The 140,178-nt window shown below is 42.8% G+C and overlaps 1 protein-coding gene and 2 long non-coding RNA genes across 3 annotated transcripts; 1 reads left to right on the top strand and 2 right to left on the bottom strand.

The window, feature by feature from the left end:
* The first annotated feature begins 24,486 nt into the window (after positions 1 to 24,486).
* Positions 24,487 to 41,417, top strand: LOC122939578. Its single transcript, XR_006390117.1, has 2 exons — positions 24,487 to 24,623; positions 38,307 to 41,417. It is a non-coding gene; the product is annotated as an uncharacterized LOC122939578 (long non-coding RNA).
* On the bottom strand, positions 40,061 to 132,218 carry LOC122939576 (serpin B6-like). Its single transcript, XM_044295667.1, has 8 exons — positions 132,060 to 132,218; positions 131,682 to 131,865; positions 123,513 to 123,560; positions 119,982 to 120,119; positions 107,127 to 107,244; positions 79,187 to 79,329; positions 77,301 to 77,468; positions 40,061 to 42,248 (listed from the first exon to the last, which is right to left on the bottom strand). Exons 2-8 carry the CDS (start codon positions 131,844 to 131,846, stop codon positions 41,844 to 41,846), a joined length of 1,185 nt encoding a protein of 394 aa, XP_044151602.1. The 5' UTR covers positions 131,847 to 131,865; positions 132,060 to 132,218; the 3' UTR covers positions 40,061 to 41,843.
* LOC122939577 lies at positions 81,339 to 82,733 on the bottom strand. Its single transcript, XR_006390116.1, has 2 exons — positions 81,848 to 82,733; positions 81,339 to 81,465 (listed from the first exon to the last, which is right to left on the bottom strand). It is a non-coding gene; the product is annotated as an uncharacterized LOC122939577 (long non-coding RNA).
* Positions 132,219 to 140,178: the final 7,960 nt, after the last annotated feature.

Here is a 140,178-nt window from a genome sequence, read left to right as displayed (position 1 = left end):
CGGGCTGCTCACATTGAATATTCACCCACCACTCTGGTTCCCCGCACCGCCACTGCTGCGTCTCCTGATGTGTGCATGAAAACATCCAGTGTTGGGGGGGGGGGGGGCAGGCGGGCTGAGGACGAGCCTCCCTAGCATCGCGGTCCCCGTCCTGCCTGCCATTGGCTGCTTCCCCACGACACTGGATGTTTTCATCCACGCACAGGGAAAAGCGGTGGCGCAGTAACCCAAGTAAGTATATTCAGTGTGGTGGGCCCAGTATATTGGGGGGCTTTTTATAGAATTGGAAAACCCCTTTAATGCACCCATTAGTGTCCCCCTGTAATAGTAATGCACCCCAGAACTAATGCCCTCCAATGAGAGTAATGGCCCCATTTGTGCCCCCCAGTAAGAATAATGCCCCCAGGAAAAACAATGCCCCCATTAGTGCCACCCAGTAAGAATAGTGCCCCCCAGGAAGAATAATGCCCCCATTAGTGCCCCCCAGGAAGAATAATGCTACCCATTAGTGTCCGCCAGGAAGAATAACGCCCCCATTAGTTCCCCCTTCTCTGCTTCTGCCCAAAAAAAAAAATGCACTCACCTCATCCATTTGCTCGCGCCACTGTGAACACACGCTGCTGACTGGAAGCTCAGGACAGGCTGAAGCTCCAGCGTGATGAAGTCTCACAGGCCCTGTCCTGAGCTTCCAGTCAGCAGCGCAAGCAAAAGCACTAAAATACTGGCCTTACCGGTGAGATACCGGCTGTGGCAACCCTATTTGTGGTAATAGAGAAGTTAAGTAGTATTTGGTGGCTCTCCTCCCCTATCGCTATAGGTTTGTGTTCTGACTGGTTTGACTCACCCGGTCATATAAGTGGAAAATGGATAGTTAAAATAGTATTAGTCAGGCACACACCAACTGGCACGACACAGGTGTGTGTGTATATATATATATATATATATATATATATATATATATATATATATATATATATATATATGTGTGTGTTTATTAGTATCAGTATAAAAAAGGGGGGTTTAAAGGTGGAGATATATTGGTAAAAAAAAGGTGTAATGAATTGATAAAAATTAATGTTTCATGATGGTGTTAAGACATAGTGGTATACGACATAACTAGTATGCTAGTAATGAGCAAGAATAGATGTATAATAATGTCAGTGAGTAAGTGACGGAAACAGCAACCCCTAGTTGGGTGACTGTCCCTTCATGCAAAAAGAAGTGCATAAAAATGGGATATGGTATGTGCCATAAATGTTCTAGTTCACAGAAGATGGGTTCATTTGTAGCAAAAAGATTTCCTGAACAGTTGGTATTAAAACAGCGGCAAAATAAAAGCGGTGGTTAATGCCGTGAAAATTGGCTTGCAATGTGTGTATTTACTTGTACCAACAGTTGCTTGTAGTTTTCCACTAGACGATGGCAGGTTGTGCCGTGAATATATTAACTCACATAAAATGAGTGCGCATGTCTCTAGGGTTACTCACAGTTTGTAGGTGATGTGCGGTTTGTAGGTAATATTCACGGCATTAACCACTGCTTTTATTTTGCCGCTGTTTTAATACCAACTGTTCAGGAAATCTTTTTGCTACTATTATTATTTTTTTGCTACTAATGAACCTATCTACTGTGAACTAGAACATTTATGGCACATACCATTTGCTGTTTCCGTCGCTTACTCACTGACATTATTATACATCTATTCTTGCTCATTACTAGCATACTCATTATGTTGTATACCACTATGTCTTAACACCATCATGAAACATTAATTTTTAATCAATTCATTACACCTTTTTTTTAACCAATATATCTCCCCCTTTTATACCCCTCCTTTCCATTTCACCACCATGACGGCACACATGAGAGATTGACCCCTAAACTCTGTAGGGGCAGGAACAGAGAAAGGTTAAATTGACCCCTCCCACTACTATACACCAGTGTGTTCCTGCCCTTAAAGTGGCCAGGACGGAGAAAGTCCTCTCTGCCAGTCAGGGAGGTGAAACGTATTATATACCTTTTTTTTTTTTCATAGTACCTGGGAGCTATATCGGGAGCTCGGTGCTTCCCTTGCAGAGATCTCGTTCCGGGTACGTCCCCTCCGGGGGCGCATGCCGAAGCTGACAGGGAGACTGCAGGGTCACGCTCCCTGTTAATCAGGAGGCTGCCACGGGCCTAGACGTTGCACGTGTGCGGTAAGTGGCTTTATCTCAGGCGGGGAATTTAAAAAAGCTCTGTTCCTTGCCGACACAGTCACAACATGTCGGACCAGGAGCTACAGCAGCCAAAAGAGCAGGACGCTCCAACGCTACTTTTGCGTAGTGGCAGCAGACCCACCAATGAAAGGGTCCACAGTGGCGATTATAGGAGGTAGTTTGGAATAACTACTATGGAATGCCTCCCCTTGGGCTAGTACCCCACATTTCAATGTATACTGCACTTTCTGTTGCTGTACTATACATTGAATCCTGTATTAATACAGCTGCTCTCTCATAGGTCTCTAAACAAACCTTGAAGAAACCCAGAAAGACTATGAGATGCATCCAATGATGTGCTAAACTTCCTGATGATAAATATATCAAAAAGCTCTGTAAGGAGTATATTACAAAAATTGTGAGAGATGAACAGCCATCTATCATGAAGGAATTAAATTCCATGATCCAAGATGAAGTTAGATCTTCATTGGCATCCTTTCGCGAAGAAGCCCTTGCAGTACCTCCCCTAAAACGCCAAAAATTGATAGACATATCCTCCTCAGACTCTGAAGACGAGCATCCCTTATCTGAAGGGGAAATAACAGATGAATCCAAAAAATTATTTTTCTCCACGACGGAGATTTTAAAGGTGGTTAGAGATACTATGGCAGTAGAGGATGTCCTAAAGCCTCACTCAGTTCAGGAGGAGATGTTTGGGGGATTAAAAACTAAACGTTCTAGAGTGTTTCCCATAAACAAAAACATTAAATGATTATGGATGAGTAGGCATTTCTAAGGAATTCAAGAGCAGGTTATTACGGTATTTGACCTCACTTAAGCTAAGGTATTTGATGAAAAACCTAGAATTGACATCCAGGTAGTAAAGGTAAAATAAAAAACAAACAAAAAGAAAACCTTGCTACCTTTTGAAGACTTCCCAATTAAAAGATACCATGGAAAGGAAAGCGGATAGCCTCCTGAGGAAATCTTGGGAAGCGGCAATGTATTGCCTTAAGACGAATATCACCGCAACTTCAGTGGCTAGGTCGATGTATCTCTGGTTGAATGAACTAAACTAAATTCCATTATTGAAATCAGCTACAGGCTTCCTAGCTAATGCCTCAGCAGAAACTATCCGGTTTTCAGCTAAAGATGCGGCTTTATCTAATGCAGCCTGAAAAGCTCTTTGGATGAAATCCTGGGGGGAGCTATAGCATCCAAAATGAAGTTATGCTCGATAGCTTTTTCTGGGGAGTATGTATTTGGCCCCGTCCTGGACACTATCCTAGAAAAAGCTACCAACAAGAAAAAAAGTTTTAATGAAGAAAAGCCGACAAAAAGGAAATTGCCCTTTCGTCCCCAGTTTAATCAAGGGAAATCCTTTCTAGGAAAAGGGAAAACGGGCCACTGGAGCTATGCAAAAGGGGGACGGGGTAGAGAATATCTTCTTATACCCAAAACAAATCCAGCGACAAACAATGACGCCAGGATAATAGGGGGAAGACTAAAGGCTACCCGCAGTGGAAATCCGTCACTTCAAATCCCTGGGCTTTAAACATAATAAGGGATGGTTACAGGATAGAGTTTTCTCCCCCCCCCCCCCCGCCCAAAAAAAAGATTCAAAATCTCTCATCATCCGGCACAGTTACCATTCATTTGGGGAAAAAATTCAGGATCTCTAAAAATTGGGAGTAGTAATTCCAGTCCCTCTATCTCTACAGGATCAGAGCTATTACTCAAACCTGTTCCCAGTAAAAAAAAAAAAAAAATGGTGCCTATCGAATGGTAATAAACTTAAGGGACCTAAACAAGCATGTTACCTATAGGAAATTCAAGATAGAATCCCTGCGCTCCACCATCCTTCTAATAAAAAGGAACGCCCTGATGTGTACAGTCGACCTAAAAGACGCGTACTACCACGTCCCGATCCGCACCTAGTCTCAAAAATACCTGAGGTTCTCCATAAAAGATCACAGGGGGACCCTAGCCCATTTTAAATTCGTCGCTCTCCCCTTCGGGATTTAATCTGACCCCAGAATATTCACCAAGCTAATCGTAGAAATTATCTCCCTTTTGAGAACTCGGGGTATTGCAATCATCCCCTACTTAGACGACTTCCTAATCATATCAGACACGGCACAACAATAAAAAATAGATCGAGACAGGTTTTGAGATCTTTTTAAAAATCTAGGATTGATAATAAACTTAAACAAGTCCTGCCTATCACCAAAAACAAGGGTAACATTTCTGGCAGTTCTTTTAGACTCCACAAAACAAACTTCCTTCCTTCCAAAAGGATCAGAGGCCACCCAGCTTTTGACCGGCTCCACAAAATTTGGCCCCTCATAGACCACTTCAACACCAAATTTGCAGATTTTTATACCCCTGAGCAAAACGGCTGCGTAGACGAGTCCCTTATACATTTTACCGGGCGCCTTGGCTTCAAACAATACATCCCAAGCAAGCGCGCCTGGTATGGGGTCAAATTGTATAAACTCTGTGAAAGGGCCACAGGCTATACCCACAAATTTCGGATCTATGAGGGTAAAGATCAGACCCTGGAGCCGGTCGGTTGCCGTGATTACCTGGGGAGCAGTGGGAAGACAGTCTGGGACTTGGTGTCACCCTTATTTGGCGAGGGGTACCATCTTTATGTGGACAATTTCTACACAAGTGTGCCCCTCTTCAGGCATTTGTTCCTAGAACAGATTGGCTGCTGTGGCACTGCGCAACCCAGTCGCCGGGGCTTCCCCCAACGGCTCGTTACCACCCGTCTTGCAAGGGGGGAGAGGGCTGCCTTGTGTAACCATGAACTGCTTGCGGTAAAATGGAGAGACAAGCGTGACGTTTACATTCTCTCCTCTATTCACGCAGACACGACAATCCAAATTGAACGAGCAACCAGTGTCATTGAAAATACCCTCTGTGTCCACGACTATAATTCGCTCATGGGAGGGGTGGACTTCAATGACCAGATGTTGGCTCCTTATCTACTTTCCCGCAGGACCAGACGCTGGTATAAGGTGTCTGTATATTTAATTGGCTGTATATAATAGTTTTGTTCTCTACAGTAAGGCTGGGGGAACAGGATCCTTCCTCAAATTTCAGGAAGAGATCATCGAGAACCTCCTGTATCCAGGAGGTTCCGTGGCCCCATCCACCAGTGTAGTGAGCCGTCTACACGAGCGACATTTCCTCAGTGTCGTTGCTGGTTCCTCAAACCGACCGCCAACCCGAAAAAAATGTGTCTGTAGCAGGAGTGGAATAAGGCGTGACACCCGCTATTTCTGTCCTGACTGCCCTGACCACCCTGCCCTATGCTTAGGGGAGTGTTTCTGGAAGTACCACACACAGTTACACTTAGCATAGGGATTGCGTTTCACAGGACAGGCACACAGGGCTATTAGGGCCCATTCACACACAGCTGCTGCAAACCTCTCCTTTCACCTGGGACAAAATGTGCATAATGTACTTCGCCACATCTTTGGGCGATTTGCACTTTGCACATTGTCCCATGGGGAAGGAGAGGTTTGTCCTATAAAGGTGTAAAAAAAAAAAAACGTTCTGTTCAAAAAGTTAAATAAAGTTTATATGTTCCGTTCAAATGTTATTATAAAGTTAATAAATGTATTGCTTTGCGGCATGTTTTTTTTTTTTTTTTTACCTTCTAGGTGGACCAACCGATCAACCAACTGCAGTACTGGTGTGCATTCTGACAGAAGCATTGCGCTGCTGTCAGATTACACAAAAGTCGTGTATGCGGCGCTGCAAGACGAGATTTCTCCTCTGCAGTAAGGCTACTTTCACACTAGCGTTCATAGGTCCGTTCGTGAGCTCCGTTTGAAGGAGCTCACGAGCGGACCCGAACGCCTCCGTCCAGCCCTGATGCAGTCTGAATGGAGCGGATCCGCTCAGACTGCATCAGTCTGGCGGCGTTCAGCCTCCGCTCCGCTCGCCTCCGCACGGACAGGCAGACAGCTAAACGCTGCTTGCAGCGTTCAGCTGTCCGCCTGGCCGTGCGGAGGCGAGTGGATCCGTTCAGACTTACAATGTAAGTCAATGGGAACGGATCCGCTTGAAGATGTCACCATATGGCTCAATCTTCAAGCGGATCCGTCCCCCATTGACTTTACATTGAAAGTCTGAACGGATCCGCTCAGGCTACTTTCACACTTAGAATTTTTTCTAAGTTATTAATGCAGACGGATCCGTACTGAACGGAGCCTCCGTCTGCATTAATATGATCGGATCCGATCGAACGCTAGTGTGAAAGTAGCCTAAAAGATACCTTTGCCGAGGCTTATGAGCTGAGGGGGAAGTGGTGTTATGCTTTGGCAAACACTTTGTATATAAAAAAAAAAAAAAATCCCGGCAATGATTTATTCATCCACATCGATTGATGTGAATGGAGAAATCGGGTTTGCCAGGGCATACGTGCCCAGTGGGATTGGATGTTGGGCGGAGCTCCTATGTCCTGGCAGACGCCTTTCCCCTAATGCTTGGGTAAAAGTTATAGCGTTTACTAGGGTTGGACGATATCAAAAATATTCAGACGATAACGATATAAAAAATTTATCGCGATAACGATATATATCGCGATAAATACCCGTTTAAAAGAAAAAAAAAACACAAGGAGACGTTATACTGTATGGGGGGCCACAAGGAGACGTTATACTGTATGGGGGGCCACAAGGAGACGTTATACTGTATGGGGGGCCACAAGGAGACGTTATACTGTATGGGGGGCCACAAGGAGACGTTATACTGTATGGGGGGCCACAAGGAGACGTTATACTGTATGGGGGGCCACAAGGAGACGTTATACTGTATGGGGGGCCACAAGGAGACGTTGCACTGTATGGGGGCAGCCACAAGGAGACGTTGCACTGTATGGGGGCAGCCACAAGGAGACGTTATACTGTATGGGGGCAGCCACAAGGAGACGTTATACTGTATGGGGGGCCACAAGGAGGCGTTAGACTGTATGGGGGGCCACAAGGAGACGTTATACTGTATGGGGGGCCACAAGGAGACGTTGCACTGTATGGGGGCCACAAGGAGGCGTTGCACTGTATAGGGGGCCACAAGGAGGCGTTACACTGTATAGGGGGCCACAAGGAGGCGTTACACTGTATAGGGGGCCACAAGGAGGCGTTACACTGTATGGGGGGCCACAAGGAGGCGTTACACTGTATGGGGGGCCACAAGGAGGCGTTACACTGTATGGGGGGCCACAAGGAGGCGTTACACTGTATGGGGGGCCACAAGGAGGCGTTGCACTGTATGGGGGGCCACAAGGAGGCATTGCACTGTATGGGGGGCCACAAGGAGGCGTTGCACTGTATGGGGGGCCACAAGGTGGCGTTGCACTGTATGGGGGGCCACAAGGTGGCGTTGCACTGTATGGGGGGCCACAAGAAGGCGTTGCACTGTATGGGGTGCCACAAGGAGGCGTTGCACTGTATGGGGGGCCACAAGGAGGCGTTGCACTGTATGGGGGGCCACAAGGAGGCGTTGCACTGTATGGGGTGCCACAAGGAGGCGTTGCACTGTATGGGGGGCCACAAGGAGGCGTTGCACTGTATGGGGGGACCACAAGGAGCGTTATAATAAGGTCTTATGGGAGCGAGGAGGAGGGAGAGCCGGGGCGGCCGCTGCGGGAAGTAGTACGTTTATAACTTTGTCATCAGACAGAACGCACTAGTGAAGCAGCCGCAGGAAAAGTCTCTCCAGAGACAGTACTCACACAGTACTCACACGGCGCCCGGCACTGGTGGGTGACGACGGTGATTATGTCAGATGGTGGGTGGAGACTTGACTAAGGGAGGCGGAGCAAGAAGGAGGCAGGCCAGGAGCGAGAGGAAGAGCAAGGTGCAGGGGCGGGCGGTAAGTGATCAGTCAGTTCCTGAAGGCGAGTTGGTAGAAGCGGGCGGACGCACGTTTAGAAGAGGTCAGCGCTCAATGTGCGCTGACCTCTTTGATGACGTCACAAAATACCGCGGTATTTAGGAAACGGCGATATCGCCATATCGCCGTTTTTTTAATACCGCGGTATATCGTGATACCGGTATATCGCCCAACCCTAGCGTTTACACACTATGGTACAAAAATGTGAATTTCCGCTTTTTGAAACAGCTCTGACTTTCTGAGCACCTGTCATGATTCCTGAGGTTCTACAATGCCCAGACAGTAGAAAACCCCCACAAATGACCCCATTTAGGAAAGTAGACACCCTAAGGTATTCGCTGATGGGCATAGTGAGTTCATAGAACTTTTTATTTTTTGTCACAAGTTAGCGGAAAATGATGATGATTTTTTTTTTTTTTTTTCTTCTTACAAAGTCTCATATTCCACTAACTTGCGATAAAAAATTCTAGGAACTCACCATGCCCCTCACAGAATACCTTGGGGTTTCTTCTTTCCAAAATGGGGTCACTTGTGGCGTAGTTATACTACGCCACAGATGTGTCACACTTTTTTGCTGCCAAGGTGGGCAAAGGGGCACATATTCCGAAGTGCACCTTTCGGATTTTGCAGGCCATTTTTTACACATTTTGATGGCAAAGTACTTCTCACACATATGGGCCCCTAAATTGCCAGTGCCAGGGCAGTATAACTATGCCACAAGTGACCCCATTTTGGAAAGAAGACACCCCAAGGTATTCCGTGAGGGGCAAGGCGAGTTCCTAGAATTTCTTTTGTCACAAGTTAGCGGGAAAATTATGATTATATTTTTTTATTCTCATTTTTCCTTACAAAGTCTCATATTCCACTAACTTGCGACAAAAAATAAAAATTTCTAGGAACTCGCCATACCCCTCACGGAATACCTTGGGGTGTCTTCTTTCCAAAATGGGGTCACTTGTGGCGTAGTTATACTGCCCTGGCAATTTAGGGGCCCATATGTGTGAGAAGTACTTTGCCATCAAAATGTGTAAAAAAATGGCCTGCAAAATCCGAAAGGTGCACTTTGGAATATGTGCCCCTTTGCCCACCTTGGCAGCAAAAAAGTGTGACACATCTGGTATCGCCGTACTCAGGAGAAGTTGGGGAATGTGTTTTGGGGTGTCATTTTACATATACCCATGCTGGGTGAGAGAAATATCCTGGCAAAAGAAAACTTTTCCAATTTTTTTTTTATACAAAGTTGGCATTTGACTAAGATGTTTATCTCACCCAGCATGGGTATATGTAAAATGACACCCCAAAACACATTCCCCAACTTCTCCTGAGTACGGCGATACCAGATGTGTGACACTTTTTTGCAGCCTAGATGCGCAAAGGTGCCCAAATTCCTTTTAGGAGGGCATTTTTAGACATTTGGATCCCAGACTTCTTCTCACGCTTTAGGGCCCCTAAAAAGCCAGGGCAGTATAAATACTCCACATGTGACCCCACTTTGGAAAGAAGACACCCCAAGGTATCCAATGAGGGGCCTGGCAAGTTCATAGAATTTTTTTTTTTCGCATAAGTTAGCGGAAATTTATTTATTTATTATTTTTTTTTTATCACAAATTCTCACTTTCCGCTAACTTAGGACAAAAATTAAAATCTTTCATGGACTCAATATGCCCCTCAGCAAATACCTTGGGGTGTCTTCTTTCCAAAATGGGGTCAGTTGTGGGGTGTTTGTACTGCGCTGGCATTTGAGGGTCTCCGCAATCATTACATGTATGGCCAGCATTAGGCGTTTCTGCTATTCTCTTATATTGAGCATACAGGTAATGAGATTTTTTTTTCCGTTCAGCCTCTGGGCTGAAAGAAAAAAATGAACGGCACAGATTTCTTCATTCGCATCGATCAATGTGGATGAAAAAATCTCTGCCAAAAAAAAAAAAAGGAGGGGAAAGGCGTCTGCCAGGACATAGGAGCTCCGCCCAACATCCATACCCACTTAGCTCGTATGCCCTGGCAAACCAGATTTCTCCATTCACATCAATCGATGTGGATGAATAAATCATTGCCGGGATTTTTATTTATTTTTTATATATACAAAGTGTTTGCCAAAGCATAGGAACGCCGCCTCCTCCTCAGCTCGTATGCCTTGGCAAACGTATCTGTTACTGCAGAGTAGAAATCTCGTCTTGCAGCGCCGCATACACCGACTTGCGTGTAATCTGACAGCAGCGCAATGCTTCTGTCAGAATGCAGATCAGTGCTGCAGCTAATCGATCGGTTGGTCCACCTGGAAGGTAAAAAAAAATGAAAAAACCAGGCCGCAATGCAATAATTTTATTAACTTTGGAACAGAATATATAAACTTTAACTTTTTTAACTGAACATTAACCTTTTTGCTTACTGGTGTTTTTTTTTTTTTTTTTTTTCCTTTATAGAACAAACCTCTCCTTCCCCATGGGTCAATGTGCAAAGCGCAAATCGCCCAAAGATGTGGCGAAGTGCGTTATGCACTTTGTCCCAGGTGAAAGGAGACGTTTGCAGCAGCTGTGTGAGTGAATGGGCCCTAATAGCCCTGTGTGCCTGTCCTGGTGAGATGATCCCTATGCTAATAGTGTGCCTGTGAGTGGTACTTCTGGAAACACTCTCCAAAGCATAGGGCAGGGTAGTCAGGACAGAAATAGCGGGTGTCACGCCTTATTCCACTCCTGCTACAGGCACTACATCTTTTTCGGGGTGACTGTTGGGTTGAGGTACCAGGAACGACATTGGGGAAATGTCGCTCGTGTAGACGGCTAACTACACTGGTGGATGGGGCCACGGAACCTCCTGGGTACAGGAGGTTCTCGATGATCTCTTCCTGAAATTTGAGGAAGGATCCAGTTCTCCCAGCCTTACTGTAGAGAACAAAACTATTATACAGAGCCAATTGAATTAAATATACAGACACCTTCTTATACCAGCGTCTGGTTCTGCGGGAAACTAAATATGGAGACAACATCTGGTCATTGAAGTCCACCCCTCCCATGAGCAAATTATAGTCATGGACTGAGAGGGGCTTTTCAATGACACGGGTTGCTCGCTCAATTTGTATTGTCGTGTCTGCGTGAATGGAGGAGAGCATGTAAACGTCACGCTTGTCTCTCCATTTCACCGCGAGCAGTTCTTCGTTACACAGTGCGGCCCTCTGCCCCCTTGCAAGACGGGTGGTAACGAGCCGTTGGGGGAAGCCCGCGCGACTAGTTCGCGCGGTACCACAGGCGCCAATCCGTTCTAGAAACAAATGCCTAAAGAGGGCCACACTTGTGTAAAAATTGTCCACATAAAGATGGTACCCCTTGCCGAATAAGGGTGACACCAAGTCCCAAACTGTCTTCCCACTGCTCCCCAGGTAGTCAGGGCAACCGACCGGCTCCAGGGTCTGATCTTTTCCCTCATAGATCCGAAATTTGTGGGTATAGCCTGTGGCCCTTTCACAGAGCTTATACAATTTGACCCCATACCGGGCGCCCTTGCTTGGGATGTATTGTTTGAAGCCAAGGCGCCCGGTAAAATGTATCAGGGACTCGTCTACGCAGATGTTTTGCTCTGGGGTATACAAATCTGCAAATTTCAGGTTGAAATGGTCTATGAGGGGCCGAATTTTGTGGAGCCGGTCAAAAGCAGGGTGGCCTCTGGGACGGGAGGCGGTGTTGTCGCTAAAGTGCAGGAAACGCAGGATGGCCTCAAAACGTGCCCTGGACATAGCAGCAGAGAACATGGGCATGTGATGAATTGGGTTCGTGGACCAATATGACCGCAATTCATGCTTTTTAGTTAGACCCATGTTGAGGAGGAGGCCCAGAAAAGTTTTAATTTCGGAAACTTGGACTGGTTTCCACCGGAAAGGCTGGGCATAAAAGCTTCCCGGGTTAGCGGTTATAAATTGTGTGGCATACCTGTTTGTTTCGGCCACAACTATGTCTAAGAGCTCCGCAGTCAAGAACAGCTCAAAAAATCCCAGGGCCGAACCGATCTGAGCTGTCTCAACCCGAACTCCAGACTGGGCAGTGAAAGGGAAAACTACAGGTGCGGCTGAAGTTGGGGACTGCCAATCAGGGTTTGCCAGCACCTCAGGGATTCTAGGGGCTCTACTGGCACGTCTTTGCGGTGGCTGCGACGGGGTCACTACTGCACGTGCCACCGTACCAGCTTCAACTGCCCTTCTGGTGCTCGCTACTTCACCAGGTTGTACGGCATTGCTGGTACCAGGTCCAGGGAGGGCTGGGCTGCTGGTGTATGCCTCACCACGTAATCCGACAGCACCAGCCCCACTCTGCTGCTCTTGAAGCGGATCCTGCGCAACCTGTGGTCTAGCGACACGGGGCCGGGTACGCCTGGTGCTATCAGGGACCTCAGCCTCCTCGTCCGAACTTTGGGTCAGAGAGCCACTGCTTTCTACAGGTTCGTATTCTGACCCGCTGGATTCATCAGATGAGGGTTCCCATTCCTCATCCGACTGGGTCAGAAGCCTGTAGGCCTCTTCAGAAGAATACCCCCTGTTTGACATTTTGGGCAACTAAATTTAGGGGTATTCCCTGAGACTACCCAAGAAAAAAAAGCAAGCCTGTCTTACAAAGGGGAGGCTAGCGAAGTACCGGAGGCCGCTGCGGTTGATAAAAAATATCAAAACTGATTTTTTTATCGCCGCAGTGCGTGTAAAGTGATTGTGCAGTGATCAAAAAAAAATATTTTTTTTTGTCACTGCGGTGGGCGGGCGTGGGTGAACGCACGTGTGGGCGACCGATCAGGCCTGATCGGGCAAACACTGCGTTTTGGGTGGAGGGCGAACTAAAGTGACACTAATACAATTATAGATCTGACCGTGATCAGTTTTGATCACTTCCAGATACTATAAAAGTACAAATGCTGATTAGCGATACGCTAATCAGCGAATAACGGTGGGCTGGGCGCTAACTGATCGCTAACTACCTAACCAAGGGGCCTAAACTATACCTAAAACCTAACGGTCAATACCAGTGAAAAAAAAAGTGACAGTTTACACTGATCACTTTTTTCCTTTCACTAGTGATTGACAAAGGGGTGATCAAAGGGTTAATTGGGGTTCAGGGGGGTGATCTGGGGCTAAGTGTGTAGTGTTGGTGTACTCACTGTGTAGCCTGCTCCTCTGCTGGATCCAACCGACGAAAAGAACCAGCAGAGGAGCAGGCAGCCATATAACAGATCATATTTACAAATATGATCTGCTATCTGGCACTCTGATTGGATTTTTAAAAAATCATCAGCTTGCCAGCCGCGATCATTGGCTGGCAAGCTGATGACGAAATAGTCCTCGACGAAATGCCGGCCCGAACTGCGCATGCGCGGGCCGGCATAGCGCGTCATCTCGCGTCTCGCGAGATGACGCGTATATGCGTGACTGTGCGCAGCGCTGCCGCCTCCGGACCGCACATCTGCGTTAGGTGGTCCGGAGGCGGTTAATAACAAAAAAAGTAAAAATGTCAGCATCAATGAAATACCACCAAATGAAAGCTCTATTAGTGAGAAGAAAGAGGTAAAATTCATTTGGGTGGTAAGTTGCATGACCGAGCAATAAACCGTGAAAGTAGTGTAGTGCAGAATTGTAAAAAGTGGTCTGGTCATTAAGGGTGTTTAAGCTAGGGGAGCTGAGGTGGGTAAAAAGGAGGTTTTATTCCATCAGGGAGACAATGAGTCTCTTACGGCAGATGATAGCCTATATTGTTGCAGTCCCATGGTGTCAGGCCCACTACAGAACCCAACAGGCTTGGCTTTTGAAGAAGTGGGACAAGCACCAGTCATCACTAGACCAAAGGATTCGGATCCCTGGACACATAAAAAGCTCCACACTCTGGTGGTTGGATAAAAAAAATAAAAAATCTAAGGAAGGGCGTAGAATGGCAGAAAACGCCAGCAATAATTATCCACACAATGCAAGCGGCACGGGATGAGCAGCAAAGGTCAACAGAAACCTCTATCGGGGAATCTGGTCTACGGAGATAGCAATGCGATCCTCGAACTATTGGGAACTCAGAGCAGTATGGGAGACCTTGAAGGCAGCCTCAACAGAAATAGTAAACAGCCACATAAAGATCTTCTCAGACAACGTGACAACAGTAACATAGTACATAAGGCCGAAAAAAGACATTTGTTCATCCAGTTCGGCTTGTCATCCTGCAAGTTGATCCAGAGGAAGGCAAAAAAAAACTGTGACGTAGAAGCCAATTTTCCTCACTTTAGGGGAATAAAAATTCCTTCCCGACTCCAATCAGGCAATCAGAATAACTCCCTGGATCAACGATCTCTCTCTAGTAGCTATAGCCTGTAATATTATTACGCTCCAGAAATACATCCAGGCCCCTCTTGAATTCCTTTATTGTACTCACCATCACCACCTCCTCAGGCAGAGAGTTCCATAGTCTCACTGCTCTTACCGTAAAGAATCCTCTTCTATGTTTGTGTACAAACCTTCTTTCCTCCAGACGCAGAGGATGTCCCCTCGTCACAGTCACCGTCCTGGGAATGAATAGATGATGGGATAGATCTCTGTACTGACCCCTGATATATTTATACATATTAACCTCTTAAGGACACATGACGTACCGGTACGTCATGATGTCCTGGTACTTAAGGACACATGACGTACCGGTACGTCATGAATGGTTCCGATCACCGCCGCTCGGCGGGCGGTGATCGGAACCCGGTGCCTGCTCAAATCATTGAGCAGGCACCTGGGGCAAATGCGCCGGGGGGTCCTGTGACCCCCCCATGTCGGCGATCGCAGAAAACCGCAGGTCAATTCAGACCTGCGGTTTTCTGCGTTTCCGGGTTATTCGGGTCTCTGAAGACCCGATAACCCGGAACAGGATGGTGATCGTGGTGTGATTTCACTCCACCAATCACCATCCAGCGATCCTGAGTGGTGATGGTGACATCACCACTCAGGATCGCTTTCTGATTGGTCAGTGGGCGGTCCGGCGGCAGATTCAAAAGAGGCAGGCGCTCCTCTCCTCCTCCTTTTGTGTTCCGGAGCCGGAGGAGAGAGGAGCTGCCTGCACGTGTCTGCTGCCGCTGCCTGCACCCGATCTGTGCCCCCAGGACCCGATCTCTGCCACCAGCACCCCCCATCAGGTACATAGGGACAGCTAGGGAAAGTTTGGGTTAGGCAGGGAAAAAAAGGGAAAGTTAGTTTTTTTACTTTTCATTGCATCACCCTAGTTAGGGTGTCTGGGGTCCACAGCACAGCTGTGTGACCCTAGACCCCCCAGGGGTGCTGCCACTTGCCCCCCCCTGCCCCCCCTCCCCCCCCCACTTTTTTGAGGTGCAGGATTTTTTATTTTTTTTTGTGTACGCTGACTGTGGCCGGCACTCTTAGTGTCCGGCCACTGTTAGCGCATCGCACACCCCACCGCTGATCAACTTCGGACGGTTGATCAGCGGTTTTGAATTTTTTTTTCCACATTTTTTGGCCTTTTTTTAGTCAGTTAATTTTTTTATTTTTTTAGTTTTAGGGTGAGTTCGTGAACACCCGTGCCCCCACACACACGCACACAAAATAAAGAGTTACACACACGCACATATACACGCAGACACACACTCCCCTATGGCCCGCCGGACGTTCTCGGCCGAGGAGGCATACGTCCAGCTTGCCTCCGAATCCGAGAGTCCCAGTGAGGATGAGGATGACCCCACATTCCTGTTGTCATCCGCATCCTCCTCATCATCTAGCGATGATGATGAGCCCCCAAGGCGGCGGAGACGCCGCCAGGCGGAGCAAGGGGACCGCCATGTTAGGGACCCTGTGGCCCAGCCTAGTACGAGCAGCTCTGGGGCTCGTACTGGTTTCCCGGCCCACCAGTTAAATCCACCGGAGCACCCTGCCGGTGAATTTGTCTGGTGTAGCCCAGAGCGATACGAGCCCGTGATTCCTGATTTTGTAGGCCAATCAGGAATCCAGATTTCCACAGTGGGCTACACTGAATATGACTTTTTTCGTCATTTTTTCAGTGACCCACTGGTAAATCTGATGGTGGAGCAGACGAATCTGTACGCCCAACAGTTCGTCGCTCAACACCCGGGCTCCTTTTTGGCCAGGCCCGGTGGCTGGACGCCGGTCAGTGCAGCCGAAATGAGGACATTTTGGGGCCTCGTGCTGCATATGGGCCTGGTCAAGAAACCCAGTGTCAGGCTGTACTGGAGTGGGGACGTCCTATACCAGACCCCACTTTACAGTACAGCCATGACACGCTCCCGGTTTGAGGCCATCCGGAAATGTCTGCATTATTCCGATAATGCAGCATGTCCCCCCCGAGGTGATCCTGCCCATGACCGTCTGTACAAGATACGGCCGGTCATCGATCACTTTGGGGCCAAATTCATGGAGGCCTATGTACCTGGAAGAGAGGTCGCGGTTGATGAGTCTCTCATTGCGTTCAAGGGGAGACTCATTTTCCGCCAGTATGTGCCCACCAAGCGAGCGAGGTATGGCGTGAAGCTATACAAAATTTGTGAGAGTACCTCAGGGTACACTTACAAATTTCGTATATACGAGGGGCGAGATTCCCGGATTCAACCCCCAGAATGTCCCCCTACTCTGGGTGTTACCGGGAAACTTGTGTGGGACCTTATGTTCCCACTGCTGGATAAGGGTTACCACCTTTACGTGGATAACTTTTATACCAGTATCCCCTTGTTCCAGTCCCTTGCCGCCAGATCCACGTTCGCTTGTGGGACCGTGCGGAAAAATCAACGCGGCCTCCCTGCCCTCCCCCTCCAGGTACCTATCCCCAGGGGTGAGACCCGTGCCCTTACCACTGGAAACCTGTTGCTGGTCAGGTATAAGGACAAGAGGGATGTCCTTATGCTGTCCACAATTCATCACCCCTGTCCCTGTGCGAGGTACCGCAGCAACGGTCCTCAAGCCCGATTGTATCGTCGCCTACAATCGGTATATGGGAGGAGTTGATCTCTCTGATCAAGTCCTCAAGCCATATAACGCCATGCGCAAAACCCGGGCATGGTACAAAAAAGTTGCGGTCTACTTGGTGCAGGTTGCCATGTACAACTCTTTTGTACTATCCCGAAGCGCTGGCAGCACAGGGACATTCCTCCAGTTCTATGAGGCAGTCCTCAAGGCCCTGATCTTTTCGGACCGGTAAAGAGCAGGCCGGAGTACCTCGGGAACTGTAGGCGCCCAGATCGTCCCTGGCCAACACTTTCCAGGTGTGGTCCCCCATACTGGAAAGAAGGGACGAACCCAAAAAAGGTGCAGAGTGTGTCACAGGAGGGGGATACGGAAGGACACCACAACTCAATGTGACACGTGCCCCGATCATCCGGGCCTCTGCATTATTGGTTGCTTCAGGGAGTATCACACTTCCATGGAGTACTAAATTTATATCCCAATTTAGGACTGACATGGGATAAAAAAAGAAATGGTTCTCAGACTTGAGACACCCAAAAAAACTATAATTTATTAAAAGTAGACATATTAGGTATCGCCGTGTCGGTAATAATCTCCTCTATAAAAATACCCCATGATCCAACCCCCCCAGATTAACACGGTCCAAAAAAAAAAAAAAAAAGTGCAAAAAAAGATTTTTTTTTGTCACCAAACATAACAAAAAATTTAATAGCAAGCGATCAAAAAGTCATATAGCCCCCAAAATAGTGCCAGAAAAACCGTCCGCTCGTCCCGCAAAAAATGAGCCCCCACATAAGATAATCAGATAAAAAATAAATAAATAAAATGACACCTAGACTTTAGAGATACCAAAAAAATGTTTGGGTATCAAAAAGGATAATATAGTCAAAAACCTAAATAATTATAAAAAAAAGTAGACTTATTAGGTATCGCCGCGTCCGTAAGAATCTCCTCTATAAAAATATCCCATGACCCAACCCCCCAGATTAACACGAAAAAAAAAAATGAAAACGGTGCCAAAAACTCCATTTTTGGCACTTTTTCATTTCAATCCGTTTTTTTCGGTAACAAAACAAGGGTTAACAACCAAACAAAAGTTAATATTTATTACCCTGATACTGCAGTTTACAGAAATGCCATATTTGTGGTCGTAAACTGCTGTATCAGTAAAAGGGAGGCCGCAAAAGGAAAGGACCGACATGGTTTCTGGAAGGCTGATTTTGATGGCCTTTTTTATTGACACCATGTCCCTTTTGAAGCCCCCCTGATGCCCCCCTAGAGTAAAAACTCCCTAAAAGTGACCCCATCTAAGAAACTACACCCCTCAAGGTATTCAAAACTGATTATACAAACTTTATTAACCCTTTAGGTGTTCCTCAACAGTTAATGGCAAATGGAGATGAAATTTCAGAATCTCAATTTTTGGTAACCTTGCCTCACAAAAATGTAATATAGAGCAACCAAAAATCATATGTACCCTAAAAATAGTCCCCCAAATAATGCCACCTTATCCCATAGTTTCCAAAATGGGGTCACTTTTAGGGAGTTTCTACTCCAGGGGTGCATCAGGGGGGTTGAAACAGGACACGGTGTAAATAAACCGGTCCATAAAAATCAGCCCTCCAAAAACCAAACGGCGCACCTTTCCCTCTACGCCCCGCTGTGTGGCCGTACAGTAGTTTACGGCCACATATTGGGTGTTTCTGTAAACGGCAGAGTCAGGGCAATAAAGATACAGTCTTGTTTGGCTGTTAACCCTTGCTTTGTTAGTGGAAAAAATGGGTTAAAATGGAAAATTAGACAAAAAAATCTAATTCTCAAATTTCATCCCCATTTGTCAATAACTCTTGCGCAACACCTAAAGGGTTAACGACGTATATAAAATCAGTTTTGAATACCTTGAGGGGTGTACTTTCTTAGATGGGGTCACTTTTAGGGAGTTTCTACTCCAGGGGTGCATCAGGGGGGTTGAAACAGGACACGGTGTAAATAAACCGGTCCATAAAAATCAGCCCTCCAAAAACCAAACGGCGCACCTTTCACTCTACGCCCCGCTGTGTGGCCGTACAGTAGTTTACGGCCACATATTGGGTGTTTCTGTAAACGGCAGAGTCAGGGCAATAAAGATACAGTCTTGTTTGGCTGTTAACCCTTGCTTTGTTAGTGGAAAAAATGGGTTAAAATGGAAAATTAGACAAAAAAATCTAATTCTCAAATTTCATCCCCATTTGTCAATAACTCTTGCGCAACGCCTAAAGGGTTAACGACGTATGTAAAATCAGTTTTGAATACCTTGAGGGGTGTACTTTCTTAGATGGGGTCACTTTTAGGGAGTTTCTGCTCTAGGGGTGCATCAGGGGGCTTCAAATGGGACATGGTGTAAATAAACCAGTCCATAAAAATCAGCCTTCCAAAAACCATACGGCGCACCTTTCACTCTACGCCCCGCTGTGTGGCCGTACAGTAGTTTACGGCCACATATTGGGTGTTTCTGTAAACGGCAGAGTCAGGGCAATAAAGATACAGTCTTGTTTGGCTGTTAACCCTTGCTTTGTTAGTGGAAAAAATGGGTTAAAATGGAAAATTAGACAAAAAAATGAAATTCTCAAATTTCTTCCCCATTTGCCAATAACTCTTGTGCAACACCTAAAGGGTTAACGACGTATGTAAAATCAGTTTTGAATACCTTGAGGGGTGTAGTTTCTTAGATGGGGTCATTTTTGGGAGGTTTCTATTATCTAAGCCTCACAATATGACTTCAAACCTGAACTGGTCCATAAAAAGTGGGATTTTGAAGATTTCTGAAAAATTTCAAAATTTGCTTCTAAACTTCTAAGCCTTGTAACATCCCCAAAAAATAAAATATCATTCCCAAAATGCTACAAACATGAAGTAGACATATGGGGAATGTAAAGTCATCACAATTTTTGGGGGTATTACTATGTATTACAGAAGTAGAGAAACTGAAACTTTGAAATTTGCTAATTTTTGCAATTTTGGGGTAAATTAGGTATTATTTTGTGCAAAAAAAATAATTTTTTTGACTTCATTTTACCACTGTCATGAATTACAATATGTGACGAAAAAACAATCTCAGAACGGCCTGGATAAGTCAAAGCGTTTTAAAGTTATGTGCACTTAAAGTGACACTGGTCAGATTTGCAAAAAATGGCCTGGTCCTTAAGGTGAAATAAGGCTGTGTCCCTATGGGGTTAATTAGATCTCCTCTCAGTCATCTTTTTTTCTAAAGTGAATAACCCTAATTTTGATAATCTTTCAGGGTACTGTAGTTGCCCCATTCCATTTATTACTTTAGTTGCCCTCCTCTGGACCTTCTCCAGCTCTGCTATGTCTGCTTTGTTCACTGGAGCCCAGAACTGTACACAGTACTCCATGTGTGGTCTGACTAATGATTTGTAAAGTGGTAGGACTATGTTCTCATCACGGGCATCTATGCCCCTTTTGATGCAACCCATTATCTTATTGGCCTTGGCAGCAGCTGCCTGAATTCCTAGATCCTTTTCCATGTCAGTGTTACCGAGTGTTTTACCATTTAATAAGTACGGATGAATTGCATTATTCCTTCGCATGTGCATAACTTTACATTTGTCAGTGTTAAACCTCATCTGCCACTTATCTGCCCAAGCCTCCAATCTATCCAGATCGCTCTGTAGTAGTATACTGTCCTCATCAGTGTTAATTACTTTACACAGTTTAGTGTCATCTGCGAAAATTGATACTTTACTATGCAAGCCTTCTACAAGATCATTAATAAATATATTGAAGAGAATAGGTCCCAATACTGACCCCTGAGGTACTCCACTAGTGACAGTGACCCAATCTGAGTATTTACCATTAATAACCACCCTCTGTTTTCTATCATTGAGCCAGTTACTTACCCACTTAAAGACGTTTTCTCCCAGTCCGAGCATTCTCATTTTATATACTAACCTTTTATGTGGTACTGTGTCAAATGCTTTGGAGAAGTCTAGATACACGACATCCATTGATTCGCCGCTGTCAAGTCTAGAACTTACCTCCTCATAGAAACTGATAAAATTTGTTTGACATGATCGATCCCTCACGAAGCCATGCTGATATGGGGTTATTTGCTTATTTCCGTTAAGATGCTCTAACATAGCATCTCTCAGAAAACCTTCAAACAGTTTACCCACCCCCAGTATCCTACCTAAAACATTAGGGGGGTACAAGATCAGTAAGACTACAGAATCTATCCACAAAAATATTCTCCTGGGCAGAGGGAAAAGTAAAATCTGTCTCGGCCATTCACCTAAAAGGAGAACAGAACTTAATAGCAGATTTTCTGAGCAGGACCACAATAGATCAGGGAAAATGGTCCTTAAACAGCGAGATATTCAACCTGTTGGTAGAAAAGTGGGGTCTCCCATCGATAGACCTATTTGCATCCAAACTAAACACAAAAGTCCCATTTATTTTGCTCCCTGAACCCAAGGGACAATCCTTGGGAAATAGATGCGTTTTCCCAAAACTGGAATTGGAACCTCGCTTATGCCTTTCCCCCATTCCAGCTAATACCCCGGGTTCTACAGATAGCCATGCAAGAGTCGGCAAAACTAATCTTAATAACCCCGTTCTGGCCCAAGAGAAATTGGTTCCCCATACTAATGAAACTATTTCCACTGGAACCTTTAACTCTTCCACTCAGGAAGGATACCTTGGTCCAGGGCCCGATTTCACATCCACATCCGGAACTCTTCAAACTAACAGCATGGATCCTGAATCCGACATCCTTAGACGCAAAGTCCTTCTGAGAAGGTAATATCTACTCAAGGCAAGTAGAAAAAAAAGTTACCTCAAAATATGGAAAAAAAAAATCGGTATCTGGAGTGGAGAGGACACACCTAACCACTCAGAGCCCAATATTCAGAAGATACTAGACTTTTGTTGAGGAAGGGTTGAGACGCATGCGTATATATATATATATATATATATATATACATGCATGCAAACACGTGTGTGCATGTATGATATATATGCATGCATTAATCACGTTATAGGAGGATGTGCGCAGATGTTCCCAGCATCTGCGCACGTCTGCCCTTAGTGGCCCACAGGGGCTCATGTAGGCCCTTGTGGGATATATGTGATCCCTTTTAATATATGTAGGGGCTTGTGCCCCCTTATAGTGTAGGGGCTTGTGCCCCCTTATATGTGCCCCTATACAGTTATATAGGAGGGCTTATTCCTGCCCCTATGTGAATAATGTCCGTTCATATATGCTTATAGATGTGCCCCAAGCATCTATGGGCATATATGGCCGGAATCCCGCTCATATGCGCCTGCTGGGTGGATGGAGGAGACCGACAGTTGGACAATTATGTCCAGCGTCGGCCTCTACAAAGGACAGAGGATCAAAAAGATCCTCTGCCCTTTGTCACCATCTCCGGCAGCGCCATCTCCGGCAGTTCCCATGCCCCTGTGTGCCGCTCACCTCCGGCGGCCGACCGGACCTCCCCCTGAAGGAGAACACATCCCAGCAGAGCGCTGTGCTCTGTGCTCAGGAGTCTCCCCAAAGAGCGCAGGCAGCTATCCGGGCTGCGCTGCGCTGGGACACAGGAACCCCGACCTCCCCCTGAGAGAGAGAGCTTCCGGACATAGAGAGGAATGCAGGCAGTCCACACTAGCTGCTCTGCATTCTCCACCAGACCAGAGGAGGGGAAGACCGAGCAGTCGACCTGCTCCAGAGGAAAGAGCTGGATGGCTAAGTAGCACTGCCCCATTAACCCCTTCCGTGCCCTGTTCCCCTGTCCTGCCCAAAACTCCTGATCCCCTGCTAGCATTAACCCCTTCCTGTTCCTTCCCTGATCCCCTGCTAGCATTAACCCCTTCCTGTTCCCTGATTTACCCTGGTGGCCCTGATTAACCCATGGTGGTTACCCTGGTTCCCTGCCTTGGTTGTCTGTTCTCTGTAGAGCATGCCTCTGCTCTGCAAACAATCCTTTAACCCTGTGTTCCTTGGCCTGCAGGCATTAACCCCTGCAGTGCCACAATTGTGTAATTAACCCTCTTGTAACCCCGTAGGGACAGTGAGTAGACAGACGGGTGGGTTATTGTTAATATACTTGTATGTGTGAATTGTCTAGTTAGTTTGTGGGTGGAATTTGGGAACGTGTAATGTAGTTTAGGATTGTATATTTATAGTGCTGTGTAATTACTGTATTGCGTGCTTGGTGTATTAAATACCGTTATATTTGTACCCTTTGTGTAGTGTGTACTTGTTAGCGGTAGTGAGTAAGGCGCATGCAGCTAGTATAGTGATTAGTGTAAAGCATAGCGAAAGTATTGTGTTGTTATTATTATATAAAGGCATAAATAGGCGGAGCAATCAATAGACGGTTCCTCCTATTTATGAATATTAATTATCAATATTTGCATAATATTGGTGATTAATATTCCCCCTTTAAAACTTTCTTCAAAAGGGTCTAGAACTGGGCCTTTTGACATTGACATTGAACTGGCCAGTCATAGATGGATCAGGAGATTTTATTAGATCCGCATCTAGACTAAGACCTTCAATCAGACCCCGGACGCCTTCCTGGGACTTAAATACGGTTCTTAAAGGACTGACAGGGGCTCCATTTGAACCTTTAAAGAACCTTTTACAGAAAACCGCTTTCCTGATAGCCATATCATCAGCTAAGAGGTTAAGCGAAATCCAGGCCCTTTCAATTCGTGAACCATACTTAACTATACAAGAAGACAGGATAACCCTCAAATTAGATCCAGGGTTTTTACCTAAAGTAGTAACCGATTTCCATAGAAACCAAGAAATAATATTACCTTCCTTCTGCACAAACCCCAAAAATCCTGGGGAGAAGCAATTCCACTGCCTGGATGTCAGAAGAACGGTCCTCAAATACCTGGAAAACACCAAGGATTTACGCCAAGTGGATAATTTATCCAATTCCGGGGAAAAAATAAGGGCAAAGCAGTATCAAAGGCAACCATCGCTAGAATAATCACACTGACTATTTCCGATTGGTACAATATTCAGGGTATTAGTTGCTCCGTAGGAGTTAAAGCCCATTATACCAGGGCAAATTCTTCATCATATGCAGAAAGTGCAGGGGCTTCTTTGGAACAAATATGCAGAGCAGCTACATGGTCTAGTATGAATACTTTTGTAAGGCACTATAGATTGGACTTATCCAGATCCTCAGATCTTTCGGGAGGAAAGTTTTACAAGCCATAGCCCCCCCCCCCCTTAATGTTTGTAATCTGGTAGGTCTCTCATGTGTGCCGTCATGGTGGTGAAATGGAAAACCGGAATTAGACTTACCGGTAATTCAGTTTCCATGAATCCACCATGACAGCACAATATCCCACCAAAAAGAAAAAATATATATAAAAATATATCGGTATGAGCAAATCCCCCCAAAAAAATGCATGTTACACTTACACTGGGTCGGAACACTGTAATCTGGAACTCACTGGTGTATGGTGGTGGGAGGGGTCAATTTAACCTTGTTCTCTGTTCCTGCCCCTACAGAGGTCATGGGTCAATCTCTCATGTGTGCCATCATGGTGGATTCGTGGAAACTGAATTACCAGTAAGTCTCTAATTCTGTTTTTTTTTATACTATTCATATTGATACTAATAAACACAATTTTTTATATATACCTGTGTCGTGCCAGTTGGTGAGTACCTGACTAATACTATTTTAACCCTATTTGTGCTCCTCTTTCTGATGGTCAGGAACCTGCACTTGACACGTTTCGCTCTGTCCCATTTCGTCCACACAGGATGAACACATTTTTTTGTATGCATCTGTAAAGGGGGAATATTAATCACCAATATTATGCGAATATCGATAATTAATATTCCTAAATAGGAGGAAACGTCTAGTGATGACTCCGCCTATTTATACCTTTATATAATAACAACACAATACTTTCGCTATGCTTTACACTAATCACTAATGCTAGCTGCATGCGCCTTACTAACTCGCTACCGCTAACAAGTACACGCTACACAAAGGGTACAAATATAACGGTATTTATTTAACACACTAAGCACGCAATACACTAACAATACACAGCACTACACATATACAATACTCAAACTTCGCTACACGTTCCCAATTCCACCCATAAACTAACTAGACAATTCACACATACAAGTAATATTACCCCACCCGTCTATCTACTCACTGTCCCTACGGGGTTACAAGAGGGTATAGATTCAGCACTGCAAGGGTTATTTGCCAGTGAGTGCTGAGGTTAATACCAGCAGGAGAGCTGGGGTTCTGGCAGGGAAGGGGTTAATGGATTAGGGACATCAGGGGCACAGAATCAGGGCCTCCAGGGTCCTGGCAGGGAAGGGGTTAAACACTCAGGGGTATGAGACCAGCAGGAGAGCTGGGGTGGCAGGGAAGAGGTTAAACAGTAGGGTTAATCAGGGGTAACAAGGGGCAGCATGGGGTCTGGGATACAAAGGGTTAAATCGTTGGTGGGATAGTGGTAGGGAAATAAGGGGGTGTATATGGTTGGCACTGCAAGGGAGGTACAATGCCATGCCAGCGTATACTCAGCCATCTCCAGGGCCAAATGGGCCTCTCTTCCTTCAGGCAGCAGTCCTCATGTGTCTAGTCTGGTTGCAAGAGAGAGCCCTGTTCCTTTGTTTTGGACTGATATATAAGTCACTCTCACCCCCCCCCCCCCCTTTCCAGGGGTGTGACATCATCGTGTGCGTGTGACGGAATGCATGCACTCGGATTGCAGCAGACAACTGGCTGGCCCCCTGAGGCTCACAGCACCACACGCCCAGCCATGTCACAAACACAAGGTGGGGCCGCATAGTAAATAGGCTGATAAACCTCAAATCAATTGCCTTTGAAGTCACCAGCATGCAGTCACAAGTGTATATACATAAAGACATGTGTGCAAATACATACACACATATCTATATATACACACACACACTCTCATATACCTGGGGCATCACATACAGGGGACATACATATGTCCCCACTGGCCATACAGGAAATATATATCCCTATTGTGGGTAAGTAACTGGCTCAGTGATAGAAAACAGAGGGTGGTTATTAACGGTACACACTCAGATTGGGTCACTGTCACTAGTGGGGTACCTCAGGGGTCAGTATTGGGCCCTATTCTCTTCAATATATTTATTAATGATCTTGTAGAAGGCTTGCATAGTAAAGTATCAATTTTCGCAGATGACACTAAACTGTGTAAAATAATTTACACTGATGAGGACAGTATACTACTACAGAGGGATCTGGATAGACTGGAGGCTTGGGCAGATAAGTGGCAGATGGGGTTTAACACTGATAAATGTAAGTTATGCACATGGGAAGGAAAAATGCAAGTCAACCGTACATACTAAATGGTAAAACACTCGGTAACACTGACATGGAAAAGGATCTAGGAATTTTAATAAACAGCAAACTAAGCTGCAAAAACCAGTGTCAGGCAGCTGCTGCCAAGGCCAACAAGATAATGGGTTGCATCAGAAGGGGCATAGATTCCCGTGATAAGAACATAGTCCTACCACTTTACAAATCGCTAGTCAGACCACACATGGAGTACTGTGTACAGTTCTGGGCTCCTGTAAACAAGGCAGACATAGCAGAGCTGGAGAAGGTCCAGAGGAGGGCAACTAAAGTAATAACTGGAATGGGGAAACTACAGTACCCTGAAAGATTATCAAAATTAGAGTTATTCACTTTAGAAAAAAGACGACTGAGGGGAGTTCTAATTAATATGTATAAATATATCAAGGGTCAGTACAGAGATCTATCCCATCAGCTATTTATCCCCAGGACTGTGACTGTGACGAGGGGACATCCTCTGCGCCTGGAGGAAAGAAGGTTTGTACACAAACATAGAAAAGGATTCTTTACGGTAAGAGCAGTGAGACTCTGGAACTCTCTGCCTGAGGAGGTGGTGATGGTGAGTACAATAAAGGAATTCAAGAGGGGCCTGGACGTATTTCTGGAGCTTAATAATATTACAGGCTATAGCTACTAGAGAGGGGTCTTCCTCTGGATCAACTTGCGGGATAACAGGCCGAACTGGATGGACAAATGTCTTTTTTCGGCCTTATGTACTATGTTACTATGTTACTATTGGCCATATAAAGGGGCCCATATATATCAAAGAAGGGGCAGATACATATACAGTCATGTGAAAAAATTAGGACACCCTTTGAAAGCATGTGGTTTTTTGTAACATTTTTAATAAAAGGTTATTTCATCTCCGTTTCAACAATACAGAGAGATTAAAGTAATCCAACTAAACAAAGAAAACTGAAGAAAAGTCTTTTCAAGATCTTCTGTAAATGTCATTCTACAAAAATGCCTATTCTAACTGAGGAAAAAGATAGGACACCCTCACATGTATTCCCTCTTAAATTGGCTCAGATCTCACACATGTATATCACACCAGGTGCACATAATTAGTAGATCGTTACTCTGCATGTTGAATGAGGCTTGCCCTATTTAAACCTCAGACATTTAGTTTGGTGTGCTCCTGACTGTTGAAGTGAGAGTGAGCACCATGGTGAGAGCAAAAGAGCTGTCAGAGGACTTCAGAAAAAAGATTGTAGCAGCCTATGAGTCTGGGAAGGGATTTAAAAAGATCTCAAAAGATTTTGAAATCAGCCATTCCACTGTCCGGAAGATAGTCTACAAGTGGAGGGCTTTCAAAACAACTGCCAACATGCCCAGGACTGGTCGCCCCAGCAAGTTCACCCCAAGAGCAGACCGCAAGATGCTAAAAGAGGTCTCCAAAAACCCTAAAGTGTCATCTCGAGAACTACAGCAGGCTCTGGCTACTGTTGATGTAGAAGTACATGCCTCTACAATCAGAAAGAGACTGTACAAGTTTAACTTGCATGGGAGGTGTGCAAGGAGGAAACCTTTGCTTTCCAAGAGAAACATCGAGGCCAGACTGACATTTGCCAGAGATAAAGTTGACAAAGACCAGGACTTCTGGAATAATGTTCTTTGGACAGATGAGTCCAAAATTGAATTATTTGGACACAACAGCAGAGGACATGTTTGGCGTAAACCAAACACAGCATTCCAAGAAAAGAACCTCATACCAACTGTGAAGCATGGAGGTGGAAGTGTCATGGTTTGGGGCTGCTTTGCTGCAGCAGGACCTGGTCAGCTCACCATCATAGAATCCACGATGAATTCTACTGTGTATCAGAAGGTGCTTGAAGAACATGTGAGACCATCAGTTAGAAAATTAAAGCTGAAGCGGAACTGGACCATGCAACATGAAAATGACCCAAAACATACTAGTAAATCAACCAAAGATTGGCTGAAAAAGAAGAAATGGAGAGTCCTGGAATGGCCAAGTCAAAGTCCAGATTTGAATCCCATTGAGATGCTGTGGGGTGACTTGAAAAGGGCTGTACGTGCAAGAAACCCCTCAAACATCTCACAGCTGAAAAAGTTCTGCATTGAGGAGTGGGGTAAAATTTCCTCAGACCGATGTCGAAGACTGGTAGATGGCTACAAGAACCGTCTCACTGCAGTTATTTCAGCCAAAGGAGGTAACACTCGCTATTAGGGGCAAGGGTGTCCTATCTTTTTCCTCAGTTAGAATAGGCATTTTTGTAGAATGACATTTACAGAAGATCTTGAAAAGACTTTTCTTCAGTTTTCTTTGTTTAGTTGGATTACTTTAATCTCTCTGTATTGTTGAAACGGAGATGAAATAACCTTTTATTAAAAATGTTACAAAAAACCACATGCTTTCAAAGGGTGTCCTAATTTTTTCACATGACTGTATATGTCCTCCTGATAATATATATACACATATTTAAGGGGCATAATGTATTCTATATGTCATAAGGGGCCACAGCCATATATATATTATAAGGGGCACATATTTCTAAAGGAGGCACATATTTCCCACAGGGGCCACCATGAGCCCCTGGGGATCACCATGGGCAGACGTGCGCAGATGCTGGGCACATCTGCGCACATCGTCCCATGATGCTGTGGTTAATGTATGCACATATATACCATACATGCCCGCACGTGTTTGCAGGCATGCATGGATATATATGCATACGTCTCAACCCTTCCTCAACAGCATCCAATCTGCAATTTTTGCAGGTCAGATGCAGACCCATTCACTTAATTGGGGCCACAAAAGATGCAGACAGCACACAGTGTGCTATCCACATCCATTTCTCCATTCCATGCCTTCTCCAACAGCTGAAAGGCACGAGTCCCAGATGTCAGATTCCCCACCGATCAGATACTGATGCCCTAGGGGGGGACCAAGAGTTTGCCGACTTCATGCATCTTTGCTGGTACTGCAGATATGTTCAGGTATTTTGGCAAGGTATATGGAATTGATAAAAGTAGGATTGGGGTACAGCTTCCTTTTAATGCTCAAGTGGCCATGTTGGGGGATATTGTGGAAGATCAGGGTTCAGCTGATACGTTTAAACTCATTTCCACAATGTTTATGTTGGCCAGAGTGATTATAGCACGTGGGTGGATGGTAAGAGCTCCCCTGACATTAATAACTGGGTCAATCTGGTTAATAAAGTGAAGGCCTATGAAAAGATTAGATATACCTCTCAAAATAAGTCTGAAGAATGGTCCAAAATATGGTCTTTATGGTAGATTGTATGGTTGAAGTATGTGTGTGTGTGTGTGTATATACACATACAGTGGGATGCGAAAGTTTGGGCAACCTTGTTAATCGTCATGATTTTACTGTATAAATCGTTGGTTGGTGCAAAAAAAAATAATGTTAGTTAAATATATAGGAGACACACAGTGATATTTGAGAAGTGAAATTAAGTTTATTGGATTTACAGAAAGTGTGCTATAATTGTTTAAACAAAATTAGGCAGGTGCATACATTTTGGGCACCACAAAAAAGAAATGAAATCAATATTTAGTAGATCCTCCTTTTGCAGAAATGACAGCCTCTAAACGGTTCCTGTAGGTTCCAATGAGAGTCTGGATTCTGGTTGAAGGTATTTTGGACCATTCCTCTTTACAAAACATCTTTAGTTCATTCAGGTTTGATGGCTTCCGAGCATGGACAGCTCTCTTTAAGTCACAACACAGATTTTCAATTATATTCAGGTCTGAGGACTGAGATGGCCATTCCAGAACGTTGTACTTGTTCCTCTGCATAAATGCCTTAGTGGATTTTGAGCAGTGTTTAGGGTCGTTGTCTTGTTGAAAGATCCAGCCCCGGCGCAGCTTCAGCTTTGTCACTGATTCCTGGACATTGGTCTCCAGAATCTGCTGATACTGAGTGGAATCCATGCGTCCCTCAACTTTGACAAGATTCCCAGTCCCTGCACTGGCCACACAGCCCCACAGCATGATGAAACCACCACCTTATTTTACTGTAGGTAGCAGGTGTTTTTCTTGGAATGCTGTGTTTTTTCCTCCATGCATAACAACCCTTGTTATGGCCAAATAACTCAATTTTAGTTTCATCAGTCCACAGCACCTTATTCCAAAATGAAGCTGGCTTGTCCAAATGTCCTTTAGCCCACCTCAAGCTCCACTTTTTGTGCTGTGGGCGGAGAAAAGGCTTCCTCTGCATCACTCTCACATACACCATCTCCTTGTGTAAAGTGCGCCGAATGGTTCAACGATGCACAGTGACTCCATCTGCAGCAAGATGATGTTGTAGGTCTTTGGTGCTGGTCTGTGGGTTGACTCTGACTGTTCTCTCTGACTGTCTATCCGAGATTTTTCTTGGTCTGCCACTTCGAGCCTTAACTTGAACTGAGCCTGTGGTCTTCCATTTCCTCAATATGTTCCTAACTGTGGAAACAGACAGCTGAAATCTGAGACGGCTTTCTGTATCCTTCCCCTAAACCATGATGGTGAACAATCTTTGTCTTCATGTCATTTGAGAGTTGTTTTGAGACCCCCATGTTGCTACTCTTAAGAGAAAATTAAAAGAGGAGGGAAACTTACAATTGACCCCCTTAAATACTGTTTCTCATAATTGGATTTTTTTTATCGTAACAACCAACGATTTATACAGGAAAATCATGACTATTAACAAGGTTGCCCAGACTTTCGCATCCCACTGTGTGTGTGTGTGTATATATACAGTACAGACCAAAAGTTTGGACACACCTTCTCATTTAAAGAGTTTTCTTTATTTTCATGACTATGAAAATTGTAGATTCACACTGAAGGCATCAAAACTATGAATTAACACATGTGGAATTATATACATAACAAAAAAGTGTGAAACAACTGAAAATATGTCATATTCTAGGTTTTTCAAAGTAGCCACCTTTTGCTTTGATTACTGCTTTGCACACTCTTGGCATTCTCTTGATGAGCTTCAAGAGGTAGTCACCTGAAATGGTCTTCACTTCACAGGTGTTCCCTGTCAGGTTTAATAAGTGGAATTTCTTGCCTTATAAATGGGGTTGGGATCATCAGTTGTGTTGTGGAGAAGTCAGGTGGATACACAGCTGATCGTCCTACTGAATAGACTGTTAGAATTTGTATTATGGCAAGAAAAAAAAGCAGCGAAGTAAAGAAAAACGAGTGGCCATCATTACTTTAAGAAATGAAGGTCAGTCAGTCCGAAAAATTGGGAAAACTTTGAAAGTGTCCCCAAGTGCAGTCACAAAAACCATCAAGCGCTACAAAGAAACTGGCTCTCATGCGGACCGCCCCAGGAAAGGAAGACCAAGAGTCACCTCTGCTGCAGAGGATAAGTTCATCCGAGTCACCAGCCTCAGAAATCGCAGGTTAACAGCAGCTCAGATTAGATACCAGGTCAATGCCACACAGAGTTCTAGCAGCAGACACATCTCTAGAACAACTGTTAAGAGGAGACTGTGTGAATCAGGCCTTCATGGTAGAATATCTGCTAGGAAACCACTGCTAAGGACAGGCAACAAGCAGAAGAGACTTGTTTGGGCTAAAGAACACAAGGAATGGACATTAGACCAGTGGAAATCTGTGCTTTGGTCTGATGAGTCCAAATTTGAGATCTTTGGTTCCAACCACCGTGTCATTGTGCGACGCAGAAACGGTGAACGGATGGACTCTACATGCCTGGTTCCCACAGTGAAGCATGGAGGAGGAGGTGTGATGGTGTGGGGGTGCTTTGCTGGTGACACTGTTGGGGATTTATTCAAAATTGAAGGCATACTGAACCAGCATGGCTACCACAGCATCTTGCAGCGGCATGCTATTCCATCCGGTTTGCGTTTAGTTGGACCATCATTTATTTTTCAACAGGATAATGACCCCAAACACACCTCCAGGCTGTGTAAGGGCTATTTGACCATGAAGGAGAGTGATGGGGTGCTGCGCCAGATGACCTGGCCTCCACAGTCACCGGACCTGAACCCAGTCGAGATGGTTTGGGGTGAACTGGACCGCAGAGTGAAGGCAAAAGGGCCAACAAATGCTAAGCATCTCTGGAAACTCCTTCAAGACTGTTGGAAGACCATTTCAGGTGACTACCTCTTGAAGCTCATCAAGAGAATGCCAAGAGTGTGCAAAGCAGTAATCAAAGCAAAAGGTGGCTACTTTGAAGAACCTAGAATATGACATATTTTTAGTTGTTTCCTACTTTTTTTGATAAGTATATAATTCCACATGTTAATTCATAGTTTTGATGCCTTCAGTGTGAATCTACGATTTTCAGTCATGTAAATTAAGAAAACTCTTTGAATGAGAAGGTGTGTCCAAACTTTTGGTCTGTACTGTGTATATGTATATGTGTGTGTGTGTATATATATATATATATATATATATATATATATATATATATAAAATTTATTTTTATTTTTTTCTACCTCACTCTACCAGTGGGATCATGGGGTTATGTTTGAGTTGGTTTCTATCTGGCAGGGGGTTTAATTGAGTAACCACATGTTTAATATATGTGCTATAACGCCACTGTTTTAATAAGGCTACTTTCACACTAGCGTTCGTCGGTCCGCTCGTGAGCTCCGTTTGAAGGGGCTCACGAGCGGACCCGAACGCTTCCGTCCAGCCCTGATGCAGTCTGAATGGATGCGGATCCGCTCAGACTGCATCAGTCTGGCGGCGTTCAGCCTCCGCTCCGCTCGCCTCCGCACGGACAGGCGGACAGCTGAACGCTGCTTGCAGCGTTCGGGTGTCCGCCTGGCCGTGCGGAGGCGTGCGGATCCGTCCAGACTTACAATGTAAGTCAATGGGGACGGATCCGTTTGAAGATGCCACAATATGGCTCAATCTTCAGGCGGATCCGTCCCCCATTGACTTTACATTGAAAGTCTGGACGGATCCGTACGAGGCTATTTTCACACTTAGCTGTTATATGCTAAAATAATGCAGACGGATCCGTTCTGAACGGAGCCTCCGTCTGCATTATTATGATCGGATCCGTTCAGAACGGATCCGATCGAACGCTAGTGTGAAAGTAGCCTAAGAAAGAAAGAACAAAAATCTGCACCCCATGTCAGTTTATGCTGCAGGTTGTTTTCAGCCATGTGTGAGTGAGAATTGCTGAAAGCTCATTCACTTTGCTGGTACTACACAATGCTGCAGATTCGCTGCACGGAAATCCATGACAGCAACTCCTCAGCTAATCAGTGACTTGTGAACCCAGCCTAAATGTTCCTCATTTTAACTTGAGAAAAAAGTTTTGCATGAACCCCTTCATGAAAATCCTTCACCTAGATTTTGTCTGGCCCTTTTTTTTTTTACTACCATTGGGGGCTGTTCACATGGTGAATTTTCACCTGAGGATTTTGGCATGGACACTGTGCTGAAATTCAAGCGGTGTATGCGTGCAGCTCACGGCCCGGTGGTTTAAAGGTGAGACCGCACCAAAATGGGACATGTCCCTTTTCGGTGCAGTGTGCAGACAGCCACCTCTTGAAGCTGCATCCATTCAATGGAGTTAAGCCACTTGAAGTGAACAGCCGTGGTTTCTCCTGCAGCATACATGGCAGATTTTGACAGCATCCAAATTCGGCGTGTTAATGGGCACTAAAAATTCCAGATAAAGAACATGCTTATTTATCAGCAAGAACCTGTGTGTGAAAAAACCGACCGCACATCCAAGCCCTTTCCACCACCTGCCGCCTCCAACTCAAAAACATCTCCCTCATCCGCTCTTTCCTCAACTTTAAGTCTGCAAAAATGCTTGTACATACCCTCATCATCTCCTGCCTAGACTACTGCAACATCCTCCTCTGTGGCCTTCCATCTAGCACTTTCGCACCCCTCCAATCTATCCTGAACTCTGCTGCCCGACTAATCCACCTCTCACCCTGTTACTCCTCTGCCAATCCCTTCACTGGCTCCCCATTGCCCAGTAAATTCAGTTAAAAATACATATAAGGCCGTCCACAACCTGTCCCCTCCCTACATCTCTGAGCTACTTTCCCGATACATCCCCACACGCGATCTCCGATCCTCACAAGACCTCCTTCTCTCCTCTTATCACCTGTTCCCACAATTGCCTCCAAGATCTCCAGTGCATCCCCCACACTCTGGAACTCGCTACCCCAACATATCAGACTCTCACCTACAGTGGAATCCTTCAAAAGAAACCGGAAAACCCACCTATTCAGACAAGCCTACAACCAGTGGCCTCTATACCGCCATGACCAACTTCACCCTCACCTACTGTGTCCTTCTCCCATACCATGTAGATTGTAAGCCCTCACAGGCAGGGCCCTCTCTCCTTCTGTACCAGTTTGTAACTCGTCTTGTTTATGCCTAGTGCAATTGTCTGTATTATGTATGTGCACCCCTTATCATATGTACAGCGCTATGGAATGAATGGCGCTTTAATAATAGACAGAGGGCACAGAGCGCATGGCACTATAGACAGAGGGCACAGAGCATGTGGCACTATAGGCAGAGGGCACAGAGCATGTGGCACTATAGGCAGAGGGCACAGCATGTGGCACTATAGACAGGGCACGGAGCATGTGGCACTATAGACAAAGGGCACAGAGCATGTGGCACTATAGGCAGAGGGCACAGATCATGTGGCACTATAGGCAGAGGGCACAGAGCATGTGGCACTATATTTCACACGAAAAAAAGCGAGAGGAAGCAGGTCTCTTGGAACTGGAAGGAGTACCTGTTCCTCTGGTTGCTACAGGGGCTTTGAATGTAGTAAATATTTCTGGGGTTGAATTATCTAATGATTGCATATCACTACTGTCTAAGGCCCCTTTCACAGGAGAGAGTTTTCCGCGCGGGTGAAATGCGTGACGTGAACGCATAGCACTCGCACTAAATCCTGACCCATTCATGTCAATGGGTCTGTGTACATGAGCATTGTTTTTCATGCATCAGTTCTGCGTTGTGTGAAAATCGCTGCATGTTCTATATTCTGCGTTTTTCACACAGCCCTGGCCCCATAGAAGTGAATGGGGCTGCGTGAAAAATGCATTGCAGCCGCAAACAAGTGCGGGTGCGATGCGTTTTTCACTGATGGTTGCTAAGAGTTTTTTTTATCACGTGCGTGAAAAACGCGTTGCACCCGCGCTGAAAAAACTGAACGCAATCGCAGACAAAAGTGACTGAACTTGCTTGCTAAATAGTGCGAGTTTCACTGAACGCACCCTGAACGCTTCCGGACCTAATCCGTCACGCTCGTGTGAAAGAGGCCTAAAGGTTTAAATTACTGCATTCCTGAGAAATTTGATGAGACTGATTTCCTTATTGATTTGAGTAAATCGATTTGTAAAATGAATCTGTATAAGGAAATGAAGGGACAACAACAACAACAAAAAATGTGGTTGTTCAGATAGAGGAAGATCAGATTCGGGCTGATATTGGACCTCTAGGATTTACCCTGGGATCCAATTTCAACCAGGAAGACAGTCAAGGTCTTAATGACCTGTGTGATTTGCTTAGTGAGGGTATTGAGGAGGGCCCCACTGAAACGTTGGAGCCATTTAAAGGGGTTATCCCATGAGTAATGTAAATAATGAAAATCAGACATATAGTACATGACAAATTCTAACACAGCTAGAACCAGCCCTGTACCTCACATGGATCCAGAGATTTCTCCATTCATTGCTCTGCTAGATTTATATCCAGCTGACAACTCAAGGGAAGTATATTATCTGCTGCAGCTCAGGGGGCGTGTCTCAGCTCTGCCTATCACAGCTCAGGAGCCAGTTAAAGGATGAAACGGAGCATGTGTGGCCTTCTCAGTGAGCAGGGCAAAGAAATAAGAAAAAAAACTAACAGGTGGCGCTATACAGATGCATTTTCTTGAATAACTTAGTGGCTATACAACATTTTTAATTACATGCAATTACAAAAATATTCAGATCCAGGTGCTGGTATTTTTCATGGGACATCCCCTTTAAGGGAGTTGTTCGTTCAACCTACTTCCCTCCCTTGTCCCCCGGCTGTGCCGTGTACAATTTTTCTTGTGCAATGGAGAGAGGTATCCAGGCTTTGATTTATCCCTCTAATTAGTGTAATCTGAGCCTGGGAGGATATAGGGCATTGAAATGGTTAAAGAGTCAAGATCAAGTGGTAGTTAAACTGGCAGACAAGGGTGGGAATGCAGTGGTTACACATAGAACTTATTATGAGAAGGAGGCTATGCAGCAACTATCAGGTCACGTATGAGTAGTTAGATGGAGATCCCACAGTAGCCATACAAACCAAATTAGGCTACTTTCACACTTGCGTTCAGAGCGGATCCGTCTGAGACGGATCCGCTCATATAATGCAGATGGTGGATCCGTTCAGAACGGATCTGTCTGCATTATATTGTAAAAAAAAATTCTAAGTTTGAAAGTAGCCGCAGACGGATCCGTCCAGACTTTACATTGAAAGTCAATGGGCGACGGATCCGTTTGAAAATTGAGCCATATTGTGTCATATTCAAACGGATCCGTCCCCATTGACTTACATTGTAAGTCTGGACGGATCCGCTTGCCTCCGCACGTTCAGGTGTCTGCCTGCTGAGCGGAGCGGAGGCTGAACGCTGTCAGACTGATGCATTCTGAGCGGATCCGCGTCCACTCAGAATGCATTAGGGCTGGACGGATGTGTTCGGGGCCGCTTGTGAGCCCCTTCAAACGGAGCTCACAAGCGGACACCCGAACGCTAGTGTGAAAGTAGCCTTACATTCCTTTTTAAGACAGGACTTTGAATCCAATGTGATTTCACAGAAGTTAGCAGAGAAATTGTTCCCGTTACATCCATCTTAGGCTACTTTCACATTTGCGTTCAGAGAGGATCTGTCTGAGACGGATCCGCTCATATAATGCAAACGATGGATCCGTTCAGAACGGATCCGTCTGCATTATATTGTAAAAAAATCCTAAGTGTGAAACTAGCCGCAGACGGATCCGTCCAGACTTTACATTGAAAGTCAATGGGGGGACGGATCCGTTTGAAAATTGAGCCATATTGTGTCAAATTAATACGGATCCGCCCCCATTGACTTACAATGTAAGTCTGGATGGATCCGTTTGCCTCCGCACGGCCAGGCGGACACCCGAACGCTGCAAGCAGCGTTCAGGTGTCCGCCTGCTGAGCGGAGCCCAAAGCTGCCAGACTGATGCATTCTGAGCGGATCCGCATCCACTCAGAATGCATTAGGGCTGGACGGATGCGTTCGGGGCTGCAAGCGGAACTCACAAGCGGAGCCCCGAACGCAAATGTGAAAGTAGCCCTAAGCTGTTCTGGAGCCTCTGTCAAGCTATCTTGTTTTTTATGCCCTCTCTTGAAAAGTATTTCTTCATACTTAAAAGATTCTAAAGCACTCTTGCAGAATCTCATGATTTAGAATGGGATGATGGCCACTATTGATGTAATCAGCCTGTGCACACTTATCCGACATCGGGATGCCATACATGCAGTTGAGACATTTATGGAGAGAGCAGGAAAAAGTGCCATATGTTCTAAGTTTATCTGCGAGGCGTTGGCTTTGGTAATGACACACAATGTATTTAGATTTCGTGGCCACTGGTATGCCCAGCACACTGGTACCGCAATAGGCACGCTGGTGGCACCAACTTTTAGCTCTGTGGGAAGAAAAATACATTTACAATGTGGTTAATCCATAGACTGCGTGATAGGGGATATAGTGAATAGGTCATCTCTCAGGCTTCTCTAGAGCCATGAACCAGGATCATAGATGCGGTTTCATATAATTATTGCTGTTATATGCGAGTGGGGAAGAGTATTCCGGTTGGCCCGATAACACACAAAGTGAATGACTATAATTCCTGTCGAATTGATTTTGTTGTTTGTGTCATGTTCTAGCGAGGAACCACTCGACTGCTAGAACATCTCAAACACACCAAAGCAAGAAGAGGCAAAGACATGACAGTTAACACAACTGAATACTTTAATACAGAGATCAAGACAAAGCCGGAAACTGGATAAGAGGGTAAGGGACCAGTGGCAGGAAATACCACTGGACCAAGTGCACCAGTTTACTTGGGGCCAAACCTAGAGGGCAGACTCAGTGAGGCCCATTCTTCACAGAGCCCCAGATGGTGGGGTGAACTTAGCCGAGGCTCACTGGCTTCACCTTCATGATGGTCCTGATGTACTTGGCCACTTACCTGCAGAGACTGCTGGTGCAAGCACCAGCAGTCCACACAAACAAGGACTGTAAACCCAGCACACAAACTGGAACCGGAACAAACTGCACAGTACAGACAGGACAAATGTGAATCAGCACATAAGCAGCTGCCTGGACCCCATGCAGAACGACACATGGAAGTCTCAGGTAGAGCTGCCCAAACAGGAAGACAAGCAGATACCTGGACCCCATGTGGAAAGACACTTCACAACGGACCTCAAACAACTCTTCCACTCTTCCTCCAGTCTATGGGACCTTGATTTCCAATGAATGAATGAAAACAGGACTTTGGACCACTGAGCAACAGTTCTTTTTCTACTTGGCCCAGGTAAGACGCTTCTGAATTTGTCTCTCAGTGGCTTGACACAAGGAATGTGACAGTTGTAACCATGTCCTGGATACGTCTGTGTGTGGTGGCTTTTGAAGCACCAACTCCAGCCACAGTCCATTACTTGTGAATCTCTCCCAAATTCTTGAATGACAATCCTTTCAAGGCTACAGTTATCACTGTTGCTTGTGCACTTTTTTCTACCACACTTTTTCCATCCACTCAGCTTTCCATTAATATTCTTGGATACAGCACACTGTGAACAGCTTCTTTAGCAATGACCTTTTGTGGCTTACCGTACTTGTGGAGGGTGTCAATGACTGTCATCTGGACAACTGTCAAGTCTGCAGTCTTCCCCATGAATGTGTAGTCTACTGAATCAGACTGAGGGTCCATTTAAAGGCTTAGAAAACTTTTTTTTAGGTGTTTTGTGTTGACTACCTGATTAGAGCGTTGCACCATGAGTCTACAATATTGAACTTTTTCACAGTATTCTAATTTTCTGAGATACAGAATTTTGGGTTTCCATTAGCTATAAGCCTTAATGATCAGCATTAAAAGAAATAAACGCTTAGAATAGATCACTCTCTGTGTGTAATGAATCTATATAATATGAGTTTAACTTTTTAAATTGAATTACTGAAACTGAGAGGGTGAAATCTGCTGGATTTTCCGTGGCAAACAACTGCATGTAATAAATGTGGATTTTTCAGCTGGATTTTCAGTCACTTGTGAACTCAGCCTTATAGAGCAGACCACATGATGTGACTAAGTCTTGCCTCTATAACTTGAAATGTTGCGGCTTTGTGTTCAGCAAAACATACTCCGCTATATACTATATAATATGTTTACATTAAATGGCTATTAGTGTAAATGAATCACTACAGCCCCTATTATAGAATGCAACCCCATCAAATACTGTACCTCTATTCTGGATGCTACAAAAATAACCCTTCTGAGCAGAACAGGTATAAACATCTACAGGGTATGTATATTTTACTGTAGTTAACATCTCTTTTGCATATAGATTGACTCATGTACACTAATTGCACAAATAAACCAGCTAAATACTATATTATGAGACAGAGAAAACAGACACTGTTATCCTTAAAGTTTTATTGAAAAAACAATAGTATATCAAACATGGCAAGATCTATTTTTACGGCAGTTTTCCTAAAAAAAAATAGATGGTAGAAGCTGCATATCATAAAACAGAAGCCCACCTTTTCAACACTTTGATAATACAATATGCATTTATGCTAATCTATAGAAGAAAGCCTTTGAATAAAATATAATGTTTCCTGTTCTGCAGGCTTATCAGTTACCGCACAGGAATACAGTAGACATTGCATTACTGATCTATTTACTATGCAGGTATAGATGTAATTAAACATAAGCAATAAAGACCAGATGGATTACAACAAGCACATTGCAAGGAGCTAGGTTTGTTCTGAGCCTCAATAATGTTCTTAATTGTAATTACAAAAGTGATTATTTGTGCAAAAACCTGAACAATGTGCTCTTGTCTGGAGTTACAGTATATTAACCTCATCTACAGATATCACAACCTTCATCCTGATTCTTAAAGGCTATGTACACCTTTTGGGTGATTTATTATTATTTAATAATTTAATTATTTTTAACAATTGCGTTTCACTCCATTAGTTGCTAAAATTGTTTTTTTTCAATTGGTCTTTATTATAAATATTCAGCCGTTCTATCACAAAGGGTTAACTGTTTGTATAGCTGTGTGAATCCTACTTTCACTTTTTGCCATCTAATAACCCTTATGTCTAAATAACTAAAAGGTCATAAACAGTGAGCTATATTGAGTGTTTAGGAGACCAGAGATAAGGAGCCGTCAACTGAGCTGTCTGACGGAACAGAGTGAAAACAGGCTACTAGACAGAGAAAAGGGCTAAAAATTTTTAATAAAGACCAATAAAAAAATGATTAGCTCAAAATGAGTACAATGCAATAGTAATTAAAAAAAATTGTGCCCAAAGGTGTACATAGCCATTAATGATTTAAGTAAACAGTAGCAATAAACTTTTGATTGACTTTTTCCATGCCATTTGTGATGTAATAACGTACCATGAGGTTTACAATTGTTTCTGAGATAACCTGTTATCTTTTAGAAGGATTCTGCTAAAGCCTATTAGTTAAAGAGCAGTAATTTCCATGGAAACATGGGGCAGATTTACTGTTGAAAATGTGCCGTTTTTTATTTATTTTTGTCGCATTTTGCACAAAAACCTGGTGTACCTGCTTTGCTCCTATGGGCTCATTCCCTTATATTAAAGCATCATTTTTCTCAGCGGTGCCAGCTCTGGGACCCACACCAATCATTATCTTACGTAATCTTAATGTGGACTAATAAAGGTTATGTTTTTATAATTTGCTGGTCAGTGGTAGTCTTGCATGGCGTAGTACATACAATTAGCTTACAGTGATGTGTTCAGCCAAAAAGAGTTGGTGGATCTTGGTATCGATAACTATAGCGGTTAGGCTACCGCCACTTCATTCAGAATTTAACATTACACTTTTTTAGAATAGGGCCACAAGTAGCAGGTCTGCTTCAGATTTTCAGCAATGACAAAATCTAAAAAAAAATATAGATCATACGAGTGTATTACTGTAGTGCAGCGGCGACATGAAGCGCACGGCGTCATAGCAACCAATGACTCTGTGCGTTCCTGCTGTTAATAGGAATCCCGGCCGGGTTACCACGGCATTCGGCCAGATCATGTTAAGCTGTGATACAGTATTAGTTAATATTTTTATCCTTGTAATAAATGATACTGTTTTGAAAGCAGATTATGATTGCTATATTGAAATTGCAAGCTATATATTCTGTTTTTGCGAGAAAAAAAAATTCGGTACTCTACGGGAAAGAATATTTTCCCAAAAAAATGATGGCACCTGATTTGTTCTCTCTTATAAGGAACACAAACGGGTGGTCAGCTTGAAATCTCTCTGCTACAGGGCGACTTCTGATCGTCACAACGGCAGCGGTAGCTGCCGTAGCCTCTGTTCCTTCTTCATTAATTTTAACAAATGCTTTGTGAAATATGTCTGACAAATATATGTTGTCTTTTTTTGATATCCCTGTGAGATCAGCTTTATCTGCATTGAAAAGGTCACCTAATCCCATCTCGGTGAGGTACGATTTCAGATCATACTTCTCTTCAAGAAGAATGCGCGGAAGCTCAAGTTCCACTTCAGTTTTGTCCATCATGTCAGGGTTGGTCCAGGCTTTCAGCTTTTCATAATTCAACTCCTTTTCTAGCTAATTATGTATGAAAGAAATATTAGTAAATGAAAACATCTATGTGAATTTATATCATTATATAGTGCCTTGATCCTTACAGAAGACATCAGTTATGACTAAAATGGACAGATATAAAATACCTTCTACATATAAAAATCTGTCCATTTCATTCAGTTATACAGTTCAGATCAATAAAATATATAATATTATATTGAGAAAAGTTAATACTTGTACAGTTTACCAGATGGATCATAATAACTGCTGCACAAAATCTAAACACGGAACAGGTATAGATGTGCCTTTCCTTATCTTTACTTTTTGCTGGAGATATCTCAAGACGAGTAACCCTAAGTTACAGCTTTGAAGAAAAAAAAAAAAAGTTTTGCATCGCTAACAACATCCAATAGAGTAATGTTTTCTTTTTCAAATTGATAATCTTGTGCCACTCGTTTTGATATATATCGAGCCAAGAGGAAAGTTTGAAGTAAAATACAGGGGCTAGGTGTCTCCACTCTAAGCAAAAGCTTAATTTTTCATCTGGACAACCTTCGTCCTTATGACATGGAAGGGCATATATACTTCATAAAGGGTATTCCATTGCTCAGGATCAGACTTTATTAGCCAGAGTGGAAAACTGTAGAGAGTGGTGTATCGTATAGTATGGGTTTTAGCTGCTGGACCAGTGGTGACCAGTGGCTCATTTATTTGGAGAGGGGGTTGTCCAGATATGATAATGAGAGGAGTATTGATATTTTATGATTAACCCCCATATTAATACCTTCCATAAAGTACAACTTGTCCCACAAAAAGGGCCCTCATATGGCTATGTGAACCGAAAAATGGAAAAGTTACGGCTCTGGGAAGGCAGGGAGCAAAAAATGCAAACACAAAAAACGGAAAATCGCCATGTCAGCAAAGGGTTAAAGGAGATGTCTGGTTCCAAAAATCATATTTATGCCCCCAGTACCTGTTTTTCATGTCTGTGCTTTCTTCCCACCTGTCTGGGAATTTTGGCAGGACTGTTTGCATCCAGCACCTCCTGTTATTTTTTTCACTAACAAGCTTTATTTCTAAACAAGTTCAGTGGATAACTTCTTTGTCCTGCCGAAAGTCAGCATTGATGCCGGAAACCAGCCGATCCCCATCGGATCCTGTTACAGTCAATGGGATTAGGCGGTTCACTGCATTATCCAGCTGCAGCTGATGCAGTGAGCTTCGGCCGGGTGTTGTACTGCTGGAACGGCCTGCTGGATTTCTGTTCGCAGATGTAAAACTACGTAGCTTATGGGCCCGTTCACACAGTGTTTCTTTCTCGAGAAATTTTAAATGGGAAGCAGTGCTGAAAATCGCAGAGCAGCACTTTAAAGCTGTGGCTGCAGCAAGGAGGGACATGTCTGCCACCACCAAATGTGTGGAGTCCACCTCCTATTGTTGTTAATGGCCATGACCCATTCATGCAACATGTATTTTATAGCTGCAACTGTGCCAAAAATAGACATGTCCATTCTTGGCACGTCATGGCTATAAACTGGCAGCTGCATGAACAGATGCGCAACTTCAACTTGAGAATAATGGCAGGCATAGGTGCAGTACACATAGTCATTGGGGGATTTTTTTATATATATATATATATATATATATATATATATATAATTACTGAGCATGCGTTTGGAATACAAGCCAAGCTCATCACCAAAGTCTTCCAAACAGTAGTCAATGACATTCTGTCGACTGCAGGTGCCAAAAAGACAGAAGAAGGGACCTTGCAGAAAGAAGGGAAATCCTGTGGAGTACAGTCATGTGACTGGCCTCTGGGGCGAGAAAGCAGCAGCGCAGCAGAGGGTGAGTATCCAACTGAAGTGCTCCCTTCTACTAGTTAGTTTAATTAACCCCTTCCCGCATAATGTACTGACAGCCAGGCCCCTGCTGCATCCGCCGGCATCGCTGTATGTGGGGATGCTGATGGATTAACCTTTTCACATGCCGCAGTCAACACTGACCAGGGCACATGGGTGCTTTACAGAAGAAGGGGGTCCCCTTTGACTCCATTGGCCCCTTGCTCTGAGGTGGCAGACGGTTGCTATGGCAGCTCCGATGCCTCACAGGGGCATCAGAGCCTGCCAGCCACGGAAGCCCAGGAGATCCAGCTCCTAGGCAACTGTCAGTGTCTTACTTTTGTAAGATGCTGACAGTTCAATACAGTGCAATACAAAAATACTATTTTTTTTAAATTTTAATAAATATAAAAAAGACCCTTCAACATAAAATCGAGTATAAAAAAGAAAAGAAAAAATCAGACATATTTGGTATCACTGCATCTGTAATGACCGGCTCTATAAAAATGGCACATTTTGTAAAATGTAAAAAACTACAAGCTGCAAAAATGCCATTTTTCCATTTCATCCTCTGTGACGGCATACCATGAGAGATGACCCACTTTTAACCAGTGTCTTCCTGTCCCTCCAGGCGGGGAGAGGCCATCTCTTATGGCATTTGCTATGAGACCACTCAGGGAAGGCAGCACTGGGCAGAAAAGAAGAAAATCTGTCTATATGCAGGAAGGCAGACAACATCCCCAACCCCTATATTGAGTACCTGGTGCTGCATGAGCTGAGGCTGCGCTTTTGTGGCTTTGCGTCTGTTCCTTCCTCCCTGGAGGTGCATGCTGACAGGGTGGCCCATGTAGCACCGGACACTTATGGAGTTCCTCTGGTTGCAGCCCAAGCCCTCCCTGCTATCCAATAGGTTTGGCACTGGTGGGGATTTGCCGGAGGCATTCAGGTGTACTTGGCTATGTGGTTCTGGCCTGCGGGCACGCTGGAGCTAAATAAAGAAAGAGGCGCGCTGGTAGCAGAAATGGAGGCCTGCAGATATGAGGTCTGTGAGTAGGGGTATAAAGCCTGGTAAATTCATGTCTTCCAAGAATCTATAATGATGATGTCTGATTTGGGAGCTGAAGCTATGAAGACCCCTCTAAGCCCTTCTGTTGTGAGTTTTAAAGTAGTGGTATGCTTTTGCCTGCTGATGTGAATTGGTCTAATAGCATACTGTATCTACTTTTTCCTGTCTCTCCCTGCATGTGTGTAGAGTGATAGAGACAGTTCTCACAAATCTAAGACAGAGTTTTAATTTTTTAACCCCTCAAGGCACATTTGAGTTAGCATTCTGTATTAAGAATGCTATTATTTTCCCTTATAACCCTCTTATATGGGAAAATAATACAGTGAATAGACTTTAATGGGGTCCGGGGGTTGCTCATCTCTATCATCTCCTAGCAACCATGTGTGAAAATCGCACCGCATCCGCACTTGCTTGCGGATGCTTGCGATTTTCACGCAGACCCATTCATTTCTATGGGGCCTGCGTTGTGTGAAAAATAGAAAGTATAGAACCTGCTGCAATTTTCACACAACGCATGGTATAGGGTTCTAAGGCAAAGAAAGCTTGAAGCTCCAAGACTCTCTTGGCCAAGGTTACCGCCAGTAAGATCAACTTCAACGTCACAAACTTCAAGTCTACCTCCTCCAAAGGGGGAGATGCTAGCTCCTTGAGCACGACTGATAAGTCCCACTGAGGAATGGGCTTCAGTACTGTAGGCCTCAATCTTTCGGCTTCTTTAAGGAATCGTTTGATGAGTGGGTCCCGAGAATAGGGCCTGTTGAGACAGGCCGAGATGGCCGAAATTTGGACCTTCAAAGTAGATGGAGCAAGGCCTCTGTCAAGGCCATCTTGCAGGATTTAAAGTATCGCAGTGAGGGGCGGATCTGCAAACGCTACCTGGTTCAAAGCACACCACGACGAGAAGATTATCATGATCCTGGAGTAGGCTTTCTTGGTTGATTCTGCTCTCGAATGTGACAATGTTCTCAGGACCAACTCAGAAAGCCCTTCTATTCTGGGAAGGGACTGATCAACCTCCAGGCTGTCAGGTTGAACCTGTGCAGATCTGGGCAGAGGTGACTGTCCCACGACACCAGGGTCTGCTGTGGGGGGAGCCTCCAATAATGTCCCCGACTCATCTGAATTAGCTGGGTAAACCAGGATCTCTTGAGCCAAAACGGTATGATGGCCATCACCGAGGCCAGATCCTGACTGATTTTCGTCAATACCCTCGGTATCATGGAAAACGGAGGGAAGATGTAAGCCAGCCTGAACCTCCACGGTAACGAGAGAGCATCTATCGCCAGGGGGGTTTGTTACCTGTAAAGGGAGCAGAACCTCTCCACCTTGGCGTTGAACCTCGTTGCCATGAGATCCACTTCTGGCAAACCCCACCTGAGGACTATCTGCCTGAATATCTGCCTGAATCTATATTATTGTGTTAAAAAAACAGTTTTGATCCATATGCAAATGACCTGATATGAGTCCAGTATCCGGAGATAAGTCAAGCGGAAAGGAGCCCAGCACTGCCCCGCGTCCTCCAAACCTCCTCCTTGCTGGCTGACGTCACAGAGCTGGAGCGCCGAAATCTCATGATGCGCGAGCTAGCGCATGCACAGTGTCGGCATCATGTTCATTCCCTGTGCTGGCATCAGCACAGGGAACGAACTATGCATGCACTAGCTCGCGCATCGCGAGATTTCGGCGCTCCAGCTCTGTGACGTCAGCCAGCAAGGAGGAGGTTTGGAGGACGTGGGGCGGTGCTGGGCTCTTTTCAGCTTGACTCATCTCCGGATACAGGACTCATATCAGGTCATTTGCATATCGATCAAAACTGTTTTTTAACACAATAAAAGCGCAGAGAGCTATGGGGACTGGATATTGGGTATTGCAGATGTGCTAGTGGCCATCTAGAAGCCCATGTCCCCAGCTCTATGCAAAAAATCCTGGTGACAGGTTTCCTTTAAAAAAAAGAACCTCCTGGTTTTATTAAAGCTCATTCTACTAGATCTGTTGCAGCCTCTTGGGCTGAGAAGGCATATGCTTCTATTGAACAGATCTGTAGAGCAGCCACTTGGGCTTCCCCACACAACTTCGTGTGCAGGCTATTGTCTTGCACTAATTATACTTTATAATTGGGACATACCCTGGGTAAGGTTTATCAAATAATTTATTTACAGATGCCTATACAGGCGTTGAACCTATCTTGCCCCAGGTGAAACTTAATACTTAACTTTTATTATTAATTGAGTCAAATCATGTACTTGATACCTTTTATTTTAATTTTATTTTACTTAATGAACCAAAAAGTGTCTACTCTCTACTCGCAGTGCCTACTATCAAAGGGATAGATAAAGTTTTGATAGCACAAGGGATGTCAATGTGCTGTGTTCACAGTGGGATCACTGCTCCAGGCTCCCACAACTTAGCCTAGTGGATAGTGGTACTGCAAACGGCATGAAGGAAGGCAGCATACTGCCCGTAAAGTGACAGGGGTGAGAGTTAGTGCACATCCTCTTGATCCACTGTTCACAGTTGACTACACAGTGGAGTGGTTACTGTATTTTAAACTTTTTTTTTTTTTTGGTTCATTAACCGCCTCTGGACCGCCTAACGCAGGATCGCGGTCTGGAGGCCACTGTCTGAGGCAGAGTCACACATCTATGCGTCATCTCGCGAGATGACGCATGCGCATCGCGGGCCGGCAAAAGTTCGAGGGGGGTTACATCATCAGCCTGCCAGCCAATGATCATCGCTGGCAGGCTGATGATTTTTAAAAAAACGAATCACAAGCCATTTAACACCTTATATTTATAAATATAAGGTGTTAAATGGCTTCTCTGCTCCTCTGCTGATTCTTTTGGTCGGTTGGTCTCAGCAGAGGAGCAGACATCACAGTGAGTACACACCAAACACCACACATAGCCCCAGATCACCCCCCATCACCCCAATTAACCCCTTGATTGCCCCTGTCAATCATCTAGTGAAAGGGAAAAAAGTGATCAGTGTAAACTGTCACTTTTTTTTTCACTGGTATTGACTGATAGGTTTTAGGGTAGTTTAGGCCCCTTGGTTAGGTAGTTAGCAATCGTTTAGCGCCGACCGCACCGCATTCACTGATTAGCGTATCGCTAATCAGCATTTGTACTTTTATAGTATCTGTAAGTGATCAAAACTGATCACAGTCAGATCTATAATAGTATTAGTGTCACCTTAGTTCACCCTCCACCCAAAACGCAGTGTTTGCCTGATCGGTCGCCCACACGTGCGTTCACCCACGCCCGCCCCGCCGCAGTGACAAAAAAATTATTATTTTTTGATCACTGCACAATCACTTTACAAGCGCTGCGGCGATAAAAAAATCAGTTTTGATATTTTTTAGCAATCGCAGCGGCCTCCGGTACTTCGCTAGCCTCCCATTTGTAAGACAGGCTTGCTTTTTTTCTTGGGTAGTCTCAGGGAATACCTCCTAAATTTAGTAGTCCAAATGTCAAACAAGGGGTATTCTTCTGAAGAGGCCAACAGGCTTCTGACCCAGTCAGATGAGGAATGGGAACCCTCATCTGACGAATCCAGCGGGTCAGAATATTAACCTGTAGAAAGCAGTGGCAGTCTGACCCAAAGTTCGGACGAGGAGGTTGAGGTCCCTGATACCACCAGGCGTACCCGGCCCCGTGTTGCTACACCACAGGTTGCGCAGAATCCGCTTCAATGGCAGGAGAGTGGGGCTGGCGCTGTCGGATTACGTGGTAAGGCATACACCACCAGCGAGCACCAGAAGGGCAGTTGAAGCTGGTACGGTGGCACGTGCAATAGTTACCCCGTTGCAGCCACCACACAGACAGGCCCATAGAGCCCCTAGAGTCCCTGAGGTGCTGGAAAACCCTGATTGGCAGTCCCCAACTTCATCCACACCATTAGTTCCCCCTTTCACCGCCCAGTCTTGAGTTCGGGTTGAGACAGCTCAGATCGGTTCGGCCCTGTGATTTTTTTGAGATGTTCTTGACTGCGGAGCTCTTGGACATAGTCGTGGCAGAAACAAATCGGTATGCCACTCAATTTATAGCCGCCAACCCGGGAAGCTATTATGCCCAGCCTTTCCGGTGGAAACCAGTCCAAGTTTCCGAATTAAAAATTTTTCTGGGCCTTCTCCTCAACATGGGTCTAACCAAAAAGCATTAATTGCGGTCATATTAGTCCACGAACCCAATTCATCACATGCCCATGTTCTCTGCTGCCATGTCCAGGGCACGATTTGAGGCCATCCTGCGTTTCCTGCACTTTAGCGACAACACCACCTCCTGTCCCAGAGGCCACCCAGCTTTTGACCGGCTCCACAAAATTCGGCCCCTCATAGACCACTTCAACAACAAATTTGCAGATTTGTATACCCCTGAGCAAAACATCTGCGTAGACGAGTCCCTTATACATTTTACCGGGCGCCTTGGCTTCAAACAATACATCCCAAGCAAGCGCGCCCAAAGGGGGGGGTCAAATTGTATAAGCTCTGTGAAAGGGCCACAGGCTATACCCACAAATTTCGGATCTATGAGGGTAAAGATCAGACCCTGGAGCCGGTCAGTTGCCCTGACTACCTGGGGAGCAGTGGGAAGACAGTCTGGGACTTGGTGTCACCCTTATTTGGCAAGGGGTACCATCTTTATGTGGACAAGTTCTACACAAGTGTGCCCCTCTTCAGGCATTTGTTCCTAGAACAGATTGGCTGCTGTGGCACCGCGCGACCTAGTCGCCGGGCCTTCCCCAAACGGCTCGTCACCACCCGTCTTGCAAGGGGGGAGAGGGCTGCCTTGTGTAATGAAGAACTGTTTGCGGTGAAATGAAGAGACAAGCGTGACATTTACATGCTCTCCTCCATTCACGCAGACACGACAATACAAATTGAACGAGCAACCAGTGTCATTGAAAAGTCCCTCTGTGTCCACGACTATAATTCGCTCATGGGAGGGGTGGACTTCAATGACCAGATGTTGGCTCCTTATTTAGTTTCCCGACGCACCAGATGCTGGTATAAGAAGGTGTCTGTATATTTAATTCAATTGGCTGTATATAATAGTTTTGTTCTCTACAGTAGGGCTGGGAGAACAGGATCCTTTCTCAAATTTCAGGAAGAGATCATCGATAACCTCCTGTATCCAGGAGGTTCCGTGGCCCCATCCACCAGTGTAGTGAGCCGTCTACACGAGCGACATTTCCCCAATGTCGTTGCAGATACCTCAAACCACCCGTCACCCCGAAAAAGATGTTGTGTCTGTTGCAGGAGTGGAATAAGGTGTGACACCCGCTATTTCTGTCCTGACTGCCCTGACCACCCTGCCCTATGCTTAGGGGAGTGTTTCCGGAAGTACCACACACAGGTACACTTAGCATAGGGATTGCAACTCACAGGACAGGCACACAGGGCTATTAGGGCCCTTTCACACAGAGCTGCTGCAAACCTCTCCTTTCACCTGGGACAAAGTGCATAATGTACTTCGCCACATCTCTGGGTGATTTGCGCTTTGCACATTGTCCCATGGGGAATGAGAGGTTTGTCCTATAAAGTAAAAAATAAAAATCACCAGTAAGCAAAAAAGTTAACGTTCTGTTCAAAAAGTTAAATAAAGTTTTTATGTTCCGTTCAAATGTTATTATAAAGTTAATAAATTTATTGCGTTGCGGCCTGGTTTTTTCTTTTTTTTTTTTTTACCTTCCAGGTGGACCAACCGATCGACTAGCTGCAGCACTGATGTGCATTCTGACAGAAGCATTGCGCTGCTGTCAGATTACACAAAAGCGGTGTATGGGGCGCTGCAAGACGAGATTTCTCCTCTGCAGTAAAAGATACGTTTGCCGAGGCATATGAGCTGAGGGGGCGGCGGTGTTCATATGCTTTGGCAAACACTTTTGTATATAAAAAAATAATAATCCCGGCAATGATTTATTCATCCACATCGATTGATGTGAATGGAGAAATCGGGTTTGCCAGGGCATACAAGCTAAGTGGGTATGGATGTTGGGCGGAGCTCTTATGTCCTGGCAGACGCCTTTCCCCTCCTTTTTTTTTTTTTTTTTTTTTGGCAGAGATTTTTTCATCCACATTGATCGATACGAATGAAGAAATCTGTGCCATTCATTTTTTTCTTTCAGCCCAGAGGCTGAACGGAAAAAAAATATCTCATTACCTGTATGCTCAATATAAGGAGAATAGCAGAAACTCCTAATGCTGGCCATACATGTAATGATTGCGGAGACCCTCAAATGCCGGGGCAGTTCAAACACCCCACAAATGACCCCATTTTGGAAAGAAGACACCCCAAGGTATTCCGTGAGGGGCATGGCGAGTTCCTAGAATTTATTTTTTGTCACAAGTTAGCGGAAAATTATTTTATTTTTATTTTTATTTTTTTCTTATAAAGTCTCATATTCCACTAACTTGTAACAAAAAATTAAAACTGAACTCACTATGCCCATCACAAAATACCTTGGGGTGTCTTCTTTCCAAAATGGGGTCACATGTGGGGTAGTTATACTGCCCTGGCATTTTAGGGGCCCTAATGCGTGAGAAGTAGTTTAAAATCAAAATGGGTAAAAAATGCCCTGTGAAATCCTAAAGGTGCTCTTTGGAATGTGGGCCCCTTTGCCCACCTAGGCTGCAAAAAAGTGTCACACATGTGGTATCGCCGTACTCGGGAGAAGTTGGGCAATGTGTTTTGGGGTATCATTTTACATATACCCATGCTGGGTGAGATAAATATCTTGGTCAAATGCCAACTTTGTATAAAAAATTGGGAAAAGTTTTCTTTTGCCGAGATATTTCTTTAACTCAGCGTGGGTATATGTAAAAATACACCCCAAAACACATTGCCCAACTTCTCCTGAGTATGGCGATACCACATGTGTGACACTTTTTTGCAGCCTAGATGGGCAAAGGGGCCCACATTCCAAAGAGCACCTTTTGGATTTCACAGGGGATTTTTTACACATTTTGATTTCAAACTACTTCTCACGCATTAGGGCCCCTAAAATTCCACGGCAGTATAACTACCCCACATATGACCCCATTTTGGAAAGAAGACACCCCAAGGTATTCAGTGAGAGGCATGGCGAGTTCCTAGAATTTTTTATTGTTTGTCACAAGTTAGCGGAAAATGATTATTATTATTTTTTCTTACAAAGTCTCAAATTCCACTAACTTGTGACAAAAAATAAAAACTTCCATGAACTCACTATGCCCATCACGAAATACCTTGGGGTGTCTTCTTTCCAAAATGGGTTAACTTGTGGGGTAGTTATACTGCCCTGGCATTTTAGGGGCCCTAATGTGTGAGAAGTAGTTTGAAATCAAAATGTGTAACAAATTCCCTGTGAAATCCTAAAGGTGCTCTTTGGAATGTGGGCCCCTTTGCCCACCTAGGCTGCAAAAAAGTGTCACACGTGGTATCGCCGTACTCAGGAGAAGTTGGGCAATGTGTTTTGGGGTGTGATTTTACATATACCCATGCTGGGTGAGAGAAATATCTCGGCAAAAGACAACTTTTCCCTTTTTTTTTTTATACAAAGTTGGCATTTGACCGAGATATTTATCTCACCCAGCATGGGTATATGTAAAATGATACCCCAAAACACATTGCCCAACTTCTGAGTATGACGATACCACATGTGTGACACTTTTTTGCAGCCTAGGTGGGCAAAGGGGCCCACATTCCAAAGAGCACCTTTTGGATTTCACAGGGCATTTTTTACACATTGTGATTTCAAACTACTTCTCACACATTAGGGCCCCTAAAATGCCAGGGCAGTATAACTACCCCACAAGTGACCCCATTTTAGAAAGAAGACACCCCAAGGTATTTCGTTATGGGAATAGTGAGTTCATGGAAGTTTTAATTTTTTGTCATAAGTTAGTGGAATATGAGACTTTGTAAGAAAAAAAAATATATATATATTTTTCTGCTAACTTGTGCCAAGCAATAAAAAATTCTAGGAACTCGCCATGCTTCAAAAAGCTGAAATTCACATTTTTGTACTATAGTTTGTAAACGCTATAAATTTTACCCAAACCATTTTTTTTTACTCAATCATTATTATTTTTTTATAAAAGACATGTAGAACAATAAATTTAGTGAAAAATTTATATATAGATGTCGTTTTTTTGAAAAATGTAATTTTGTTGCAAAAATTTCATTAAATTTCGACTAATAACAAAAAAGTTAAAATGTCAGCAGCAATGAAATACCACCAAATGAAAGCTCTATTAGTGAGAAGAAAAGGAGGTAAAATTCATTTGGGTGGTAAGTTGCATGACCGAGCAATAAACGGTGAAATTAGTGTAGTGCAGAATTGTAAAAAGTGGTCTGGTCATTAGGGTGTTTAAGCTGGGGGGGGCTGAGGTGGTTAAGTAAAATAAAATTAAAATAAAGGTATCAAGTACATGATTTTACTCAATTAATAATAAAAGTGAAGTATTAAATTATACTTTATCTGATAAGTCTCATGGTATGTCGACGTGGAGGATGAAATGGAAAAACTGGGTTACACTTACCAGTAATTTCCTTTTCTTGAATCCTCCATGATTGCAGGGGATCCCACCCCCCCCCCCCCCCCCAAAAAAACAAAACAAAACATAAAAAACAAATTTATATATATATATATTCACACACACACACACACACATACTGAACAAAAATATAAACGCAACACTTTCGGTTTTGCTCCCATTTTGCATGAGCTGAACTAAAAGATCTGAAACATTTTCTATATACACAAAAGACCCATTACTCTCAAATACTGTTCACATATCTGTCTAAATCTGTGTTAGTGAGCACTTCTCCTTTGCGGAGATAATCCATCCCACCTTACAGATGTGGTATATCAAGGTGTTGATTAGACAGCATGAATATTGCACAGGTGTGCCTTAGACTTCCCACAATAAAAGGCCACTCTGAAATGTGCAATTTGATCACACAACACAATGCCACAGATGTTGCAACGTTTAAAGGAGCGTGCAATTGGCATGTTGACTGCAGTACTGTCTACCAGAGCTGTTGCCCGTGCAGTGAATGTTCATTTCTCTACCATAAGCCGTCTCCAAAGGCGTTTCAGAGAATTGTACATCCAACCGGCCTTACAACCGCAGACCACGTATAACCACACCAGCCCAGGACCTGCACATTCAGCATGTTCACCTCCATGATCGTCTGAGACCAGCCACCCAGACAGCTGCAGCAACAATCGGTTAGCATAACCAAAGAAATTCTGCATAAAATGTCAGAAACCGTCTCAGAGAAGCTCTTCTGCATGCTCGTCGTCCTCATCGGGGTCTGGACCTGGCTGCAGTTCGTCGTAACCGACTTGAGTGGGCAAATGTTTACACGGATGAATCCCGGTTTTCACTGTTTAGGGCAAGTGGCAGACAGCATGTGTGGGTGAGCGGTTTGCTGATGTCAACGTTGTGGATCGAGTGGCCCATGGTGGCGGTGGGGTTATGGTATGGGCAGGCGTATGTTATGGACAACAAACACAGGTGCATCTTATTGGTGGCATTTTGAATGCACAGAGATACTGTGATGAGATCCTGAGGCCCATTGTTGTGCCATTCATCCACGACCCTCGCCTCATGTTGCAGCATAATAATGCACGGCCCCATATTGCAAGGATCTGTACACAATTCCTGGAAGCTGAAAACATCCCAGTTCTTGCATGGCCAGCATACTCACCAGACATGTCACTCATTGAGCATGTTTGGGATGCTCTGGATCGGCGTATACAACAGCGTGTTCCAGTTCCTGCCAATATTCTGCAACTTCACACAGCTATTGAAGAGGAGTGGACCAACAGGCCACAATCAACAACCTGATCAACTCTATGCGACTGAGATGTGTTGCAAATGGTGGCCACACCAGATACTTTTCTAACCTCCCCCATCCCCCAAGTATGGCAAAACTGTGCACATTTCAGAGTGGTCTAATCAGCACCTTGATATGCCACACCTGTGAGGTGGGATGGATTATCCCAGCAAAGGAGAAGTGCTCACTAACACAGATTTAGACAGATTGGTGAACAATTTTTGAGAGTAATGGGTCTTTTGTGTATGTAGAAAACGTTTCAGATCTTTGAGTTCAGCTCATGCAAAATGGGAGCAAAACGAAAGTGTTGCATTTACGGTTTTGTTCAGTGTGTATATGTATATATATATATATATATATATATATATATACACAGGACAAATGACGAGGCAGCACTTCCAGCTTTCAGTGATAGGGTGAAGACCCCAAAAGACTTTAATCCAGCAACGTTTCGGCCTACTCAATGAGGCCTTTATCAGCTTGATAAAGGCCTCATTGAGTAGGCCGAAACGTTGCTGGATTAAAGTCTTTTGGGGTCTTCACCCTATCACTGAAAGCTGGAAGTGCTGCCTCGTCATTTGTCCTGTATATATCGTGGAGGAGGGGCCGGCCTCTGTGAGGAATTGAACCCAGTGCACAACGTCTGACTGTGCTGCTGCATTATTTGTGTTTTTATATATATATATATATATATATATATATATATATATATATACAGTACAAACCAAAAGTTTGGACACACTTTCTCATGAAAAGAGTTTTCTTTATTTTAATGACTATGAAAATTGTAGAATTACACTGAAGGCATCAAAACTATGAATTAACACATGTGGAATTATATACATAACAAAAAAGTGTGAAACAACTGAAAATATGTCATATTCTAGGTTCTTCAAAGTAGCCACCTTTTGCTTTGATTACTGCTTTGCACACTCTTAGCATTCTCTTAATGAGCTTCAAGAGGTAGCCACCTAAAATGGTTTTTACTTCACAGGTGTGCCCTGTCAGGTTTAATAAGTGGGATTTCTTGCCTTATAAATGGGGTTGGAACCATCAGTTGCGTTGTGGAGAAGTCAGGTGGATACACAGCTGATAGTCCTACTGAATAGACTGTTAGAATTTGTATTATGGCAAGAAAAAAGCAGCTAAGTAAAGAAAAACGAGTGGCCATCATTACTTTAAGAAATGAAGGTCAGTCAGTCCGAAAAATTTGGAAAACTTTGAAAGTGTCCCCAAGTGCAGTCACAAAAACCTGCGGTCTGTCCCAGGAAAGGAAGACCAAGAGTCACCTCTGCTGCGGAGGATAAGTTCATTCGAATCACCAGCCTCAGAAATCGCAGGTTAACAGCAGCTCAGATTAGAGACCAGGTCAATGCCACACAGAGTTCTAGCAGCAGACACATCTCTAGAACAACTGTTAAGAGGAGACTGTGTGAATCAGGCCTTCATGGTAGAATATCTGCTAGGAAACCACTGCTAAGGACAGGCAACAAGCAGAAGAGACTTGTTTGGGCTAAAGAACACAAGGAATGGATATTAGACCAGTGGAAATCTGTGCTTTGGTCTGATGAGTCCAAATTTGAGATCTTTGGTTCCAACCACCGTGTGTCTTTGTGCGACGCAGAAAAGGTGAACGGATGGACTCTACATGCCTGGTTCCCACCGTGAAGCATGGAGGAGGAGGTGTGATGGTGTGGGGGTGCTTTGCTGGTGACACTGTTGGGGATTTATTCAAAATTGAAGGCATACTGAACCAGCATGACTACCACAGCATCTTGCAGCGGCATGCTATTCCATCCGGTTTGCGTTTAGTTGGACCATCATTTATTTTAAAACAAGACAATGACCCCAAACACACCTCCAGGCTGTGTAAGGGCTATTTGACCATGAAGGAGAGTGATGGGGTGCTGCGCCAGATAACCTGGCCTCCACAGTCACCGGACCTGAACCCAATCGAGATGGTTTGGGGTGAGCTGGACCGCAGAGTGAAGGCAAAAGGGCCAACAAGTGCTAAGCATCTCTGGGAACTCCTTCAAGACTGTTGGAAGACCATTTCAGGTGACTACCTTTTGAAGCTCATCAAGAGAATGCCAAGAGTGTGCAAAGCAGTAATCAAAGCAAAAGATGGCTACTTTGAAGAACCTAGAATATGACATATTTTCAGTTGTTTCACACTTTTTTGTTATGTATATAATTCCACATGTGTTAATTCATAGTTTTGATGCCTTCAGTGTGAATCTACAATTTTCATAGTCATGAAAATAAAGAAAACTCCTTGAATGAGGTGTGTCCAAACTTTTGGTCTGTACTGTATATACCAATAAACAAAGGATGAGGCAGCACTCCAGCATAGGTAAAAGGTGTCAGACCCTTTAATTATCCCTTAGCAATTGTTCAGCCCAACTAAATGGGGCCTTTGTTAAGCCTGGGGACTTCATCCCCTGTTGTCCATGAGGGATTGCACCCATCTTCACATATCTGCTGTGCTGCTGCTGCTCTTTTTTTCTACATCTTATATATTGTGGTAATGTGGACAGTGCTGGAAGGCGTGTATGTCCCACTCAGGTACCTCAGCTGGGTGAGACAACTGAAATCCAGAGAGCGGCAGTAGTCTCAGCAAAGCATTGTTTGCTGAGACAGTTTTGTTTATTAAATCTGGGTTTGATTTTATTCGGATTGGCGGGTAGGTTTGGTAGTGGGATCTGCCAATCCAAACCCTTCCGGCCCGGATATTCCCTTCTTTCTGAGGTAATCACAGGTGAAGCCTGCTGTAATCAGGCTCGCATAAAGCACCTCCCAGTGTGTCAGTCTGGGAAGAGAGTGATTTGGAACAGAGACCTACAGAGGCTCTGAGTGGTCTCAGCAAGAAGGTTGAGGGGCCACAAGGCTACGTGATAGCCCGAAGTTTGGGGGACCCAGCAACGCCTGTAGAGCGAATGTCGCGCAGCCAGAGTCAGGAGGACTACCTGGCCATAATACCCCAAAAGGTACTGAAGTTGTCACAGCCTGGAGGCTGTTGGACTGTTTGGCTGAGAAAAGGCGCATTTGATTTCCGTGTGTGAACAGGGCTCTTTAGGTGAGTCATGGATACGTTATTTTGTATTAGCAAGTGCCTAGACAAGCAGGTGTTTATTTTGTATCATTTATGTTTGTACTGGTGCAAAAAAAAAAGCGTCGTTTGGACCTTAATCCTGCTGTCCTGAAAAAGTATGTGGTTGCAACCCCCCCCCCCCTTCCCCCCGAAAGAAAGGAAGAAAGGCGAACCCTATATATATATATATATATATATATATATATATATATATACACACATATACATATTCTTAGGAGTATATGGAGTAAATATACCTGTGTTCAGATAATTATAACATATATATATATATATATATATATATAGCGATGTGTATAGTAAAAGTCTGATCACAGCTAGGAGAAACGTTGTGGATAAAGTAAAACTTCAATATTTTATAAGATATGCACTAAAAATAAGGGAAAAAGTATGAATCCCCTAAATAAACATATATACATAGAAATGTGCTTGGTCACTAAACATTTGTAGGATGCAACCAAAACCCACAATTATCTTTAGCATTGCGTATCTGATGGGAACGTAGTGGCTGCACCAGTTAGTGACTAAACATGTACACATTCAGAACGCTGTGTGAATAATGGTACCCTAAAGCTGATACAATTCTTGTAAAAAATGCTGTCGTTAGTATGTTAACAGTCTAATATCACGCTATTTCAGATGTAGATGTACCATATCAATGTACAGCCAGACTATGTAGAGCTGAGGGGAAAGGTGCCTTTGACACACCCATCGCCCTGTTGCCCACCGTCTCTGCAAGATCCGCCCGAAAGGGTAGGGGTTCTCCCCCTATTTAAACTGCAGAGAGCGGCAGCCATATTAGATCTCTTCCCCTTAGCTCTACATAGTTTGGCTGTATATTGATGTTGTACATCTACATCTGAAATAGCGTGATTTTAGCCTGTGAACATACTGCGCTACAGCATTATTTACAAGAATTGTATCAGCTTTAGGGTACCATTATTCACACAGTGTTCTGAATGTGTACATGTACTGCGTTCCCATGAGATATTCAATGCTATAGATACCAGTGGGTTCTGGTTGCATCCTACAAATGTTTAGTGACCAAGCAAATTTCTATGTATGTATGTTTTTTTAGGGGATTCACACTTTTTCCCTTATTTTTAGTGCATATCTAGTAAAATATAGAAGTTTTACTTTATCCATACTACATTTGTGAAATGTAAATTTTCATCACCTTGCAGTGTGTTTCTAAGTATGTACAGTAAAAGTCCTTGAAGGGGTGTATATCTCACCCAGGTTCCCCAGCTGGGTGAGATAAATAAAATCCAGAAAGGGGTTTCAGCAAAGCATAGTTTTCTGAGACAGTTTTGTTTATATTTTGTTCTGGTCTGGATTTAATTTGGACTTGTGGATAGGTTTGGTAGTGGGATCTGCCAGTCCACTCACTTCCAGTCCGGATATTTTATTTTACCTGAGGTCATCGCAGGTGAGGCCTGCTGTAATCAAAGAGAGATAAAACCAACCATTTGTGTGTCAGTCTGGAGAGAGAAATCTTGGAAACAGAGGCCTACAGACGCTCTGTGTGGTCTCAGCCAGGAGGGCTGAGAGGCCACAAGGCTTTGTAACGCTTGAACTTTGGGGGGCCCAGCGACGCCTACAGAAAGAGGGTCGCATGGTCAGAGTCGGGAGGACTTCTGGACCATCTCTACCCAAGGGTGTTGGTGTGGTCACAGCCTGGAGGCTGCTGGACCGTATTGTGGCAAAGGGTTTACAAGAATATAGATAGCTCCGGCAGCACTCCTATGTCCAAAAAACAACCAATTTGGAAAGTCCATATATGATACCTTAGTCACGGAAATGTTGGTGCCCGCAGATCGGGATCCTGGCCAATGATCCACCGTCAAATAGCAATATAAAGAAATCCGCAGCACTCGTCAGATAATCGTGAATAAAATGGATTTATTCCATAAAGCAGCAAGGAAATGCGACGTTTCGACCGTTCCCGGTCTTTTTCAAGCAATAAAGTGATTACAATAACATGTGTCTTATATAGTGCCTAATCAATTACCTGAGCCCTCCCCCAGGTACAGCCTTTAGTTACATTGGTGCATATACAGAGTCATTAGCCAGTGACATCTTTGTGCAATTAAACTTAGGATCTATTACCTTTCTCACAGGGGATGTCCTTGGGGTCCACTTCTGTTCCGGATCGTCTTTAAGACGAATTTACTTCGGCGTACCGGAATCTCCAATGCGCATGCGTCCCCTTCGATCAAGCAGCCAATAGAGAAAATATCTTTAACTGACGTCATTAGTTGTCAATGGTGCGGAGGCAGACTTTGCTCCACGTCATTGTAAAGCGTCCTTTCTGTCCCTTGTTAGTGACATAGGTGTCGTCATAGAGACGCGATCAGTTTACCTGAAACCCGCGTCACTCGACTCCTCCCCCTGTCACTATTCCATTGGTCTCCGGACATATCCCCATAGGTGCGAGTTCATCTCTCCCCGCTCCAAAATACCTCCAACATTCAATCCATGGGGTTTTCTCCACCCCACACAGTTCAAAGGCTCTCTGCAGTCCCATTTTTCTTGACATGATTCCTCCAGAGCAATTGCCGTATCTCCTCAGCAATATACCCTTCTGAGGTCATCATATCCCAAACTGTCATTCCTTTATAGAGGCAATGTTGTCCCATCAGTGCCACTTGACGGGGCAAATGCCCTCCACCAGGAATTTTTAGAATCTCGTAGGTACTCAGGGTGCCAGTCAAATTCAATGACAATGACTCCCGTAGTACCACGAATACATACATTCATCGGCCATGTTTTTCTATTAACAGGTAACTGAGCATGGGAAGGACTCACCCCCCATATTGGACATGTCCGTTGGCCATATATACTGGACAATCTGCTACATGATCTTGGGGACATCAGTATTAGAGAGTACGAGATGGAAGAGGTAATTTTTTTAATGTTCACTAACACGAACACTTTATATTTTTTCTTTTGTCTTTCTCTACAGGGATGTCTAATATTGGGGTCCTCTTCCATCTCGTACTCTCTAATACTGATGTCCCCAAGATCATGTAGCAGATTGTCCAGTATATATGGCCAACGGACATGTCCAATATGGGGGGTGAGTCCTTCCCATGCTCAGTTACCTGTTAATAGAAAAACATGGCTGATGAATGTATGTATTCGTGGTACTACGGGAGTCATTGTCATTGAATTTGACTGGCACGTTGAGTACCTACGAGATTCTAAAAATTCCTGGTGGAGGGCATTTGCCCCGTCAAGTGGCACTGATGGGACAACATTGCCTCTATAAAGGAATGACAGTTTGGGATATGATGACCTCAGAAGGGTATATTGCTGAGGAGATACGGCAATTGCTCTGGAGGAATCATGTCAAGAAAAATGGGACTGCAGAGAGCCTTTGAACTGTGTGGAGTGGAGAAAACCCCATGGATTGAATGTTGGAGGTATTTTGGAGCGGGGAGAGATGAACTCGCACCTATGGGGATATGTCCGGAGACCAATGGAATAGTGACAGGGGGAGGAGTCGAGTGACGCGGGTTTCAGGTAAACTGATCGCGTCTCTATGACGACACCTATGTCACTAACAGGGGACAGAAAGGACGCTTTACAATGACGTGGAGCAAAGTCTGCCTCCGCACCATTGACAACTAATGACGTCAGTTAAAGATATTTTCTCTATTGGCTGCTTGATCGAAGGGGACGCATGCGCATTGGAGATTCCGGGACGCCGAAGTAAATTCGTCTTAAAGACGATCCGGAACAGAAGTGGACCCCAAGGACATCCCCTGTGAGAAAGGTAATAGATCCTAAGTTTAATTGCACAAAGATGTCACTGGCTAATGACTCTGTATATGCACCAATGTAACTAAAGGCTGTACCTGGGGGAGGGCTCAGGTAATTGATTAGGCACTATATAAGACACATGTTATTGTAATCACTTTATTGCTTGAAAAAGACCGGGAACGGTCGAAACGTCGCATTTCCTTGCTGCTTTATGGAATAAATCCATTTTATTCACGATTATCTGACGAGTGCTGCGGATTTCTTTATATTGCTATTTGACGGTGGATCATTGGCCAGGATCCCGATCTGCGGGCACCAACATTTCCGTGACTAAGGTATCATATATGGACTTTCCAAATTGGTTGTTTTTTGGACATAGGAGTGCTGCCGGACCTATCTATATTGTTGCTATGGCCTTTTTCCGAGCGTGCACACTTTGATATGGACTTTTTTTCTACATTTTGAAAGAAGATAAAAGTATTTCGCTAAAAATGGCGACAGCGAGGAGTTCAGTCTACACAGAGGAGGAGGTGACCAGGATCCTGGGGGAGAGTTCTGGAGAGGAATCCTTTTTGAATAAACCCACAACAGATGTTATCAAACGTAAATTGGAACAAGAGAAAAAAATACGGATCTCACATGAGCTTTATCAATCCACGCTAAGGGAATATTACAGAGCAGGGAGGATCCCGAGGGGTCTCCGATCTCATCTGAGACCAATCTTACTTCCAAACAACAAGGAATTCTGCGCAAAATTTGAAACAATATCGAAACCGTTATTCCATGGACATTATGCTTCTCAATATAGAGTATCTACAATTGGAATTGGACTCAAACCAGACACGTATTGATGCATTAGGAAAACCAATTAAGTACTCTATTATCAACAACTGAGATAATCAGCGATTAAAACTAAATTGGACATGGATCTAAATAGATATCGAAATAATATTGAAATCACCTAAGAGACAAAAATGGCATTGAGATCTTGAAGACTATACTCGGGGTGAAGTATAATCGTAAACAGACAATAGGCACAACAAAAGAATCTAAATAAGGACAGTTCAAAGGGAAATCCACGACGCAGGACCTATGATGGAAGAAAAGAGAGAGATATGACCACTCCTGAATCGTCTGAGGACTGTAGTGATGATCCCTCTTTTTTTAGGCCATGGACTTGGATCAAAGAAAACGAGACCACAGAGGAGGGGAGGAGCGAGACATAGACGATGGAGGAAATATTGTAATAACCAGGTCCAAAAAACCACCAATGGGTCAGAACCAGAAGGGACAGACGGACAAAGTGAAAAATCAAATAATGAACAGACTGAAGTAGGCAATCTAGTGGTAAATATTTCATCGTCTTCTTTCACAGAGCAAGAACTGACATTGTTAAACAAGGGTTTATCTTACTGCCCCACTATGTTCATTGACTGGTTTGAGTATGAGGTGGATCTGTACCGTTTCTTTAGACGCTTAAGGTTGAAAGGCTTCTTTTCAGGGAAGGAAAGTGACACCATGAGAAGTGAAGGGGAAAGTACACCAAATATGATGACCCTCAAAAAATACAATCTTTCCCTGAAAAGTAAGTTTCAGCCACCGCCTAATAGCAATGTGATTGAGGCGTATATATCACTTGTCCAAAGAGACATACAGCAGTTGAGAGAACGGTTACAGATTAAGTTTAGATCTAACCTAACAAAAATGGAAAGAGATACATTAACAAAATTGAGTAATAGAGATGAAATCGCTATCAAGCCAGCTGACAAGGGCGGAGCAATTGTCATCATGGATACTGAGAAATATGAATGTGAGATAAAAAGACAACTCGATGATACCTCAGTTTACCATATGATAGATCATGACCCAAGGTTTGAAATATCTAGAAAGATCAAGCTTCTGGTAGACGACGCGTACGCTGAGGATATCATCGACAGTCCACTGCATGATTATTTGGTTGTGACACATCCAGTCACCCCGGTTCTGTACACCCTACCCAAGATTCATAAGAACAGAGATGATCCGCCCGGACGCCCGATTGTGTCCGGCATCAACTCTGTTCTATCACGACCAGCTATGTTCTTGGATGGGGTGTTACAACCTTATGTAACGAGAGCATCGTCTTATGTTAAAGATACCACCCACTTTCTATGTAGGCTGAAGGAATTGGAGATAAAACCTGGAGATAAACTGGTCTCATTTGATGTAGTCAGTCTATATACTAGTATCGAACATAATAAAGGTTTGGAGGCAGTCAGATATGCTCTAGGTGATTCGGAGTATACACTGGAGATGACGAACTTTATACTGGCACTGCTAGAAATTATACTAACCTGTAACTACTTTAGGTTTAAAGATCAATTTTTTGTACAAACTAGAGGGACGGCGATGGGGTCCAACGCCGCACCTGTTTATGCTAATATCTATATGTCATATGTAGAGGAGATGTTTGTGTATCCATCCAGCTCCTTCAAGTATGTGAGGGGCTGGATGAGATACATCGACGATATCTTCTGCATATGGACAGGCACCGAACTGGAACTGGACGCATTTAATGAACATCTCAATAACATTCATCCTGCTTTAAAATTTACGAAAGTCAGCTCCATGACCGAGCTACAATTCCTGGACACACTGGTGTGTGTCCAGGATGGAAAACTGGGCACGGACATATATATAAAAAACACTGACAAAAACAATATCCTGCAATATGACAGTTCGCATCCCCGAGATATGGTAAAATCATTGCCATACAGTCAATTTCTACGGGTCCGTAGGATAGTCAGTGATGAGGAAATAGTGGGAAAAAGGTTAGAAGAGATGAATAAAAAATTTGCGAACAGAGGATACCCTAAACAGCTGACGGATAAACATCAAAACAGGGCATTAAAAATAAAAAGGGAGAAATTACTTGAAAAAAATGTGGACAGGTTAAACACTCAGAGTAGGATCCCCTTTGTTTCCAGGTACACGATGGTTAGCAGACAGGTGGCGGGTGTAATTAGAAAGAACTGGACGCTACTTACACAAGCGTTTCCAGATACCCCAGAATTTAGAAATCCACCTTTGTTCTCATATAGGAGAGGACCCAATGTGAGGGACAGGTTAGTGCATGCAGATAAACCTTCTAAAAAACCAGTACATAAACAAACAGGATGCTACCCCTGTCTGGGGTGTTGTCATTGTAATAGCATGACGAAAGGGAAGACATTTGTACACCCACATACTGGTAAGAAATATAAAATCAAACAGTTTTATACTTGTAACTCCACTTTTGTTATATATACTCTCCAATGCCCGTGTGGGCTCCTATATGTAGGAGAGACCACACAGGAAATAAAAAAGAGGATCACACAGCACAAATCCAAGATCCGAAAAAAAGTACTAGATCTTCCAGTTCCAGACCATTTTGAAAAAATGGGACATAATTTGTCACAACTCTGATTTCAGGTCATAGATGGAATTTCACCATTACGGAGAGGGGGAGATCGGGAGACCCTCCTTAAACAATTGGAGTTGAAATGGATTTACAAATTAGACACACATGAACCAAGGGGACTCAATAGGGATTTCAATTTGGGAGTCTTCCTTTAGGGATTTATGTGCATCACCTCTGAATATAGACTGGACTTATATTTATTATTTTGTGTAACCTAAGATTGTGCCCAACTTTGTTGTGATAATTTTTTAATGTTCACTAACACGAACACTTTATATTTTTCCTTTATTTTTCTCCACAGGGATGTCTGATATTGGGGTCCTCTTCCGTCTCGTACTCTCTAATGCTGATGTCCCCAAGATCATTTAGCAGATTGTCCAGATATATGGCCAACGGACATGTCCGGTGTGGGGGGTGAGTCCTACCCATGCTCTGTTACCTGTAAACTGAAAAATATGGCTGACAAATGTATGTATTCGTGGTGCCACGGGAGTCATCGTCATTGAATTTGACTGACACCCGGAGTACCTACGAGATTCTAAAAAATTCCTAGTGGAGGGCATCTGCCCCATCAAGTGACGCTGATGGGACAAGATTGCCTTCATAAAGGAATGATCGTTTGGGATGTGATGACCTCAGAAGGGTGTATTGCTGAGGAGACACGGCAATTACTCTGGAGGAACCATATCAAGTAAAATGTGACTGCAGAGAGTTTTTGAACTGTGTAGGGTGGAGAAAACACCATGGATTGAATGTTGGAGGTATTTTGGAGCGGGGAGAGATGAACTCGCACCTATGGGGATATGTCCGGAGACCAATGGAATAGTGACAGGGGGAGGAGTCGAGTGACGCGGGTTTCAGGTAAACTGATCGCGTCTCTATGACGACACCTATGTCACTAACAAGGGACAGAAAGGACGCTTTACAATGACGTGGAGCAAAGTCTGCCTCCGCACCATTGACAACTAATGACGTCAGTTAAAGATATTTTCTCTATTGGCTGCTTGATCGAAGGGGACGCATGCGCATTGGAGATTCCGGGACGCCGAAGTAAATTCGTCTTAAAGACGATCCGGAACAGAAGTGGACCCCAAGGACATCCCCTGTGAGAAAGGTAATAGATCCTAAGTTTAATTGCACAAAGATGTCACTGGCTAATGACTCTGTATATGCACCAATGTAACTAAAGGCTGTACCTGGGGGAGGGCTCAGGTAATTGATTAGGCACTATATAAGACACATGTTATTGTAATCACTTTATTGCTTGAAAAAGACCGGGAACGGTCGAAACGTCGCATTTCCTTGCTGCTTTATGGAATAAATCAATTTTATTCACGATTATCTGACGAGTGCTGCGGATTTCTTTATATTGCTATTTAAAGGGTTTACAAGGCTATGTGAAGCCTGATCTCTTCCTGTATGGACTTGTGTCTGATGAGCAGACCTGCTAAGGCTTGGAACCTTAGACCCTGTGCTTAGAGGTGAGTCAGGGAAAACTACTATGTATTAGTTAGAGCCCAGACGGGCAGGTGTTTTTTTAAAGCTTTATGTTTGTGTGGGTGCTGAAGTGCCACAATAAAGCACCAATTTGGACATTAAATCCAGTTGTCTGTGATTGAGACCTCCAAGACAGAGCGATCCCTTACAATATATATAAATAAGTTTATTTTTGGAATGGATGGTGATAAGGCTGTCTAGGCTTCGGTCCAGAAAGACACTGAGGTGACCTGAAGGAGGAGCTATTTTTATTCTTCCTTTCCCTACCTGGTTAGAAGAGGGTCATCTCTCATGATATGCAATTGTGGAAGATTCATGAAAAGGAAATTACTGGTAAGTGTAATCCAGTTTTTTGTCACCTTGCATTACAAAAAGAGTGATTCCAAGCGATCAAAAAGACATATGTACCCCAAAATAGTACCAATCAAACCGTCATCTCTTCCCACAAAAAATAAGCCTCTACATACCGTAAAACAATCTCCCAAAAGATAAAAAAAAAATGGCTTTCAGAAAATGGACACTAAAATATGATTATTTTCCTTCAAAAATGTTTTTATAGTGTAAAACTGAAATACATTTAAAAAAAAGTAAACATGTTAGATATTTCTGCATCCGTAACGACCTGCTCTATAAAAATATCACATGATCTACCCCCTCAGGTGAACATCATAAAAAAAAGAAAAAGAAAAACTGCCAAACAAGCCATTTTTTTGTCACCTTTCATCACAAAAAGTATAATTCCAATCAATCAAAGTCATATGTACTCCAAAATAGTACCAATCAAACGGTCATCTCTTCCCATAAAACATTATCCCATACATAAGACAATCGCTCAAAAGAAAAGAAAATAGAGACACTAAAACATGATTTTTTTCTTCACAAAGGCTTTTATAGTGTGAAACTGAAATAAATTCTAAAAAGTAGACCTTAGGTATTGTTATGTCTGTAACTACCTACGCTGTAAAAAAATAAAAAACTGTGCCAAAAATGCAATTTTTTTGTCTCCTTACATCAGAAAATGTAATTCCAAACAATCAAAAAGAAATATGTACCCCAAAACAGTACCAATTAAACCGTCATCTCTTCATGCAAAAAAAAAAGCTCTTACATGAGACAATCGCCCCCCCAAAAAAATATGGCTTTCACATAATGGAGGCACTAAAACATGATTTTTCTTTTAATGCTTTTATAGTATAATAGTATCTATAAAAAAAAGTAGACATATTAGTTATTGCTGCATCCATAACAACCTTCTCTATAAAAATATCACATGACCTACCCCCTCAGGTCAATTCTGTAGAAAAAATTGAAATAAAAACTTTGCAAAATAACACATTTTTGGTCACTTTGCCCTATTAACACCTTAAGGACCTCCACCTTAGCCGCGGGGTTTCTGCTATTTTAAATAGCAGAGACCCGTGGCACATGTATGCAATCAGCCATAAGGCTGATCGCATACATCTTACCCTTCAGATGCCGTGGTCAGCCCGAAACCGAAAGTCGCGCGCTTCCGGCCCGGTAACAGCGTTCCCCGGCTGAGATTGAGGAACCTGTTACATTGCGCTAATTGACCAAAGCCTCAAGCAGGCTTCAGAGTCAATTAGATGAATATACCCATACAGGCCACTTAGTGGCAGTCTTGTATTGGTATAGTGCAAATGAAGTCTTTAATCATGACTATTTAGCCATCAATGAACACTATGGGCAATCGATTGCCAGTTATTGTCACCCAAGGTGACTTAAAAAAAGTAAAGAAAAAGGTTTTACAAATATAAAAAAAACAAAAAAAAACTAAAAGTTCAAATCACCCCCCCATTCCTTAAAAAAACAACAAACTTAACCAATAAAAAAATAAACATCATGGGCATCGCCGCATGCAAAAATGCTCATACTATTAAAATATAATACTATTAAAATAAAATATTAATAGAATACGGCAAATGGCGTAACGGGTAGAAAATAAATTGCCAATTTGCAATTTTTTGTCACTTCAACTACCCAATATTTTTTTTATAAAAAGTGATGAAAGAGTGGCACACACTTCAAATTGGTATCACTGAAAAGAACAGACCGTCCCGCAACAAATTAGCCCTCACACAGCCCCGTACACATAACTACAAAAAATTTATAGGGGTCAGAATATGGTTATACAAAAAAAAAAAGTTTTCCTCAAAGGTTTAAAAAAAAAGTCAGTATTAAAACGCAAGAAAAATTAGATAAGTGTGGTATCATAACCATATTGACCTGGAGAATAAAGATAACAGGTTAATTTTACCGCATAGTGTACAGTGTAAAAAAATCTTTTTCAGAATTGCATTTTTTCCCAATTCTAGACCATTTGGTACTTTTTTCCGCTTCCTACTACATGGTATGCAACCATAAATGGTGCCATTTTAAAGTACAACTTGTCCCGCAAAAAATAAGCCCTCATAAGGCTATGTGAATAGAAACATTTAAAAGTTAGTACTATGGGAAGGCGGGGAGTGAAAAACGAAAACGCAAATAAGGAAAATCCCAGGGTCCTGAAAGGGTTAATTGTAATATTGAGTGATCAAAAAATGACATGTGCCCAAAAATGGTACGTATTAAAACGTCAACTTTTCCCTAAAAAAATTAGCTCCTACACAAAACAATCGGCAGAAAAATAAAAAAATATAGCTTTCAGAAAACGGTGACAAAAAAACATGATTTTTGTTTCAAAAATACTTTAATTGTATAAAACTGAAAAAAAAAAAATAGACATATTAGGCATCACCGCATCCATAATGACCTGCTCTATAAAAATATCACATTATCTACCCCTCAGGTAACGTTGTTAAAAAAGTAAATGAAAACTAAAAACCAAAAATGAAAATATACATATTTGGTATTGTCACGTCCGTACCAACCTGCTCTATAAAAAAAAAAAAAAAAACACACAATCTATCCTGTCAGGAGAACTCCGTAAAAAAACAAACAAAAAAAAAAACGGTGTCACAACATTCATTTTGTGGCTACCTTGCCTCACAAAAAACATAATATGGAGCAATCAATAATCATATGTACCCCAAAATGGCACCAATAAAACTGTCACCTCATCCCGTAATTTCCAAAATCACTTTTTAGGAGTTTCTACTGTAGGGGTACATCAGGGGGCAGTGGTGCACCTACAGGGGGGGTCCAGCGGGTCTGGACCCCCCTAGAACAAGCAGCCAATATATATATATTTTTTATTTCTCAGGGCCGCACCGCCGATCACCACAGGCGGCGCGGCCCTGGATGTAATTGCCGCGGCGGTGGGGGGGGGGGCTGTAGGAGATGAGTGCTTCCATTGTGGAAGCGCTCATCTCCATATTCATCTATATCACCGTCCTCATGACAGCGATACAAATGCCTTTGCTGCGGCAGAATAGGAGAGGGAGAGGAGTCTTCCTTTCCTGTTCTTCTGATAGTCAGCAGGCACTGCATCACATCGCTGCTGATGGAGGTAAGTACAGTTTGTGTTTTCTTTTATTTTTTTTTATTTTTTTTGGGGGGGGGGGCTGGCACTATGGGGGCATCTGACAATTCTTACAGCCCTTTTTGGAGGTGGCACTCTGGGGGCATTTCGTACTGGCACATTATGGGGGGGCACCATGGGGGAGAGGAGCACTATGGGGTCTTCTGGGGGCTCTAAAGAGGCTTTTTTTTATTGACACATTATGGGGGGCACTATAGGGGAGAACGGCACTATGGGGCATCTGGTGGCACTATAGGGACATCACTTGGGGGCACTATGGGGAAGTGGGGGCTCTAAAGGGGCTTTTTTTCTTATTGGAACATTATGGGGGCCATTATGGCATCTGGCGGCACTAAGGGGGCATATTTTACTGGCACTATAGGAGAGAGCGGCACTATGGGGGAGTGGAGCACTATTGGGGCATATGGTGGCACTAAGAAGGGGCATTTTTTTACTGGCACATTATGGGGGAGAGGAGCACTCTAGGGACATCTGCTGGGGGCACTAAGAAGGGCCATTTTTTTTTACTGGCATATTATGGGGGACACTATGGGGAAGGGGGAGAGGAGCACTATGAGGGCATTTAATGGGGCACGATATAGGGGTATTTTATACTGGCATATGGGGACATTAGCTCAACTGCAGGCAGTAAGCGGGGGTATTTCATGTACTGTCATATTATATAGTCATATATTACATGATTACTAGTATGGGCACTATAGGGGCATTATTACTACTAAGTGTGCTCTGGCAGAGAATTATTTCTATTTGTGGGATTGGGGAGCACTGTTACTTTGGGGGGCACCCTGGCATAGTATCAGCTTAGCACAATTATTTTTGGGGGACATTATATTTTTACTATTCGTGTCTGGGTGCCACATTTTTTTGCCTTTCGGCCCTTCTCTAGACAAAATTCCTGGGTGCTCCCCTGTCAGGGGGTCTTCAAATGTGACATGGTGCCTAAAAACAGTCCAGCAAAATCTGCCTTCCAAAAAGCATATGGTGCTCCTTTCCTTTGGAGCCCTTCCACGTACCCATACAGCAGTTTACGACCACATATTGTGTGTTTCTGTAAACTGCAAAATCACGGTAATAGATATTGAGTTTTGTTTAGTTGTTAACCCTTGACGTGTTACAGTAAAAAATGGATAAAAATGAAAAATCTGCAAAAAAGAGTGATAATTTGAAATTTCACCTCCATTTTCTTATGGAACACCTAAAGGGTTAACAAAGTTAGTAAAATCTGTTTTGAATAATTTGAGGGGAGTAGGTTCTAAAATCGAGTAATTTATAAGTGGTTTCTATTATGTAAGCCCCACAAAGTGACTTTATAACTGAATTAGTACTTTAAAAAGTGGGTTTGGAGATTTTCTTTAAATATCTAAAAATTTCTTCTAAAATTTTAAAGCCTTCTAACGTCCTAAAAAATTAAATGACAGTTACAAAATGATAAAGTAAAGATTATGGAGGGCACTCAATTGTCAGGTTTTTGCATGGAATCGTTTCACATATATGGGATTAAGGCTAGGTCTACACGACGACATTTGTCGCACAACAATATTTATAATGGTAGTCTATGGTGTCGCACCACGACATACTGCGACATGACAGTCGCAAAAAACCCATTCAAGGTGGATTTTTATGTGACTGTCGCTTCGCAGTCACAGTCGCAGCATGTCGCATGTCGCAGTGTGACTACATTACAAAAATTGTCATGAGACATTAATGTCACTTGACACATGTTGCAGTGTAGTTGTGCCCTATGTGTCGCGCGACACATAGGGCACAACTACACTACAACATGTGTCATGCGACATTAATGTTGCGCGACAAATTTTATAATGGTAGTCTATGGTGTTGCATTGCGACATACGACTTGCTGCAACTGCGACACGAAAGTCGCAAAAAATCCATTCAAAATGTCGCCGACTATCATTATAAAAATTGTCGCACGACATTCGTGCAACAAAATGTCACGCGACACATGTTGCAGTGTAGTTGTGCCCTATGTGTGACGCGACACATGTCGTCGTGTAGCCCTGGCTTAAAGATAGTTTATTCAAAATAGACCACATATACACAACCAAAAATAGAAATAAAATAGATTAAAAACAACTACGTCAATTATATCTATATGCTCCACATCACACCATATTCTTATTTTTAGGATACATGTTAGACACACACTTTTCAATATGATTGGCATAATGCGGCCAAATTATTTAGTTTACAGCTGTATACAATTAATCATATTTGGAATAAATCAATAGTATGAAAAAAAAAAAAAAAAAACTAATAAAAACCAAATAAAATATGTAAGAAATATGTAGATAATTATAAAAATATAGAATGAGGTGTGGCAGTAATCTCTTTATAGATAAGATTAAATTATCTGGATATTCCACAAACATATACCGTATGTATCAGATCTAATGTCCCGCTCAGTTAACCCACTTATTATTTATCAATGTCACTTAGAAGATGAGTGTCGTTTTAATATTCCATATAGACAACTCCTGTTGTTATTAATATTCTCTCTGTGGGACCGGCGATGTCCGTTTCATATCACAACTAGTGATGAGCGGCAGGGGCAATATTCGATTTTGCGATATTTCACAAATATTTGGGCAAATATTCATCATATTTTTGCGAATTCGAGAATTTGCGAATATTTTCTTGATTGCGAAAATCGGCAGTGTAATATTTGCATATTGCGTGCGAAATACAGGAGTGGGTCACTTTTACTAAATTTTTTAAGCTGCTAGAAGTTCCCTGAGACTGGAGAAAACGGTTAGCACGGCAGAACATTACAATAGCTTTATATGCAGATAAAGTGCTCCAATCGGCAATTAATGATGCGCATATTTTGGCACAATACGGGCAACTTCACATTTTAGCAGGTCTGCCTATATATTACTGACTGGTGCACTAAGTATGTTGTGAACTTGTGACATCACAGCACTATGTCTGTAGCATATATGTATGGACAGCAGAACCTATCAGCTACACTATTTCAGGATATAACCTACACTGACTATCTCCCACTAACTATCTGTATTATATATGAGCTAACTAACTAACTAACTATATAATGTAATGACACAGGAAAGCACAGAGCACAGCAATGACACCGCTGTCTCTCTCAGAACTCCATAAAACTACATTAACCTGAGATGAGTCCTGTCCCTGGCTCATTATATGGACAGGACTCGTCTCAGGTTAATTTGCATATGTATCAAATCTTTTTTTTTTTTACACAATAAAAGCACAGAGAGCTATGGGGACTGGGTATTGCGGAAGTGCTAGCCGCCATCTAGCAACCCATGTCCTCAGCTCTATACACAAAATCCTGGTGACAGGTTCCCTTTAAGCTCAGACAAAGACATTGCAGCCTTCTCATGGGCCCACAAGTAAGAAGCAGGGAGGGATCATGAGTTTAGATGAATTTTTTTTTTTATTATTATTCGTGAATACGAAAATATAGCACTATATTCTAAATATTCGCAAATTCTCGAAGTGCCGAGATTCGTGATTAAAATTTGTGCTTTGAATATTCGCACCCAACACTAATCACAACCCAATACAATGAGTTAATTTTTCCATGTGGCCATGGAGTTCCAACTTCGATTGCACTGGTTACATTTATCTCAGTGGATCATTTTGGAGTCCATTTTAGATACATAAATGCTTCCTTGTAAATATATTCAATGAGAGCTCCACTGTTCTTTTGCAATCTTGTTAATTGTTATCGTCACTTTGGTAAGTATTGTAATAAAGTAAATGGGTACATTACCAGTTCCTGTATGTGACTGGGGGAGCTCTGTGCGCAGAGCGTGAATGTATCACTGCAACTGTAGTGTCTTTAGTTGCTGCGCTATGCTAGGCGTCCCACGTGTTCTGGGGATGCCGGTGTTCTCAGCTTCCAATTACCGGTCAGTAAGAGGTGTGGAGCGCTCCTATTCGTTATGAATGAATGATAGTCGGACTTAATGCAACTATATTCATTCATAACGAATACCACACTTTATGTAGTAATAACTTTGGAACATTTTTACTTATCCAAATGATTCTGAGATTGTTTTCTCATGACATATTGTAATTCATGTAAGGCTACCTTCACACTTGCGGCAGAGTGATCCGGAAAGCAGTTCCGTCGCCGGAACTGCCTGCCGGATCCGGCAAAACATATGCCAACTGATGGAATTAGTAAGACTGATCAGGATCCTGCATTTATCAGGATCCAGCATTTATTTTTTCACCTTTTTTTTTTCGGAATGCGCAAACCGGAAGGACTAATCCGGCCTTCCGGTATTTTGAATGCCAGATCTGTCACTAATACATTCCTATGGAAAAAAATGCCAGATCCGGCATTCAGGCAAGTCTTCAGTTTTTTTTGCCGGAGATAAAACCGTGGCATGCTACGGTTTTATCTTTTGCCTGATCAGTCAAAATGACTGAACTGAAGACATCCTGATGCAGCCATTACTCTCTATTCAGAATGCATGGGTATATACCTGATCAGTTCTTTTCCGGCATTAAGCCCTTTTGACGGAACTCAGTGCTGGAAAAGAAAAACACTAGTGTGAAAGTACCCTTAGGGCTCATGCACACGACAGTATTTTGCGTTCACCATACTGCCCGTTTTTTTAGTTCAGTATGCGGTACATATACTGAACCATTCATTTCAATGGTTCAGCAAAAAAAACTGAAGTGTCTCTGTGTGCATTCGGTTTCAGTATTTCCATATCGTGAAAAGATAGAACATGTCCTATTCTTGTCCGCAAATCACGGTCCTTGGCTCCATCCAAAAATAAAGGAACACATATGGAAAAGCATCTGTATGTCTTCCGTATCCGTTCCGTTTTTGCGGAACCATCTATTGAAAATGTTATGCCCAGCGCAGTAATTACTGTATACTGTATATGGCATACGGAAAAACAGAACGGAAAAAGGGAAAGGAAACTAAAAAAGGAACAACGTATCCATAAAAAACGGACCGCAAAACACTGAAAAAGCCATACGGTCATGTGCATGAGCCCTTAGTGGTAAATTTTAATCAATATGTTTCCTCTATTGAAAAAAAATACCAAATTTACCCAAAATTTCAAAAAATTCACTATTTTCTAAATTTGAATTTCTTTGCTTTTATGATGGATAGTGATACCTCATAAAATAGTTATTATATTGCATTCCTCATATATCTCCTCTATGTTGCCATCAACCAACATGAATTCAGAGAATTAGGTGCACTCTCCCGTGGCAACACCCCTGCCAATTTACAATATAACTATAAAGTAAAGTCAGATTTGTAAAATGTGGCCTGGTCCTTATGGTGAAAACTGGCTTGGTCTTGAAGGGGTTAAAGGGCCATTTAATAGGATTGGCCTGAAGAACCCCTTTAGGGAACACCAGAATTTTTATCTGCCGGAAAACCCATTTAAACTGCAGTCACGCTACAATTTCAAGATTTGACTGAATTTGAACTCCACTCCTAACATAGCATATTTTATATGCTTTCAGCAAAATACTGTCAATGTTACACTTGTGCAAAACCACATAAAATGCAGCGCCGGGGGATCACAGGGTCTCTAATACTGGGTCTCTGAAATGTACTTGACCCTGCCAACTCTAGTCTCCGGGGAATATTGTAACTCACCCTATAAAGGGCGACCCCACAGGACCGATGTACTCACTAACTGTTTATCCTAGTCCCTGCTCCACAAAGGTGACTGCCCAGTCAAATGCTAAGGTGGAGGACCCTAGTGCCAATACATGATAATTGTTCGCACTTTGTCCCACCTACATCAACAAGTGAGGGACCCTAATGCCAATACACAATAATTGTCCACAAATTGTTCCAACGCGTTTCATTGGTTCCAAGCCAACTCATCAGTAGACTCGTCAATCAATACGTGCCTATGTTGTAAAGACACCAACTCAGGTATGACATTTAATTGCTTACAACCAGGATAGCGATGGTCAGTCGCCACAGTCCTGGATATATATTATATTCAACACACAGTTATATGCAGTCAAGTAGGACTATGATAAATTAGCATTAGCACAGCGATAGTCAAACACCAATAGCCTAGAAATACTTAGCTCTCCTCCTCATGTATCGGTAGACATGGAGTGAGGCTGGCGTCCTGCGTGTGGCAGCGGCAGAGTCGTCGTCCACATTGGCGCTTTTTAGAAGCGACCCAGGAAGCCGATCCTGCCCCCACTGAACCAAGTGAATCTCCATGTGACCGGTCATGTGCTATGGCCAGATGATGACGCATATATCTCAAGACCGCTATGAGATAGATTGGTGATCTCTATGTGCATCTCCAGCGGTCACAGTGCAATGGGACAGGAGGAGGGCGGGTAGAGGAAGATGATTAGGGCATACATTCTCCTCAGTCTCCACGCCCATCATCAATAGACAAACAGATGAGGGGAAATGTTCATGTCTGTATGATGGCAGTCCATGGAGCATTAGGGCTTACGCTGGCAAGGGTTAAAAAGTCCAATCTGGTGGGGCATCTTACATTGTTCTCCGAAGTATAAACCTGAGTTAGTGTCTTTACAACATAGGCACGTATTAGTTGACAAGTCCCCTGATGAGTTGATGAGTTGGCTTGGAACCAACGAAACGCATTGGAACAATTTGTGGACAATTATTGTGTATTGGCATTAGGGTCCCTCACTTGTTGATTTAGGTGGGACAAATTGCAAACAATTATCATGTATTGGCACTAGGGTCCTCTATCTTATCATTTGACGAAGCTGGGCAGTCACCTTTGCGGCGCAGGGACTAGAACGAACAGTTAGTGAGTACATCGGTCCTCAAGAGAGATTTCAGAGACTCATTATTAGAGACCCTGTGATCCCCAGTAATAAGTACTAAGCGGTGCTGCATTTAATGTGGTTTTGCACAAGTGTAACATTGACATTGATTTTTAGGGCATATTTTAGCAATAAATTATTAAAAGTTATGTATTATTTATAAGGTACCCGTAGTTTCTAATCTGTGTAGTACATATCATCAAGAAAGCATCAGATATCAGTGACTCACCTTTTCTAGTCCAGTAGAGTTGTCCTTAATTTCATCTGGCAGTAATAATATCATGCTTAATTTCTCATCAACATAAGGGAGTTCCAACACCTTTGTCTCAAGCTCTTCAATGTATGATATGTTAAACTTATTCCTTTGGAACATCATTGGAACCAGTTTACTTTTTGTCTGTTCAAAAATGCACATTTTATTACTATTATAACAATTTTACATAATATTTCATATTTTTGTTTTGGTTCTTAGACTGTGCATGCATATTATATGATTGTCTTCCTCCTTGTAGTTAAACAATTCTATCAGCTACTAGTTAACTATGGGGTTCCCATTCCTTGGAGGTCCCAAATCAGTTGTTATCGTATGGGAGTCACTAGTGGACTGATTAAAATTCCTGTACTTAAAGGTGTTCGTTCTCCGGTCTATAATATTGATGACCTATCTTCAGGATGATGTAATTCAAAAAACGGGGGCACATCAAAATTAGTATGAGATTGCCGGCACACGGTATAAAACACACTATATAATTCAAAAGAGAAAAGAATACCGAGATAATAGCCGCACATCTAAAAAAGTATCAAATTTATTAAGGACAACAGACATGACAAAGAATGAATTAAAAACATTGTATACAATGAATCTGGGCCATGTGACTCACCACAACACCATAAACATTCCCCCACACATACAAATAGACAGAAAAGTGAAATGCATGTAATCCATCAACAATAAAATTATTGGAGAGCTGTAATACTTATCATTAAAGATGACGTAGTGGGGGTATGCGTGGTGGTCAGGAAACAAGCCCAACGCGTATCGCCAGGCCCTGCTGGGTTCCTCAGGGGTGCCTGTGATCCTCAGGATGAGTCATCAATATCAGATCAGCAAGGGTCTGACACCCGGCACCACCGCCGATCATCTATATGAAGGGAAGACACGTGCAGTGTGCACTTGCCGTCTCCCTTCTCTCTTCCTGCTCGTTGCTATGTCTATGGATGGCACTGCATGTGCCTTTCCTTCATACAGCTGATTGGTGGGGGTGCCAAGTGTCGGACCCCCACAGATCAGATTCTGATGACCTATCCTAATATTAAAACCCTTTTAAGGTCCGTTTACAATGCGCGATGGAAGGAAGGAAATGTTCCTTTCTGACAGCTGCTTGTTCGTCAGTGGAGGTGAAAACTGCATTTTCCTTCAGGGATCCCCACCACTGTATGGGGGCGAGCAACTGCTAGCGCCATTGCTCATCCCTATACAGATTCATTGTTTCTGGGTAGGAGATCGCTGTTTAGACAGCACGATCTGATGCCCACAAACAGTGATTTGGGCCTCTTTCAGACAAGTGGGTTCCACGTATCGAACTCTCAGCATGAGTATGCGGCAGCTCCCATTCTGACCTCCCAGCACTGATTGGTCACATAGCATTATATTGATTTATGATGCTATGTAACCCTTAGCGTTCTGGAATGTATTGAATAACACTGACAGCATTATGTCAGTTTTATCCAAAACATTCCAGAACTGTAAGGGTTACATAGCATCATAAATCAATATAATGCTATGCGACCCCGTCAGTGCTGGGAGGTCAGGACGTGAGATGCCTAGTCCAATGCGTGGAACTCGCTTGTGTAAAAGGGGCCTTAGGTGTCCGCATGAACAATTATTTCACCTGATCAACAAGTGTTTGCTCGTTCATCGGGTGATGTGCTGCACTTTTATACAGGCAGATTATCACTCTTCCTTTATAATCTGCCAAACAATTGGGCAGTATAAAGGGCCTTAATACCTCAGAGAAAGTAAAACATTTAAGGTACATAATTAAAACACAAACACCATCTGTCCCCCAGGGTAGGGGTCACGCATTACTCCAAATGGGACATGATCAGAATTACCTTGCTCATTTTGAATGGTTTTTGTTCTGTGTTTTCTTCTGGAAATTTGGTATTCCAGTTTCCTTTAAAGTAAATAGCATTTACTAAGACCATCTTCGTGAGCGAGTCAATAGAGCCTGGCGCCAAGATGTCTTTTATTTTACCTGGAAGAGGAAACGGCATGAAAAAAGTTTTTTGCATTGACCTATATGCAAATTATTTCATGTTGTCAGATGGTTATTAGTGTTGAGCGCGAATATTCGAAAAGCGAATTTTTTTTGCGAATATCGCAACTTCGCGATTTCGCGAATATTTCGAATATAGTGCTATATATTCGTAAAAACGAATATTCGTTTTTTTTTTTTGTTTTTTTCCACAAAATTACAGTACACATATAATTGATTGTTTCCCAAAAGTCCAAAAGCTCAGATCTTACTCACATTGCCTAGAAAGTGATTGAGGCGCAAATCTTTGTAAGGCGATTTTATTAGCGCACAGGCGAATATCGGCACTTGTCCCAGAACAGAGGCAAAGGGCTTTGCATTCATACTGTATGAATGCAAAGCCCTTTGCCTCTGTTCTGGGACAAGTGCCGATATTCGCCTGTGCGCTAATAAAATCGCCTTACAAAGATTCGCGCCTCAATCACTTTCTAGGCAATGTGAGTAAGATCTGAGCTTTTGGACTTTTGGGAATCAATCGAGAAACAGTGGGGGGTGATGACAGTAGACAGAGTACAGATCAATGTAATCTGTAAGGTGGAAACTAAAATAAAAAATACGAATATTCGAAAATCAAATTTTACGAAGTTCGAAGTATTCGCGAATATGGTGCTATACTATATGAATGCACATGCACAGGCCTTTGCCTCTCTGTTCTGGGGACAAGTGTAGATATTCGCATGTGCGCTAATAAAATCGCCTTACGAAGATTCGCAACTCAATTCACTAATGTATGAATGCAAAGCCCTTTGCCTCTGTTCTGAGACAAGTGCCGATATTCGCCTGTGCGCTAATAAAATCGCCTTACAAAGATTCGCGCCTCAATCACTTTCTAGGCAATGTGAGTAAGATCTGAGCTTTTGGACTTTTGTGAATCAATCGAGATACAGTGGGGGGTGATGACAGTAGTTGACAGAGTACAAATCAATGTAATCTGTAAGGTGGAAACTAAAATAAAAAATACGAATATTCGTAAATCGAATTTTACGAAGTTCGAAGTATTCGCGAATATGGTGCTATACTATATGAATGCACATGCACAGGCCTTTGCCTCTCTGTTCTGGGGACAAGTGTAGATATTCGCATGTGCGCTAATAAAATCGCCTTACGAAGATTCGCAACTCAATTCAATCACTAATGTATGATTCATACATTAGTGATTGAATTGAGTTGCGAATCTTCGTAAGGCGATTTTATTAGCGCACATGCGAATATCTACACTTGTCCCCAGAACAGAGAGGCAAAGGCCTGTGCATGTATATAGTATAGCACCATATTCGCGAATACTTCGAACTTCGTAAAATTCGATTTACGAATATTCGTATTTTTTATTTTAGTTTCCACCTTACAGATTACATTGATCTGTACTCTGTCAACTACAGTCATCACCCCCCACTGTATCTCGATTGATTCACAAAAGTCCAAAAGCTCAGATCTTACTCACATTGCCTAGAAAGTGATTGAGGCGCGAATCTTTGTAAGGCGATTTTATTAGCGCACAGGCGAATATCAGCACTTGTCCCAGAACAGAGGCAAAGGGCTTTGCATTCTTACATTAGTGATTGAATTGAGTTGCGAATCTTCGTAAGGCGATTTCATTAGCGCACATGCGAATTTTGCATCTCATAATATGTATTATGCGATGCGAAAATTCGAATTATCGCATATGCGAAATAATAACAAATTCGAATATTCGCAAATATTTTACGAATATTCTTTCGAATATTCGCGAAATTTCGCGGATTCGAATATGGGACATGCCGCTCAACACTAATGGTTATCATAGCGCTTGATTTTGATAAAAAAAAATTGGGGGAGCAATAATTAATTTTGACAGACTTTTCAGGGAGTTGTAAGAGGGATTTTAAGAAAACTACATTAAAGGGATTGTCTGAGATTAAATTAAGAATCAAGTCCTGCAATAGCCGAAAAAAATAAAAATATGTATACTAACCCCTTTCTGCAGCACCATTCTCTGCATAGCCAGTCTGGTCCTCCTGTTGCTGCTTGTTTAAAAACTGCATCAGGGACATGCAGATTCGTGTCATGTCACCCCTTTAGCCAATCAGTGGTCTAACACTAAGGACAAGTCATCAAAGAGGAAAAAAAAGTGTAAGAGGATGACAGCCCCTGCCCAGATTCCCACCCCAACCTGTTCCACCATCCCTACTGAGGTTATCCAATTCACCTTACCCACTACCTCAGTGGCTTTGTCCCCTTCCCCCCACCCACCCCTCTCCCCTTACTCCAAAGCTGCAGCAGCACTAACCAACCCTCCTCCAGCTGCTGCAGTCCTTCCTTTGTCCCCACAAGTACTCTTCAGAGGAAAAAAAAAGTTAAGGAATAGCCTAAGGTCTCAAAAGAGCTGGGGCTCAAGCCCCAATGAATATGGCCCAGTTCTCTAAGTCGACATTCCCCCCACACACCGCATTTTCTGTATTTGCGATACAGGAAAACATACCTCTCACATCCAGGGCCTCCCAGGTGATGTCTCCTCTGATGTAGATCTTCTCTGTCATCATCTTCGTCCATTCGATCCTGACAACTTCTTCAGCCATTTCTCGTCTCTGCAGAGTGTGACACACAGACATATTAGCGTCCTCACATTTCTATCATCATCCCCCAACCTGGAGTTTCCACAGTGTTATCCTGCTGCTTGCTGTGCTCCCCAATACCTCAAAATACTATCCTGAAATAAATATTAGTGCCATACAGATAGTCTCCCCCCCATAGTAATGGTGCCCATCCAAGTCCCTCCAATAGTAATTCCCTTCTAGAATGCCCTCATTAGTAATACTGCCCCCTACAGTGCCTCCATTAGTAGAAGAGCCCTTCAGTAATTATTAATGTCCGCACAGAGCCCCCAGTAGAAATAAGGCCTCCCTATTGTTCCCCCAGTAGTAATAACGCTCTTTACAGACATCTCAGTAGTAATAAGGCCCCAATAGTGCTCTTAGTAGTAATAAGAACACCTAATGTCCCCTGGATTTAAAATGCTCCTACAGTACCCACAGCATTTATACTGCCTTTACTGTTATAATGCTCGCCCTAAATTGTTCCCAGTATTTATAATTTGTAGTTATATTCCTACCTCCACTATACAGTCCCATGTAAATAACATCACACCATCTCTTCTGCCCCCTCCAAAATACAGTCCCATGTAAATAACATCACTCCCCTCCCTTCAGCCCCGCCAATATACAGTCCGATGTAAAAAACACTATTTTGTCTCCACTATACTCCCTCCCACAGCAGCCATCAACATACAGTCCTTTGTAAATAACATCACTTCCTGCCACAGCCGCCATCAACATACAGTCCCATGTAAATAATATTACTCTCTCCCACAGCCGCCATCAACATACAGTACCATGTTAATAACATCACCCCCTTCCCAGCCACCTCCAACACACAGTCCAATGTAAGTAACATCCCCCCCATTCCCCTCCAATATACATTCCCATGTAAATAACATCACTCCCTTCCACAGCCGCCATCAACATAAAGGCCCATGTAAATAACATCACTCCCTCCAACAGCAGCCATCAACATACAGTCCCATGTAAATAACATCACTCCCTCACCATCCCCCTCCAATATACAGTTCCATGTAAATAACATCACTCCCTCCCCCATCCCCCTCCAATATACAGTTCCATGTAAATAACATCCCTCTCTTCAGCCCTAACATACAGTCCCAGTTAAATAACCACAACTCCCAGCATTGCTCTGCCTCTCACACTGAGTAGTCTACAACTTCACTTACCTCTCCTCATGCAGCAGACCTCACCACAGCTTCTTCCCCACGACTTCTCCTCTTCATTGTCGTCCTCTCCTGCACTGGTCACATGATGGTAACATCATCGCAGATCCGCAATCACTGCCTATTTTACTGGTCACATGACCTGTGATGTCATCACAGGTCCTTCAGCTCTTCCAGTGCATTAGATTCAATTGTATTGCCATCCTGAGGACGATAATACAGTTGTATCTAGCTGGCAGGCAGTACATTGGGGGCTTGGGAAAATACATGGGGAGGCCAGACCCCAAATGTTTTAACCTAGCAACACCCCTGGGATAGCCCATCTAACAATATTCCAAGGGGCAAATTCATCAAGCGTAATTGCACAGATGAGATACTTTGTGGAACAGTCTAAGATTACTAAATGGGTTCTCCGTGAATTAAGAAAACAAAAATACTTAAATATGACTTTATTATAAATATATTCCCAAATACCTTTCATTAGTTTTGTCTACGGAGCAATCATCAGGGGAAATAATTTGGATGCCATCCTATTACTTCGGACAAAACCAGTCCTAATCATTAGTGATGGACGAACATCCGCCGGGCCAATTTGTGAACGTAAACGCCAGCAAACTTACTAGAAGTACACAAATAGTCCCACAACATGGACAGTGATATACCAGAGAGGAATCATTGGCAAAAATTCCCACAAAATACATGTATTTTAATCAGGGGCCATTTTTATGCGTCTTAAAGGGAAACTCTCAAAAATGAGCCCTGCTGGAGCCTAGGAGAGATTTATGTTAGGCCACGGGAGTATGGTCCCCAAAATTTAGGCATTTACCTGACATAAAAATGTATATATATATATATATATATATATATATATTTTTTTATTATATGAGAATATGCTATGACATTAACATAAAGAAGGAGTATTGCGAGTATCGCAGATATTTAGTATACCATGACCTACTTATAATCCAAACCAGATTTTGTGAACATCTCTAATTAAACTAAAGGGTGTAACCCATGAGGGTATAAAAGAGAGGATTAGCGGATCTCATAACCAGCTACTGAGGAAGGTCTGAGACCTCGAAACACGTATAGCGAGTGGAAGAGATCCTTATATCATAAAGACACCCAATTGCTTTGGAGCTATCAGCTGATTGTTACGAACAAGTAAAAAATTGCGCATACGGAGGTTGGTACCGCTCCCGATAAAACATAAGAACTGTAACCAAGTCAACCAAAAAAGCAATAGATCACGTGATTCCTCTGACGTCCTAAGTACGGGACACGCTGGTGATACGTGATACGCCAGCAACACGTGGGACGCCAAGCGGAAAGTCTGAAGAAGTCTCTAGATCACCGTAACGGCATCTTGGAGATACACTATTGGCAGCTACACGGCATGGACTAAAAGAAGTTGGGTGAGTGCACAGACTTGTGGTGGGACGCTGCCACAGTCAGAAATAGAAAACTGGACGACAAGCAGTGAGTACATTATAACGCACGAAAACCCACTAAAGCGCCATAAGACAGTGATTGTGGATTTAACTATCTATCAGTGAGCTATAATATTGAGACTTTTGAAACAGAAGTGCAATAACGGGACATTATTTGAATGTACTATATCAAATATATATGAAATCCTTAGGTCTACGAATTTTAAACTGTTTCAATCTAGGAATAATATCTCCTTTTGAACAATGCATGTAATAATTCCATGAATTTAAGCACCACAATAGAATTAAGTAAGAATCTGAATGTGTATAGTATTTGTCATATTGCATTTTCTATATTGATTGAGTTTGAATAAATGTGTTGTACCTGCTATATAGTTTACCTGATATTTAGCACCGGATATTGAGTGCCCACTATATCTACTATACATAGTACAATAGGGCTGAAGGGGTTAAAAAAATAAATACAAATAATTTAACTCACCTTAATCCACTTGTTCGCGCAGCTAAGCTTCTCCTTTGTCTTCATATTTGCTGTGCAGTAGGAAAAGGACCTGTGGTGACGTCACTGCGCTCATCACATGGTCCGTCACATGATCCATCACTATGGTGATGGATCATGTGATGGACTATGTGATGAGCGCAGTGATGTCATCAAAGGTCCTATTCCTACTGCACAGCAAAGATGAAGACAGAAGAGACGCCCAGCTGCACGAAGTGGATCAAGGTGACTTACATATTTTTTAATTTTTTTTTAACCCCTCCAATCCTATTGTACTATGCATTCTGTATTAAGAATGCTATTATTTTCCCTTATAACCATGTTTTAAGGGAAAATATTAAAATCTATACAACACCTAACCCAAACCCAAACTTCTGTGGAGAAGTTCGGGTTTGGGTACCAAACATCACGATTTTTCTCATGCGCGTGCAAAACCCATTAAAATATTTTGCACTCGCGCAGAAAAATCACTCATTTTTCCACGACTCACCTGCATCTTATCTGGCCCAAAAACATGACGCCTGTGTGAAAGAAGCCTTATCCTACACACTCAAGTCGAGACAAAAGTCCAATGGGAATATGAAAACCAGGAAGTAGTAAATAAATTGATTGAATGAAGAATTATAATTATCACTATATAGGGTACTTTCACACTTGTGGCAGAGGATTCCATCGCTGGAACTTCCTGCCAGATCCAGCAATCCGGACGCAAACGGGTGCATTTGTGATCCGTCTCTCCGATGTCATCTGGAAAAACCGATCCGGTATAATTTTTTTTTGTATTTTCAAAGGACTGCGCATGCACAGACCGGAAAGCCAGTTGCGTTTTGCCGAAACACTTAATGCCGGATCCGGCACTATAACACTTTAATGTAAATTAATGCTGTATCCGGCATTCCAGCAAGTGATCAGTATTTTTGGCCAGAGAGAAAACTCTGGCTCTCCATTCAGAATGCATTAGGATAAAACTGATCAGTTTACTTCCGGTATTGAGCTCCTGTGACGGAACTCAATACCGGAAAACAAAAACGCTAGTGTGAAAGTACCCCAAGTTAATAAACCAACAAATCTGAGTAGTACTATGTTCCTTTTAAAATGTTCACGTTTATTAAACATGATTTAAAATAATTGTCTTTTCATGATTTTGGTAGGGATTCAAATATATAGCGCCACTGTACATATTCATTACACCAACAAGAATCAAATGCAATATAAAGGCTCAGTAATTTCAGTGCTCAGTCTTTCTAGTTGGAGTTGGTGTACCTAACTGTGCAAATACTTCTTCATTAAACGTTTAATACCAGTGGCTCATAGGTTGGCATGAGACGCTGTTGAATATAACCTTCAAGACTAGCCTATAAATAATTGTTTCCCTTCCTATAACCAACAAATAACAGATTATAATGTAATATGATATTGACAGACTAGAAATGAACCTTACTATCTGTATAATACTTTAAGCTGAATATAAAATGGCGACTTCCCCTCAACGCGCTTATCACGTCACTGCTTCTCCAACTGTTCAATGTTTCAGTACTTTTTGCACAACTTGCTGTTCTCTAACAAGGAGCTTAAAGAATCGCCCAATAAATTTCCTGGTTCAATTAGAATTGGTATTTAAACAGTACTTCTCATCATGCTGTTTACATTTTGACATCATGAGACCAAGACGACACCTAACAATTTATCAACAGTACCTCGCCATTGCAAGGCTTCAAGCAGGATGTTCTCAGACAGAAGTGGCCACTAAGCTTAGAATGTCACAGAGTGTAATTAGCAGGTTGCAAGAATGATACAGAAAGACTGGAAGAGTCACAGAAAGGCATAGAAGTGTATGTCCTTTGGCCACATCCCACACTGATGACCACTTAATTGTGAACAATGCACTTTTTGCTGCACTGTCACTTTAGGCCTCATGGGCCGCATGCACCCCGCATCACAGGTGCGGACCCATTCACTTGAATGGGTCCGCAATTCCGGAGATGCGGAACGGAACATCGGAAGCACTATGGAGTGCTTCCGTTGTGTTTCTTTCTGTTATATTTGTTTTGCGGTGTGGACAGACCACGGACCCATTCAAGTTGAATGGGTCCGGCCTGCTGCCGGATGTTACCCGTGCATTGGGGACCGCAATTGCGCACAACGGTCTTGTGCATGCGGCCTTAAACTAGGTTGCCCTAATGCACCTTTTATGGCGTACTGTATTGATTATTTTTCTTTTTCTTTTTAGTGCTTGTGAGGTAGGATTTGTTTTTCATCCAACAGTTATATGTCCCACAACCATTATAGTTATAGGACCTTATACATTTAAGGTGTTATTATTATCGGATCAAATATGGGTGAGGGCGGATGCCCTCTTTCAAGATGGGGTCCGGATCGCGCGCCGGAATTTCTGACACATTGGCAGACAGAGCTATGTATTTCACAGACTTCCGCATATGCAGTGTAGTGGCCGTTCCCTCCCATTTATGCTCTGGGAGGGATGACACCCAGGCTCCCTGGCGCATGCGCTCATGGCACCCTGTTGGTTGGAAATCTTGCATGATATTGCGAGACTATGTGCCATCTTGGTAACACACGTGATGAACACATACACTTATCATTACAAGTGAATGCTCTTAGATTCTCTTCTCTTTTAGTAGCAGGTGTCCCCCATTAGAGGGGGTATATAGGGAGGGCAGGCAACAAGATTAGACACGCCCTGTAGCTGGCCAGCTAAGACCTATACTGGGTTGGTAATATAGTTTATATGTTTATACAGCTAAACCTGCCAATAACCTTAATACAGTTCCTATGTTTGTGTGTTAAAGACAAAAGCAGAGTTATTTACAGTGACTTCATGTTTGGATGTCAGAAAACCGTTATATATATCTTGTGTTCACAGAAGCAGAAAAGATAATATGCCTTTAAGATTCATTATATAATGTAAGTTAAGCTCAACGACACAGCAGACACAACAGAAAGCATAGAGTTAAACTGTTGTTACTGGGCAGGAGTCTTGACCAATCACAGCCAGCCTCACACAGCAGGAGTTTTGACCAAGTACAGCCAGCCTCACACACAGCTTGTGTGGGAAATCCCCCTAGCAGGTGCTGCTGGAATCATTATTTACCAGAGAGAGGAGCTGAACAGACACACACTCAACTAAGAGCTGTGTTTTATGGAAGCAAAAAAGTATTTCAAACAGTTATATAAGTTCCTATTGTTAATATAGTGATTAGAACTGTATACTGAACTGGTTATATGTATGTTTGCATACAAATGCGAACTGCTCATACCAGATCATAAGCAATTGTATAGAGCAAACGGCAAACCAAGTAGAGAAAGTGAACTATTGGTTAACCTCAGATATACCTCTCAGAGAGATCATAAAGTGCTTAACCCCTTAAGGACCCTGCCATATTTCACCTTAAGGACCAGGCCATTTTTAGCAAATCTGACCAGTGTCACTTTATGTGTGAATAACTTTAAAACGCTTTTACTTATCCAGGCCATTTTGAGATTGTTTTTTCATCACATATTGTACTTCATGACACTGATAAAATGGAGTAAAAAAAATTATTCATAAAAAAAATGCCAAATTTACAATTTTTTTTGAAAAATTTGCAAATTTCCAAGTTTCAAATCTCTACTTCTATAATACATAGTTATTACTTTACATTCCCCATGTCTACTTCATGTTTGGATAATTTTGGGAATGCAATTTAATTTTTGGGGTTATGTTACAAGGCTTAGAAGTTTAAAAGGAAATCTTGAAATGTTTCAGAAATTTTCAAAAACCCACTTTTTAAGAACCAGTTCAGGTCTGAAGTCACTTTGTGAGGCTTACATAATAGAAACTACCCAAAAATGACCCCATTCTAGAAACTACACCCTTCAAGGTATTTAAAACAGATTTTACAAATGTAGTTAACCCTTTAGGTGTTCCACAAGAGTTAATGTCAAATGGAGATAAATTTCAGAATTTCTATTTTTTGCCAAATTTTCCTTTTTAAGGCTACTTTCACACTAGCGTTCGGGCGGATCCGTTCTGAACGGATCCGCTCATAATAATGCAGACGGAGGCTCCGTTCAGAACGGATCCGTCTGCATTATTTTTAGCATATAACGGCTAAGTGTGAAAATAGCCTCGTACGGATCCGTCCAGACTTTCAATGTAAAGTCAATGGGGGACGGATCCGCTTGAAGATTGAGCCACATTGTGGCATCTTCAAACGGATCCGTCCCCATTGACTTACATTGTAAGTCTAGACGGATCCGCACGCCTCCGCACGGCCAGGCGGACACCCGAACGCTGCAAGCAGCGTTCAGCTGTCTGCCTGTCCGTGCGGAGGCGAGCGGAGCGGAGGCTGAACGCCGCCAGACTGATGCAGTCCGAGCGGATCCGCTCCATTCAGACTGCATCAGGGCTGGACGGCTGCGTTCGGGTCCGCTCGTGAGCTCCTTCAAACGGAGCTCACGAGCGGACCAGCGAACGCTAGTGTGAAAGGAGCCTAATACATTTTTTCCAGTAACAAAGCAAGGGTTAACAGCCAAACAAAACTCTATATTTATTACCCGGATTATGTCATTTTTAGAAATACCCCATATGTGGTCGTAAACTACTGTTGGGCATACAATTTAGTTTGCTCCACCATCAGATTTACAAAGTGGTCACTTAAAAAAAGACTAAAATAGTCGTATTCAGTGAAGCCCACTGTGGAAATCTGGATTCCTGGTTGGCCAACAAAATCAGGAATCACAGGTTTAAAATCCTCTGGGGCACACCATGCAAGTTCACCGGTAGGGGGCTCAGGTGGACTTATCTGGTGGGCCGGAAAACTAGTACGAGCCCCAGAGCTGCTAGTACTAGTGTGGGCCACAGGGTCCCAGGCATTGCGGTCCCCTTGCTCCGCCTGGCGGCGTCTCTGCCACCTCGGGGGCTCATCATCATCGCTAGATGATGAGGAGGATGCGGGTGACAAAAGGAAAGTGGAGTCATCCTCGTCCTCACTGGGGCTCTCGGAGTCCAGACCGGACACAACTGGATTATTAGTGCGCAGAATTATCCTTTTTCACTAAATGCCTTCTGGGACATAGTGAACCTGAATATTTCAGGAGAGCATCCTACATAAATAATGTAGCAGAGAGTTTGCCTGCCACGATGGAGAACGCCCTTATTGGATTGCTCAATATAAAGTAAGGAAGCCATTATATCCAGTAACTGAGTGCTAGAGATTGGACTTAAAGTAGAACTATCTAAGAAGATAACTTTTGTCTTGCCTGTAAAGTAACAGAATTAGGAAAACTCCTCAACTGGCAATTGCAAGACCTGGTGTAAGGATTGCAGCTAAACTAATTTCTGAATAATCCTTTATACCATATAAATGCACTGTACTGATGAACTGTACCAACGGTCCTGAGACATTTGATTTAAGTAAATGTTCAACTTTTTCTACTACAACTGACTCCTCATCCTTTCTACTACTTTCAACATTTGCACCTTATGGTGCTGGCGTCACGAAAACAGGGGCTCAGCCACCAAAGCACTTTAAATACCTATATCATCAAGGGCACCTCATCTTCCATCTGGCTGGTGTTCCCTGCAATAGGGAGTGCCCCTACAGACCCGGTCGCTGCATATATATTGTATACTGTACTGCAGAGTATATATGTATCATGTCTCACAGATTATATACCTTCAGTCAGTCCATACAACATATATACTGTACTGCAGAGTATATACAGTATATACCACCAGACTGGTACAGAGGGGTAGAGGACCCTGCCTGCAAGAGCTTACAATCCAAGGAAAGGGGAGAATACAGTAGGTGAGGATATAGACTGCTCATGTGGCTGTGTGCTGGCAGCATGCTATTGAAAGTGGTAGACTTTCCTGGAAAGGTGGGAATTTGGGTTACTCTTGAAAGTTTGGATGTTGGGGGAGAGTCTAATGTATATTTAATCTATTTCATTTAATGTTTATGTGTGTCGTTAAAGGGATTCTGTCACCTCCCCTAAGCCAAAAAAACGATTTTAAAGCAGCCATGAAGCACAGCTTACCTGGATTAGGCTGTGCTCTTTTATCTTGAAATCCGTCCAGCAGTTACTGCAAAAAACGACTTTGATTGATATGTAAATGTGTCCTGAAGGTGCCCAGAGGGGCGTTTTTTTCTTCTTAGAGAGCCCAGTACCGCCCCTCTTACAGTGCCCAGCCCGCCTTCCTTGTACTTTCTAACCGCCGCCCCCAGCCTGCCACAGCCTCTCCTCCCTCTCCTCCCCCTCCCTCACGCCGAACGAAGTCTCGCACAGGCGCAGTACCCACTGAGGGCTGCGCCTGTGCGATCATCAGGAGACTGAGGGCGGCAGCTTCATCTTCGTCACTGGGCATGCGCCGAGCCCAGTGACGTCCGATGCTCGCTCTTCCCTCAGTCAGCAGGGAAGAGCGAGCATCGGACGTCACTGGGCTCGGCGCATGCCCAGTGACGAGGATGAAGCTCCTGCCCTCAGTCTCCTGCTGATCGCACAGGCGCAGCCCTCAGTGGGTACTGCGCCTGTGCGAGAGTTCGTTCGGCGTGAGGGAGGGGGAGGAGAGGGAGGAGAGGCTGTGGCAGGCTGGGGGCGGCGGTTAGACAGTACAAGGAAGGCGGGCTGGGCACTGAAAGAGGGGCGGTACTGGGCTCTCTAAGAAGAAAAAAACGCCCCTCTGGGCACCTTCAGGACACATTTACATATCAATCAAAGTCGTTTTTTGCAGTAACTGCTGGACGGATTTCAAGATAAAAGAGCACAGCCTAATCCAGGTAAGCTGTGCTTCATGGCTGCTTTAAAATCGTTTTTTGGCTTAGGGGAGGTGACAGAATCCCTTTAAAAGATATCAACACTATCCACTATACCAATGACATCTACAGCACCCCTCCCACAAAACAGTGGGGGACGTGGCCTAACCAGATTGGGGGCGTATCCTTTTGAACCGTTCACTCTAAGGGTCCATTCACTTGTCTGTAGAATGGGTCCACATCCATTCCGCAATTATGCGGAACAGGTGCAGACCCATTCATTCTCTATGGGGCTGAAAGAGATGCGGACAGCATCTCTTTCAGCCCCATAGCAAGTCCTATTTTTGTTCACAATTGCGGACAAGAATAGGCATTTCTATGGGGGTGCCGGCCGGGTGTATTTCGGATCGGCAATGCACTATGGACATCTGAATGGAGCCTAAGTGTAGTGGAGCCTAAGTGAGTTTAAGCTGCAGGGAGAAATTCTCCCTCCCTCCCACCCCTGCAGGTGACAGAAGTCGATTTTTACCTTCATTTTTTCAAGGAGTGGGAGGGTCGTGGCCTAATCGGACCAGGGCGTGGCTTAGTGGGACCTGGGGGCAGGGTTTTAAGTTTTTGGGAGGGTAGACACATTGTGGCAGGGGGCGTGTCTGGCTCCTTCCTACAAGAGTGACGCCCCTCTGGGCACCTTACTGGCTCATTGAATATCAAATAAACTGGATTTTCAGAGGATAAAAACATCTATTGCTGGAACAAAGTCACATCTGGAAATAAGGTACTAAGTTCTAATATGCCATAGCTTTACTTCAATAGCGATTATCCTGGTGACAGATTTCCTTTAAAACTCATCTGCAGCAGTGAAAATAAATGGCTGGGTTGTTATGGAAACCTGAAGTAAAACTGTATGTGGAGGCTGAAGGACCTAAGAGCTTCTATTGGCTGATAAGGGTCATGTGACCAAGCTTCTATTGGCTAATGCATTTTTTGGGAATATCTCGGGAACGGTACATTCTAGAGAGCTGAGACCTGTTCTCAACCCTTCCCGGACACCTGATGTACCTGTGTGCTAAATTTCGTGATTGTAAATGCGACGGTGCAGATTCCTTTAGCGGACACTCACACACATACACTCAGCTTTATATATTAGATTTTAAACAGAATTCACTGGGCAATGGGGAGTCTGTGAAGGGATTGGCAGAGGAGGAGGCAGAGAAGAATTTTAGTTGACTCAGGGTGATGAAGGTGCTAAATACAAGAGATGTTCTGAAGTTGAAAAAGGCAGGTGTAGGTGAGGGTTTGGATGTCTGGCTTAAAGGACAGGGCAAAATCCACTGGTACCCTCAGGCAGCGGGCCTGTAAGACTAAAGAAAGCGTTGTGTTGTAATGGATAGGTCAGGTGGGGGAGATGACTGATGGGGGAAAGACAATGAATTCAGTGTTCTTCATCAGGAGGAGGAGAATGAAGATATAGCTGACAGACTCGCTGGGATTCTGGATAGCAGGGAAGTGACATCTGGGCCAGAAAGGTAAATTTGAGTGTCGTCAACATAGAGGTGGTATTGGAAGCCATGGGACTCGATGAGCTGTCCCAGGACGAATGTATAAATGGAGAAAAGTAGGGGATCCAAACAAGAGCCTTAAGGAATGCCAACAGAGAGGTAGTGTATGAATGGGAAACAATGAAGGTTCTGTTGGTGAGTTACAAGGAGATTCAGGAGAGGGCTAGGTCTTTGATGCCAAGGGAAGAGAGGATTTGTAAGAGGAGAGAGTGGTGAACAGTGTCAAAGGCATAGGAGAAAAAAAGAGTAGCACAGAGTAGCGACGTTTAGCTTTGGCAGATAGCAGATTGTTGGCGATTTTGGTTAGGGCAGTTTCAGTGCAGTGATTGGGTCTAAAACCGGATTGAAGCTGATCAAAAAGTGAGTGGGATGAGAGTTGAGAGGACAATTCAAGATGGACATCATGTTCTAGGAGTTTGGATGCAAATGGGAGCAGTGACATGGGACGATAGCTGGATAAAGAGGATGGATAGAGGGAAGGCTTCTTCGGTATGGTTGTGATGATTGCATGTTTAAAAAAGGAATGGAAGATGCCAGTGGTTAGCGATAGGTTGATGAGGTGTATTAGGACAGGAATAACTATAGTGTTGAGGTTAGGGATGAGGTGGGAGGGGATTGGGTCAAGGTCACAGTTGGGAAGGTGTGACTTGGAGACTAATGTGGAAAGCTTTTCTTCTGTGACAGTGGTAAACTGGGTTATGTGAGAAGAGCAGTGGGTGTTTGTGTAGAGCTGCAGTGGGGGTGATTAAAGCTTTCACAGATTTTATCAATTTTATTTCTGAAATATGAAGCAAAGTCTTCAGCTGAGATGAGGGGTGTTGGAGGGGGGGGGGGGGAGTAGTGAGTTAAAGGTATTAAACTGTTGTTTGGGGTTATGGGAGAAAGATCATATGAGAGTAGTGAAGAAGTCCTGTTTAGAAGAATTTGAGAACAGCTGGAAGTCTTCCTTGAAGTGTGTTTTCTTCCAGCGCTATTCTGCGACTCTGGAAGTTTGTCTCAGTTTTTTTGTCTGATTAGTGTTCCAGGGTTGTTGATTGATTTGCTGGGTTTTTGTGTTTGTGAGAGGGGTGACTAAGTCAAGGGCTGAACTAATTGTGGTGCTGCCAGCTAGTATCCATACTGCGATCCATCAGAAATGAGAATCGCTTGCAAGTCATCATTTGCGGCATTCAGGGCCGTGTTTCAGGTGTTGCCATGCAACCGGCGACGCTTGGAAGCAGGTCCTTACCTCACTTCCGGTTCGCCCGTACCATGTGATGACAACTTCCGGTCCGGTGGAACGCACGCGAGCGGCGTGCGTTCCACAGGCAATCACACAGGCTGTGATCGCTATGGACAGGTGAGTCGGATTTACAGGGGGGCGTACACCCACTAGGAAGGGGGGTAATATAAGGAGGTGAGCAACAACCACAAATTGCTCACCCAAATCGCCACTATTTGAGGTGAGACACTTGCTTGGGACACCTCTCATGTCAAGGCTCGGATACTATACACCATAGATCCGGATTGAAAGTAGGAGGCTACAAACGATCTTCTTTCAGTAAGTAATCTGAGTGTGAATCCAATTCATGAACATTGGCAACTCAGTTTTATATGTGACTTATACTTAGTGTGTGTTTGTTAATTTACTTCTAGTTACCCCTGAATACGTCTATGAAACCCCTGAGGAGGTCTGGAGTCTAGGACCGAAACATGGCATGTAGGGTTTTGTATTAGGGAAAAATAGCACAAGGCCCATACTGAGGGACAGGATCGGTATGGGGTCACCCCTGTCGGGGCGGGTGCTCCATGTGTGTTAGGCAGCTGCTCAAGTAGCCCCCCACCTATATGTAGGTAGGAAAGACATACCAGGGCTATATAGGAGTGCCATATTGCCTATAGACATCAGCACCTTGATCACACAGGTTTCGGTGGTCCACCCACTACCTGAACCGTCCTCCACAGGCTGTGGAATTCATCAAACGGGGTAAGATCCACCCTTTATTTTGTTTATGCTACAGCGGAGGTGTTTGTCCTTAATGTTTCTCACCAAGTGGCATTTATTTTAAATGATCTAGTAAATGTTATGTTTTAAAAATTCCTATTCACAATACAATTCAGTTATTTTTGGGTGTGAACATATACCGCAAACGCATCATCACAGTGTGTTGGTATAATAATACCGTGTCTGGTGTTGTAGAAACCAGCGGCTATGTCAGTGTCATGAAGGGAAGATATGGTGGATAGTGGTGAGAAAGAGTCCGAGTGTGTGTGAATGGAAAATGGAGAGATTTCTATGAGGGTGTGTTAGTTTATAGGCTGGAAGGGCAGTTGAGGAGAGAGTGGTTGAGAATGTAAGAAGATTGTGATCTGAGAGCTGGAGAAGAGAGTTTGAGAGATTAGATAGGGAGCAGAGGCGGGTGAAGACATGGTCTAATGTGTCCATCTTTGTGGGTGGCTGTAGAGGACCATTTTATGAGGCCAAAGGATGAAGTAAGAGATAGGAGTTTGGTGCCAGTTTTGTGTGTCAATAGGGATGTTGAAATCCCCTATGATAATACAGGGGATGTCTGCAGAGAGGAAGTGAAGAATCCAGGTATTGAAATGGTCCAAAAAGGTAGTAGTAGGGCCTGGTGGATGGTAGATGACGATTGAAGGGAGAGAAGATGTGGAGTGGACTTTAAAAGAGGGGAGGTTGTGAAAGGTTGGAGATGGGTTGGAAGAGCAGTTACCTGATAGGAAGAGGCTGACACCACTGCCATGATGGTCTGGGCGGGGCGTGTGTGTAAACTGATGGTTCCCATAGGATAGTGCAGCAGGGGAGGCTGTGTCAGTGGATGTCATCAATGTTTTTACGAGGCCCAGGAATAAAAGTTTTTGGAAGATAAAGAGGTTGTGCATGTAGGAAAGTTTGTTGCAAATGGAATGCGAGTTCCATAATGCTACGGATAGAGAGAATGGGGGAGCAGGTGTCACAGACTTTTACGTGACATGTTTTCCGTTTGGATCAAATGACGTTTGTGTTGTTTTTGGTGCTTGCCACACCTTCTTTCCCCAGGTGTGGCTATTATGGTCATTTAACCTTCTCTATTTATTATTGTTTCTCCCACTATGCTGTGCGGTTTATAGCTTCTGTTGGAGTTGTGGATAGCTGGTGTGTGGATCTCGGCTGAGTTCATGGTGTTGCCATAACCACTTGAAGTTAAGTGTTTTATTATACTTTTGTACTTTGAGTTATTTTGTGTGTTGCATTCCCCTGTCATTTGTATTAAGGCCTGAGGGAGACTCCTGTTCGTCCTTCCCTTTGGAGGAACAGGTTGTCTCAGTTCTGACATTAGTACCAGGGTCCTATAGGGTGAGTTAGGACACTAGGTATTCCTGTGTATCAACTCACCTACCTCTGGGGTCGATTCATATTGGTAGTTAGTCAGGACTTTAATTAGGGTTTTACTAGGGGTGTCCATCTCATTTCCCTAGTTTCCAGGCCTTATTCCCTCACCCCTTTCCCTCCTATGTTCGGTGTGGTATTTCCCTCCCACACCCGAATGTGACAGCAGGGGTCAGGTGAATGAGTATGAGGTTAGAGAAGTGAGAACAGTTAGGGGCAGGGACTTTGTAATGAAGGGGAGATAGAATGGTGGGGACAAAGCGAGGGGGGCGGTCTATGCAAAATATAGAATGCACTGCAGCAGGGGCGTTGCTAGGTCAAAACATTCAGCGCCTGGGCCCCTGATGTTTTGCCCCAGGCCCTGAATGTCCTGCCTGTTAGATATAACTGTATTGCCGTCCTCAGGACGGCAATACAATTGAATCTAATGCACTGCAAGAGCTGAAGGACCTGTGATGACCTGACAGGTCATGTGACCACTTCTAAATGCAGTAGCATAAAAGAACCTGGGATGATGTCACATCATGTGACCAGTGCAGGAGAGGACAGCTCAGCAGTGAAGAGAAGCCCTGGGAAGAGGCTGAGGTGAGGTGAGATCTGCTACATGAGGAGAGGTAAGTGAAGATTGCTCAGTGTCAGAGGCAGAGCAATGTTGGGAGTTGTAGTTATTTAACTGGGACTGTATGTTAGGGCTGAAGGGAGGGAAGTTATTTACATGGGACAGTGAGGTGGAGTGATGTTAATTACATGGGACTGAAATTTGGAAGTGGCTTAGGTAGGGTGATTTTATTTACATGGGACTGTATGTTGAGGGGTAATGTTATTTATATTGGACTGTATGTTGAAACAGCTGTGGGAGGGAGTGATATTATTTACATGGGATTGAATGTTAAGGGGTAATGTTATTTACATGGGAACTGCATGTTGAAGGTGGCTGGGGAGGGGGTGGTTTTATTTACATGGGACTGTATGTTGGAAGGGGCAGGAGAGATGGTGTGATGTTATTTACATGGGACCGTATTTTGGCGGGGGCTGTAGATAGAGAGAGAAGTTAGTTACATGGGACTGTATATTGGAGGGGGCTAGAGAGATGGTTTGATGGTATTTATATGGGAATCTATGTCGGAGGGAGGCAAATAGTGTTATTTACATGGGACTGTATGGCAGAGGTGCTGAGGAATTATAATTTCTGAGGACACTAAACGGAGGAATATAACTACAGGGGGCACTGCAGGCAGCATAAATAATGGGGGCGCTTCAGGGTTAGCATTATAACAGTAGGGAGCGATATAACTACAGGGGGCACTGCAGGCGGCATTATAAATACTTGGGGCGCTTCAGGGCGAGCATTATAACAGTGGGGGGGGGGGCAGTATAAATTCTGGGGGCACTGTGGGGGCATTTTAAATCCAGGGGACATTTGGCATTCTTACTACTCCTGGGGGCTCTATAGGAGGGATCCGCATTATTTCTACTAAGAGCACTATGGGGGCCTTATTACTACTAAGGGGTCTGTAGAGAGCTTTATTACCACTGGGGGAATAATAGGAGGCCTTTTTGTTACTGGGGGCTCTGTGAGGGTATTATTAATGCTGGAGGGCTCTTCCACTAATGGAGGCACTCTTGTGGAGTATTATCACTGTTCTGTCCAGTGAGGGGCAGTATTACTAAATGAGAGCATTCTAGAAGGGAATTACTATTAGTTGGACTATGAGGGGGCACTCATTTTTCTTCAGGATAGTATTTGGGGGTACAGAAAAGTAAGGAAGCTAAGATGTCTGTGCGTCACACTCTGCAAAGACGAGGCGGCTGAGAGAAGTGTCCAGACCGAATGGAGAAGATGATGACAAAAAAAATCTACATCAGAGGAGACGTCACCTGAGAAGCCCTGGATGTGAGAGGTATGTGCTGCTGTATAGCAAGTACAGTAGAATTTCTTCAGTGCTAGTGTTTGTAAGGGGGGGGGGGGGGGGGTGCGGTTGTTCAACTTACAGAATTGGGCCCATATGTATTGGGGCTTGGGCCCTGGATCTTTTGAGACCCTAGCAACGCCCCTGCACTGCAGATTATATCCCTTTAGTCAGTCTATTCAAAATATATGTTGTACTGCAGAGTTGATATGTATCATGTCACACAGATTATATGCGTTCAGCCAGGCTATACAACATATATACTGTATTGGAGAGTATATATGTATATATTTATCATGTCAACCACCGTTTAATAGGAACAGACCCACAGTCTGTGTACACATGAGGCTTTACAACATGGGGAGAACCGCAGAGAGAATGCAAAAAAAGCAAACAGATTGTGCAACTATACTTACAAACTTTACGAGGACCGCTGCCCTGAAGATGCTAATGATTTTAATACACTAGCAGTCTCGGGAGTGCACAGGCAAGGGACGAGATTACATGTAATGCCCTGGATAAGGGGTACTTTGAAGTCTGAACATTTGTGGAAATTTTCCTACTTCCCTTATATAAAGTCATCAATAGCGATGAGCGGCATAGGCAATATTCGTTTTTGCGATAATATTTGCAATAAATTTGCGAATTCTAGAATTCGGGATCTGCAGTCATTATTTTCGCGATTGCGCAAATCGGCACTAATGATGTGCATATTTTTTGCGCAATACATGCAACTTCCCATTTTATCAGGTCTGAGTAGATATTAGTAATTGGTGCATCACAATTGTTGTGACATCACAGCACTATGTCTGTAGCATGTATGTATGGACAGCAGAGAAACTGTAATTCCTATCACACTACCTAACACCCTGAACTAGAACCTATCAGCTACACTATATCACTATCTAACCTATCTCCCACTAACTATCTGTATTGTATATATATGAGCTAACTATCTAATGTAATTTGATAAGGAATAGGATCTAGATGAACGCACAGAGCACAGCAATGTCACTGCAAAAAAGCAGCAGAAAATGGCTGCTGTGGAGTTTCTTATATAGTAAAGGGGTAGGCAACTTTCCTATTGGTTGCTAGGGATGTTGCTAAGCTCTGACAAAGATATTGCAGCCTTCTCATTGGCCCAAGGAAGGTTACTGATGGAAAAAAAAATCAAGTATATTCGCGATTACGAATATAGAGCACTACATTCTACATCTTCACGAATTCTCGAAGTGCCGATCAACTCCTTACTTTATTTTACTTTAAATGTTTAACTTGCACTGACATTCTGTTTAATACTATGTAACCGCATTTTATAAGTATGTTGTCATATATATTCTGTTCATTTGCACTGTTTGCATAGCACTGTGGAAAGGGTTAATGAATACTGAGATACTTTGGGGACTTTCTAGCTAATAATGAGAAGCTGGTAATTTTCTATAGGTTTCTTACATGGCAACTTTCCATTTTTGCATTTTCGTTTTTTCACTCCCTGCCTTCCCAGAGCCATAACTTTTTTATTTCCGTTCACCTAGCTGTATGAGGACTTGTTTTCCACTGAACAAATTGCATTTTCTAATGCCACCATTTAATATTACATAAAATGTAGTGGGAAGCAGGAAAAAATTCCAAATGGGGTGGAATTGGAAAAAAAACACAATTCTGCCACAGTTTTACTTTTACTTTTACCCAAGTGGACCACAGCTTGCAATCATCAGATTGCAATTTCTACAGAATAATGGTAATTGCTTCATTACTCTGCATAGAAATCACTATATCATAGTTCAGTGCTGCCATCTTATAGCCTGAACTGCAATATACTAATAATGAGCCTGGAAGCCTAGTACAGGTTCTGGCTCAAAATTTGAACATGAAGCTTTCTCCAATATCCGCCAAGGGAAATTGTTCCTGAGCTAGAGTCAGGCACTTCAGGTTTTTAACACTCTCAGATGCTGGGCTGACATTTGACCAAGGCATTTGAGTAACTGACCGCTCCAGAGAGGATGCCATCTTTAAGTTTTTTTCGTTTTTGTATTTTAATTTTTCTTCTGTATCTTCCTTGAGCCATAACTTTTTTATTTTTCCATTCACATTAGCTGTATGAGGGCTTATTTTTTGCGGGACAAGTTGTACTTTCGAATTCCACCATTTAAGATGGCATACAATGTAGTGGGAAGCAGGAATTTTTTTAAAAAAAAACACAATTCCTCCATCCTTTTATGGATTTTGTTCCCACAGCGTTCCGCTTGCAGCAAACTGACCTGTGATCTTCATTCTCTGGGTCAGTATGATTAAAACAATACCACATATGTATAGGTTTTTATGTCTAAAAAGTGTAAAAATAAATGTAAACTTTTTTATATTTATATCTACTGAGCTGTGTGGAGGGCTAATTTTTTACAGAACTGTAGTTTTTATTGATACCATTTTGGAGTGTGTGTGACATTTTGATTACATTTTATTACCTTTTTTGGGGTAAAAGAAGCTATGAAATTTTGACCTTTTTTTATATTTTAATAGTACGGGCGTTTTCAGTCGCGGTGATACCCATGATGTTTATATTTTTTGTTAGTTATGTATTTATTTTTTTATTCTACGGAAAGGGGGGGGGGTGATTGAAACTTTTTATACTTTTATATATTTTTAACCATTTTTTTATCTTTTTTTTATCTTTTTTTTAATTCTGAACAATCATGGATTTTTTGCATCGATTTATTGTTCAGAATTGCTAATTTCTTATGTTGGCCTGCCACCTGCTGGGCAAAATAAGAGTTGCACCTTAAATGCCCTAGGTCTCCCAACACATTAAAATCAATTACCGACATCCTTATTAGCTGCAGAGGATGCCGGTAAGAGGATGCCGGCCATGACGCCTGCTGCACGTTGAGCGGGCCCCATGTTTGTACTTCACTCTAACACTGTACATGTACGCCGCTGGTAGCGAAGGGGTTATAGACCCAACATGTGCCATACATGGACGGCGGAGGGGTACATATGTTGGCAGGGGGTTAAAGAAGAGCACTGACCGGGCTAGCTCTCTTATTATGTCTGTAAACTTGTTTTTGTGTAAAAAACTGCTGTGTCATTGCCATTGAGGATAAATGAAGCTATAGTGCAAGTCTATGAGAGACCAGAATTGTAATATTGTATTTGTTTGTGATGAGTTTCTCCACTCCACCCCTCCCACTAGAAGGTTTTAGTTTAGCCAGAAATTGTATATAAGGAGACAGTCAGAGCCCCTAGTGGTCTGCAGTTAGGAAACAGTAACATAGTACATAAGGACGAAAAAAGACATTTGTCTATCCAGTTCGGCCTGTCATCCTGCAAGTTGATCCAGAGGAAGGCAAAAAAAAAAACCTGTGAGGTAACTCCCTGGATCAACGACCCTTCTCTAGTAGCCTGAGATGTGTTAAAGAAAAAATTGGATTAAAATGGAAAATCTGCCAAAAAAGTGAAATTAAAAAATTTGATCTCCATTTACCTTTAATTCTTGTGGAACGCCTAAAGGGTTAAAAAGTTTGTAAAATCAGTTTTAAGTAACTTGAGGGGTGTAGTTTCTACAATGGGGTCATTTATGGGGGTATCCACTATGTAGGCCCCACAAAGTGACTTCAGACCTGAACTGGTCCTTAAAAAGTGGGTTTTGGCAATTTTTGTAAAAAAAATTCTGAATTTCTTCTAAACTTCTAAGCCTTCTAACGTCCTAAAAAAATAAAATGACATTTCCAAAATGATGCCAACATAAAGTAGACATATGGGAAATGTTAAGTAATAAATATTTTATGAGGTATCACTTTCTGTCTTAAAAGCAGAGAAATTAAAATGAAAAAAATTGCTAATTTTTCAAATTTGTTTGTAAATTTGGGATTTTTTTCATAAATAAAGGTGAAATATATTGACTCAAATTTATGACTAGAGTAAAGTACAATGTGTCACGAGAAAACAGTCTCAGAATGGCTTGGATAAGTAAAAGCGTTCCAAAGTTATTACCACATAAAGTGACATATGTCAGATTTGCAAAATTAGGTCTGGTCAGGAAAGGGGCAAATAGCCCAGATGTGAAGTGGTTAAAATTGGCAAATTGACACTATAATAAGTTATTGAAATATGTTCCCTATTTTGTTTCAATCAACTTGATACCTATTAATTAGCCACGATTAATGGGGCAGAAATGTCAATGGTGTGAGTTGTAGCAGTTTCTTCTCCCTTTATTTAGTATATGTGGCAGAAAAGGGAAAGGCGCTCATAGGGTAGTATGTAGATAAAACGATGTTTATGAATAAAACGTGTCAATCGTTATGCTCACCTTCTGGTGTTGTGCATACACAGGCACAACACTTGTGAGGGCGAAGGGTCGGTGCTGCCGGTATCTCTCAGTCCTCGTAAATGGAGTTGCCGGTCCTCCAGAGGAGTGATGTAGAATGCAGTGGGGGGATGTGTACTAGGATAGTGCATAAATATGATACCTCTTGGCGCAAATACACGACCTTAATGGATGTATATAAAATCCAATTGGTACAGAGCGACAACGCGTTTCGGAGTGAATATACTCCTTTTTCAAGTCTTTGGGGTCCGAGCTGGTGTAGATAGCTTGGCTGATCACAGAGCTGTGGGATCCTCCAAGAGGTGATAACATAAAAGGCATCTGGGGCACATTTACACATTGTCATTTTTATTTTGTTCTGCCCACTCATTAGCTGCATTTACAGTACATGCAGCAATGATAAGAGATTATGGAGATGAATGATCATTACTACAATCATTCATCCCCATGTAGTGTTCTTATTTGTCAGCAGCACATCCCTGTTTATATGGGCTGATGATGAGTTATAATTTTATGTGACACATGAAAGATTACCTGATGCAGGAGCGTTTGCTCTTTTGTCGGGTGATCTGTGGCACATTTACTTGGGGAAATTATCGGGAATGAGCAATATTGTCTCAATCCTTACCACAGGTAAAAGGGCCCCAGTTACAGGGGAAAACAACCCTCTTTCAAGACATTAGTCACTGGCAAAGCTGATCAGCTAAAGTACCAAAATACTCAAGTACAGCATGGGATTAAAGCTCCTGCAATCTTGTAGTTGCTGGCAGCCTGTCTCCCATGCTGAAAGGAACATACTTACCTGCTCCTCACTGCTCCCCACTTGCGTCTGTAATGCTTGCTACATCCAAATTCACACTATATCCAGCACAGTGCTGTGCATTGTATTGCGGCTGTGCTTAGTGTTACATCACAGTCTAATGCACAGATTATGTGACCGATGATTGTGATGTCACTGGCCTAGGAAGTTGAACATCTTATCAATGAGAGTTCAGGGATTTGGCACCCACTAATCAGATATTGACTGCTTAATCTTAGAGGCAGGTCAGCAATATTTAAATCAGGACAACCCCTTTAAGGATGAGCAGTTCTATAATGAGTGTTATGTAGATTACAAGAGAAAGCCAGAAGCTATTATAACTGTCTTCTCTTCAGGGTCCCAGCTTCTCTGAGATTGCCTTCACATGCATCAGATTTTGTTTTAGAAAATTTCTACGACTGAAAATCAGATCCATTCATCTGACTGTACCTTGGAGAAATCAATGTGCTTCCTGCAAACAGCGCCATTCAAAAGAACAGATTTTGAGTTGCAGAAATTTGAAGGCAGTCTTAACAAGAAAGGAGACCCTGCACCAAAACCCTCTTTTAAATATTTACCAAAACCCTGCTTTAAATCCACATGAACTCATTGATGCATCATAAAATCGTGGCAATTGCGGTAAAAACTCCTATATATTGCAGTATGTGTATGTGTGTGTATATATATATATATATATATATATATATATATATATATAATTATATGTTTTACCATGACTTGCCTATCACGTGTAAATTGGTGATAGAACTACAATAAAACCATCACCACCACCAAGCATCCATAGACATGAGGCTACAAATTCCATGTTGCAATACTCTTATCATAAGATCACTGGAGAATGTCATTTCTGCTTCTGTTTTACTTAAAGGGGTTATCCAGTAATTTATAATGATGACCTATCCTCTGGATAGGTTATCAATATCATATAGGCGGGATCCAAAACGTGGGACCCCCACCGACCAGCTGTTAGAAGAGGTCAGTTGTATTGAATTGTAATACCAAGCACAGCCGCTATATAATATACGCCGCAGTTACAGGTAAGCGTGGCGGCTCCCTGTAATAGCTGATCGGCAGACCCCTGTCATAATGAGGACCTATCCTGAGCATAGGTCATCATTTCTTATTAACCAGGATAACCCCTTTAAAGGGATTCTGTCACCTCCCCTCAGCCAAAAAACGATTTAAAAGCAGCCATGCAGCACAGCTTACCTGGATTAAGCTGTGCTCTTTTATCTTGAAATCCGTCCAGCAGTTACTGCAAAAAACGACTTTGATCGATATGTAAATGTGTCCTGAAGGTGCCCAGAGGGGCGTTTTTTTCTTCTTAGTGAGCCCAGTACCGCCCCTCTTTCAGTGCCCAGCCCGCCTTCCTTGTACTTTCTAACCGCCGCCCCCAGCCTGCCACAGCCTCCCCTCCCCCTCCTCCCCCTCCCTCACGCCGAACGAAGTCTCGCACAGGCGCAGTACCCAATGAGGGCTGCGCCTGTGCGATCATCAGGAGACTGAGGGCGGCAGCTTCATCTTCGTCACTGGGCATGCGCTGAGCCCAGTGACGTCCGATGTTAGCTCTTTCCCTCAGTCAGCCTGGTAGGAAGCGCAGAGGATTGCCGATCGGCTGCTGCACCCTGCGCTTTCTCCAGTCTGCCTGCCACAGTGAAGACGGCCAGCGATTTCTTTCCCCACCCTCCCTTCAGGAAAGAAATAAGTATTTGTTGGGGCGAATTAGCTATTATTATATTAAGTAAAGCTTTACTGAATTTATACATTTTCACTGAGCAAAAACAAATACTTATTTCTTTCCTGAAGGGAGGGTGGGGAAAGAAATCGCTGGCCGTCTTCACTGTGGCAGGCAGACTGGAGAAAGCGCAGGGTGCAGCAGCCGATCGGCAATCCTCTGCGCTTCCTACCAGGCTGACTGAGGGAAAGAGCTAACATCGGACGTCACTGGGCTCGGCGCACGCCCAGTGACGAAGATGAAGCTGCTGCCCTCAGTCTCCTGCTGATCGCACAGGCGCAGCCCTCAGTGGGTACTGCGCCTGTGCGAGACTTCGTTCGGCGTGAGGGAGGGGGAGGAGAGGGAGGAGAGGCTGTGGCAGGCTGGGGGCGGCGGTTAGGAAGTACAAGGAAGGCGGGCTGGGCACTGAAAGAGGGGCGGTACTGGGCTCACTAAGAAGAAAAAAACGCCCCTCTGGGCACCTTCAGGACACATTTACATATCGATCAAAGTCGTTTTTTGCAGTAACTGCTGGACGGATTTCAAGATAAAAGAGCACAGCTTAATCCAGGTAAGCTGTGCTGCATGGCTGCTTTTAAATCGTTTTTTGGCTGAGGGGAGGTGACAGAATCCGTTTAACAGCATTGGCACACAGTAAATAAAATCCCCATTCCAAAAAGGTGCAAAAAATGCAGTCCAAGTATACAAAGTGAAAACTTGAGTAAAGACAAACTATAGGGAGACACTGTGGAGGTAGATCATGCACATGGATGACTTTTTGCTGTCCAGCTCCTTCTTAAAGATCAAGGGGGGTGGACGCCAAAATAATTGTTGGTATGGAGATTTTGGGGGACATTTATGAAGATCGGAGATTTTGACACCAGATTTATCTTCATCCCTCCTGCACTGGCAGTTCATCTGCCTAAGTTATGTAGAGGAGCCGGCCTCTACATAACTTAGGTGGACTTTACACTTGTCTAAATCTACTCCAACTCACTTGCCTAAAAAAAAGGTATAGAAAATGATAAATAAGACGGCCGTGCTGGGCTGCCCTTTTCACTTCCCATGCCATGCACCCTTCTTTAGACCTGGCATAAGCAGTGGAAAAGGGGAAAAATCACACCGCAATCTGCGACCGATATACGCCAAAAAGTATATCCGTTTGTAAAATACCCCCTTTATTTACAGTGTGCTAATACTGTTGATTAACTAAAAATCTACTAAATTACAGCATCTGGTAAGAGTATTCCACCACATGTTAACCCAGCCTTTATGTAACCTAGGGCTGGGCTTACAGTTTGCGGTAAACAACTACAGCCAAAACCAGATGGCAAAAATCGTGTACGTTTTTATTGCCATTTTGGTTTTGCGGTGCCGTAATTGCCCTCACGATTTTTAAACATCCTTCACTTTATTTTACCTGTTTCTCCTGTACAAACTGCTTTGGCAAATACAGCATTGCAAAACCTCAACAATCGCAGTAATAAATGGATTTGATTTTCACTGTCTGTCTTTTTTTTTTTCTTTTACTGCAACAAAAATTGCATTGTGTAAGCCCAGCCTATTTGTACTTACCATCTGTCTGTTTTTCCACCCAGTTGTTAATTAACGTTCTGCTTGTTTCTGCAGCTTGCAAAAAATCCACTGCTTGGACTTCAGCTTGAAAATATTTCTCAAGTAGTTTGGAATATTCCTAGCAAGAGAGAGATATTCTTAGTCTATAAACTTTAGGCACTAAACTATATACAAGGACAGCTCTGTTTGTTGTCAGGTAATAACCAGTATATTAAAGCCTTGTTTTTTTGTTTAGTTTTTTACTCTAATTTCGTAGATTACATATAAAGACTAATTCCAATAAACATATGCAGTGTCCCAGATTTAATAATGTTTCTGCGCCTAGAATCTGTCTAAAAAGTGGTGCAGATAGGTTTTCTATGCCTTTTCCAACTTGTGCAAAGGGGTGTGGCTTAACAGAAATAGGTGGAGCTTCACACAAAAGGGCATGACCTAACATGCACCATTTAGTGCATCACAATTCTGGTGAAAAATTCTGTCTCAGAATTAAAGAGGTTCTGCACTTTGTTTAAATCTGTTTAAATCTTATCAGTGGGGGTCTGACACCAGGGACCCCCGCCGATCAGCTGTTTGACAAGGCAGCGGCTCTCCAGCAGCGCCGCGGCCTTCTTACTGTTTACCGCAGGCCCAGGGATGTCACGACTAGTATCAACTGGCCTGGGCGCTGCTAAGCTCTGTTCCCTTGAATGGAGCTTAGCCCCGTCCAGGCCAGTTAATACAAGTTGTGACATCACTCGGCCTGCGGTAAACCGCTGCCTTCTCAAACAGCTGAAAGGTGGGGTGTCCGACCCCCGCCGATCAGATGCTGATGATCTATCCAGAGGAGTACCAATAAAATACATAAAATTGAAAAATCTCCACACACTGTAAAATAAAGCAAAAATGACACCTAGTGGACTTAAAGTGGAACAGCACCCACCTCCTGCTTAACATGCCAAACAAATAAAAATTGCTCAAAGCCCTCCTAAATATTACAGAATATATCCAAAGTGAAAAATTCCATCAATGCAATCCATGCATCTATCCCCAAATGAAGCAACAACGGAACGCATCAAGGGTGGGACAATACTAGTCGCTGGTGTTCTTTAACTTGGTATCAGGCTACTTTCACATTTGCACTTTGGTTTCCGGTTTTGAGATCTGGCAACGGTTCAGTTTGATTTAACAGATCAGGATGCATCTGTTCTATTAGGATACAGTTGTGTTAAATAGAAATGGAACAAACCGGATCAGTCACTAAAAACAATGTAAGTCAATAGGGGTGATGGATCCATTTTTTTTAGGATTCCCCAAAAATGGATCCACTACCATTGACTTAAAAAAAAAATTGTGACGGATCCGGTTTGTTCTATTTCGATGACCAGACACAAAACCGCAGCTTGCAGTGTCACAAAATTGGATGCTGCCGGAATGGAATGCATACTGATGAATCCTGAACAGAGCATACCCCATTCAGAATGCATTGGCCTTAAACAGAACCATTTTGGCCAGAATGCTGATGTGAAAGTGGCCTTATGCCTTCTTATCTGCATTTTGTATTTTGGATCCATGCTGTACTATTTACGAGAGCTTTGAATAATTTTAGTATGTACTGGTAAGGGTACTTTCACACATGTGGCAGAGTGATCCGGCAGCAGTTCCGTCACTGTAACTGCCTGCTGGATCCGGCAAAATGTATGCCAACTGATGGCAGGATCCTGATTAGTCTTAAAAATGCCTGATCAGTCAAAAAAATGCATTGAAATGCCGCATCCGTCTTTCCGGTGTCATCCGGCAAAACAGATCCGGCATTAATTTTTTTCACCTTTTTTTTCGGTGTCATCCGGAAGGACGGATCCGGCATTCCGGTATTTTGAATGCCGGAAACGGCACTAAATACATTTCTATGAAAAAAAATGCCCAATCCGGCATTCAGGCAAGTCTTCAGTTTTTTTCGCCGGAGATAAAACCGTAGCATGCTGCGGTTTTATCTTTGTCCTGATCAGGTAAAATGACATCCTGAACGGATTACTCTCCAGTCAGAATGCAGGGGGATATGCCTGACCAGTTCTTTTCCGGTATAGAGCCCCTGTGACGGAACTCTATGCCGGAAAAGAAAAACGCAAGTGTGAAAGTACCCTAAAGTGTTTGGCATGTTAATCAGGAGGTGTTCCACTTTAAGACCACTAGGTGTCCTTGTTGTTTTAGTTAGCATTTTTGAGTGTTTTTTTTTTTATTGTATACATTTTATTGCTATTGATTCAATATCTTTCTATATATAATTTTTTAGTTTATATGGCTCTTTGGGTTCTATATTTATATACAATAGAAGCATTGATTTAGGGCTAGGTGAATATTGATATAGAGTTAGACTACTTTCACACTTGCGTTTTTCTTTTCCGGCATAGAGTTCCATCCTAGGGGGACAGAACTGTATGCCGGATCACTCTGCCGCAAGTGTGAAAGTAGCCTTAAATATTTGGTTCAGGTCAAATTTATGCCATCTGGGCCAGTATGTTAAAGACTATCATTACAAGAAGACTGTACTTAGCTGTAGACGTGTACTGTAGCTGTGAAATTAAAATGGACACACTTTCAGTTTTTCATGGCCATTTTGTTTCTGTGTCCACATCCATGTTCTGACTTTGCATCCATTTTAATGGCTGTTCTACATCCATTTTGCATCAGCTTTTAAGGGTAGTTAAAAATGACCTTTAAATATGGATCTAGTTCATTGACTTTTTATTTTATATTTCCCAATCCCAGCAGTCCCCTCAGAATATTGTATGTTCTCTCACAATGCCCCCTGGACATCAAACTGCCCCCATAATGCCCCAGCATGAATAATGGCACCATAGTGTCCCCCTCAGTTTCCCCCTCAGTGTCCCCCAGTATGAATAATGGCCTCATAGTTCTATACATAATGTCCCCTTAGTGACCCTCAGTGTGTATATATATATATATATATATATATATAGTGTGTATATTTGTGCTCCATTGTATCCCCAGTGTATATAAACTCCCCGCACCCTTCTAGTGTCGACAGATCCATTGAAAATATATATATACTCACCTCGTCCAACTGCATGTAATGAAACACTCGTTCCTTACTGGAGGCAGCAGGACCTGCACTCCTAGTGTAATGATGTCATATCCTGTGTCATTACCACGCTGGGAGTATAGTGTCAGGTCCTGATGCCTCCAGTGAGGAGCCAGTGTCCCAGCTCATGCAAGTGGAAGGGTTGATAAATTCTTATTTTAATTCTTGAATATTTTTTTTTTTTTTTTAAGGCTACTTTAACACTTTGTCTACATTTTAAAGTATTGAGATCCATCATAGGATCTCAATACCGGGGAAAAATGCTTCCGTTTTGTCCCCATTCATTGTCAATGGGGACAAAACGTAACTGAACAGAATTGAGTGCTCCAAAGCACATTCCGTTCCGTTTGGTTGCGTTCCCATACCGCAAGCTGCGTTTTTCTTTCTGTCATGGGATCCGGAGCAAAACGGAATGACCCACAATGCAGGTCAATGGGGATGGATCTGCTTTCTCAGACATAATAGAAAACTGATCCGTTCCCCATTGTCTTTCAATGGAGTTCATGGCGGATCAGTCTTGGGTATGTTACAGATAATACAACTGGATCAGTTCATAACTGATGCAAATGGTTGTATTATCAGTAAGGGTACTTTCACACTTGCGGCAGAGGATTCCGGTAGGCAGTTCCGTTGCTGGAACTGCCTGCCGAATCCGGCAATCCTGACTCAAACGGATGGCATTTGACAGACGGATCCATTGAAATACCAGATCCGTCTCTCCGGTGTCATCCAGAAAAACAGATTTTTTGCAGTTTTAAAGGTCTGCGCATGTGCAGACTGGAAAACCGGATCAGTTTTGCCATAACACTGCCGGATCTGGTACTAATACATTTCAATGGAAATGAATGCTGGATCCAGCATTCTGGCGAGTGTTCAGGATCTTTGGCCGGAAAGAAAATTGCAGCGTGCTACAGTATTTTTTCTCCTGACAAAAAACATAAAAGGGACTGATGCATTCTGAACGGATTGCTCTCCATTCAGAATGCATTAGGATAAAACTGATCAATTTTTTCCGGTATTGAGCTCCTGTGACGAACTCAACACCGGAAAAGAAAAACGCTAGTGTGAAAGTACCCTAACATAAGCATTTTTGCTGATCGCTGCCGGGTCAGACAAAAACACAAGTGCAAAAGTAGCCTTACATAGTGTACCACTTTTAACGGCCATTAGATGGATGCACTCCTGTCTAAATGGCTGTTAAAATGGTCCCATTGATTTCAGTGTGTTGCGGATGGCTGTGAAAATGGCCAAAAATAGCACATGTCCTATTTTTTATGGCTGCTATTATCTGGCCATTAAAAAAATAAAATAAAATGGCCATATAAATAACCTCACTGACTTCAGCTGGTTTTTAACCCCTTAAGGACCCATGACGTAGCCGTATGACATGGGGCCGATCCCTAAACATGGTGTCCGCTCCCGGGGTCTCTGCTATTTTAAATAGCAGAGACCCACGGCACATGTATGCGATCAGACAAACACAAGGTGCAACAGCACTCTACAAACCAAAAGTAGAGTACAAAAGTATATTACATTGCAAATGCTATGCTAATAACTTAGAGATGCTTAGCAAATACATTTTGTACAAAATCATTTGAGCCCGTCTGCCGAACGCCAAGGCGACCTCTATAAGACGGGTCCTAACACTAAAACTCACCTGTTGGGTGCCATAACTGCGACCATGAATCCAGGAAGTGCAGGTCCCACATGCATGCTGGGCCCCCTTGATTTACATCTATGTGGAGCCAAAATGGCCTTCATTGAATCCAGGGGCTACAAGTACCAGCATGCATGCTGAGCAGACTATATACTCAATCTAATTAAAATCTGCCTGCGAGGCAGGGGAGGGGCATAAGGCTGAATCGCATACATCTTACCTTTCAGATGCCGTGGTCAAATGTGACCACAGCATCTGCGCAGACCGGAACCCGAAGTCGTGAGCTTCCGGTCCAGTAACAGTGTTCCCTGGCTAAAATCAGGGGACCTGTTACCTCGATCTAATTGACCGAAGCCCCAAGTCGGCTTCCGAGTCAATTAGATGTATACATTAATACAGGCCACTAGGTGGCAGCCTTGTATTGATATAGTGCAATTGAAGTCTTCAATGATGACTATTTAGCCATCACTGAATACTATGGGCAATTAAATTATTTGTAAGGTTTTTACAAATATATAAAAAAAAAAATTAACCTAAAAAATAAGCCCTCACACAGCCCCGTACACATAGCTACAAAAAAGTTATAGGGGTCAGAATATGGTTATGAAACCCCAAAAATTTTTCATTAAAGATTTTAATATTTTTCCAGTATTAAAACGCAAGAAAAATTATTCAAATGTGCTATTGTTGGAACCGTACTGACCTGGAAAATGAAGATAACGGGTCAATTGTACTGCATAATGTACAGTGTAAAAAATAAAAAATAAAAACCTTTATCAGAATTGTGTTTTTTCCCAATTCTACCCCATTTGGAAATTTTTTCCCGCTCCCTACTACATGGTATGAAACCGTAAATGGTGCCATTAGAAATTACAACCTGTCCCGCAAAAAATAAGCCCTCATAAGCCTATGTGAATGGAAAAATAAAAAAGTTATGACTATGGGAAGGCGGGGAGTGAAAAACGCAAAAATGGAAAATCCCAGGGTCCTGAAGGGGTTTAACAATGGGCTGTGGCGTACGTTACTTAAATGGCCATCACAGTTATTTTTCCAGAAATGTAATTTTTTTTCTCCACGCTTTTTAAGTGTACTTGCTATCCCTGATCTAATGTCAGAGCTGTTGTGTGTTCTCTGGGCCAGAAAGAGATCTCTCCCCACTATTCACTAGTGATGAGCAGCATAGGCAATATTTGTTTTCGCGATATTTTGCTAATTTTTGGCCTAATATTTGCCATAAATTCGCAGAATCTAGAATTCATGATCTCCAGTCATTATTTTCTCAACTGCGAAAGTCTGCAATGTAATATGCGTGTATTGCGCGTGCAATACAGGCGTCGCTCTCTTTTGCTGCATTTTTCAAGCTGCTAGAAGTTTCCTAAAACTGGAGAAAATAGTTGGCAGCAACTTTCTTGACTGTGAGGAAGAACTCCTGATCACTGTAAGTAACTTTACATTACAACACTGTTTTTGATTACATTTCGCATGCATGGAAGAACAATAGCTTTATATGCAGATACAGTGCTCCAATATATTCGGAATTGCGCAAATAGGCAGTAATGATGCGCATATTTTTTGGCGCAATACATGCAACTTCACATTTTATTAGGTCTGAGTAGATATTACTGATTATTACTGACTATCTGTTTTATATATATATATATATATATATATATATATAGTGGCATGCGAAAGTTTGGGCAACCTTGTTAATCATCATGATTTTCCTGTATAAATCGTTGGTTGTTACGATAAAAAATGTCAGTTAAATATATCATATAGGAGACACACACAGTGATATTTGAGAAGTGAAATTAAGTTTATTGGATTTACAGAAAGTGTGCTATAATTGTTTAAACAAAATTAGGCAGGTGCATAAATTTGGGCACCACATAAAAGAAATTAAATCAATATTTAGTAGATCCTCCTTTTGCAGAAATTACAGCCTCTTAATGCTTCCTCTAGGTTCCAATGAGAGTCTGGATTCTGGTTGAAGGTATTTTGGACTATTCTTCTTTACCAAACATCTTTAGTTCATTCAGGTTTGATGGCTTCCGAGCATGGACAGCTCTCTTTAAGTCACACCACAGATTATATTTAGGTCTGGGGACTGAGATGGCCATTCCAGAACGTTGTACTTGTTCCTCTGCATAAATGCCTTAGTGGATTTTGAGCAGTGTTTAGGGTCGTTGTCTTGTTGAAAGATCCAGCCCCTGCGCAGCTTCAGCTTTTCTCACTGATTCCTGGATATTGGTCTCCAGAATCTGCTGATACTGAGTGGAATCCATGCGTCCCTCAACTTTGACAAGATTCCCAGTCCCTGCACTGGCCACACAGCCCCACGGCATGATGGAACCACTACCATATTTTACTGTAGGTAGCAGGTGTTTTTCTTGGAATGCTGTGTTCTTTTTCCTCCATGCATAACACCCCTTGTTATGGCCCAAAAACTCAATTTTTGTTTCATCAGTCCACAGCACCTTATTCCAAAATGAAGCTGGCTTGTCCAAATGTGCTTTAGGCCCACCTCAAGCGGCACTTTTTGTGCTGTGGGCGGAGAAAAGGCTTCCTCTGCATCACTCTCGCATACAGCATCTCCTTGCGTAAAGTGCGCAGAACGATGCACAGTGACTCCATCTGCAGCAAGATGATGTTGTAGGTCTTTGGTGCTGGTCTGTGGGTTGACTTTGACTGTTCTCACCATTCGTCGCTTCTGTCTATCCAAGATTTTTCTTGGTCTACCACTTCGAGCCTTAACTTGAACTGAGCCTGTGGTCTTCCATTTCCTCAATATGTTCCTAACTGTGGAAACAGACAGCTGAAATCTCTGAGACAGCTTTCTGTATACTTCCCCTAAACCATGATGGTGAACAATCTTTGTCTTCAGGTCAGTTGAGAGTTGTTTTGAGACCCCCATGTTGCTACTCTTCAGAGAAAATTAAAAGAGGAGGGAAACTTATAATTGACCCCCTTAAATACTCTTTCTCATAATTGGATTCACCTGTGTATGTAGGTCAGGGGTCACTGAACTTACCAAGCCAATTTGAGTTCCAATAATTAGCTGTAAAGGTTTTGGAATCAATAAAATGACAACAGTGCCCAAATTTATGCACCTGCCTAATTTTGTTTAAACAATTATAGCACACTTTCTGTAAATCCAATAAACTTAATTTCACTTCTTAAATATCACTGTGTGTGTCTCCTACATGATATATTTAACTGACATTTTTTAACATAACAACCAACGATTTATACAGGAAATTCATGACGATTAACAAGGTTGCCCAAACTTTCGCATCCCACTGTATATATATATGTACAGTACAGACCAAAAGTTTGGACACACCTTCTCATTCAAAGAGCTTTCTTTATTTTCATGACTATGAAAATTGTAGATGCGCACACTAAAGGCATCAAGACTATGAATTAACTCATGTGGAATTATATACATAACAAAAAAGTGTGAAACAACTGAAAATATGTCATATTCTAGGTTCTTCAAAGTAGCCACCTTTTGCTTTTGATTATTGCTTTGCACACTCTTGGCATTCTCTTGATGAGCTTCAAGAGGTAGTCACCTGAAATGGTTTTCACTTCACAGGTGTGCCCTGTCAGGTTTAATAAGTGGGATCTCTTGCCTTATAAATGGGGTTGGGGCCATCAGTTGCGTTGTGGAGAAGTCAGGTGGATACACAGCTGATAGTACTACTGAATAGACTGTTAGAATTTGTATTATGGCAAGAAAAAAGCAGCTAAGTAAAGAAAAATGAGTGGCCATCATTACTTTAAGAAATGGTCAGTCAGTCCGAAAAATTGGGAAAACTTTGAAAATGTCCCCAAGTGCAGTCACAAAAACCATCAAGCGCTACAAAGAAACTGGCTCACATGCGGACCGCCCCCGGAAAGGAAAACCAATAGTCACCTCTGCTGCGGAGGATAAGCAGCAGACACATCTCTAGAACAACTGTTAAGAGGAGAATCAGGCCTTCATGATAGAATATCTGCTAGGAAACCACTGGCAAGGACAGGCAACAAGCAGAAGAGACTTGTTTGGGCTAAAGAACACAAGGAATGGACATTAGACCAGTGGAAATCTGTGCTTTGGTCTGATGAGTCCAAATTTGAGATCTTTGGTTCCAACCACCGTGTCTTTGTGCGACGCAGAAAAGGTGAACGGATAGACTCTACATGCCTGGTTCCCACTGTGAAGCATGGAGGAGGAGGTGTGGGGGTGCTTTGCTGGTGACACTGTTGGGGATTTATTCAAAATTGAAGGCATACTGAACCAGCATGGCTACTACCACAGCATCTTGCAGCGACATGCTATTCCATCCAGTTTGCGTTTAGTTGGACCATCATTAATTTTTCAACAGGACAATGACCCCAAACACACCTTCAGGCTGTGTAAGGGCTATTTGACCATGAAGGAGAGTTATGGGGTGCTGCGCCAGATGACCTGACCTCCACAGTCACCGGACCTGAACCCAATCAAGATGGTTTGGGGTGATCTGGACCGCAGAGTGAAGGCAAAAGGTCCAACAAGTGCTAAGCATCTCTGGGAACTCCTTCAAGACTGTTGGAAGACCATTTCAGGTGACTACCTCTTGAAGCTCATCAAGAGAATGCCAAGAGTGTGCAAAGCAGTAATCAAAGCAAAAGGTGGCTATTTTGAAGAACCTAGAATATGACATATTTTCAGTTGTTTCACACTTTTTTGTTATGTATATATTTCCACATGTGTTAATTCATAGTTTTGATGCCTTTAGTGTCAATCTACAATTTTCATAGTCATAAAAATAAAGTAAACTCTTTGAATGAGAAGGTGTGTCCAAACTTTTGGGCTGTACTGTATATATATGAGCTAACTATCTCATGTAATTGAATAAGGATTCAGATTACTCAGCAGAGCACAGAGCACAGCAATGACACTGCTCTCTCTCTCTCTCAGAACTTCAAAAAACAGCTGAAAATGGTTGCTGTGGAGTTTCCTATATAGTAAGGGGTAGACAACTTTTCTATTGGTTGCTAGGGATGCTGCTAAACTCAGTATTAGTACTGATGAAAAAAAAATAATCTAGAATATTCAGGATTATGAAGATATAGCACTATATTGTAAATCTTCACGAATCCTCAAAGTGATGATATTCGCTATACAAATTCACTATTAAAATATTCGCGATCAACACTACTATTCACTCACAAAATATAATCCATCTCTTTCACTGATGCATACAAGGAAAGAGAGCTAGTATTATCTTCTGGAATTTGCTGCCTATGAGTTAATGTCTGACTTTTAAAGAATTCTTTGAACATGCCACTTGCTACTTGGGGACACATGACCGCTGAAGCCAGTGATTGGCTTGAGCGTCACACATGTCCATGTGCATTCCTGGCTGGAAGTAAACAAGCTGGGAAATGAAACATCCTTTAAGAAGACCAGCTTTATATGGAGACTTAGGCAGTGCTCTATGGGAAAATATGGAAAGTAACAGAGAGAGAGAGAGAGAGAAAAAAAGAGAACTGTTTCACTAGGGCTAACTTCTGGAAGTGACTCCCTATGAGTCAATGTCCAGAAGGTGGAACTATTGAAAAGGTTATATTTCTCTGGGAGATATATCTTTGTATACTATTTTCCCATGGCGCATTGCTACTACGTTGCCATCCAAGCGTGGGTTCCTAAATTACATCCAAATCATCTCACCCAACCAGTATCCTACTGGATATTTGCAGTGAGCCCTGATAGGGGAGTGGAGAATGGGAGAGATAGTTGGGTCTCTGCGGTTGCTGGTACTCACAAATCATAGTGACAATCTCTGAGGGCACACCCTTTCTTTCCTCAGGGCACTCCCTGGAGTTGAAGGTCCTTCCTAGTGGTAGTTGGGATGCCCTTGATATTAGGTGTTTGTGTGGGTGCAGGGCAGGAGAGTAGAAGTGACTGACAGATATTGGAGTCAGTAACCAAACCAAAAGTGCAGAATGGAAGTAGTTCATTCAGGGGTCAAGTCCTGGGAAAAAAAGTGTGGGAACTCACCCAAGATCCACTGCAACCCCCCCCCCCCCCCCTCCAAAAAATAAAAAAGCACAGAAAATCTAGCATGCTGTAATTTGTGTCGCTGCGGGCTAAAAAAAAAAAAAAAAAAAAAAAAAAAATAACACTTTTAGAAAAGTTTGTCCTGGGATTCGATCTCTTGACCTCTACACAGCAGAAGCAAGGCATATGCCCTCACAGCTATGAAAGCTGTCTAGCTTGTTACTTAAAAAAAAAATATATAAGACTTCTACTGTAGGTAACTTTGCCCACTGTGTATGGATGTAGCAGAGCTGGGTGTGTTGGGGCAGCTGTCATGTGTATGGTATCAGTAGAAGTATCAGAAAAAAAAAAAAACACTTTTAGAAAAGTTTGTCCTGGGATTCGAACTCATGACCTCTACACATTACAGGCAAGGCATTTACCCTCACAGCCATAAAAGCAGTTGAGGTAGTTGCTTAAAAAAAAAACCTAAGACTTCTACTTATACCTAGTGTACAACCATACACATGACAGCTGCCCCAACACACCCAGCTCTGCTACATCCATACACAGTGGGCAGCTGTCATGTGTATGGTTGTACACTAGGTATCAGTACACTAGGTATAAGTAGAAGTCTTATATTTTTTTTTTTTTTTTTTTTTTTAAGCAACTACCTAGACAGCTTTCATGGCTGTGAGGGTAAATGCCTTGCTCTGATGTGTGGAGGTCGTGAGTTCGAATCCCAGGACAAACTTTTCTAAAAGACATTCTAAATGATCTTGTAGTGAAGGAGATGATGTCATTAGGGGGCGGGGCGCCATGAGAGGAGTGGCAGGCAGCGGCACCGCACAGACAGCTTCCTCTCAACAGAAGCCGCCCCTCCTCCCTTAACCTGCCCTGCACAGTGCGCTCCGTCTCCCCCTGTGAATCTGATTCAGCCGTTTTCTCCTGGCTTGAGGCTGAAAGGGAACGGCGTTCCTGCCATGAAAAAAGTGCAGGAACTGCGTTCCCCCTCCACTCGACCCCTGAGTTCATTTGACAATAACAAGGCATAGTTCCAAAGCATTTCCCTGTGCAATCTCTTCCCAAGAGCAGCATATGGACAGCAGCAGCGATGGAGGTTGTAGTACTTCTTTTCTCTGTCTCTCTAAATTCTCTCAGCATACCATGTGCATGCAATGAGGTTCTTGGTAGATGCTTCTGCAAATTCCTGGGCTGGGGAGTGCAGATTTAAGATGTGGTTGGCCAAACCATCTCGAAGTGTGGAAGGGTGCATTAGCAAAGTCTGTCTGCCATAAACATGCACAATACCTTGCTAACTAACACCAATGCACCGCCTTGTAGTTTATCGACCTTTTAACTTCCCTTTTCTCTGGGGCACTTGGATGGTAAAGTTGCTTTCTTGGCTTTAGAAGTGTCAGAGATGGAGGTTCTCTGAACTTGGGCCCAGCTCTGAGGAGCTCTTCACTGTAGCACAGCTAGACTTAGACTCCCAACTGACTAGTTAATCAGGGGTGGACCCAGGTCCATCTCCTGGCAACCTAACACAAAGAGGCCAAAATGTTAACCATTAATTGTCTATATGGTGCCATTAAGCATGCAAACATACATCACTACATTTAACTTAGCAATATGATGTTACAGCAATTAACTTTTTGTAATAACCCTACTGAGGTATTGCATTTTGATGAAGATAAAACATCCTGGAACAGCTGTCTGCGTATGGACATATAGTTTTAATATTTTCCCTAGTCGTGTTCAAAGGCTTGTTATAAATCATGCATTGACTCGATGGTAGCCACTTCCAGAGTTTGGGGCTAGTGAGACAATTTTTACCAATTTGAATACTATTTTCCCATGGAGCATACACACCTGGTCTCTTTATTGAGAGCCAGTACGTCCCCTAAGCTACATACACATACTCACTATTAGCCTGAGAATAGGAAACTGAATCTGCATATTCATCCTCATTCATTAGTAGTTTTGAAGATAATGGATTCAATTTCTCAAGTGTATTTATGGCCGTTTTTATGATATCCCATCTCTAATTTTCCATACTAAATACCTCTGTACACAGGACATACACTGTACATTATAAATAAGACAACTTACCTCAATGATTTGGAAGCTCTTTTCACTGAATAACCTGTTAGCTATTGTCAAGGTATAACTATTGGAAGCCTCATTGATGCTTGAAGAAAATTCTTTAAAAATTTGAGGCACATTTTGTATTTGAATTCCATCGGAAATCTGTTAAGAAAAATATTTATTATAGTACTGCACATGCACTGTACATCTATATATCTTTTTGTGTACAGAAATTACACACTGTGGTCAGGCCTGGACCCGAATTTAAAAGCAGCCCTGGCACACAAACCCCACCAGTCAACATATGGTATGGCCCCTGCACCTTTTATGGAAAGAAATTGGCACACAATGCACACTGTAGCAAATTTTCCTTTATTTGGTTACACCCCTCACCACATCATAGAAGAAAAGAAATAAAAATGGAAAATAAAAGCATCTGTTCACACAGTCAGGGGCAAGCATTACCACAGTGCAGTACCAAATCTATGCCACAATGCAGTACACAATACTTCCCACTGATGGCAAATAAGTATTAAAGTACAGCACAAATCAACACCCCAGCATTGCCAAATAAATTTTACATTCCTATAGCACAACACAGTGCAGCAACACTGACAGCAGCATTGTTACCACCATCCACTCCTCTCCCACTGACAGCAGCATTGTTCCCATAACCACCACTCCCCATTGACAGCAGCATTATTAAACCTTACCACCCCTCCCCCACTGACAATCGCATGGTCACTTAAACCACCACCTCCCTCACTGATAGACTACTCTAATCACTTACCTCCTCTGCTGTTCTCCAGTTCTTCTCCAGACTTCTGCTGAACTGCTCAGTGGGTGAAGAACCTGTGATGACATCATGTGATCATGTGGTAATGATGTCATCACAGGTTCTTCAGATCTTCGAAACTTGCACTGATGCTGCAGGACTTGCTCTATCAGGGCAGTTTTATGTTGTGCTGCCCCCGAATTACAGGGAATATTCGCTGTGAAGCCGAATTTTCTCCTGCTACGTGGTAACAAATCAATTTTCCCTGAAATTGCGGTAAAAAAAATAAAAAATCATACTCACTTTATCCATTTGAGTGCAAAGAGGCCTCTGCTGCCATCTTGCTTGAAGATTCCATGTAAATCTAGTGCGTGGTGACATATGATGTCACGACGCCTGACAAAAAATGATGACATTTTGCGCTGGATCTTTAAGCAAGATGGCCACGGCTGCCTCTTCGCACTCAAACAAATAAGGTAAGTACAATTAATTATTTTTAAAATGATTTACCCCTGAAAGGGGGGCAGCGCATTCGTCATTCCCAGTCATTGCACCTGATACTAACAAACAAATGCGCTTTGTGACATAGTAATTTCTCACAAAGCAATTTTTTTTTTGTCAAATCCGGCAAGCAGCCGAATCAAATTTTTAAAGAGTAACTACATTTTTTATTACATTTTTGTAAACATGTCCCTAATGCCCTAATAACTGTTTTTGTAATATACTATATTAATGTATTTTGTATTTTTAATAGACTTTCCCTCCCTAAAGTGCACCTTTCTCTGTGGGCTTAAAATTTACTTTTCAGTACACCGCTGACTTCTCAGCGGTGTACGGGATATGGAGAACACTTTTTCTCAGGCAATTTTAAGCGCACAGGAAAGGTCTATTAAAAATACAAAATGCATTAATAAAGTGCACTACAAAAACTGTTATTAGGGCATTGGGGACATGTTAACAAAAATGTATTCAAAAGTTTAGTTACTATTTAAAGGGATTCTGTCACCAGGTTTCACCCCTTCAAGATAAAAATATGCTTATGTTCAGGGTGCCTTCACGATTCCCAATGTGGTCTTATAAATGTAATCTGTAGGCTCATTTTGCTAAAAAAAAAAAAACGCTATTACTAACCTGTCAGTCAAAAAAATAAAGTGCCCAAGGGGATGTAAATGGATCCAAGCTGCCGGCCGCACCCGCCACCGTTCGTGCCCAGCGCCGCCTTTCCAGACCTCAGCGCCGCCTCATAATCTTCTGTGACGCCTCCTGCTCTCCCTCCTTCCCCCCTCCTCCTGCTGTAACATCGCTGTGACGCCTCCCACTCTCCCTCCCTCCCCCTCCTCCTGCTGTAACATCGCTGTGACGCCTCCCGCTCTCCCTCCCTCCCCCTCCTCCTGCTGTAACATCGCTGTGACGCCTCCCGCTCTCCCTCCCTCCCCCCTCCTCCTGCTGTAACATTGCTGTGACGCCTCCTGCTCTCTCTCCCTCCCCCCTCCTCCTGCTGTAACATCGCTGTGACGCCTCCCGCTCTCCCTCCCTCCCCCCTCCTGCTGTAACATCGCTGTGACGCCTCCCGCTCTCCCTCCCTCCCCCCTCCTCCTGCTGTAACTTCGCTGTGACGCCTCCCGCTCTCCCTCCCTCCCCCCTCCTCCTGCTGTAACATCGCAATGTTACAGCAGGAGGAGGAGGGAGGGAGGGAGAGCGGGAGGCGTCACAGCGATGTTACAGCAGGAGGAGGAGGAAGAGCGGGAGGCGTCACAGCGATGTTACAGCAGCAGGGGGAGGGAGGGAGAGCGGGAGGCGTCACAGCGATGTTACAGCAGGAGGAGGCGGGAGGCGTCACAGAAGACTATGAGGCGGCGTTAAGGTCTGGAAAGGCGGCGCTGGGCACGAACGGCGGCGGGTGCGGCCAGCAGCTTGGATCCATTTACATCCCCTTGGGCACCTTATTTTTTTGACTGACAGGTTAGTAATAGCGTTTTTTTTTTAGCAAAATGAGCCTACAGATTACATTTATAAGACCACATTAGGAATCTTAAAGGCACCCTGAACATAAGCATATTTTTATCTTAAAGGGGTGAAACCTGGTGACAGAATCCCTTTAAGAACTGAGCTCATCTCTAATTGTGGTGTATATTAAAGCACCCTTTAATTTGTTTTTCTTTAGCTTTGCTTCAAGGAATGTTGGGACTTGATAATAGACTTGATAGGAATTAAGTATAATCCCCATTCTGCTTCATGTTCTGTAAATAATTAGTAAAATGACATAAAGTATGACTCATTAAAGGGATTGTCTCACGTCAGCAAAAGGCATTTATCATGTAGAGAAACTTAATACAAGCGGCTTACTAATGTATTGTGATTGTCCATATTGCCCCCTTTTCTGGATTGATTCATTTTTCCATCACATGATTAGACACTTCTCATTTCCAGGGGTTACGACCACCCAGCACTCCAGCAGTGGTGCTGGCCGTGCTTGTATCCTATAGGAAAAGGTGCTGGCCTTTTTGGTGGCCGGGACTGCAGGAGCTTTTTCCTATGGTATGCAAGCATGGCCACCGCTCCTAGATTGCATGGAGGTCGTAATCCCTAGATACAGGCTGTGTATAATGCGATCGAAAAATGAATCCAGCCAGAAAAGGAGAAAATATAGACAATACAATACATTAGTAAATGTCTTGTATTAACTTTGTCTACATAATAAAAACCATTTGCTGAATGAGACACCCCTTTAAGTTTTTTTTACTTAACATGTTTATAGTATGTCCAAAGCATAGATTTACCTGTGAATGACAGCCTTTTTTTCCTGATGGTTTTTGGAAGTTTAAAACCTATTATATTAGAAGACAGAGAAATATCATCATGATGTTTTTAGTACAAGTACTTATAAGAAGACAAAAAAAAAACAAAAAACACATGTACCTGTACACACACACACACTTAACTTTTTAAAATTCTGTGGGGGTCATTTACTAACAGATATATGTCACACTTTTGGAATATATCTGTCGTAGATTGTGGCCAAAGTTTGTTTGCACCACAATCTGCAACCTTTCCCCACTCATGCCAGGTCGAAAAAAAAAAGTGGTTGTGGTGTGAGCTGGGAAAAGGGCTGGCTGCCTGGCAGGCAGTCTCATTTATCATTTTCTGCGCCAGTTTTAGGCATAGAAAATGGTCTAAGTCTACACCAGCCAGGGTGCTGGCATAGATTTAGACATGCGGTAGATGCGTCCAAGTTATGTAAAGGCCGTTGCCTCTACATAAATTCAGAATATCCACCACCAGCTAAAGGGGTATTAAGACCGGCGTCTAAAACATTGCTCTTAATAAATGACCCCCCATGTTTTTATTGTGGAACCTTGTAATACCTACCAAAAAGAAGTTTAAGTGTACCTAAACTATTGAATATACTTTATCAAAATCTATTCTAAATGTCATTAAATTAATATTTGTAATATACTTTATATATTTTTTATGTTTTCCTTAAGAAATAGGCGACCAAATCTGTACATTGCTGACATGTAGGCGGTTGTACAGGTGTACGGATTCCACCACAGTATGTGATGTACAGGCAGGAGCACACATTGCTTCACCCGTCTGTGTCTGCTCCGCTCTGCTAAAAACTGGCATTGCATATCACTGTGGTCTGTCAGGCTTTAGTGGAGTGTGCACAGGCAGGAGCAGCGATGTGCTATGCAGATCTGCCGTCACCCGCTCCACATCTGTAATGTGACATGCTGTAGCACAGCGGGCAGAGGCAGGAGCAGCAATGTGTGCTCCTGCCTGTACAGTGCATCGATTAGTGCGGCTCCACAGTGGAATCTGTACACCCACATGATGCCGATATTGATTCTAAAGAAAAACATACAAATGTGATTTAAAAATATTCATTTTATGACATTTAGAACAGGCTTTAATATATTTGAGCTTTCAGATACACTAAACTTTAGATAATATTTGGAGAGATTTAATCAGCAAAATGTGCCAGAAATCTTTCTCCCGTTCTGAAATCTTGAAATCTGTAGAAGGTTACATTGTGCATACTGAATAGTAATAGCAATCTGAGATCAACACATTTGACAAATATGAACGTCTCAGCCTAAAGTAAGTGTGCACCCATGTGGTTAAAATTTTATATAAGATGTAAAGATCTGAAATGTCCCTGCCAAGTGAAACTGATAGAAAATGATGAAAGCCAAATTTGCTTGGAGCTCCACATGGAACTGTAGCCCCTCTATTCTAGAGATTGATTAGTGATTAGAAGCAGCACAGTGCCACTAGCCCCTTTGTCTATGCCTCATTGATTTCTCAAAAAATATTTGAACTTTGATTTTTTTTCTAACTTTAACTGCTACATCAACAGTATTTTCATAGAAACATTTGGGTGGAGAACTCCTTTTAGCTACTTGTAAGTTCAAGTGAAGAATTTGCTCTAGTTCAACATCGAGCCAAGTGCCATAAAAAAACGAAGGTTGAAGGAGTGAATACCTTATTATGTTTTAGGTGAGGCGCTGGAAGTTTGACAAAGGCAGCAGTGGGCCGTAGAAACCAGAAACAAGCACCAGACAGGTCCCCTTCATTGGAAGTGGGGGTTAACATTTGGTAAAAACACATTTTACTGTGTGCCCCGCAACCACTAATTAATAAATAAATTAGCCCCTTCCTCAGACCAACCCCCCCCCCCCCCCCCCCATGCCTCCTTACATCCCTCTGCGGCACCAATCAGGACAGTGTAACCTATCACTGGTGATCTTGGTAGACAAGATGCCCTGCCAACGGGCCGTGGAGCAACCAGGATTGTGCAAAAGAATCAGTCACAATGAATAGTCTTAGAAGTGGCTGGCTGTCCTGGCTTCAATCCTCTTATCTGTGTGACAGAGAAGATCAAAGCTAATTGATGTCCTGCTGTATGCCCCTCAGGACAATTACTGTGGAAAAAATATATGAAGTAACTTCTTTTTGCCCCAAACACCAGTGACCCAAATGAGAAAAAAAAAATATAGTGTTTGGTTACTGCCGTTGCAGATTAGTGCTGGGTTACTGCCAGTGAGCATCAGTGACAGTATGCCCTTCGGCCTGTGAAACTCATCTTGTCACTGTGATACTGTTCAGCTCCACTTTGATTTTTAGAGCCTTTTTAGTGTAAAAAAAACAAAAACATAAAAAGAATACAAACAATTAGAAAATAATATAAAAAATGTGTTACAAGTTTTTAGGCTACTTTCACACTTGCGGCAGTGTGATCCGGCGGGCAGTTCCATCGTCGGAACTGCCCGCCGGATCCGCCGATCTGCATGTGACTGAAAGCATTTGTGAGACGTATCCGGATGCGGATCCATCTCACAAATGCATTGCAAGAACGGATCCGTCTCTCCGCTTGTCATGCGGACAGACGTATCCGTCTTGTATCTTTATTCACATTTTTACCGGTCTGCGCATGCGTAGACTGGAAGGACGGATCCAGCATTCCGGTATTTTGAATGCCGGATCCAGCACTAATACATTCCTATGGGAAAAAATGCCGGATCCGGCATTCAGGCAAGTCTTCAGTTTATTTCACCAAAGATAAAACCGTAGCATGCTACAGTTTTCTCTTTTGCCTGATCAGTCAAAATGACTGAACTGAAAACATCCTGATGCATCCTGAACGGATTACTCTCCATTCAGAATGCATGAGGATATGCCTGATCAGTTTTTTTCTGGTATAGAGCCCGTGTGACAGAACTCTATGCCGGAAAAGATAAAACGCAAGTGTGAAAGTACTCTTAGGCCTCTTTCACATGGGCGTCATGTTTTTTGCCCGGATAAGATGCGGGTGCGTTAAGGGAAAATGCACGATTTTTCAGCGCGAGTGCAAAACATTGTAATGCGTTTTGCACACGCGTGAGAAAAATCGACATGTTTGGTACCCAAACCCGAACTTCTTCACAGAAGTTCGGGTTTGGATTAGGTGTTCTGTAGATTGTATTATTTTTCCTTATAACATGGTTATAAGGGAAAATAATAGCATTCTGAATACAGAATGCATAGTACAATAGGGCTGGAGGGGTTAAAAAAATAAATTTAAAAAAATTAACTCACCTTAATCCACTTGTTCGCGCAGCCGGCATCTCTTCTGTCTTCTTTCTTCAGGACCTGTGTAAAGGACCTGTGGTGACGTCACTGCGCTTATCACATGATCTTTTACCATGGTGATGGTTCATGTGACGGGCCATGTGATGAGCGCAGTGACGTCACCACAGGTCCTTTACCCAGGTCCTGAAGAAAGAAGACAGAAGAGAAGCCGGGCTGCGCGAACAAGTGGATTAAGATGAGTTAAATTATTTATTTATTTTTTTAAACCCCTCAAGCCCTATTGTACTATGCATTCTGTATTTATGGGGCCTATGGGGCCTGCGTTGCGTGAAAAACGCACAAAATAGAGCTTGCTGCGATTTTCACGCAACGCACAAGTGATGCGTGAAAATCACTGCTCATGTGCACAGCCTCATAGAAATGAATTAATGGGTCCGGATTCAGTGCGGGTGCAATGCGTTCAACTCAGGCATTGCACCCGCACGGAAAACTCGCCCGTGTGAAAGGGGCCTTAGTGTTAGACAAAATGGCACAAAGGCTTTATTTTGCAAAGGAAGTATTTGAAATTTTGTGTTCAGGGAAGACTCTGACAGCGGAGATAAGGTTCATTTCCAAATATAATCTTCCTCTTCTAGCAATGCAGATCATCACCAGATAAACACCTCCTTGTCCTCCCATAGACATGCTAGGGATAGTGTTCAAGCACCACCCAATGGAAGTGATGATAGCTGAATCCTTTCTTCCACACCAAGCTCATCCAACCATGCCTTTATAGTCCTTGCACTGGGTAACAGTCATGCTGGAACTGTTCCCACAAAGCTGGAAGTATACAATTGTCCAAAATGTCTTGATATGCTGAAGCATTAAGATTTCCCTTCACTGGAACTAAGGGGCCTAGGTCAACCCCTGAAAAACAACCCCATGGCATTATCACTTTGTCACCAAACTTTATAGTTGGCACAGTGCAGTCAGACAAGTAATGTTCTCATGGCATTTACCAAACCCAGAAATGAAAGAGAGAAAAAAAGGGATTTGTCATTCCAAATAACATGTGTCCTCTGCTCCAGAGTCTAGTGTCAGCATATATTACACCACTTCATCCAAAACTTGACATTGTGCATGTAAGGCTTGCCTTTAGCTATTCAGCCATGGAAACCAAAGCACAGTATTTGTACTGATGTTAATGCCAGAGGAGGTTTGGAACTCTGCAGTTATTGAGCCATCAGGGGTTTGTTGACTTCATTGCTGTGGTTCCTAAATGTTTCTACTTTGCAATAATGCAACTCACAGTTGATTGTGGAATATCTAGGAGGGAAGACATGTCATGAACTGACTCGTTGCAATGGTGGCCTTCTATTACAGTACCAAACTAGAATTTACAGAGGTCTTTAGAATGATCCATTCTTTCACAAATATTTGGAAAGGCAGACTGCATGAGTAAGTGCTTGATTTCATACACATATGGCAATGGGGCTCAATGAAACACCTGAATTCAATGAATAAAAGGTGTGTCCAAGTACTTTTGTCCAACCAAATTCTCCTATGCCAAGCCCCTTAGGTGGACCCCCACTGATCCAGATCAAATGAGACAGTTTTGGGACATGTTACTTAACATGAGCATAATAAAAAACAAATTCACACTGAGGCTCTACTGGAGCACTGATAGATTATACTCCACCACTCTGTACTCCACCATGAAGTCTAGTTCTCACTTCAAATTTGATACTCAATGATCTAGACGCGCTCTCCGATTGCCCACTTTTGGAGAAAGGTAACAATACTTTTGACTGCTCTACTCCGGTGGTCAGTCTACTGCATACCTGAGATATGCCTGTTGGGTCTTTGGGATGAAGATGCCTGGACGTATCCTATGAAAATATTCTTGAAATAATCATTATTCTTTGCTAGAAAGTGTATTACTCTCCGCTTGTATAATCCTGTCACACCGACTTTAGCAATGCGAAAATCCCAAATTAACCACATTGTTTCTTTTGAGGCAATTATCTTTAACTGTAGAAATTGTCCTAACAAGTTGTCACAGATTTGGGGACATTGGATGAAGGCTTCTTAAATTCAGTACAATGTAACCTACCTGCATGCCTTGCTTAATGCAGCTACCTAGTACAATTAAGCATCATTCACACCTCAGTGTTTCACGGATGTGTGCTGTACGTGTTCTCCATGGACAGCACACCTCCCCATTCATTTTAATGTGTGTATTCAGATATCAGTGTTTTAGCACGGTCCGTGGATGCAAGGATGCATTCTCTATTTTGTCCATCACAGCCATTATAGTCTATGGGTCCGTGAAAGCCACGGATGCAACGCGGATTTCACGGACCATTAGGAAGAGATTCTTTGAAAATTATTTTTCAGTTGTTCAGTGTCAGTGAAACACAGATTGCATGCGGACAGCAAAAAACTGACACACGGACCCAGCATGGATCCATCACGGACAGCTTTACGGATGCATCACTAACCACCTTCTTACGGATTTGAGCACGGACGCGGACATGTGAATGAGGCTTAACTCAGGGGTGGTGCATGATTTTTCTTCCCTTTGGGCTCTGGTGGGAGAGGCGATTCTGCATCTCTCATTTTGCTTTATTCTTTTTTTTAACGAATATATATTTTACATAGAGTCACAGTTTGAGGAAATGGAGCAATTTGACATATTGACCCATTGTGTTAATGGGTTGCTGTCTACTATTTTTGCATACCCATCGTCACTGCCATATACAATGGAACTGTTCTATATCACTTGGACACGTTATGTCTTGTTATTTGATGTGTTGATTGATTTTCCTTCAATAAAGTCAGTTAAAAAAAAAAAAAAATTGATACCCAGATTCCTTGCCTACAATAATAACACCCATTGCTCACCCCCTGATAACCCCAGCTACGACAGTCTATACAAACGGCTTCCTGAAATTACCCGTTATAATGAAAAATTCTGCCAAATGTATCACCCTTATGTGGTAATAGACAAGTTGCTCATTAATTTTAAGGGCAGGATACTTTTCTGCCAATACTTACCCAAAACATGGGACAGGTATGGTGAGAAAAAACTAACTCTGTGGGAGCCCCACGGGTACCAAGAAAGTTTTGAAATATATGACTGCCCATTATTAAAAAATTGCTAAAAATATTGTTTGGGATCTAGTTAATGCTCATTTACTGTAGATAAGGAAAACAATTTGCATCTTGACAGCTTTCATAACAGCATACCTGTTTAAATGTCTGTTTTTTAATACTTGTTGCCAGTTGCATGATCAGGCACAATCACAAAGATTGTGTGGCAATAATTTGGTCACACGAATGGTCACACTAATTTGAAACAACTAAAAACCCTAAGGTAATCACGCCCCCTCTTGCCTTTGAGTGACAGCCCACAATTCGGCTTCGCTTTCCGAAGTCTCGCGCATGCACGGTGCCCTCTATTTTACTGCGCGATCCCATGCCCTGACATGGGATCATGCAGTAAAACAGAGGGCACAGCACATGGGTGAGACTTGGGAAAGCGAAGCCGACTTGCGGGCTGTCACTCAAAGGCAAGAGGGGGCGTGATTACCTTGACTTGAAGCAAGGAGGCCGCTGCCCTCTTGACTCCAAGCTGACATGCAAAATAGCGCAGACAGAGGGTAAAAGATCATTTTCTGACCTTATGCAGCATCGGACTGCAGGATGAAAAGTATGATTAGTATCACACTGCAGGCTACCCTGAGGTTCTGCTGGCGGGTTTACATGCATTTAGGAGGTGACAGGTTCCCTTTAAAGGGGTTTTCTCACTTCAGCACAAATGCCCTTACTAAAGTATTGTGATTGTCCATATTGCCCCCTTGTGGGCTTGATTCATTTTCACATCGCATTACACACTGCTTGTTACCAGAGGGTTACATCCACCCTGCAATCCAGCAGCAATGGACATGCTTGCACTTGATAGTAAAAAGCGCCGGACACAGCAGTTCCCATCCTGATCACCTTGTATCTGTGGTGGTCAAACTCATAAACCCTGGATATGAGCAGTGTATAATACAATAGGAAAATGAATCAAGCTAGCAAAGGAGGCAGTATAGACAATCACAATGCATTAGTAAGTGCCTTGTATTAACTTTCTCTACATGATAAATGCCATTTGCTGAAGTGAGACAACCCGTTTAAAAAGATGCATTAAGAAATTAAAGAGGTTGTCCGAGATACGGGTATTTAAAAATCTCTGAGATATTCAAAAAGGCTTGCTGAGCATGCACATACATGAGGGGTATGGTTGGAGAAAATAGCTTTTAGGTGAACAAATGTTAAGTCATAATGGATAGATGGAGATTATCCACAACCAATATAGAAAACAATATAACATTCAAAGTGCAAAATCTGTTTTTTGTTTTTTATAATCTTGGAAGAAAAAAAACAACAACAAAAAACAAATATAATATAAAAAAAGTTGCATAAGGACTCAGAAGGCTCTACACATACCATAGTAGATTCTGAAGATTCTTGACACTAATAGGTGCATATCATATTGAATATAATAGTGATGGTTCGATCCTCCTGAACATTAATCTGTAAGGAGACTGAGGAGAGACTGAGAAACTCTTCTGAGTCCTTATGTGAATGTCTGTTTGCTTGTCCCCCCCCCCCCCCCTTTTTTGCATTGAATTTTGACATGCTCTAGTCTTCTCTATATACGCATTACACTTACATAATGTTACGGTCTTTTTTTATATACAGATACACTTTAATATGTCTACATGTTATGTATGTATTCAAATATATTCAATGCAAGACCAGAATTACTATTTTTTTAATAGTTATTTTTATCTTTCACCTTGCAATAGTAATAATAATAGCAGTACTGGTAATAATAAAAACTGACTCACATTTGCAATCTGGAATTCAGTATTGCCATTTGCACCAGAGAGAATCATGGCTAGGGCTGAGGCCATGCTCATAGGAGAAAAAAAGATGTTATTGTGCGCATGTTGAATCAGCTTCTTGTACATGTTCACAGCAAACGTATTATTCGATGTTATGAAGTCCTCCATTGTCTTCTTCTTAGTAGATCTTAAAGAAAAAAATCTGAAGTGTTTAAGACTGTAGATTTAACTCAAATAAATGGTCATATTATGTAATAAAAATAACAAAACTGTACATAGTAAAGCATTTTATTGTCAGGCATTACAACCCTTAAAAGCAATGCTAAGCAAGCACATATAATTTAGACTTTAGTCAATGATTATACTATCATATGTTACTACCTGAATGTAAGAATGCCGTTTCTTCAGTGAAGACTGTTCCTCTTTGCTGTTACACCCCTATTTATGGGATTACTTCTTCATCACATAAAGCAACACATGTTTCCTGAACACTTTCATCTTTGTCTCAACATGCACTGTTCTGACACATAAATCATAGACATGAATCATAAAAGAAGAGCATCGGTGGCAACTTACAGACTGAATATAGTTACTGTTGCAAAAACATCTGAGAATCTGGCGTAAGGAGAGAAAGACTATTGGTGGAAAAATAACCATAAGGAGGACCTGTCACTTGTCCTTACATGTCTGTTTTAGCCAGAGTACTTGCATACCACGTGAAATAGCAATGTTGGTGCACCTTTTTGTAGGACTTTGCCAAGTTGCTAAGGCAGAGCTGCCTCAACAAGTTAGGATGAGAGCAGAGGGCAAAATGCTGGAAGACGCTAGAGTTCTATTAAGACGCTGTTGGGGGATTTCAAACAGGCTTTACATGCAAGAAACACCTCAAACAACTTCTAGATAAAACAATTCTTCATAGAGAGGTGGGAAAAATTCTCCCAGCCAGTGTTAGAGACTGGTAGATAGTCTCACCTTTCTAGTCTTTTTCTTTAAATTGATGGACCCACAATGATAACATTTTCCATATGTCCTATTAGGCATATGTATGTCAAAGAAGGAAAATCCATTGTATGAGCCAAAACAGGGGACCATACCCTCGAAAGTATACATATAAAAACCATTAGGATACGTTAGTGAAATGGCTCACCCGATCTTCCTATGGGCAAAATCTTTTTTTTGGATCATATGCAATCATGAGGACAACTAATATGCATTTATATGTATAACACACAGTCATGTGGTTCATTGATATGCATGAAATCAGGTCTCTTATATAGGCGTAACAATCAATAATTGCTAGCATTACAGGTGAATGATACGAATTGTCATCAATTAATGTTATACACTTTTTACCCTTGATTATTTTTATTTCTTTACTCAGTATTAAACTGCACTTTTAATTTAATCACATTATTGGAATATTATTGTATGTGTATATCCAGGCAGTTTCAATAAGAGGCGTGCCAATCATTCTATACATTTATATAAAAAACACTGGCACTTCTGTACCCAGAGTAGGAACACAAACCAAATCGCGGCTCAATAAATAGCGTAAAGACCTGTCTTTTAACTTGAACAATGCTGATCAGGTTACTACCCTAGACAGCCCTACCAAAATGAGAGAGTAAATGACCAAATATAATACATACTGTACATGCAGTGTCAAATGGCACACTTTGGGTAAGTTTGGGTACTTTCCATCTAGTAGAAAAAATATATCCAGCTCACCCGTGGCTATCCTGTGATAGGTGCACGGAACGAGCCAAGTAACTCCTTGTATGGTCACACGAAAAAAACTGAAATCCAGCACCGATGTAGATCTTTTAGGTCTGGTCTTTATTTCACCAAAATAAAATGAACACAAACCAGTGTCACCTTCTCCCACTCGCACACAATTTACGCGTTTCGAACACTTCTGTTCTTAGTCATAATAAAGTGTGTCTGCCTCGCCATAAACTTAAATAGGTCCTACCCTTCTCTGACCAAAGAAAGGACGGGGAGGGTGGACCCAATCTCTGGCGTGACAAACACCTGTTCAGATACGTACTATATACACCCGTGATAAAATAAAACAGTAAATGGATATATGCACTTATAAAATGTGTTGTCATCTGTATCTAATGTAAGCCTGCATATGAGTATGTCTATAGATAAAATCAGACCTCAATACACATTTCGCCAAATATGCAGGCTAGCCACATATTTCTCAGAATCTCAGAATCGCGAAGTCCAAAAAACATAAACAGAACCGAAGTTCATTCAATAAAAAAGAACCTCTAGTGCATAAAAAAATACCCCAAATCTACATTGTAATTTTGAAAACAATTATAAAAACAAGTGAAAAAACAAATGGCTTAGGCCTCTTTCACACTTGCGTTGTCCGGATCCGGCGTGTACTCCACTTGCCGGAATTACACGCCAGATCCGGAAAAACGCAAGTGTACTGAAAGCATTTGAAGACGGATCCGTCTTCAAAATGCTTTCAGTGTTACTATGGCACCCAGGACGCTATTAAAGTCCTGGTTGCCATAGTAGGAGCGGGGAGCGGGGGAGCAGCATACTTACCATCCGTGCGGCTCCCGGGGCACTCCAGAATGATGTCAGAGCGCCCCATGCGCATGGATGACGTGTCCATGCGATCACGTGATCCATGCGCTTGGGGCGCCCTGACGTCACTCTGGAGCGCCCCGGGAGCCGCACGGACGGTAAGTATACTGCTCCCCCGCTCCCCGCTACACTTTACCATGGCTGCCAGGACTTTAGCGTCCCGGCAGCCATGGTAACCATTGAGAAAAAGCTAAACGTCGCATCCGGCAATGCGCCGAAACGACGTTTAGCTTAAGGCCGGATCCGGATCAATGCCTTTCAATGGGCATTAATTCCGGATCCGGCCTTGCGGCAAGTGTTCCGGATTTTTGGCCGGAGCAAAAAGCGCAGCATGCTGCGGCCAAAAAACGTTTCCTTGCAAAGAGGTTCACATCTTTCACCCAAGAAAAACACTCAAATTTGGGTGTTGGGGTGAATGAGAGACCTCTTTTAAGTAACTTATAATGTTTGTCTTGTAAACTAAAGCCAGAGAGATTAATAATTTGGAAATTATCTGACGAGGTTATGTTCTGGTGCTGTACGCCCACTTGTCCCTGTCCCTTAGTTGTACTTCTTGGCCTAAAAAAGAGGGAGGGGTTGTAACTGAGCTGTTGGAGGGAATAGTTAAAATTCCCGAGACATAAGGCATGGAAGCAAAGTAGGATAAACCAGAAGAAAGGTTTGTCGGCACGAGGGGCAATTTTTTGCCCCCCCCGCCTGACTTACAGTAACTGCCTCTACATTCCTTAATGTATTGTCCCATATTACATTCGTATTGGTGGTCTGGATGGATGCTTGTGGTACGGGGGTTTTCTTTGGTGCCGCAGTTGCTCTATATTTGTTTTTATGTTTGATGCCTGCTTGCTTGCCAAAGTACTGTCTAGCAGGCAAGTCTTCAGAACCTGAGATATCTGATTCTGAGATATCAGTGTTAGATACAGGTGTATTACCGTAGTTATTCCTTCTTTTATTAATTTGAAAGTTATTTTTGATGGTATAGACCTGACCTATATCAAAGTCACGCCTATATCTAATATACTTTCTATGTTTCCTTTCTTAGATTTTTTTATCTGTAGACGTTTAATGTTTTTTTGAAGATTCTGCTCAAGAGTTAGGAAATCTGGTAATGTTTTGAAACACTGTATTTCTCCTTTTCCAGCTGAGTACTACCTCTGTTGAAGACAGTTTTTTCATGCTCTAATAGGTACTGCTGCATCCGTAATTAGTTTTCTGTCAGATGTTTTTGCCACCCCTTAATAAAATCTGCATCCTCTTTATGTGAATTAGGGACAATACTAATTCTCATACCCCTAAAGACTAGGCATTGCTGGACATAGGTCTCTAGACTCGTGATTTTCCACAGTGACCTCACATACTGCTTGTAAGTTTTATTAAGTTGTTTGAATCCTGTTCTGATGTCAAATAGGTTGATCGGTAGGTTCTCTTTTGAGAAGACGTGCTCAGCCTCTACAGTGAATTGGCTGGGAATGACTTTGTGAGATAAAAAGCCAGCCATCAGCTAGTAACTTCTGCACTAAATATGGGTACATTTGAACAGGCTGGTAAACCCTAAATTATACAGGACAAAATACATTGGCAAAAAAAGTATTCCTGTGTTCCAACAAAACTGCACCTATCTCTTACTAAAAGTGCTACACTGTCCAACTACTGTAGAATCGGATGAAGTACGTGATCTACATTTCCAGCAATTGCACTAAGCTTTTTAGGCATCCTTTATTGATCAACATCATTACAACTTTTGACCCCCCCCCGCCCCCTTCGCGTCCCCTGCTGGTATCATAGTATGTAGTTGTGTTTTCAGATCCTTCAGGGCCAATTTTTCTTGTTATTACATTTGACTTGTGTTGGTTGAAGATTATATCATTCTCTTTCAACTGCATGCTTAAATGATAAGTCTTATCTCCCAATGCTTGTCTTGGGTACTTAGTGGATTTTAATTTCAAATCCGTATGTCTATAAGAAGTTCTGGTCTCCTCTCTCTCTCTCTTTGATGTAATATTTCTTTAAACATATTTTTCGTATTATTCTATAGTCAATAAATAAGAGAAAAAAAAGCAGCTCACCAAACAATTGAATCTTGACTTCTATTGTTGAGGATGATCAGAGAGAATACAAATTTCTGATTCGGTAACAGGGTAGATTGTTTCCAGTCCTGGTCCATACCAACTAATAAATCTTTATCATATCCTAACAAACATCGGGGGATAGTTAGAAATGCTTACTTGTTTCAGATAGGATATAACCATTCTTATTCATAGCTTCTGTCACAAATAAAACATAAATAACATAAATGAACACCAAAATATGTGCTAGCAGGTATCTCATATCTCAGGACTAATGATGACAACTTGTGTTTTTTTCCTACTAGTCTAATTCTTCAATTCCCTTTTTAAAAGTGTTACTCAATGCTGATAAGGATACGGTTGGGATTTGTTGCAGCCTATATAGATAGCCTGTTTTTAGCATTTTACATGCTAAAAGCTGCCTTTCTAAACATGTAATAAAAAATGTGATGGACTGTGGATGTGGATCCACTGTACTAACTAACTGGTTTGGCTTAGGGCTAGGGAATGGATAATCTCTCTCCCATAAAGGGATAATCCAGGTTAGGGCTTCACCAGACAGAAGTGAGGTCAGAAATGCCACCTTGGTCAGGTCGATGGGAAACTGGTGGGACAGCAACTCAAAGTGAATTGTGCATTGGTTAATGAATCCATGACATAGCTGGGGGTCCCAATCATAGCTCTTCAGGGATATGGCCTTTATTGCAAAAGATCCTCGAGGCTGCTACCTCTTTAAATAGTCCCGTAGTAGTTGAAGACTGACCCACAGTGGCCAGAGACACCAGTGCAAAGCACCGAGGGATCAGGTAGTACATGGTGTCAGTAAACAGACATCGGTCAGGGCAGGCAGAGTTAGTACATATCTGTAGAACAATCTGAAGTCAGGGCAGGCAACAGAGGGTCAACATGGTTAACAAGCAGAAGTCAGGACAGACAGCGGAGAGTCAGGGTCGATAACAAGTAGAGTTTGATAGATCGACAAACAACAAAAAAGCACACCTTCACTGGTAAACTTGCAAGCTAAGAGCCTAAAGTTCAGGCATGCTCCCCTAGGGTAAGGTGCCTAAAATAACCAAATTGACTTTCCACTGGCTGGCAGAGATTGAGACAATTGGGAACTGGCCCTTTAAGACTTGGGAGACACGTGCATTAAGAAAAACAGGAGGAGGCCTTGCAGACTGGCGCTGGCCTCCTGTGTGTGGACTACGGCTGCCATCTCCGCTACAGGCAGAGAAGAGCTAGTTCAACTGGCTGACAGGATAGGTGAGTGATGCTGTGCCCCTGCTTGCCCCAAATGGCGGGACAGCGGCGGGCAAGGAGCCCCACCATGACAAAAAAAATCTTTCATTTGAAGATTTATTAGGGCTAGAAGGGTCTGTACAAAGAAAGGCCTTTTTTCAGAGTGCCATAATATCACAATGAGACTAACTTGCTGAGGCTACAAGAGTTGTCATCTTCAGGAGGCTAAAGATAAAACAATACAGAGTACATGGGATGAACTACTGTACGGCACTAGTAAATCGAGGACTTCTCCACATGTATCCAGAGAAGATAAGATTACAGCAGTACCAGCTTGAGTGATAAGTATTATGATACTGTAAGGTTGTACAGAAGTATTACAAATCGTCCTGTATATACTGTAGATCATGTGCTATGTTCTATTTTGGATACATGTGTCAATTATGCTGCCAAAAGGGCGATGACTGGGGAAATATTGTGATGTGAAATCTGTCCCTTCTTGGCTACGTACAGAAGGGTATTTTGAATGTGGCGGAAGTAGTTGTACTAACTGTGAATATATAGTTAAATATTGTACAGCACAGTGTAGAATATCCTATAAAATATTTTATTAACTATAGTACACATCATGTTGTCCATATTATTCAATGTATGCAGTGTCTCCTCCAGTGGAGTACTACCAAAGGAGGCAGACCAGGCAGTGTCTATGAGGTCTGTGAGGTTGGGAGGTCTGGCCAGGCTGAATTGCCCCCACCCTCTCACTTTCTAGTTTCACAAGCCGGTCTACACAGCAGCAGAGGTAGAAAGTATTGTATAGTAAACCCCATCCTTCTTACTGACTTCCTGCCTGTCAGCCAGATACAGTACAGCTAGCCAATAAGCAAGAAGATACTTTGGTGCTGGCTCTGCTTATTGGTCAGCTGAAGTTCAGCACCACCACATCTGGACTCTGGTGCAGTGGGGGATTGTCTGTTGCCAGATGCCTGTGCAGTGGGGTGAAGGTGGGGCCTGTAGTTCTTGCAAGTGGACCTACAGCAAAAAGTTTCAAAATCTCCCTCACAGTGTGACCACTGCGGCCATTCCAACCAACGTCTTGCCCAAGTGAACAGCCAGTCAGCAACCTCCTTGAGTAGGACAGGCTACAGGCCTGCTGCGGCAGTCCTCATCACATTGTGTGAGTGATTGGCTGTAAGTGTAATAATATTCCATTCACTCCCACACACTGTGGTGCAAAGTCTTGAGGAGGGAGTTTTACACATCTGTTCTGTCTGTATATATAATGTCCATCTAATATGTACATATATCCACATATAAGGTTCAGCTAATGTCGACTTGTCAGAGCATAATTTGGCATTATGTTTAACATTGAGCAGTGGTTATTGAAGAGAAGGAAAAGAAGCACTGTGAGCTTGTACGTTCTGTATTACAAGGCTTCACTATAGGACACTACCAACAGCAACTGAAATAGAAACTGAGATGTTAAGCTAATAACTTTAAAATAAGGCAGTTTTGATAAATGGTATTTTGGGGAAAGTGATATAACAGCGAAATGTGTTGGGTGGGATACATTTATTTTAATGTCAAAACCCCTCTATTTATGTTTAGAGACCAAAGCTATGAACAAAGATGGTTCTACCTCATCTGAAATGCATAAGCATTTCTAATAAATATCCCCAATCTTTAAAACTATGAGATAATAAAGATTTATTGGTGTTTTAAAAGAGTACTGGAGACTGTAGATTTAATTGTTTTTGTACCTTTATGGGTGTTACATTTATCTAGTAGTTTGTTGGGTGCAAATTTTAAGCTTTTACTTAGAGATATTTATTAAGGTGATAATTTAATAATATTTTAAATTCATAGTTGCTGATGTATCCACTATTTAATCTTTCCAATATTGATCTTTGGTTTGACCAACCCTTAATTTTTTCCTTCCTTTTTTATTTTTCTGTATTGATTCCCCCCCCCACCCATGTTGACTTGTGTACAGTATCTCTTGTTGGGAGTATGTAATCACATCATCTTGCTTGTTCTACTATGTCTCTTTGTGTTTTAACTATGTATCTGTTCTAAAGTAAATAAAGCTTCCTTGTAAGAAGATGGTGGGTGGTATGCATTGGAAATTTGTTGATGGCTTCTGAATTGTAATGTTTTGATAGATTCTGGAAATGTCTGTGAAATTGCCATTTGTGTGTATTCTGCTAGGTTCTAGAATGTTTCTAGCGATCTGGACTTCAATGTCGGGAATGCACCAGGCCCCTACCTCTTGTAGTATTCTCCATCTGGTTGACTGCTGACCCAAGGGGGTCAAGAAACACTGGTGCAAATCACTGAAGGGATAGACAAAACTCATAGTCAGTAACAGTCCAAGGTCAGGGCAGGCAGAGTTTGTGCAAACACATGAAACAGAACCAAGATCAGAGTCGGTAAGTACAGTAAATCAGGCACATGTCAAGCAGCGGAGGATCAAATTCAGAGTTTTGGTATGGGAATTCTATTTTCTTGATATGCAACTGTTAGTAGTTACATGCTGCACTGGCAAATATAAAATAGGCCAGTTCATTAGGGTTCAATACCAATTGTTATAAATC

The sequence above is a fragment of the Bufo gargarizans genome, chromosome 5, assembly GCF_014858855.1.
Source record: "Bufo gargarizans isolate SCDJY-AF-19 chromosome 5, ASM1485885v1, whole genome shotgun sequence".
NCBI lineage: Eukaryota > Metazoa > Chordata > Amphibia > Anura > Bufonidae > Bufo > Bufo gargarizans.
The sequence above is the reverse complement of the archived record's forward strand: the minus strand, read 5'-3'. Positions and strand labels throughout refer to the sequence as shown.

Bases quoted from the DNA above. Each gene is read 5' to 3' on its own strand.
- LOC122939576 (XM_044295667.1), bottom strand. From the start codon at position 131,846: ATGGAGGACTTCATAACATCGAATAATACGTTTGCTGTGAACATGTAC. The intron at 123,561-131,681 runs GTGAGTCAGTTT...CTAATATAATAG, and splicing joins CTGAATTCCAGATTGCAAAT to GTTTTAAACTTCCAAAAACC. The intron at 42,249-77,300 runs GTGAGTCACTGA...ATACATAATTAG, and splicing joins ACTCTACTGGACTAGAAAAG to CTAGAAAAGGAGTTGAATTA.